The sequence below is a fragment of the Siniperca chuatsi genome, linkage group LG8 (genome assembly GCF_020085105.1).
Source record: "Siniperca chuatsi isolate FFG_IHB_CAS linkage group LG8, ASM2008510v1, whole genome shotgun sequence".
Classification (NCBI taxonomy): Eukaryota; Metazoa; Chordata; class Actinopteri; order Centrarchiformes; family Sinipercidae; genus Siniperca; species Siniperca chuatsi.
Window position 1 is genome coordinate 21,116,719 of NC_058049.1, and position 144,179 is coordinate 21,260,897.

The window sequence follows — 144,179 nt, forward strand, 5'->3', positions numbered from 1 at the left end:
GTACCAATCTAAACCTAGTTTTAAGATTATATTCTTAAATGGAAATTAATGGAAAACAATGGCTACCTTACAGGATAAGTCTGGTGATATTCTACATTTTTCTTATTGTCAACAAATCCCATGGATAGACCAAAACCAACAATGAATTGATCCTACTAACAAGTTTGTTAGTTTGTTAGTAGCAAGAGTGTGGCTCACTGATGAGTTTTTAATATCTCTACGGCACAAGTATAGGAATAAGCTATCAGGCTTTGACTACTTAAAGGGACAGTTTCCCCCAAATCAAAAATACATATTTTTCCTCTTACCTGTAGTGCTCTGTATTCATCTAGATTGTTTTGGTTTGAGTTGCCCACTTTTGGAGACAGACCTTGTTGTGAGCAGTTTCATGTAGGAACTATCAGTAGAAAGGAAATAGTCCCTACATGAAACTGCTCATAACATGGTCTGTGTATTATCTTGAGTAAACGGGTCATGATTTCTGGAAAGAGACATTGCTATTTACTTCTAATGTAATGTACTTTTTTTTGCCGCTTTGAGCACCACAAGCCGAGTGCCACATAGTCCCATTATATTAAAAAAAAGCAGACATCTCTACGGCCGATATCTCCAAAACTTGGCAACTCACACCAAAACAATCGAGATGGATAAATAGCACTACAGCTAAGAGGAAAAATATGTATTTTTGATTTTAAACTCATCAGTGAGCCACACTCTTGCACTGGGTGACATGCTCCTTCTTTACAATGAATATGTGCAGTGTAGTTTATTTAGAGTTGATCCCACATACATTGTCCTGCTGCTGTAAAAACTCAATAGCACACCAAATCTGTTGCTGACAACAGACAAATGCAGTATTTTCTCTTATAACTTTAGCTAAAAACAGTGCCTAGTTGTTTTAGGAACTAATAAGCTAAGTATGTATTTGGACCCTATTTTAAAGATTTATGTCTTCAGTAGGAAGCAGTAGGCTTGGGGATGAGAGCCAAATGCCGGCTGGGGAAGTCAGAAAGCACTGAGAAATGGACTAATGCATTGTTGGTTTTGGTCTTTCCATGGAATTTGTTAACAGTAAGAAAACAGAATATCGCCAACTTTATCCTTCAGTAAAAAATAATAAAATAAATGTAGGTCACATGTGAAATATGACATTTAATAAAAGAAATGTTTGAAAACCTAATTTGCCTGTAAGTGAATTTATCAAATGTGAAATGATTAATAACATGGTGTTCATGTAAATTCACGTGATTGTTTTTGTAATAATGTAAAAATACCATATGTACAAAACCACTCATGAAAAAAAAAAATTGTGCCCTTAAAGGACTTTGAATACCTTCTCTTCTTCTATCATAGCATGTGAATTCTCACACACCTAAGAGTTTTTTCAAATGTCCCAATTCTCCTTCTTCTAAAAGGCACGATTCCTCTCTGGGCAGAACTGCTAAATCAATTATGGGGGCAACTAATTAAAGCACATGTCAATAACTCATCCCAATTAAGGTACAGAGCAGAAATCAGGCATTGAGTCCAGGCCAGTCTGCTTCCTATCGATTCTGTGCTAATGCCAGGCATTTGTCCAAGGCCGGTGTACTTCCACAGTGTCTATCAGTCAGTCAACAAGTGCTGTAATCAAGTGTGCGCAGATAAAACAGGTAACAAGCCAAAACCATCGAATCCATTACTGATTTCTGTGTGACATGAAGATTGATCACTGCTGCACAACTGAGAGATCATATTGAGAGAGATGGGCGGACAATTCTCACACAATTGCTTTATGAATTGTGTTTTTCTGTGCTTCTTATCACACCCAATTTGACTGTGTGAAGAATAGGAAACAATAGCACACTCAATTGGTCTAGTCTGCCTTTTTTTGTTACAGTTTAGTGTTCTCAAAGGCAAATGGACTGGAAAATCTCATAGGATTGGTGAGATTTCTAATAAAAATCTGGGAGACTCTCGCTTTATCTTTCTTTCTTTACACAGATTTACTAAGAGATCAGACCAGCCTACCAGAATAAAAAACTCAGTCCTGTTTCATTGTGTTACCAAAAAGAATATGCTACACATTTTACCGTTGAAACATTACAGGCTAATACCAATATGTGTTAGTGTAGTGTTAAGTGTTAAGGTTTCTTCAGACAGTAAACAATTTTAATTAAGCTGATTTTCTTTGTTATTTACAATTCATTAAAGCTTTGATTTTTGGCCACTAGGTGGCAGAACAATAACAAAACAAGCTGACAAACACACAACCACCAACTTGCCCATAGCTTATGAATAGACTGTTAAACCATAACAATTAGCTAGAAATGCTAAAAAGCTTTGTTGAGCTACAGAGTTTGGTGATGAAGCACTGTTTTTAGCATTATAAACGACCTAGAGTGGTGTTTTCATTAAAAATATTAATTATAGGCAAGTATAATTAAGTAGGCAATGTATCCCACCAAATATGACTAAATTGTTGTCATATGAATTTATATCATCCAGCCATATATCCAACACCATCCCTGCCTCTATCTTTGTTCTTAGCCTACTGTCAATAGTTCCTGTGGTCCCTAGAGCTATGGGAAGTTGACATTATTTTGCTATTCCCCATCTATTCCTCAGCCTGTTTGACATATTTTGTTCCTCTGTCACCTATGCAACAACATACTTTTTATAGTTTTGCCTCCAGCAGTATGACGTACACAAGTACTTGACAGCACAAGTGCGGTGGCTCAATTATAGGAATAACATGCTGGGGAGTTTTTTTTTTCCCCCCTCCTCACTCAAACTGGAGTGGAACCAGCAGATTTTGATGGATTAGCCTCATTATACTCTTCACATTGACTTCTATTAAAAAACTCCAGACAGACACTCACATTATGATCTATGATGAACATCTTTAGGAACAAAAAGACAGTGTATTTCCTCCTTTCTGTTACATAGTGTCTGTCTGATGGTGATATTTTTAACCTAGAACAACAAGTTCTGTGATTGTTATTCCTCTACTTAGCACCATAGAATATTTAGCATTACTAGTGCTATTCTAAGATCTATTTGCATTAATCGGGATTTTAAAAAAGATTGCATGGCACTCATTACACACGGGGCACTGCAGGCAAACACACACACGCACACAAACACTGAAATAAATACTATGAAACAGGCTGGGAAAATATGCATTAATCAAATGTGTTCTTGCACACAGACGAAAAAGCCAAAAACTGAAGTATTGTAATAAAAGCCTGCCCAACCATTTATGTTTGAGCTAAACCCTCATCATTTTGAACAAAGGCAAAGAAAATGGACCATTCTTCCTGTATTTATGGGACATCCATCATTCTTAAATTATATAACCTTTTAGTTCCTGCATTTCTATTGCTCAAGTGTGCAAAGCGCTGTGGCCAGAGTCATAGTTTTTATCAGAAATGTTTCTGCTCAATTGGAAACACTGGAAATCTAATTCAGCATAAGCTTCTAATCTTCTAAATTTCATTTTCTGGGAGAAATGAGTTAATGCCTGCCTTCATGCTGTGGAAACAATAAGTGGGGAAAGTGATTTTAACTATAGAAAGTACCCCTGCCTTGGTCTGATAAGTGAGCTCATCCCTAATCCTAATTGTGTCAAAGGCAGGATTTACCACTTAATTTTCTAAACAAGCACTGGGGCATCGCACCACAGTGTGGTTTGCAATCAATCTCATGTGAATATTGCAAAGTGTTGGTTAATTTTGCAGTTTGTACAAAAGCATGGGGCATGTACCTTTTCTTCAAGAAATAATTGCCTGTAGCTGTCTGTAAATACATGGTATAAAATCATAACCCCCCTTATCAGCTGCTCGCCAGTCCTGCACTGTGTGAGAGGGAGGGGGAGCATGCACAGCAAAAGTCCTCTTTCACATTCAGAATTCTAAAATTTTATATTAAACCGAGCCAGTTTAAAGGATAAAACCTGACAATATTAAGCCCATTTTCCAGAGTGTACTTTCTCCATTTTAAAACTTCTAAAACTCTGAAAATTTTACTTGCATTTCAAAGGCCATGTGCTTTCAGCTCCCAGTGATATCAAAAGCACATCCTCCACAAAGTGCAATAATCCCTGGCAGAGATGTTTCCATCTATTTATTGTTTTTTATTTGCTAATCCTGTATTACTGACCAAGCAAAGGCAAGAATGATTCATTTTGTCTTAAGACCTATAATTGTTCTCTTAACCATGTGAAACTGACTTGGAACCAAGGGCAAATTTTAAAAACTGTGAAATTATATTTGGTCTTTGTACTACAGACTGCATCATCTGCTTTGTCAGGGGTTTTTTTCCTAGTAGATAAAAGTTACAATGGTGCTGTCAATCAATGATGAGTACACTAAGATAAGGTTTAAAACTGGTAATATGTGAAAGTACTGTGTAACTGAATTGTCCCAATGCTGTTCGTTATTGAATGTAAATCACAGACAAAAACCATTTGCGTCAAATGTTTTCCAACCCAACAGCATGATGACTTCAGAGATTAGACTTGGTTCTCTGCAATGGGGGACAACACTGAGGTTCAAAGTTCACTCTTGATTTTGGAAACAGCAGTTTAGAAAACAGCCTCACCAGAGCGTCCATTTAATAGCTGTTCTGGAGCTTTTGGTCAGATCACATGATCTTCCTCAGTATGTAAGTAAGAATATATTATATATATATATGTATGAAATGAAATGTGTGAATTTACATCTGAGCTGGATTACAACAACAATGGTAGTTGCACCACCTGTTTAGCTACAATTTTTATCAGACAGATGATGAACTGACTTCAAATAAACATGAATTTAAAAATATCCCAGTGGAAGGCTTTTTTTTTTACTTAAAGCGTCTTTTAAGGTTTTAAATAGGTTTGAATTGTTTGTATTATATTTTCATGATATATATATGCAGATACTAAAGACTCCATATTTACCTATATGTGCTCCCTATATCCTTGAATAATGTTGTGTTAATGTTACAAGAAATTCAAGATGCTTAATATCGAAAACAGTTAACACCTTTTTCTCTTAAATTGTTTTGAAAAATGCAAAAACGATTTACTACAAAATAAAAGCACACTATAAATATGTTGTGGATAATATGAATACTTTTTGCAGTGCAGGAAAGTGAATGGACATCCATTAAATCCCGTGCGTCTCCTGAGGGACCTGTGGGTGCGCTCTGAGGGTGTACACTGCAAAAAATATTCATCCCGCAAGTCATTTAGTCAGTTAAGTAGCCTACGGAATGTGAAAGCGTTCTTTTTCTTTTTTTGGAGGTGAAGATATCTTTCAATAAGGTGAGATAATGCCACTTGTTTTCTGTGCAAAACATCTTTTATATGAATGTTTGTCATTTGTCGATATGCCATTTCCTTTATGAGCATTTCCTTTATCTGCTCTCTTATACCTTGTTGCAGTGGCACTTTGTTTCCAGACATTTCTTTAAATAACCGAAATTTCCCTGCAAACAAGAAACAAGTGAAATCATCTCGCCGCATTGTGTGGAAAAAATCCGCTGTTTTAAGAGGAAAAAAAACCCATTTAATTGACATTGAGACTCAACAGCTTTTCAAGACGGGCATATTTTTTGCAGTGCGGATAATCCTGAAGTCATTCTCCGTCTCATACAACAGCAGCCAAGGACACGAGAGCATCAGCAGAGAGAGGGGAAAGAGGAGAGAGAAAGGTGCCTCCTCTCGCCATTGCGATAACTGGCTCGCTGCTGAATCGATGTCTGTGTGAATGCTGCTCTAACGGGAGGCGATAGGAGTGGCGGGGAAGCGGGGAATTTAACTTCGCACGCGGACAAACCTATGTTTGGATTTCGGCTCTTTTTCCCTTCGCCAATGCAAAAGGAAATATGCAGCGAAGCTTCACCATCCTCTACACCAGTTTACTGGGGATGTGCTTGGGTTCAAGCTCAAGTTTTCCAAGTAACATCAATATAGGTGAGAATGGCGCACACGCGTCAGACCTTTTTGTCTCAGCATTAAAACCTCCTATTTCAAGTTTACCTCGTGTCTCTTTTTAAAAATAATAATAATAATGTTTTCCCCCCTGCTTTGCCTTCGGGCCAGTGTGTGTCTAACATTAACTCCTGATTCTTTGCGGCTCAACAGGAGGATTGTTCCCAATCGAATCGCACGAATATGAGGTTTTTCGTTTCGCCCTCTCTCACCACCAGGACATCCCCAAACTGGTGCCGCAGGTGGATATGGTCAAGATGGGGAATAGCTTCTCCATGACATATGCCTGTAAGTATTAGCCTATCTCAGTGGAAGCAGATTATATTTGCTTGCATTTCCCATAGTCTATGCGTTCAGCCTGTTTTTCCATCCCTTCAACCTGTTTATCGACTTCGAAAAGAGCGAAGAACTCCATGGGTCTAAAACCTGCGCAGGCTATGATCGCATACATTATAGGCCTACTGCAAAGACTCGCGTGAGTCAGTAGGTTTAGTAGTAGTGTCTTAACTGTTGCGTGGGACCGTAATGGACTTATTTTCCCTGCTTTCCCCGCTGCATGATTGCTGCGTGATTTTGCGCCCCGGTGAAGCCACGGGGATTTCAAACCAACCTCTGCAGTAGACTACCCACAGTCATATAACATCAGGTTTTACAGCCATATGAACCGCTGATCCATGTGCGCCTTTCCTTCTTTACACCGAGGTAGAAAACAAAGAGCCAGAGCGCAGATCAGGGCTCTCAGGCGATGCGAACAAAGAGGGGAAACGACTCTAAATGCATTTCTAATTAGCCACGGATCACAATCCGATTATCTTTTTCTGGCAGAACACGCACTATTAAACCCTCCCTCCATAAAAACCTTTACAAAGACGTGCGCACACGCATGCACGCACGCACAATACACATTTCAACTTTTAGGACTTGAGGATTACCTGCCTGATCTTTCTGATCTGATCTTTATTAATGCGTATATGAATCTATAACAGACAGTGATGAGAGTATCTTTAATTAATTAATGTGAGGAATAATTGGGACATTTTAAAATAGGATAATAGCATGTTGGCAATGGGATGCAAGATTTATGGCCAACAAGGAAGTTTACAAATCATTATTCCTTGTCCTTGGCCAGAGCAGTGGGGAAGCCATTCTGCTGTGGGTGATAATGTGTGCCATTATGCCAGAAAAAAACAATAACTCCATGTCTGGGCTTTACAAAAGAAATGCCAGTGTAAATTGTTTCTTCTTTGTTAACCCTGCACTTATCCCTCCTTTGTATTCTGACAAGATTTTGTCGCCCTTGAGGCTTTTTAGCCGTGTTTTTCTCATTCCATCCTCGACTCCTCTGAATTTGCCTGTGGCTCACTCACACTCGCTATAGTGAAGTCGCACACTTCCAGGAGATGCCCTTTGACAACTATGGCTTCCTGCCTCTCTGCCAGCTGTGTGCCATTGGCTCAGTGGATGAAGTCACAGGTATCAATCATAGCTCACAGAATAAACAAAGGGGTGGAAAAAATCATGATGCGGTTTTATAAAGACACAAAATACATGCATGATGACATTCGGACTCTATAACCTTTACCTTTCGTGGTTCGGTATGTTGAGTAGCCGCAGACGTCTGGTCAGGGACGAGGCATTCAGTTGTTTTCTAGGATATTTATTGAATACTGTCACCACACCAGTCAACACATTCCACTCGTCCACTTGTTGATTAGTGTATGGTTCTACACAAAATAACAGATAAACAAAGCTATAAACCAAGCACATTCATCTTAAAGTAAATAAACCCTAGAAATAAGCAAATATCTAGCCATTGTGTAGATACGGAGACCTAAAATGTACACTTTAGAATACACGACAGCTTCTATCACTTACTCTTATTAGCAGCAATGGAAAATATGAAATATTAAAATGGAATAAATGCAGCATTTGTTAAACTATACTCATACGAACTGCAACTAAAAGTCCAACAAGTTGAACACCTGCATGTTAACTGTTTTAGAGAGCTACCTCAATGAACTTAGAGTCCCGGAAATGCTCCAACCTGATTGGTAGTCACTCATAGGCGATTATTAAGACTGAGAGAGGCCAGTGAATGTTCACGTTGGGGCATCTAGGATCCTTGTCCACACAGACGTTTAATGTAATGTGGTTGTAGCAGTTGTTCCGAGATTCAGTTATGAGCTTAGAATTGGACTGGAAATAAAGCACTGTGTGCAACAGCACTCGTGCAGATTTATAGACATCCAGTGCTGGCTGCTGCCGAATGTTGAGCACTGCCACTAAAAGGAAATTTACTCTTGTCTGTCAAGTATAGCGCTGATATCCCTGCACTTTCATATTATTTAGTATAATTCTACCTGTCCATATACCGCAGACTTTATGAAGCTCATCCTTTCCAGAGTTGGCTTTATAGTGTGTCTAATCTTGCTGAGAAAACACAATAAGAGCTGCAGAAAACATTTGGAAACCCACACAGTCCACAAGCCCCAACCACCCCCACCCCCAGCCATTTAGGCCGGGGAGCCAGGCAGAGCTGTGTAATGAAATGTAAACACACCCAAGATGCCCTCATTAATGAGATGGTCCAATGCTCAGAAGGGAATGTGATGTGAATATGATGGTCAGGCTGCTGCTCAACGTTTCCAGGGATGTCGCTAGTGGATCAAACATGGCGGAGTGGGATTCGTGGGGGGGGGGGCTAACATGTAGCATGGCGTACCTTATGTCAACTACTTTTTATTCAGTTAATTGGTAGAATTTCTTCCAAAATCCACTAAAAAATTAGGTTAAAGTGTAAAAGCAGATGTTTTGCAAAAAAACCCAAAATACTTTAAATTATCAAATACCCCGGTCTGGAAGTTTTCAGGAAACTACTTGAAACTGATTATTGGATCAAGGATCATCGCCAATTATTCAAGTTTTACCAGAGCTTAACTAGATCCAGGCACTACAGGATATCCACAGATTTTCCCTCCATCCAGTCACCCCCTCTCATTCTTCTGCGCGATGCCATCAAACATGACATCTTTTTTTCGTCGTGTCACGCATATCGCTGCAGTCCATGGGTATGATGGTGGGCTGTGGTACAAGCGTGTCAGAAAGATTCACAGCCGAGGGAGACGGCAAAAATGAAAGTGGCACCTCTTCCTGCTTTGTGTCACTCGTTCTAAAAGAGTATTTGGATGTGAAGGCTATAGAGACATGTTTGTAAGGGAAAAAGAAGGGCTCCAGGGCCTGTTTATAATGAGTCAGATGAGAAAAGCTGCCTATTCCTGGGTTTCTATTTAGTATGCCAGTGTGGAGGAGTGTGTGTGTGTGTGTGTGTCTGCATCTGGGTGCCCATTCTGGCATCTGTGTAGGATGTCTTGAGTGAGTGACAGTTCGTTCACCTCTGTAAGCATGTGTGAGTGTGGGAACATGCCCGGGGCTCTCGGGGTCCACAGAGTGTGAAAAGCAGCGGGTGAATGGGTCCTTGTGCATGGGGATGAATGGAGCTCCGGATGAGGGTGATACTCATCAGCTGGCTCATATGACTAGCCACTTCCTCCAGAAGCAAGCCCTCCCACCACACACACACACACACACACACACACACACACATACACATGCTTGCGCACACACTCGCTGGCACCTGCCTAAAGAGCAGGAGAACAGGGGCGGGAGGCTGGGGGGTTGGGTGGACTAGGACAAAGGTGAAAGAGAAAACAAAGAGAAGAGAGAAGGAACAACATAATAGATAGAAACATTGAATGTTGTTGGCGAAGTGATTCATTTTATTTCCCGCCTGCGGAGTCATTAGGGTAGAAATGACGATGGCAACACTGTCGACATAATGTGAGAGAGGATACTGGAGCTAATTTGCATTTCTCTGTCTTCTTTCTTACTTTCACAAACCAAGTAATAAAGTGACAGAACATCTATCTTTTTATCATTTATTATTATTGATCGGCTCTTTTTCTGTACGTGCCTTTGTTTTCACATTTTCAGCGAAAGCGCTTGCTGGACTGGCTCATTTTACATGTTTCCAGTGGTTAAAAATAACTGCCAGGGATGCTGTGTGTACATGGAGAACATTAGTCACTGCTCCCTTCAGTTAGATATCACATTACCATAATCTGCTATTGACTTGGTTTATAATAAGGACGTCACTGAATCGCTAGCTTCATGTCAGATCCCCTGCAGGCTCACGCCTATATTATCTACTTTTCTCTTCGAAATCCTACGTGTGTGGTGAGATTTAGACTAAGCTTTGGCTATTTTTGGTTGAAAATCTGTCTGCAGAATATTGCAACAGATTGTGGGATTTTTAATTCGATCTACTTTACGAGTCACTAACTCGCATTTGATTTTGTGTGCAGTTGAGCCATCCTGATAATAAACCTTTCATTAAGACTAATTAGTGTTCATGGAAAAGACCATTTGTGTTGTCACTGCGATGTAGGCAGCAGTATTTCCCCGGGTCTCTGAAGGTGTGTTAAAGAGGAGGATCTACGAGGCAGCCGTGATCAATGAACTGAGCACCTCACAGAGGCCTGCCCAGCCGATCAATATGGCACAGACGAGAGGAGGGGCCAGACCTAGGGAACAGATATGAATTACTGATGTGATGGGATGTAGGTATATATCACAGAGAGAGTGTGCATGTCAAGTCCAGGGGTGGTCGAGCGCTGTTGGAAAAAGACAGAGATATTCACCATCAATAATGAGTAGAAACATTATAGTTATAACTATATTTTTTTATGATATTGGATGTATTTATTAAGTTATTGATACAATTGAATGGTGTAAGACTAAGTTTTGCTTTCAGAAAACAAAATTGCCCCACTCATTCCAAAGAAACAGGATGTGATGTCACCGGTCTGATGTAGATAATCATAATATTAATATTAAGCAGAGCGATGCTGAAGTTTTTAGTCTGATAGTTAAATGCTATTTACAACTATAGACGCTGGCAGGAGCAATCACTCCTCGAAAGAAACATCAGGACAGAAAGCTGGGTGTTTGCAATGGAGATAAGTTTGTGGATGTTTTGACTTCTTTTCACGTACCACGCCAAGATGCAAGTTAAAGTACATTGCTGAAGTTATTACTAGCAGTTACTTTAATGGAAGTGACTGAGAGGCAGAGCGAATATTCACAGACTGGTGAAAGTGGGACTCAACATAAAAGGATAATTCCGTGTTATTACAACTTATTTTTGTCCATCGTTGACATCAGCAGTAATAACTTTGTTCTCGCCAAGTTAAGTGCTCAGATCTGGGAACACTGCGTCATCCCTAAAAAGAAGTCCGACAGGGCAGTCAGACAGGCGGCAGGTTTTAAACACACCCCTAGGTTAACCTAGCCAATTTGAAAGAGAAAATGAAGGAAATGGTAACATTGTTACCCAAACTGACTTTCTGATTCAACTTGTAGTTTCTTGCTCTGACTACTAAAAAGAAATGTGTGTGAGCATTTGAGACTGCTTTGTCAAGTTCTGTGGTCACACACTTGCACGCACACACAATAGCTAACAAGAGACAGAGCTTGAGCAGATGCATTTAATGTATTATTCAATGCAGCACATCCAAAGCTATCACTCCATGGAATTATAAGCATAAATATGTAATAATAACCCCGCAGAAAAAAAATTGGAACTGACTCTGTTAAGCACTGTAATGCTTAAAAATACTCAGCTCTATAGGATCTGCCTGGAGAAACTAAAAAATGAATATAATTTTATATTTCTTATATACACCCATTTTGCTCCACCCTTTCCCCATTCCAGGAGCAAACAACACCCCAGAAGGAAGAGTTTCAGCTGGGATGTAAGTGTTACGAGGAAGAGGGTAGGGGGTGGAGATTTAGCTGCAATTTCAGACCCGGTGGCTGGTGTCAGTGAGGCTCTGCGGTGTTGTATTTTATTGTGTAGCTACTGTGTCAGTCATTGAGGTACAGCTGTGGTGACTGACTTCTACAGTGCATGCATGTTCAGAGGGATTAGTGTTCAATGTGTTATTGAAAAAGGCAGACAAATAGCAGATCACCACTCCCCTCTGACTCTTCAGGACATGACAGTTATTTGTTGAGGAGAAAACAAAAAGAATGGGGGAGAGAGAAAAAAAAAGAAAAGAAACTGATGGTTGTTCTCTTGGGCTGGAGTCTGCCAGGTGCTGGTTTGATGAATGAGAAGGCTTGGATTTTTTTGCTCCAGAGCGCCAGGGATAGAGAATGGCCCATAGCAATCAATGTAGATCAGCCAAAACTGCTCCCCAAGCTGCAGAGTGATAGAGTGTGGAGCAGAAGAGGGCTAGAGATTGTTTCTGTGGGTTGTGTGTGCCTGTGTTGCTTTGCAAAGGAAAAGAAGAGGAGGTGTACACATAGGGCAGGGGTGACGGAAGAGAGAAATGGTTTGGAAGTAGAAAATAAGCAACCTGTCATTTAATCTCCTCACCCTCTGTAAGACCGTTTTCTAAAAACCCCATGCCACATAAAAGTGACCCCCATGGCCATCCAGTGCCTTGAGGAATGAGAATTGTGTTGTGTTGACAAGAAACCAGTCTTTATCACACATACGCCTCTCGTTTACCACATAAACACACGCACATTACTGATGGCTGTGTCCACTCTGTTTCTATTTGTTCAACTCATTGTCTTTCCAAGCCTGCTCCGAATCCTTCTCTGTATTCATACAAGTATTTAAAACAAATCTGTCGTCTCTGGAGGTAATGGCAGTTGGGGCGTGGAGGTCTGAGCTGAGACATGTGGGGCTGGCAATTAGAAAACAATGTGTTCGGGGATGAGGACCAGGATTTGTGCTGCGGGGTGGAGGGACGAGCGTCGGATGATGGCAGCTGTCATGGTTTTACAGCAAAGACAGAAGCGGAGTCCCTCTTTTGTCATACAGCACATCTCAGGAGCTTCTGTGTACTTTAATGAGGAACAAAGCCTACAAGCATATTAAACAGTGTGACATAGTGTCACTGCTCTTACACTGACAGCACAAGACTGCTGTTGTCATCTGCACAGCTGCACAGATGCTCGCAGTACTAAACGACTCTCTTGCCATGACACCAGACCTGCAACAGTTGCTGAAGTATGAAGAAGCAAACAAGACAAACAAAACAAAACCCACACACACAAATAGATTTGACATCAAACGTCATAGATTTACCACGTGACATTTGAAGACATTTTTGAAACAAAGTCTTCAGACAAAGGTGGACAATAGCAGGCTTCTCAATTCTAGCTGGTGACTGTTGATTTTGCCGGCTGAAATGACTAGCTAATTACCATTAGCGCCATAAAAACTCTGTCCGCCTGAGTCGTTTTCAAAGGAGGACCCTGTAAAAGAGTCCTGAAGGTTGTATTTTTCTAACTTAGCTAATGAAATGCTACTTGGCTTTGGAAGTAATTCTATATTAGCATTACAAGATAGTAAGCTAGTCAGCCGTGCATGCTAACTTTTGCAGCTTGCATTATAGCAGATAAACACATTGTTTAATTGATACCTTCATTCCTCATTCATACCCCCCAAATATTTTAGATATCGCTCTCACTACAAGCCCCATGCATACAACATGTGGAGAAATCCAAAGATTGACAGTGTTGCCGTGCCCTGTTTACATTTGCTGTTTGGTGGAGGGGTTTAGCAAACATCAATTTGATGAAATGCCTTTATTTGTCAAATAATTAATTCCCTGTACATTCTTGTCTGGTGATTGTATCTATAAACTGCTTCTCAAGTAATTTTCCAAAGACTTTACCATATCACAATATATATTGATATCAATTATATGCATTGTGATAGAGGATTTTTTCCATATCACGCACCCATTTCAGTTGCATAGTACTGTGTTGCTGCTGTCAGTTGTAGTGCTGAAACAAGTCGACTGATCGATTAGTTGACTGACAGAAAATTAACTGACAACAATAACTGATTATTCAGTAATGAAGCAAAAATGCCAAATTTTAGCTTCTCAAATGAAAGAATTTGCTGCTTTTATTGAAAGACGTCACATTGGGGAATCATCTGGGGAATTATTATGGTCATTTCAATGTTTTATTACATTGGACAGATTTTTCGGATTAACTGGTTAATCACAAAAATAATCAACAGATTATCAGCAATAACAATAATTGTTACTTGGAGCTCTAGTTAGTTAGTTAGTATTTTCTCTACTAAGAAAATTAATGCAATGTTTCTGGCTGCACTCAGAGATTCCGCTCAGGTCTATAAGGAACACTTCATTTCCCAGTGGCTCGGCTGGAATTTGTTGAAGACGGTTTTTAATTTATACAGCAGTTCCTAATGAATTAGCATGCAGGTTGTGTGTTTGCCTCTTCTTGCTCCACATACCCACCTCCATCACTTCTTCTGTCAGAGAAATGAAAGTGTGTGAGCAAGACTGTCCCTCTGCACCTGTCGACACTGATACGCAGATGGGGAGATAATTGCGAAGGGATGATTGTTAAGGAGATAATTGGAGTTTCCATACCCCCTGACAGGAGTTGGTCTGGGCTAGGTTTCTGACCCGCTGCCCAGGTAAGCATTTGTTCAGCAGGCGGCAGGGCTCCGCAGCAAACCAGATTGGAAACGTGGCGAGAAACAGCGAGGAGGAGAGACAATGGCCTAGTGTGAGAGGGTTAGAGAGTGAGACATGTTCAGAGCTGAGGGGAGTGCTCTCACACCTTCGATTACCCACTTAATGAGGCGATGCGGTGCCATTGTTTTATTACTTAGAGGAAATAGGAGAAATCTAGAATTCGCCGTGTGGTCCCTATGTTTCCCACTGCTAGGCTGGCATCTGTTCTCTTTGTTCGCAGCAGTCTCCCTATCATCTCCTCTCACAGACACTAATGCTTCTGTTTCTTCGCCTCTCCAGCAACCAGCTTTGCCTTCTGTCTCACCTACATTTTCAAGACACACTTGCTTTTTGGCTCATCCCTATTAACCTTCCATTACCCCCGTTTCAACTAATGTAATCTCTCATGAGGATCCAACGCTCCCGACATTAATCTAAGATCTGTTTGGCTGGTCAGCTGCTCTGATCACTGCTATTCCCAGCAGTATAAGCTCAAGAGTTTAGTGTCTTCCTGTCTGCCTTCTTTCTCTATTCTCTTCATTTTTTCTTCTTTCTATCTTCACCTCCACTCCTCATTTGTCTTTTCTCTATTATTGTCTCCCTTTTTTGCCACACACACCAATAACAGCAGTGACATGAACACAATTTTATTGCTCTTGCACGGGTAGTAAATCTCCCTTAAGCTTGAAGTGCTAAAGCTGTTTATACAGGGGAATGGCGAGCGCACCTCTCTGAAGTGCAACACTCCATGGGGCATATGGGTACTCTAGAGAGGTAGAAAGGCAGTGAGGCAAAGCCCACCCCCTCCTAAAAATCTCTAAAACCTGTTTTGCGTTTCTTGACTTGGTATTACAGAATATAGAAAATGAAGGAATATAGATGAAATAATCTCTTTGCAGTACATTGACACATTATGACTGAATGAATCATCTTCTCCAGAATAGATGTCAAGTTGTTCGCAGGAGATCCCAGAGAGTTCTCACAGTAAAAACCCTCGTATACAGTCATGTCTGGAGACATTCATGCAGATCCACGTTGGTGCCACGTTTCCGTCCCCTGAGTCCCTGTCCTCTGAATTGTAGGAGATTGATTGCACTGTGTGAGTTATGCTGTGTTGGAGGGCTCACACAGTAGGCCACCCCCACTCATCACCTGAGGGATTCTTCACAAGCACAAGCTGTGCGTGTGAGGTGCTCTCTTGTCAAAACCAGCGAGACATTTTTTTTTATTGAGAGGGGTGTTGAGTGGGGTGCAGGGAGCTTGTGCACCCTTAGCATGCCCTGAATGCCTGTATATGTGTGAATAAGATATCGACTTTTGCTCGGCCTCTCGTTAACATAGCTGATTAGCTCTCCGGAAGATGGATGGGACCAGAGGCACCACAACATATTCTCTGTTTTTATTACACACATCATCTGACAGTTATTAGCCATGGGTGGCTGAGTGGAGGCTCATTGTGTGCGTCTTGCAGTGTCTAGTGTCAGATGTGTTTATTTCCCCTCAAAGTGCTCCGTGGTTGATTGAGTGACCCTTCACCCTTATGGAGGTGGTGTATATTACTGCCTGATGTGACAGCAACCTCCTTGCTCCTGTCATCCCTCTCATCTTTCAAAAGGATACCATAAACTAAATATGGAAAGGATTACTATAGCATACTTTATTAGAAAGCCGACAGTGGGGGGAGAGAGAAATGGGGAATGACGTGCAACAACGGTCCCCAACCAGACACGATCCAGGGACATTCCGGTTCACTGTCTGCGCCTTAACCCCTAGGCCCACACCTGCAGTAGTTAATTGAAGCACCTATAGCATTTGCTTGGCAGCAGAGGGATGGGTGTAAGAACAATTTAAGAAAAGCAGAAACAGATCTTAAACCTATGATTAAAGTTAAAGTTGATTAATCGATTAGTTGATCGATGGAAAATGCATCAGCCACAATTTTGATAATTGACTAATTGTTATTATCAGGCAACGAGACTAACAATTTACAACTATGCTAACAGCTCTGTGAGGCTGTACGTAGGCACAGCAATGCTTTGAGCTAACTGCTAACATCAGCATGCTAACATACTCACAAGGACAATGCTAACATGTTGATATTAAGCAGGTATAATGTTTACCATGTTCACCATCTTAGTTGAGGATGTTAGCATGCTAACATCTGCAAATAAGCACTTAATTAACACAAAGTACCTCTTGATGCTAGCATAGCTAAACAGCAAAATGCTGCACATTCTCTGGTTCCAGCTTCTCATAAATGAGGATATATTGTTTTCCTCTCTTTTATATCATGATGATTATATGTCTGGGTTTTGGACTGGTGGCTGAAAAAAGAAGATTGTGACAGGCATTTTTCAATAAATTCTGACATTTTATTGACTAAATAATTCACTGAATAATAACAAATAAGATTATCTGATAATGAAAATAATAGTTATTTGCAGCCCTATAATACAGTGCCCTCAGTTTTCCTTGTTGTGTCCCATTTTTCTATCAGTTTTGACTGAAAGATTTGACCTCCTCAGGCATCAGTCTGAAATCTTTGGTCTTGTGGTGTAAAGGTGACATTGGATAGACAACATAAACCTGGGTGTAGTTGTAGGATTAAGACTCACTGTATGAAGGTGGTGATTCTGGGAATCAATCTGGCAGGGTTATGCTGAGGTGGAGGAAATCTGGGCTGGATTTAGCTGGTCACTCTTCCATTCCATGATCTTTGTTCATTGATGTCCAAAGAAAAAAACAAAACATGATTTCATACCTTTGGAAAGCAGATATCTTTAGAGTGTCATAGAATATAGAATGGTATATAGTTGTTGAGTGGATAAAATTAGCAACTTAATCGGATGTCCTCAGTAGTGGGGCTCTATTTAAAAAGGACCTTTATGGATGGCTGAACAAGAACCCTCCAATCAGTACGCTCCCTCCAGCTGAACCCAGCTTCCTGCTGCTGTGAAGAAATAATCACGCACATCCACACGAAGGAGCTGCTCTGTAATACCACAGTCCTACACACAGGTTGGTGAGCAGCTCCAGTGGAGCAGCTGGGAGGCAGGTACCATGCACAAGGGCACCTTGACGCCTTTGACTGATGCAGTTTGCCAGTATATCTGGCAAAAAAATGACCTGTATTTACATATTGCCCAGGATATTCTTTCCTGTCCACAACTAAAAAAATAAATAAAACAGTTTATATTCATGGATTCTGTTTCTTTTAATTCTGAATATCAAATAAGGTTCAGGCTGAAAACTAAAACTAACCCTCCCTAAGTCTTTAAAATCCATCATTAGTTCAAATATAGATTATATTATATATATATTATATTATTATATATTATTTTTTACAGTTTGATTATTAATGTAGTCATCAGGTCAAACTCAGATGTTGTTAAGAGTGAACCAGTAATGTTCCAGTAGCATTTTGTACTGGGCTATAAACATTCATGGGCAGAATGAAGGATGCAGCCTTGCTTAACACCCCCTAGCAGCCCTCCCATCATCCACAACTTCAGATGCAGGAAGAACTGTCACAAACACGCCCTCTTTATGCAGCCGGTAGAGACACGTCTGTCATTTGATATTTGGCTCATGCTAAGCAGAGGAACAGCTGCAGGGGCACAGGAAACAGAGAACGGGGAAGACAGTAGCTGCGTGAGTTGTCTCTGACAGCTCCTCCTGTAGTGCGAGTATCAGTCCCTTTAGTATTTGAGTTTCTCTCCCTTTTCCTGCGGCCCAAAACTCTTTTTGGCCACACCAAATGCAAATCAACTTGTTCTTCATTCATAGGAAAAGTTTAAAAAGGGGGAAAATTTGAAGTCAGGAGACAGTTTCAGTGAGTTTTCTTGCAATATGTGTATGCTTTTGCTGAAGAATTCTGAATTTTTGGAAATGATTATGGTTTGTTTTGAGTGTAAATAAAAAAACTGTGATGCAGTGGAAATGTGCTGCAGATCTTCCATTATTTCAGAAACTACTAAGGATTTTGCAAATTTGCTAATTCCTTGAGGGGAAACCTAATGATGACAAAATGTCCAAACACTCACAATTCCCACTTCATCTTCCAAAAGTCCTTTAGCAGCTCAGAGCTACTGTAATCCCTGCCAGAGAAACAGACCGTTGCCCGGGCAACCTCAGTCCCGCCGCCATGGCAGCTGTAACTGTGGTGAGGAGACACGGAGTGCCAGGGTGGACAGGTGTTGCTGGGGTCTTCAAGATCACTTTAGGTCTCTCAGCCCTGCCTCCAATGTCGTTACACATGTGGAGTAGCGCTAACAAGCCGCTCACACACAAACACACTCAATACGCCGCTCCTCTGTACTGCTATCCGAACAAGACCTGAGACCGCTGAGTTACACTAATGTTCTGTGTCATGCTCATGTCGAATTAGACGAGCACACGGTTCTCTTGCCAGCTCGGAGCAGGAGGTCCACGCCACATGGCTGCATGTTTTTTTTTTTTTTTTTTGTCAGGCAGACATACTGTAGGTATGAGAAATTCTGACTCATATTCGGTGACACATGGTAACCTGCTGTAGGGCAGAGTAATGGCACACTGCACAAAAAGTCAAACAAGCTCTCATTACCTTTTATCCAGGCAGAACATGGAGGCCGCTGAAATTGGTCCCAGAAAATTGTAAGGGGAAATATAATGTGTGCTGGTGGAAAGCAATAGCCGAGAGAGTCTCGATTTAATAGCAAGACCGTGTGCAGACCATGAAGGAAAGATAGTTCTGTTACTGAGTCAGTGTGGCGAGGCTCAAAATGTCTATTTCAGGGCTTGCTTTAAGTAGGGTGAGTCACCAGGCTTTTGGAGCACTAGAAATTGCATATGTGTGTGTGTGTTCATGTGTGTATGTATTTTTATGTGATACCTCTGAATTTCTCTCACTCTCCCTCTATCTCCGTCACACACACGTGCCTGCCCGGAGGGTGCAGGTCTGTGACAGGTTAGGCATTTTGGGTGTGGGCCATCCTCTCTCTGTCTTTCCCTCAGCTCCTAGCAGTGAGCTGGCCCTCGTGCGGGGACAGGCAGCGACTTCAATCTGTTTGGTAAATACTGAGATAAGTAAGGCCCACCCATCACCATGGCAGAAAATAAATAGCCCAGGCCAGACCAGTGAGTGCAAAGATAGCACACTATGCTGAAAGCATGGAGAGAATATACCTTCCAAAGAGGAGACTGTGAACATAAATTAGCTATTTTAAGATATTAGAGGGCGTGAAGGAAGTCAGAGTGACAGACAGACAATGGGAGAAAGAGAAATGGACTTAGACCAAGGGAGAAAAGCAAATGAGAGATAGAAACCGCCTCCTGCTGCCAGTAAAATGTCAATGGAACCCTAGGGATGCATTGATTAACCTCTCTACTCCTAATCTGCCTTTACCTACTCCACTTCTCACTGAAGGCAAACACAGCCTGGTGGTATACAGATGGACAAACTGGCCAGCTTTGCATAAACATGCCACAGAGTAGTTGAATGGACAAGGCCATTAGAGCTCTTTTCAACTGAAAATTCAAAGGCACGGTGTGATGACTCAGGTTTTAATTGATAGGGTTATCAAATTGTTACCAATGACATACTTCTCTTTTTCTCTGTCAGATTTTCAGGTTTTTAACATCGGAGATATCTTTGTTTTATACATTTGGGTATTTAAGTGACTATAAAAATGAAAACATGATGAAAACATCCACATTATCTAGAATTCAGTTTAGTTCAATTTGGTTTAGCTTGATTCAGTTCAGTTTAATTGAATTAAATATAGGGCTGAAACTAACAACTATTACCAGTGATAAATCTGATGATTATTTTCTTGATTCACTGATTAGTTGTTTGGTCTATAAAGCATCAAAAAATAGTGAAATTGAACATCATCATTTCCCAAAGCCCAGGGGGTTCACATTGGAGAAGCTTGAATTGAAAGTATAGAAGGTAAAAATAAAATTACAATCTTTACAAGCCTACATAGAATGTGCGTAGGTGTCATGTCACAATAAGTACTGTCAATTAATTAATTGCATTGTGCAAAGTGTGAATTGATTTATGCAGTTATATGTAACTGTATGAAGCTTAAATTTTCCAGTGTTGAAAATCCTACTATTCTTATAACATTTTATAGTTTCTTGTGCAAAAAGATGGGAAGAGGTTGTATTAATTTCATTGTGGCTCACTATAATTGCCCAGGTGTTCACTTTCACTTGTACATGAGTCTTTCCTCAGTTTAATACAAATATTCCATAATCCTCTAATTAGCCCAGACACTAGCTTTCTCAATGTCTCTCAATGTCCCTCTCCCTGTTTTCTCTTCCCTCTCTGGCAGTTTGTTCCCAGTTCTCCAAAGGTGTGTATGCCATCATTGGCCTGTATGACAGGAAGACAGTCAACATGCTCATGTCCTTCTGCGGAGCGCTGCATGTCTGCTTCGTCACGCCGTCCTTCCCCATCGAGACAGCCAACCAGTTTGTCATCCAGCTGAGGCCTGAGCTCCAGGACGCTCTGGTGGGAGTGATTGACCACTACGGATGGACCAAGTTTGTCTACATGTACAGTTCTGACTCAGGTAGGAAATTTAGAACTTATTCACCCTTTATTTAATTTCACATCATACTATATGTTTGGCACAATCCTGTTTAGTGGACACCTTTATGTTTGATAAACACATGTCCTTTAAGCTTTGCTACATCATTATAAAAAGATGTCTGTGAAGTAGGCTAAGCTAATATTACATGTGAAGGTTTCCAATTGTTATAAAAAGATACTTATTTTAAATGCGTTATCATCCTCATTCATCTTTGAATACCAGCATTTAAAGTTTTCTTTCAAAGAGCAGTTCCAGTACATGCACATGAAGACAGTAGACACAAGACGGAGGCACAATGAGTTGTTAAACCAACCACCATTAGCCATCTTCATATTGCCATGGCGACAGCAATGGGGTCAATTGCAGCCATTGTTCAACAATGAGCAGCCATCAGAACATTTATTTTAGACCACCGTCTTTGTGCAGACAGAGAACACAGAAAAGAAACATTGACCTGCACTGACTAACAGATAAATCACACAATGGAACAAAAGATTAAGCTTTTCATAGAGCAGTCCTCAGCAGTAACCCGTCTTGCAACAGTCCCTTTGTAAATAGCATGCCACAAGAAAAAAGAAAAAAAACAACAACACAAGAAATGCTGTGGTGTTCAATTTAAACATCTTAATAACGCTTCTGCAGAGGCAGACAGAAATAAAGCTGCACACCTGTCAGCCTCCTGCTTCCTCTCCTCTCCAGCCAATCAGCTACCACCTTCCCATAATGCCATGCCATCTGTCCCAGGTGTTGTTGGTTTTGGAGTATGACTATGAAGGGTGTGTTTTGCGTGTGTGTGCCCAAAAGCATGCACACTTTAAATATGTGTGCGCATTTTGCACATGCAAATTTGCATGCATGCAGTTTGAGGGCTTACTGCAGCTTTTATCTGCTCATGTTTTTGACTTGTGTGAGAGATGTATGCAGGCTTAAGTCAGCTTTAAAACACATATGCCATCATGTCACTCTGCAAAGCATCGAGCGGTGACAGGGGAGAATTCACAGTGGTCTCTAGCCCTATTGATGCGTGATGTCCGTAGCACCACACATGTCCCACAGATTTTTTTATCTTCTGTGATCCCTTCATTATCCACCCGCAAACTGTTGGCTAGTGTATTTGTGTACGTGTGTGTGTGTGCAGGGTCACCCTTGAGTGATTGAGTGGTGGGATGGAGCCAGTGGAATCCGTATCAGTAGTCCTCTGTTGCCTGGATACTACACTGTAGTCACCTTTCCTATGGAGTTATTTTAAGCCTTTCAGAAAGATCATATTTAGTTGTGAGGAATTTGTCTGATATGTTTGTGTGTGTGCATGCAATGTGTGTGTGTGTGCTTCTTCCAAATAGTCTATCAATGTATTTTATTCTCTTTTTTAAAACACTTCTAGATAATATTGCCTATGAAAAGGCTAAAAGTTCTCTCATTTGTAGTCTAATATATTCATGTTAGATATGTATTTATATTTCATAATTTTCCAGTGTTTTAAGCCATTATCTGAAGGGGACAAGGACATATACATATACCATATGCATTGTCACTATCCTAAAATCTCAGGAGCTTTAATATTTTTTCCCCTTGTTTTCTATTAACATCTGCCTTGCTGTCTTCCTGTCCACCGCGCAGCATCCGCTAATAAAAGTGCCTCTCGTTTTTATTTTCAAAAGCCAAGAACGGGAAAACAAATTTGATAGCCCATTAAACCTATCATAAACAATATTCAGGAAATTGTTTCCCCAAAGTGTTATTTTGTCTCCTCTCAATTGCCTGGTGCCCAGGTCTCCATGTATTGCCTCTGGCCAGAAGGATGCTTATGGCAGCCAGATTCCATTATGATATTATTCTCTTCCAGGATGCTTTTGGAGGACCATTTTTACCTTGGCCAGTCCCATGAGCCTCCCTGTCAGGGTGGCTCTGATTTATAGGGACGCATCAGCCACATAGTTACATTTAAAAAGGCGAGAGGATATTCAATGCAAGCATGGTGAGACAAAAAAGAGGAAGAAAGCAGGGAAGGAATGGATAAAAGATGGAAGATATGAAAAGATGAGAAATTTAATAGTCCAGCCACACCGATAACATTGAAGGAAAGTTGACTCCAGGTCTATCTGTAACACACTGCAGTACAGAACATTCTCAGCACTAAGCGCTGATGAGATTCAAGCACTAATTTTAGCCCATCTTGACTGCTGCCCTGCTGTGTGCTCAAGTGCTGGAACATAATGCACATAATGCAGAACCAGATTAACAAATAAACACATGAATAAGTTAGAGAATTAAAAAAGAAGTAACAAAAGAATGAAAAGATTTTTAAAAAGTGAACTGCTTTAGTGGGACAGAGCCTCCTTTTCAAACTGCTGGGTCACATTACAGTATATTGCATGTTGCTGTCCGTGGTGCTGAAACCTTTACTGACACCAGGACTCGACTCCACTCAAAGAGAGTTGTCCGGTCTCATCAGGACCCACTGGCCTTATTCATGACTATGATTAACTGCCTCCTGTGTTCCCATGCCTATCATCAGTTTCACAGCCACCATTACATCTTTCAGCACCAAGGACTACAATTATTCACTCATGAGCAACAGTGAATGGAAAGAGACACCATGAAACGTGCCATATGTCCCCATGTTCCTTTCCAGTTATGCTTTATCAACCTAACCATTTCTTTTGGGTGTCAGATTTATTTACATGTACTGTGTTGTGGTCGTATGTGGAGGTGAAACACCATCCATCTTTTCATTTTTTAATGACCTGGTGTCAAATAGGCAGCATGAATTGCCTGGAGAGCAGCTGGTGTGCATTCTAATAAGGCCAGGCAATCATCTTTCAGAGGCTATGACTGCAGTTCTCATTCTTCTCTTGACAGGGTATGTGTTGTTGTTGTTGTTGTGGATAAGCCATTTGTACATTTGCCCAATATGCATAAAATGCCTGTATGAACATGAGCAAACAAGCATGGAGGATATGCAAAACACATCATGGCCCACAGTGGCTTTAACAGTGTTTGCAAGCTTAGTGGAAGAAAAACAAATACAGCTACATCATGTATTAGTTTACATTTCTAAATTTTGTAATTGCTATAATTCATTTGGGTAATGGCTGCCAGTCTGCTGTGGGTGAAATTACTTTATTTACTCTGTGGAACAACTGTGGCTGCCAGCTCGAGAGGAATCTGATTGGTCTACTGCCAGCAGCAAAGGAGGAACAGTGAGTCAGATTGTAAATCAGAGCTGAAGATCAATGTGTTCTCTAATCACCTTTTATTTCCTGTCTTAGCATGAGCCCATAGCTCATCGGTTGCTCTACCTCTTTCTCTATGATGCAGCATATCGCTGACAGTGTAATTGAGTAACACCACCTGTAATTGGTGCTTGGAGGACGTAAAGCTGGCTGTGAGGGTGTCGTCTGCGATGATGCACGGGCTGATTATTTGTTAGTGTGAAAGTGATGATTATTTAGCCTGGCGCTGTACAAGCTGGAAAAGCACACCTGTACGTGTCAGTGCTTAATGGACTGTCCCACTTGTTGTACTTTATCACCGAAGCTACAGGGAAGATTCTGATGGATAAGCTTATCAAGAGTAGTTTGGTTTTCTGCACGGCTTCAGTTTTGTTCCCAAGTTGTTTTAATTTATCTTTCAGCTCATAATATAACTACACACCACAGTTTACGATTAACTTGCACATAATTTATGTCTCATGCTGCCTAATAAAATATAGACACTTATGGATCGCTCTCAGTAGAACACCACCTAGTCATTCATCACTTCATTAATCTTAGACTTCTTTGCAGAACTTTTGCTGTAAATGCCCACACAGTTAGCTCCCAGAGTTGTATCTTTCTGTCTAGGCCTGTCGGTGCTGCAGAAGGTTCTGGACACAGCAGCGGAGAGGAACTGGCTGGTGACCTCGGTGAATGTGGAGACCATGACGGAGGCCTCCTTCTTGAAAGTGTTCCAGGATTTAGACAAGAGGAAGGAGGGCCAGATTATCATCGATTGTGAGACTGAGAGGCTCACTGGCATCCTTAAAAAGGTAAAGAGCTTTTCTCTCTCTTTTTGCAATGATAGGGGATTATGTAATTATGTTGCAATATATAATGCAATTTCATTTTACAGACTGCAACCTCATAACATAATAAAACCATACCGTATGTTATGCATCAGCTCCAAATAATACAAGTAGTAGTAGTGAATATCCTTTTGGACACATGAAGAAAGGAGAGAGGCAGAAAGAGAAAGGAGGGAATGTAAATGGAAAGTGGGGGTTGGTTGGTGGGCTGCTGTGGTGTTTAGTCTCCTGGAGCATCAAGGACAGGAGAGATAAATAACACAGCATTGGCATTTGGAGTTGGCAGTTCTTCTGTGATAAGATCATCACTTACTCACCTCTGTACTGTTGAAAGGAAAAAGATCTTGGCATCACAAGTGACTGTTCGCTAAACCCCTCACCCAAACAGAGATTGCCCAATCATAGCTTTGCAACCGTAACTGGGCATGGCAGGTCTGTCAAGCTTTGGATTTCACTGCTTGTTGAAGCGGTGTACATGGGGCTGAGTTATACTCAGCATTTAAATAGTTTGGATGGTGGAGTCATTTTTGTAGCCTTTCCTAAACCAAAAACACATGTGCGAAAGTTTAAAAAATGGATTTTGTCTGGTGTTTGTCTGCTCTGGTGTAAGCTGCAAATGTTAGCATGTCTGTCTAACTAGCTTACTATCTATAGTAACATTAGTAACTGAGCGTTAGCAAGTCCAAGGAGTATTTCTTTAGCTAATTACATTAGTTTGTGGGATTACAGGTTAAATTTTTTTTTTTTTTAAAAAGCCCAGTTCATGACTAGCACATCCACTGTGCCGAAGCCGGTCCTGGATGCTATTAGAGTAACATTAGCAACTCTGTCCTGCTAGCAGTGCCAGCCCGACTTATTACCCGAGATACAGTAGCTAGCGTACAATGCTCAACTGTATGTTAGTCCTAAACCTAAAAGCCTTTTCTCTCATAAAATTGAAACATACTGTTTACTATTAAGCCAAAAAGGGTTATGTTAGAATAAAAAAAAAATCCTTATCATATTTATAATTCTAGGGCTAACTAGCTCTACACTGTAATACAAGAACAATGCTGTTTCTTTAGTTGTTTCCATGTCCTCTACATGAATCATCAATCAGTGAGGATGCTGACTTTTTGCCTAGGACATGCAGCTTCAGCCTCAGTCATTAAGCACGATATCATGCATGTAGCCATCAAGTGCCCTTATGAGACCCCTTTTAGGGTTCTTGTTTAAAACTAGTCAGCTGGAGACAGCTTCTTCAACCAACTCATGTAGCTAATGTTATCTTAATTAGCTAGCTAGCTACAGCTGATAAAATCTGCAAGGGACAGTTGTCATGACAGCTGGCAAAGTTGGCAGCTAGAAATGAGAAGCCTGCATTTATCTACCTGTCTGAAATCAAGTACCAATTGTTTCAAAAATTACAAAAAATTTTGGGCTGCAATTTCTACTAGTGTTATTTATAGACCTTTTTCACAGTAGACATTTTGGCGGGGGGGGGGCAGTTTGTCCATACAGGCAATTGTGTCTCCAGAAATATCCACACATTTGTTATATTTGTGTTGTTGTGCTTGTTGATGTCACTTGTATGATGTATGAGTTTTCTGTCAGATTTAGTTTTTTCTGTTCCAGTACATTGTTGTTGCTAGAAAAAAACCACACACACACATGCACTTTAATGATGTTCATAACACACACACACACACGCACGCACACACACACACACAGACACACACACACACAGTCCCCATCTGTATGTGTAGGCTATGGCTGCGCTGTGTGAATGTTATTGATGGCCTGGTGTCTTCAGTTAAGGTTATTGCATCAGTTCTCACCAGTTTACAGGAGGTGAGCCTGAGAAGTTCTCCATTCAGACGGCCACCATCAATCACCCACATCTGCTCCCTGCCTCCACACTGCCCTGCCTGTGCACCCAGACAAATACACACACACACACACACACACACACACACACACACACACACCTCTGTCTTGTTTGCCCTTTAAACTTACTCCTGTGTTCATCTCATTCATCTCATACAGTACACATATTCTCTTACGATAATGTCACTCACAGCATCCTGAGGGTGACTTCTCATATAAGCTGAATGTTGATGTAGTCTCCGTGGAGAACATTCATTGTGACAGAAGAGCTACCTCAAAAACGTTTCAGAGTGTGTTTTCCAACAGAGAGACAAAAAGTGACCCGTTCTCTTGGGGCTGAACTCTGAATGACTCTTCAAATCTGCATGTATAATTAAAAAGCTACTCACATCCGAAACATTTCCATTTGACGCTCCTCTGTGGCAGTAATGTGTGTTTTCCCCCGATGTCGGGTGTATTGGTGTCAGCGCTGGTGTGTCTCTCCTCCTTCCCCCTAGTTTTTCCTTGCCCGGGGCTCGGCCGCAGGGCCCGCCTTGTGATGGGGTCACGATTAATAACAAATGCCACCTTCTGTCATGACCTACAGCATCATTAGACACACACACACATAACACACAAACAAATGAGTACACTCCCCGGAGTATACACAAGGGGAAAATGCTCACAGAGAGGAAGAGGAGTGAAAAATGTGTGAGGTCATGCATAGTGCCTGAACAGACATAGTGGAATGTGCCTCTTTTCCGCTGTGCGAAGGCTATTAATTGGATGGTGCATGGCTCTGAATAAGCGCTGCCCACTGGGCCTTATTTTATGTGACTGCCCAGTATGCTGTGATGACAAATATAGACACACATTTGTTGTACAGTGCACCAGGCTCTTTATTTAGGCATAGGCGAACAAAACAGTTGCCTTGAGTGCCACCAGGGGATTTTGTTTTTCTCATCTTATACCACATCTACATTCAAATGTCAAAGTGGTGTCCAATCTGCCCATTTTGTTTATAAATAAACCACTTCTGGCACTACACTCCATCTCTCACTGTGATGTTCAAACTGCCCCGACCCCTCTGTGTGATACAGTATTATGTTTAAAAATTGATGTCTGATAGCAACTTTTACAACATGTAAAAGCCTTGAGGATATGAAGTGCAGGTTAATTCCAATTAAAGACTAAATATTAATTTATATGTTCATTCATTTTCTACTACTTTTTATTTAGTAATTTCCCTATTTTCATGTAATTGTTCATAATAATAATAACTATCACTTCTTGCTTTATTAATGGTCAGCTCGGGTTGTTTTAGGGCCTGATTTTGGTTACACATCATAATTATAATATTTAAGTGAATTCATTAATTTATTTGATTATATTGAATATATGAATAGTATCAGTGGTGGGTTTGTGTGTGGTAGATAGTATGTTGTTGTTTTGGTGGGAGTGGGTGTTTGGCCAAAGGCAAAAAAGTTGCAAGAAACAACCCTGCAGTACATGTTGTCAGTCTGTCCCCTGTCACAGTAATACCATTCATCACTGGGGATGGAGGAGAGGAGAGGAGAGGAGAGGAGAGGAGAGGAGAGGAGAGGAGAGGAGAGAAGAGGAGAGGAGAGGGCATTTTTGATTCATAGTTGTTTCTAACTGACTCCAGAACTGTCATTTTCTTTAAGCTACTTTGATGACTTTTATTATATGGAGATGGTAATCTATTGATATGTTGAAAAGGTTGTTTCAACATATCAATAGATTACCAAGTCCAAGTCTTTTTATCACAGGCATTTTATTCTCTATCTCTCCTCTGTCCTTGCCTTCCAGATTGTTGAACAAGGCAAGAATGCAAAGAGCTACCACTACATCCTGGCTAACCTGGTAAGGAATCGTCATTATATAGTTGCATTTTCATCTATTCAGATTTCTTTTAAAATGTTCCACATACTTTGTCTACATACTTTCATACCTTGATTGAATTTGCATTGCTATTAAATGTGGCTTTCAACAGGTTTCTTGACTTTCACTACTTAATTGCCAATTTAATAGACTTAATTTGCCAAATCATTTAGCCTCAAACTATCTGGTTTTATGTCTTTTTATGTTCTCTCATCCCATTTTCCTCTTCAGCTACATCATATATTCTTTCACTGCACTGTCAAACCTGCAGATGTAACAGTAGCACAGTACTAGACTAATACTAAAGCACAAGTGGGAAACCTGTGACAGTCAGAGACAGAAATCTATGCAGACTCACAGTGACGGAAAAAGGTCAGTCAGCCAATGTGTGCAAGCCTATATCCATTAGCTTGTCTTTGTCTGCTGCCATTTTCTCAGTGCAAATGGTATGTAGCCCCTACAGCACTGTTCAGACTCACTAAATGCAACCAAATGAAGAGAAAATTGACATCACCAGAAGCTGCTGTAATAACAGCATTAATATGCAGCTGCTGGCTTGAACAATTTCTCACTGCTGGTGTTTTAGATTGGCTCAATCTCTCTTGTCTGGCCAGTTTGCCAGATTTCATTTTAAATGATAAGGCTCGGACGGTAATAACAGCTGATATGTAAAGTGGCCACAGTCATTTATAATAGGCCTATTTAAACGTTTGAGCAAAAAATGACTTTTTCTGTCTCCTTGCACCTTTTTCAGAATTTTCCTAATTTTCTTACTTGTGTGTACGTCTGCAGCAGTGTGTGTGCTTGTGAATCTGAAAAACAGAGTATAGTGTGAGAGTGCAATCGAGAAAAGAAATAAGTTGAGTAAATACTTAAATGTGGTTGAAATATCTGTCGGAAATACCGCTCTCCGTGTCGAATGTTAGCAAAGGCTAGTTTCTATAGTAACCTCTTCAGCCCACTGCACTGCATTAGCTCAGACATGAAGCAGAAAAAAGACACAACTCTGTCTGTTCAGCTGAGAAATATGGACACATGGCAACACACACAGCTACAATAGGGAGACAGTGGTTCTTTGCTTGCATTTGTCTCCTGAATTTTGAGCTGGCCTTCATTTTGTATCTGCCACTATGTCGGCCCTCCGCAAAACCAGAAGGGCATGAAACAATTTGAACTTTATGCTAGTTAACAGTTAGCCACTTCTATTTGACTTCATTTGTCTTTACTATATGGACATGAAGAACAGTGTGAGAGTTTGGGATAGACACATGGCCAAGAGAGAGCAGAAGCTTCAAATGACATATAATAAAAACAAATAGCATCAGAGCAGAGAAGAAAGAAAAAGGATAGAAATGTGTGTCTTGTGAGACAGATGCCTGGCGAGCAGGAGACAGTCCAGAGAGGAACCTTTTCTTCTCATCAGTCAAAAGTTTGCTCTTAAGTCTCAAACAAATTACAGACAAATCTTTTGTCCCTCTCTCCTGCTCTGTCTCTACTCCCACCCATTCCCACTTGTCTGCCTCTTCTTCTCCCCACGCTGACAGGCAGCATGCTGAGAGACTGAATCTGCCTCTCCTACTCTCTGCCTTTCTCCCTCTGTGAAAAACAGCCTTCTCCACATAATAGTCAGGGGAAAAAATACAAGTAGGAGATACCATTACAGTAAATCGCTTATTTCTCCATTCTACTCTGCCTGAGGCTTCCCTTGCATTGTTCACAGTAGCCTATAAGGTTTTGATCCTGCAATTGTTAACAGTAGCATATGAGGACTCAATCTGTCAGAGATTAGCTCCGGACTGCTCCTGCCATGACAAGAGTTATTTTTAATTTTCTTTTTCACTACTCTTGCCCCTCAGGAAAGACAGGGATGGAGTCTGCTCAATGGGATAACCTTTCTAAATGAAAAAGAAGGATTTGTCATTTTCATGATGCTATTAACCCTTGCACTTTTGATCGTAGAGTTAAAAACAGTAACTACAATACACTGCATTCTGCAGCATTACCCTCTAATGGCAGGTGCCCAGTAGACCACTGGTTCCCAACTTTTTTGCCTTGTGATCCCCTGAAATGAAGCACTACTTGCGACCTTGCGTCACTGGTTGCATATGTCGACCGGTTAGTACCAATTCAACCAAAACGTTTTTTTCTCCCTTGTTTAACAGCTGATATGCAAAGTGGCTACACTTTATTTGGTGCAGCATAAATATTTTTTTTCTGATTTTCTATACTGTGATTCCTTTCCTCCAGTGGTTCACAACCTGGGGGTTTGGGACCCCCCAAGGGTTCCGAAGATAACTCTGAGGGGGATAAATAATTGCACTATGGACGCTTGAACTGCTCACACCTGAAGTCCACTCTGAGGCATAACCTGTGACGAGGAATTGCAAGTAGGCATTGGTTTGTTTTAAGGGGTCACAAGCCAAAAGGTTTGGAACCACTGATGTAGTGACCCCTCCGATTTGTCTGGTGACCCCTTGTGGGCTCCCCCCCCCAGGTTGGGAACCGCTGCAATAGACAACTGAACTGCCTGTCACAGATGAGTTTTCAGAATCCGCATGTCAACAAGGTCCTTGTGTAGCTTTGTTGGGATCATCTCCTATGCTCCTGACCTCATCTGAGACTTGTGAATCATTGATATTTTCTACGGTGGTTTTGTAGTGTGAGCAGTCGAACAAGCGGGATTGTCACTCCAGCTAATATCAAGATAGAAATCATGGTCATGTAATACGGAATATCTTCTGCTTAAAAGGAATGTCTCTGTGCCTCTCTTCAATGTCCACTGCCAGGAATTTGCATGCAATCAGTGTAATCATGCACTGTGTATGTGAATGAAATCCTAATTTCATTTACATATACCTATATATCTCTTTTCCTACCTGTATGTCTCAGTTCATTTCTCTGCCTGTCCTCTGTCTGTCCACTTCCTGTCTCAGGGTTTCCTGGACATTGATCTGACAGACCTGAGGAAAGGTGGGGCGAACATCACCGGCTTCCAGCTCGTCAACAACTCTGAGCCCAGTGTCAGCCGTGTCGTTCAGCAGTGGATGGAGTTTGACAACAAAGACTCCAAAGTGTCCAAGAGTGGACTCAAAGTACTACTCCTTTGCTCTCTGATCTGTCCTCCTTTTCTTCTTTTATTTCTTTTTCTTCTATCTGTGAATACAAGAAGTCGTAAAGCAGCACAGGATATGCTAAGAGTTCCTCTGTCATGTTTAAAGTAACATAAACTGAATCATGATTTTTCTCAGGAGTTGTGCTAACTGATTTTCTGTGTGAGATTATGGTTACCTCGTCCAAGAAGGTTGTTATTTCCCCTGTCAGTTAGTTTGTTTGTGACTGTCAGCAGCATATTGCAAAGTTATGAAAGGATTTCTAATAAATTTGACGGACAGATAACCATTGATCCTATCTGAGTTTGGAGATTCAGATCTGGGATTTCTGCTATTAAATGATTATTGATTTTTAGCCATAACAACTGTCCAATCAGCTGAGATAGAGGATTGATTACAAATTCATGTCCAAATCCATGTCCTTGGGTGTAAAAGCAAAGCTAAGATTCTTTGAAGTCATTGCTGCCTTGCCTCTCCTCAGCCAAGACCTTTATCAATTTTTATTACTGTGTTTGCTCCTGTTTGAATTGTCTGCTCTCTCTTTACAGTACACAGGTGCTCTAACATATGACGGGGTGAAAGTCATGTCCACGGCCTTCCAGAATTTAAGGAGACAGAGGATAGACATCTCTCGCAGGGGCAACGCTGGAGAGTGTCTTGCCAACCCACCAGCTCCCTGGGGACAGGGCATAGACATCCAGAGAGCCTTGCAGCAGGTCTGTGGCATACATAGGAACACGCTAATGCGTGCACACACGTACATAATAGACCCGCACACACACACTTGCGCAAATTCTTGAGTGGCACATTGGCTAACAGTTCCTGAGTTGGGTCTGGCTGAACAAATTAGGTCTCATTCTGTCGTGTAAAGTTCACATTAAGTCGCAGGAGAGCTCTCCAGTATCAAATGTGACATCATGGCTAGTAAACAAAACCTGCAGGCAATAACACTCAGCCGTGATCATCATGGGATATGACATCAGCAATTGAGTTTAGAAATGCAATATTTGGCAATGGAAATAGAAATGCTGGACTGGCTGTGAGGCTTCTTGATCTCATGGAGACACAGACAGTATCGGGGAACAAGGACAACTATTTTATTACATTTAAAATTATATTTTAAAACAGTCTTTGCAGAAATGCAGTTGCCAATTAAAAACACAATTAAAAGTCTAACAAGTCATTTATTTCCTCTGGAACACCATTTACATAACGTATGGAGGTATAATAAATGCATTATGTTTGTGAGGGCCTACGTGTAATTGCATGTGAGTGCGAGTGTGTGCGTGCAGCCCCAGGCTCTGTCTGCAGAGTGGCTGTGCAGAGGCCTGCTCAGTCAATCTAGCCATCTGCCTGCGGATAGACTGGAGATTGAAGCCGTGTTCGCTCAATTAACTCCATCACACAGCCAAGACAAACATACTGCACTGTACACATACACACACACCGTCTGTCATTCACTTCTGTATAGGGACCTAGGCTCTGTGGACATTCACAAATAAATTCTAAACAAACATGCATCTAAACTTAACATGCATTGCCTGCAAGCGTGACATGCAAATGCTGGCAGCCAGCATAGACATGACATGGACTGTATCATGCTTCACGGCAGCCATTATTTATGGGTCAGAGTCTGTGAGCTAAAATGTGTGTCTCTATTACAGGTCCGCATAGATGGATTGACTGGTCACATTCAGTTCAATGAGAAAGGCCGCAGAACCAACTACACTGTTAGCGTCATGGAACTGGCCCCCTCTGGACCCAAGAAGGTAAGCCTGTAGCCTGAGGCACCAATTTAAGATATTTATTCTTGCTCAAGGACCCTGTTTAAAAACTGTGCTTCCAATTATTGGAATAACCCTATGGCTCATTTTAGGTCCTTACACAGTATTAAATGAGTCTAAGAAAGGTCTGTGTTCTTAAGATTGCTCTAAAGAGACAAGTAAAAAAAATATTCACTGGCACATTTATCAAGCGACTTACTCCTGAAGAGAAAGAGTAACATTTTAAAACAGCTCTTAAGTGATCACATGAATAATCAAAATTTTTATTTCTAAGAAAGTTCATTCTTTTCATGTGAATATCTCCAGAAGCAATTAACAAGTGAAATTAACAACAATGTAATATAATATATAGTAATACTGTGTCAATCTATATATATATATGAAGTGTGAATGAAACGGAAAAACTTATGCTGCTGGTGGACAATCTTTGGACAATCTTTTGATAAGAAGAATTTTGTACCACACTGACAAGTGCAGACAGTGGAGATGCATGGAAAGTGACAATGTTAGCTTTGTTTGAGTTTTTGCACCCTGTATTAATGCAAAAAGTAGTGCAACAACCTATCAAATGTGAAAATCAGGTGCAAACAGTGGCTAAAACTATCCTATTCTGAATTATACCGTACAATACGGTATTGCTTCATATAACATATGATTCATCATGGCCAAGGATATTTTCTGTAGTTGCTCCAAAACATGTCTCAGAAGGTGTGTGCTCACCTCTGTATTAAGAGCATGTAAGAGTATTTTTAAGTCATAACAAATTTGATTAAAATAGTTTTTAAGTATGCGAGTAGGAGTAAATTATTCAAAATTGTCCAAAGCTTCACTTTTAGCAGTCTGATAAATACAGGCCCTGGTTTGTGACATATTCTCTTTGTCTTAGGTTGGCTACTGGAATGAAGATGAAAAGTATGTGACTACCGCCAGCTTCATGAGGGGCAGCAACGAGACTTACGGCCTGCAGAACAGAACATACATAGTCACCACTATCTTGGTAAGTCAGTGTAAAATAGAGGATGAGGGATTTGGGGCTAGGAGGGACTGGTGAGATCGGAGAGACTGTGACAGAGAAAGGCAGGGTAACATTTTTCATTTTCTTTTATGATAGAGTTCCTAAAAGTTCAGGCCCCTGAAAGAATTCAGCAGACATCTGTGATTGTATCTCCCTCCTGTCCTTCCCTTCCCAACTCTATTCTGCTATTCTGTCTGTCTGACTGGTGTCTGCCCAGAATCAAAATCACTTTATTTGCCATGTTCAAGTACATAAGTTTGTCTTGGGGATACTGGCTTATTTACGATATGTTTAAAAGACAAACTAAAGAAAAACTCTGGAAGAAGTCTGGAAGTGTCCAGTAGTGCAGTCATCATTATGGTAGTAGTTATACAGTACTAAATAGCACTGGAGAACACTAATTTCTGTGGCTGTGAAGTGTCAAAGTGTCCTTTATTTCTCTGTCCACCCATGTTCTTTATTTGGCCAGGTTTTGTTAAGTGTCCTGGCCTACATGACAAAGATGGAGCTGCCGGAGCTTCACCCTGGGAAGGAGGTTGGGTTTGAGAATGGGGCAGCAAAGATTCAATCTGGCCAGCTCTCAAGGCAGCTAGGTTATCATGACATTTTCTCACAAGAAAGGAACGTAACTGGCAATACATGTTTGATATACAGTAGAGGATAATAAAGATGGTAGTATATCTTTGCAGGTACAGGATGTTCTCTGTGTCTGCATCTTGTTGAAATTTTAATATCAGAGAAAAACTCTGTCTGTAGATGCCTGGAGCCCAGCACTGGTTCTTTTTGTACTCCTGGATATATTTTTCAAGTGGGAATCTCTTTTATCTCTTGGAATCATTGCCGCCACGTAATTTTGATGAACTTGGAGCAGATATATGTTGCTATCCCCCCCAAAAAAGAAAACATTAGCTCAGATTTTAGAAATTATGCAGCAGACTTCAGGTCTAGCAGGGCAATATGTGTGCAGAGCATTCTGCCAGCATGCATAAGTCTAGGACTGCCGACATCCCATAAAATATGGAATCGTCCCATAATTGGAAACTGATGTGTTCCGCATTGAACTGATGAACGGGACGTGCTTTGTTCCGTATTTTTGAAAATAAATTCAGTGCAAGTCTATGGGAGAGAAATATTACAGGTTAGACTATTAAGACAGGGCAATTTGTATGAGATTGAAGGAAACCCTCCTGCTCTGTTATCCCTTAGCCTATCTGTCATGTTATGTTCCACTACCCAAACAGAGATTGCGCTTCTCATTGGTCATGACTCACGAGTGTGAGTGACAGCATTGCTACGATACACCTGACAGTGGCTTTCAACGGGTCTGACAGCGGACCAGGATGAAGTGACTGAGGGGGCAGCCAAAAATTGCAAAAGGGCCATTTTCTTTCATAAAATTGGTTTATCCATGCAACAGCCCCAGAAAGGCTAAATAATAACATAAGGCCACTGTTTCAAAATCAAAGAATGCATTTATTAATCAGAGCACTCACATAAGAATGTAGCACTAGCACAGTGCTAAATGTTTTTTGAAATTATGAACGATTCTCTGTCAAAATCAGCAGGGGGAGGCGCGTAGAAACAGCTGTTTGTGGCTTTCAGCTCTTTCTCTCTCGTTGACTGTCCCTTCACTTCCCTGTCATTGGAAAGACGGACGTAGAGTAGAACTAATTAGAAATAGAAATTACAATTTGATCATGTGAGTTGAATCAGCTGCAACAACTGAACACTACATGTTGCGATTGTTTAAAAACTAATTAGCAACATTAAAATTAAAGGCTAAATCATTGAAATAGATAGCTAAAACTAATAAATGAATAGTTCAAATAATAAGGTAAATGTAGTGGATAAATAGGTGAAATAGCTAAAAATAATGGATAAATGGTCAAACTAGTAAGTTAAAAGTAATGGATAAATGGTCACAACTAGTTATCTAAAAGCAAACATTTCTAAAACAACAGGTGGTATTGATGAAGTAAGAGTACTTTACAGAACTGTGAAAGTACATTAGACAAGGTTGGGAACTGATGGTAGAGCATTCGGTACTATGCAGAACTTAAAAACATGTGAAAATCCTAATTTAAACCCGAAGGTTGCAGTCTCCCAAGAGTACAGACCTAAAATAACTCTGACATAATCTCCTATCAGTGTCCCCTAGGAAGATAAATTGGTTCTCTGTCTTGGAACCTAAGAGAAGAGATAAGGTGTGAACAGTTATCGGACTGTGGGGTAGAAGTAGAGTTTTTACACCTTATAACTTTTGTGCTCACTGATTCGTTGCTTGAGAGAGTGTGTTGTTTTGCCAACGTGAAGATATCACTTCATGCTTTTCTACAATCCCTGCTGTCCCAGCGTGTGCACACAGACCAGGCCTGGGTTAACAGGAAATCTGGAGGAGTGAAGCAGAACACGTTTAATGGAGCGCTCCAGCTCTGTGTCTTCGTGATTGTGGCTTTACACTAAAACCAGGCCATGACTGGAGTTTTAAGATTTAGTTTTAGCATGCTACTGCGACTATTAAAATAAGTAAAGTTATTTTAATAGGCTTTCAGCAAGAAATTGTAGCATGCAAGAGCAAGTTATGTAATTTTCAAAATTCCCTTGAGGTCTGTTTAAATTGGTCTCAGAGGAATAAAATAGGTTGATTTTTGCAACTGGTTAAACTAATCAAACATACTAATTTCCATGCACTTTGTTTTATTTTCTATACTTTAATGTGTGTTTGCATTTGTACACAAAATGTGTGTTTGCAATGGGTTCTCGTGTCCTGTGTGTGTGTGTGTGTATTATGTTTAACATGGTTGGGTGACAGCGGACCTCAGTGGAGCTGTTTGAGGTCAATAAGACCGAGTCCTGGAGGACCTTCTGTATGCCATGCCATGTCTCTACTGTATGTGCATGTGTGTGTCTCCATTCAAGTGCGAGTGTGTAAATGTATGTGAGGGCACACGTGCATACTCACATGTGTGTGTATCTGTCTTCTTCTTCTGTGACTGCAAGTGCATGCCTGGTCGAAGCACTGCACACCAGATCTTCCTCTCCACTGTCTCCCTGGGGTGCCGTTTCTCTACCAGCGGGCCTTGGGTTTCCATGTGTAACAATGATTACCTTCACCTCAACCATAAAGAGCAGGAGAGCCCAGATAACTGTAACACACAGAGGAAACACCCCCATCTCTAGACCCTGGTGAAATACAGTATGATGGTAGGATTTGCTCAGCTCAGCACAGCCTTAGCTAAAAGCAGGCACACATAACAACTTGTGGGAATTAAGGCCCTCCAAGTGCTGGTGGACAATTCAGACTGAGCTGACTGGAATTCTATATGAAATACATTTTTAGTAAAGCGGGGCCTCAGGTGTCATGTCAGCTGTAATTTCTCAGGACAGCCAATCAGTGTGAGATGTACAAATGTCAGTATCATATAACAAGAAGAACAGCCTGGCCCTGGACCAGAGGTCAGCAACGTCTGCTTCGCCATCTACATGGCTCAAAAATAGACAAACATGCACAGACACACACATACACTCACTCATACACACACGGATACTTCTTTCTCTCAGATTCAATGTCTTCTCAGCTTTAATAATGTTATCAGCAATCCGTTCAATGTGGCAATGCTGCCGTAATGATCATACTTGGGCACCTTTTGTGTTTGGAATTATACACAATACGATGAAGGAACAAAGCCAAAATAATACCTTGTAATTTCATATAATTATCTTTTCTTTCGAACCTTTCACAGCAACAATTGAAAAAAACTTGGATCCAGTAAGATTTTTTTTTCCAAAGCCTCAGCTATGAGCAAGGAGCAATGCATCCATAACATCCCTTCCCAAATTTTTAAATAGCAATATAAAACTTAAATACATGCTAAAGCTTTATTATCAGCCATAATGCTGTCTCTGACTTAAATAGCTTAACAAACTGTCCTGCTGTAAAAGTTATGCGACTTACAGTCACTACAGCTTGTGTCAGTGTACACTTTGTTTTCACCTCCGTGAAATTCGTAATTATTTCAATGATTTCCTGTATGTTATTTCTGACACCTGATGTATTGGAAATAAAATTGATGATTGCAGAAAAAAAATCTGTTTTCACTCATGGTTACCCTACATCCGACAGGAGTCTCCATATGTGATGCAAAAGAAAAACCATGAGCAGCTTGTGGGAAATGACAAGTACGAGGGCTACATTGTTGAGCTGGCTGCAGAGATAGCCAAACATGTGGGCTACCAGTACAAACTGAAGATTGTTTCCGATGGCAAATATGGAGCCAGAGATCCTGAAACCAAGATGTGGAATGGCATGGTGGGAGAACTGGTATATGGGGTGAGTAGACAGATTTTTGTTTTAGATTTGATTGATTGATTGACTTTATTGTCCACCTCTGGAAATTTGTCTTTGGCCTCTCCCAAGGTACAACAAAATTACATACACTACACATAGCACAACACACCATAAAAACATACAGAATATACAACATACCGTAGTGCAAATGGACAGATAGCAGCAAATAAGTTATTTAAATAAATAATACCAAAGAGATTATTACCCATTTAAAGCTGGAAAATAGACATAAACTACTAAAAGTCTAATGTGAATGGTATTTAGTGTCAGTCTCAACATGCTGTTGTGCACATATGCCAAAACCAATCAATTAAAGATAATTGCCTTGATCTTTTTGCAGTATTTAAAGACACTATGTACAGAGTCACCCCCAGTGGTAGTGTGATTCAAGTCGGGGACACTGTGATTGTCTCTTTTTTTCTGCAACCCAAATCTTATTATATGCCTTGAGAATAATTTAAAATATGTTACAATCACATAACAACACTAAGAGTCTGCAGCCATGCTAGCAGCTCTGTGACGTTGTACTTTGGCACAGCAGTGCTTTGAGCTAAATGCTAATGTCATCTTGCTAACATGCTCACAATGACATTCTAATGTTTATATTTACCATGGTCACCATCTTAGTTTGGCATGTTAGCATGCTAACATTTGCTAATTAGCACTAAACATAAAGTATAGCTTACTGACTGACCAACATTGCCAACAATGCCATTCCTAGAGCCATGTGGCTAGTGAGGCTACAATTAGGCTTGGCTTTACTTAAATTCTTTCCTATAGGTTTTTCAATAAAGAACTCACACAATCCTGTGCTTTTTCCATTAACAGAGACATATTGTAGACCATAAAAGACTCATAGATTAATGGTGTTGTGTCTGCGTCTGTGTTCTGCCTCCCTCAGAAAGCAGATGTGGCTGTGGCACCTCTGACCATCACCCTGGTCCGTGAAGAAGTGATCGACTTTTCCAAGCCCTTCATGTCCCTGGGTATCTCCATTATGATCAAGAAACCCACCAAATCCAAACCTGGCGTGTTTTCATTCCTGGACCCGCTGGCTTACGAGATCTGGATGTGCATTGTGTTTGCCTACATTGGCGTCAGTGTCGTCCTGTTCCTTGTCAGTCGATTCAGCCCATATGAGTGGCACGCGGAGGACTACGAGGAGGGAGGTGAACCTCAGACTCCCACCCAAGCATCAGCCTCCAACGGGGTGCAGCAGGGCCAGACACCAACGCAGCAGAACACCAACCAGCAGAGTCTTGATCAGACCAATGAGTTCGGCATCTTCAACTCCCTTTGGTTCTCACTGGGGGCCTTCATGCAGCAGGGCTGTGATATCTCACCACGGTAAGAAACCATGGCCACAAATTTTGATGCACTGCATCCACTGTGCTTTGAGTCTCTTTTGCAGTTGTTTGTTGGTACACAAAGAGACAAAAAGCGCCACCTACGTACAATATATTTCTGTCTGCCACACCAACGCTTAAACATGCTGTGTTGCTTTCTTGTTCAACTCAGTTGGGCTTTGTTTATTGAGATTTTGTTCTTTGCCAGTCACTTGTCATGCAGAGCAACACTAAAAGTTTGATGAAGAGCAGCAAAGGGAGTTTATGATGTGGTCATGTTGCAGAGTGTTGTGTTTTCATTCTCCTGTCTCCAGATACTTCCTGCGGTGGTATAAACATGCCACGAACTTTTAGGACTATAAAAACTTGTTGTTGGTAGCTCCCTCCAATGTTTAGCATGTTAGCATGTTTAACATGTTGACATGTTAAACATCTGTCTATCAGTCGGTTTGTCTATATGTCTATCGATCGATCAATCTGTGGGTAAAGCTAAATGTCAGACCCTTGTAAGACTGTTATGAAGGATCTTGTGAGTATTGAGTGGTATGTGTTGGCTCCCCTCGAGTGCTCTCATGAGCTGTGGTATGAAACCATTCTCAAAAGGTCACCAATTAAAAATCTCATTAAGTGTCTGAAATTAGAGACACTGAGGTCGACTTTCTGCGCTTTCCAGAGGGACTAGCAAGAGGAGATGAGAAGATAATGTCAGTATTATCACTGTAGCTCTGAACCAGCAGAGACAGGTTAGGTCATAGATAGACACAGATCTTCCTGTCTCTTTAAACATTAAGCTACATATACATTATGTATACATGCATTGTTGTGGTGCACATATGCATAATGTATCTATACTGTAGTAACTATTCTGTGAGGATGGAGAGGCTGATGCTGAGAAACTGAAAAGTTGCTAATGTCACCATCCCCTTATAAATAACCTACTGATGTGTACTCAACCATACTTTTTAAACAACTTGAAAGAAATAGTTTTAGATTTGGGGAAATGCGCATATTCTCTTTCTTGCTGAGAGTTAGATGAGATGATCAGTACCACTCTCATTTCTGTACGGTAAATATGAAGCTGGAGCCAGGAGATGGTTAGCTTAGGTTAGCATAAAGACTGGAAACAGCTAGCCTGGCTCCATCCCAATCCACTAGCACCTCTAAAGCTCACTATAGAACACGCTATATCTTATTTGTGTAGTGTGTACAAAAATCGAAGCGGAAAAAGTTGTGGTTTTAACATTTTTGTGCAGATTAAATGAACCAGCTAAACGTTAGCTAGGCTAACCATTTCCTGGCATGTCCTGGCTGGTGGAGTGGTTTCGATCCTTTCATGTAACTCTTGACAATGTCAACTATCCCTTTAAAAGTTGGTTCATTCAAAATACACAAAAAAACAAAACATTTTTTCTCATTTATCTCTAGATATCTGTAGCCATGCAGATACTGTTTTGGTTTCTATTCACCCAGGTTTTGAGATATTCAGAAGATTTCCCCCCAACACAGTGGAGGTGAATTCGATTTTGTTTGTGGTGCTCACAGGATTGAATATTATAGTTAATAAGAATTCAGTAGCCACATCTGTTTCCAGAAACAATGTCTGGTTACTCTAGTAAATCTAGTAACATATTCTGAGTCTCCAGACATTTTTTCAATGCTGTGAGCACCACAAATGAAGTTTCATTCACCGCCATTGTATTGGGGAATATCTCAGAGATGAATATCTTGAAGCCTGGGTAAATCAAACCAAAACTATCTGCATGGCTAGATACCACTAAAACATGTTTTCTTTAATTTGGGTGAACAAACCCCTGCATCAGCTGATCAGTGACCAACAATAGGAGGCATGTTGTGTTGCAAGGCTCCCAGATCTGAATGTAAATATTTGTTTAGAGGGGTATTACTGAGAAATAGCAGAAAGCGCAACCTTCCCTGATTGAGTGGCTGAAGGTTAAAGAAATTATCGAAATGTGCAACACTCCATTTTTATCTTGGCTTCCATCTTGTGACATTTACAGAATGTATTTTCACTTTGCTCTTACCTTACACAAATATCAGAAGGGAGAAAATCTCTACACCTACAGGCCTGCATGCTGCAGGTGCTCAGCAGTACATGATGTAGGTACTGGATCCCTACTCCCACAGGCCTTCCCCTGACATTTACCATTTTCTGCCTGGAGACTCTGCTGTGCTTCATGCAGGATGAAGCTTATTGTCCAAGTGTTCTTCTCTTACAGACAGAAAATGCATCTGCAATAACTATTGATTTCCTTGTATGCCCTACAGAGAGAGAGAATGCCACCATGCATCCATAAATTGTCCGTTCCTTGTTTTTTCTCTTTGTATGCACACACACACTATGTGTGTGCATTTATGTGTATGCCTCTGTATGTGTGCTTGACCACACATGGGTTCATGCATATTTGCACAGTATTTGCATTTGTTTTGCTTGAGGGAAGACCTTTCACTGACAGTTTAAGAGGACAAGGATTTTTCCTGTACTTGCGGCAATTCTGTTGATGCCACCTTTGAAATTAACCAGTTGTAAGGCATACTATATTCCATCATCAATTGTAAAAACTGTAACAAGAATGTTGGTATCATAAACATAGTAGTAAAAGTGTAGCATTAATAGGAACAATTTGGTACTTTTGTATGTTCTCATTTAAATAGGTTTCAGGTAGAACAGAAGATTTCCTTAGTGTCATCAGTGAGGGTGGCAGCGTTAAGGGCTCATATCCTCCAAGGACTTGAGTCAAATATCTTTTTTCTTTCAATGTCCTTCCAAGGTGATTCTCATTGTCCCTTTTGTGTCTTTGGTGAAAGACTGTTTGGGAGTTAGTATGGCAGCATAAAACAACCCACCACAAGTCGGTTAGCGTGTGCAGCAGTCCACGTTGTAGTGATCGGCATGGTGGAGTCTGCTTGGTGTCTTGGAAACAAACACAATGAATGTTTCACCCCACTGAATACTGCCCTGAAGGAAACATCTTCCCCTTGAAAATTTGGGTGACCTAGTTGCTCTAGTTAGCACAGCACGTATTCACACATGGAGGTGCATGTTGATGTATATCCTGAAGCGTTATGAGTTCCTCTGCTAGACTTAAAAGGACATGTAATGATATTGCTTGTGTTTTGTCAGATTAAAGCAATAGTACTCGTAACCTCACACATTCTGTTGTCGGGGTTTCACATGAACACAGTGTACCATTGCTATTGGGATTTGAGAGAATGAGGATTTTTATCCAAAAAGACTTTTGGGAGAACATTTTTGTTCTTGTATGCATGTGAGCGTGTTCTCATTTCTTTCGATTTTTTTTGGCCTGAGCTCATTTACAACCTGCATTTATGCACTTTCTTGTATGTAATTAAACTTTTTTTCATACTATCATATCATTATAATATCAGGACAATTGTCATAAAATCAATATTAAGTACCATAAGTTAGACATTATCAAATTAAGATAAGGTGTGTTTTTGATATTTTTACAGTTCTTCACTTTTATGCTAATAATCCAAGCTCACAAGCCAGCCTAGCTAGTTAGCCGGCTAGGAAGGTAGCATCGGCAATCTTTGTTAAGCTAAACAAATAGGTGAGGTAACTTGTTGTGTCTGTGTACTGTGTTTATTTGCAGTAGCAACTAGTTAGTTGGTAGAATTTGTTTGACATTGTTGTTGTTCCAGCTAACAAAAGCTAACTAAATCTAACTAATGATCTAACTAAGCTAGCTAAATTTGGTAGCAATTGTTGAGCTTCCTAATAGAGGCGGGGTGGACATGATTGGCTGAAAGATGAGGAGCCGGTGTCTTATGACAACACAAGTGTCATGAAAAGTGTAATTCTGAAATAAAAAGTAAACACATGAAGAGTAGAATTTTGAAGTAAAATGTGACATGAAGTAAAAGCGTCAATGGGGAAAATGCCATCATAAAAAATATTTGAAAAAGGGCATTATGAAATAAAAATTTCTATAATGGAATACAATTGAGCTCCAAAAAACATATTATTATTCTGAACATAAGAATGATGAAATAACATTTTAAAATAATGAACTGAGTTTGAATGATTTCTGAAATTATTTCACAAATTATTGGTTAATTTATAGATTTTACAGACATGTACACACATGACACATTAGTCTTTTGATTATTTATTTCATATTTACTTTTATTTAATATTGAACACTTTGTGTCTCCATACTTTCAACCACTGATAGTTTATTATTGTCATATTTTTATAGAATATTTGAGAACAAAAACATGTGAGAAACATTCTGTTTCTCAATTTGGTGACATTTCTGAGCAGGTGCTTGTAAAGTGCTCGTCACTGAGCCGTTGTCACTAATAGGTGAGAACAGAATGTTCTAGAGGTGCATTCAGCTCTGAGGTAGGTAGCTCAAAGGACTTCATACTTTATGCGTCTCTCTTTAATCAGAGACAAAAGGCCAAGGAACAGCAGTGACGATCCACTCTGTCCTGGATTAATCAGTAGGCGTGTTTAATTTCCCTCGTCTGCCTGTATTAGCGTGTGTGTGTGTGTGTGTGTGTGTGTGTGTGTGCGCGTATAGGTCGGCTCTATTAAAAGCAAGCACTTATTGCAATTTTCTTTGTCTGCTGCCTAACAGTATCTGATTGGACCGGTCTAAAGGTATCTCTGCGTCAAGGTTTACAGGCAGCTGTGTGTGTGGGCGTGCATGTGCTCATATAGTGTGTGTAAACATGCTTGTAGGCAATGCTTCATACATTGATATGATACATTAATGTGTACAGTACTTAAGTGTGTTTGTGTGTGTGTGTGTGAGAGAGAGAGAGAGAGCGAGAGCCACCCTTCTCCCCCTGCTATTTATTCTCTGTGAGACCTTGTTTACTGTGCTCTTTCTAAATGTCAGCACTGTCAGTCAGGCCCTCCCATAAGCCCCAGTCCGTGCTGTTGGTCCCTCCCTCTGTTTATCTCTGCAGACAGGTGGACTCTGAGAGTGACGCACCCCACAACACTCCATCCATCCATCCACCCGTTTACTTCCTCTCCAATCACCTCTTTTCAGTCTTCCTCTTCTCTCATCTGCTCTGCTCCCCATCCTTTATAGATCTCTCTGCCTCCTCCAGTGGTTGTGTTTGATTAAGAATGTATCATGTGTGCCATATCCCCTCTCATCGCATGGCTTGACTGATGCTACCTGTTTCACCTGGCACACCTAGCTGTGCCAAACAGCTGAACACACAAAAACATACACTGTGGGAGTGTGATTTTTTATCTTTTTCATAGTAATAACAATATGTGCTTTTGTTTGGCTTTGGTAAGTTGTACAGTAGTTGCCTCATGCAACCTCTGGGATCAGAAGCAGAAATGCTAATCACATCCATACAGATTTTAAAGCATGTTCAGATGCCTTCAAATGATTGGACCTTGGGCTCGGATTTCATGAGCTTGTGCAATGTTTAAAGAAGAAGGTGTTTTTTCTTCCAAATAAATCCCATGGATTTGTATTTTCTTCTATATATTCCAAAATCTAATGGGGCCATTGCTGGTGGAAGCACCAATGTGAAGCAGTTGCAGGATAGAAGGTGGTGTAAATCTACGTTTGAATGTTTAAAACATTGCAAGTGAGGAATTTACAGCACCAACAAATCATGGCAAAGAAGAGCAAATCAGAAAACTCAGCTCCTGTCTGTTAGCTGAAGGTAGATAGTATGAAGGTTTTGGAAAAGCAGCAGCATATACATTCAGCAGGACCTGTATTGTACTTGGCCTTTTTGATTTTAACTTGGCTCTCAATTTCCGTATGATGCTTGCCGGGTGGGAGCTCTAGGCAGGAAGAGAACTTGAGTAAAAGGGGCATGGGTTCGGGATGTTCCTCCATTGGATGTGTTTTGAGGTGTTTATGTCTGTGTGTGTGTTCATAGATGTGTGTGTGTGTTTGTGTGTGTGTCTGATGGCCCCATGGAGTTGTCCCCTCTCCTCAGCGCCTGTGTTGCTCCCGTTACATGATTGTAGACTAAAATAAATCAGCTCTGTCACTCATACCCTGCCTGCCACAACAGCAATTTCTCAGCCTGGCAGTCAGAATCATTCAATAATGGATCAAGTATGTGGTGTATTGTGATAACCTGGGAAGGGTCAGTATTTCTCAAACTGAGTTTTTTGTCATACAGTGATGCTTGTTTTTCTCTTCGCAGCTCTAAACAGGAGAGGGCAAAACACTGTAGCCTTCATGTACACACATTTAGTTTATAGTTTTTTTTTTAGTAACTCATTCCAAGACTTAAATCATATCATAGCAACTGTAACCAGGCACAGCAGGCTGGTTAGGTTTTGGATTTTTCCACATGTTGATGCATGGGACATTAGCATGTCCGGCTAACAGGCTTACTACCTACAGTAGTAATAGAGTGCTGTTTCTGAGGCCAAGCACTAACTTAATAGGTTTTAGTCTGGGGTTACAGGTTAGGTTAAAAAAAGCCCCATTCATATAACTAGCACATCCACTGTGTAGTATTTCTCCAATGGCAATGTGTGCTATTAGAGTTTAGGCTAATGTGAGTGGCTCTGTCCTCCTTTTTATTGGATTCGGGGAAGTTTACACTCCAGAAACCCCAGCCAACGTTAACATACTGTAGCATAAAATTTACCAGAGACATGAAACGGTAGGAAGGAATGATTTATTCATAAAGAGGTTAGTGCTCATCCTAAAAGCCTTTTCTCTTGTAGTGTTTAAAAGTGAAAACATACTGTTTGAAAATAGTGGTAAAAAAGTGGTAAATCTGCCACTGTTGCCATCATTGTAAACTGCATCATTTGCTCTGTGAGAACGGAAAGCTTGAAAGGCGTAGCAACAGAACTAGGGAAGGTGGGGCTTAGTTAATGGTCAACAGACAAAGATACAGTATGAAATTAATATAACTTAAAGGACCATACTAGTGGGGGTGCACGGTGGCAGAGCGGTTAAAGCTCCTGCCTCCCAATAAGGAGATCGTGGGTTCGTGGGATCGATTCCCGGACCAGACCAACATCACGCAATCTCTCTGGGTGGAGTCTGCATGTCCTCCCCGTGGGTTCTCTCCGGGTTCTCCGGCTTCCTCCCACCGTCCAAAGACATGCATGTGTAGGTTAATTGATAACTCTAAATTGCCCGTATTGAATGAATGTGAGAGTGAATGGTTGTCTGTCCTTGTCTGTGTCTGTGTTAGCCCTGCGACGAGTTGGCCACTGTCCAGGGTGTACTTTCCAAAACAAACTGACATTTCATCACATCACATCACATCATTTATTATTTTGTCAAAATGACAATATTGGCTTGTAGTAATGCTATTCTGAGAGGCTGTTTTAAAAACAGAGTCTGTTTTAAAAACAGAGTCAGAGTGTCCTTGAACACACCACCATGGAGAGCTTTCAAAATGGTCCCTGCTTGCAACTGCATTAGCGCTGGGTGATAATGGAACTTTGACAAATAAAGAAAGACAACAACAAAATGTTCACTGTGGGAGATTATCTATCACTAAGTTTTTCTCTTCACCTTGATATTTATGGTGTACTCAAAGGGAATGAAAACCACTGGCTGTCTGAATAGTGTCAGATCTAAAAAATGTTGACTTGTTACAGTCGAGTATACACAATATGTAGTTAATGGGCTAATCGTGAGGCTTAACTTTGCACTGCCATTGCTGGTACCATTTTAATCCATTTTATTTTTTACAGATTTCTCTTGTTGATTTTTTTGTTGTATGCTGTATATGTGTGTTTGGGTTTATTTTAACCTTGTTGCACAGCAGATGTTTCTTTTCTTTTTACTCAAACTTTACATAGCACACTGTACTTTACATATCTCTGGAAAATGCTCACATTGTAATGCAGCCAAACCCTGCATTACAAAGTTATTAAAATCCTAACTGTAATGTTGTCTGGTATGTTGTATGATCACATGTAAGTGGCTGTTCAGTAGCTTATCAAGCCCCCAGGGAGGAGCCAAGTGAATTTTTGTCATCATGGGAAATTATTGATCTTGCAAAGGGGTCAATTCTGTATCACTTTGCGTTGTTGTTGTCATTATTATCATTAACAACAAGAAATTAGATCATGTTACACACCACTAAGTTACATAATTGTGGTGTTAGTGAGTTGCTGTCAAAGCAGTTGGGGAAGACTTGGTAGGAAGGAATGATTTATTCATAAAGAGACGGTTCAGTTTAGTTCACGGCATCGCTTATGTTTTATTTATCTGGAAATTGTATGAAGGCAACTTTTGATCATACATACATGCACACTCACTAGCAGAAACCAGTGAGACACACACACACACACACACACACACACACACACATACACCCCTAAAGGATCTCATCACATTTTGTACACAGACAAAGACACCATCCCCTCAGAAGCGTAGACTCATATCTGCACATACAATCACACAGAGGCACACATATGTTTCCAGCAGCAGAGAGGGGTTTTGCTGTAATCAAGCTGTGACAGTATATGAGTGTCTTTTCTGCAACCATGAATTATACACAAGGCTCAAGGCCCCATGGGAAATCTACCTAGACCAAAGTAAATAGTTTGACTGGAAAGATGTGCGCTGTGATGCTGTGAGGCTTATCAGTCAGCCCAATGTCTGCTAGCCTATAAGCTGAAAGAGCCCTAATGAGAGCTTTCACTGGGTAATGGCAATTCTGTCCTACTATAGGGGTGGTTGCCCTTATAGAGAGATAGACAGAGAGAGGGAGAGGAGGAGTGAGATGACTAAAGTCTCTCTCAGCTCAGCTGTACTGTTTGAAGTGCAGAGTGTGCTACCATGGCAACCGTAAAGAGACACAGATTTTTCTGTCAGAGCAATGCAGCTTCACATCAAGTGTCTCTGGTCGGTGAAACTGCATGTGAGTGCACGTGCATGTCATCTCTTTGTGTTATTATACAGCCAGATTGAATGCACCATAAGTCAGTTTATATGTGTGTTGATGGTTATTGATTTTCAGTTGTGATGTATCTGTGTTCGGATTCCTGTTTTCTCGCTGGAGTGACTAAGAGGCTGTGCGTATGTGTGGGGGCGCGTAGTGAGCGCTCTCACAGCTCGCCAGCACTGACTTATCTCAGGTTACATGAGGCTAAGACAGCATCCATGATATCATTCAGTGAACCCGTGTACAGCCACAGAAACAACGATTACAGTCATATTTCAATCATATCGATCTCTCTGCACCAACACTCAGAATGGCTGGGAGCTAAATTGTTGTGTTTTGATGAACTAACACTCGAACGAGCCATATGTTGCAAAGCAGCCACTTAACTCGGCTGCTTCTTAATGAAACAAACATGCATTAAACAGTTACATTGCATTTTGATTTAGAATGCTTTTGTCAAATTTTCCATAGCGTACTTACCAGCTTTTGGTGCGGTTGCTGCAGGCTGGTAACAACATTATCATAATGTTCTCTTTTCAACTCAATGGCATGGTAATACTGACCTTTAGAGGGAGAAAGAGGGGGAGAAAGATGTTTTAATAAATCATTATTTTTTGCTCCCTTCTTAAAGCTTGCATGTTATTTTGGCCTTGAAGATGAAAGCGCTCTGAAAATATGCAATCTAACAATTGTGAGCCTATCAAAACAAAAGCACAAGCAGCCAAGCAAACAAAATCAGAACGTAAACCCACCACTATGCCACAATATTGGCCATAACACATTCTCATCCCCCAGAGCCTCATTTAGCAATATCGAGACAGAATGAAGTGGTGGAAAGTTACAAACACACTGTAAGCTGTCAGATAAGTGCATTTTCAAAAAGTGTCTGTTTTCTATGGCCAGGTGTGCACTAAAAGCATTGTGTGTTGCACATCAAACCAATTTGGCATGTCTGCTCCGAGCTTAGTTCAATTTTGAAGCCACAGCGGAGGACCAAATTGCCCTTTTGCGTGTGGTTTCAGGAACCACAGTGACCTATATGGTGGCAGAATTACATAAAAAGGTAATCACGTTTGTAAATACTTTATAATGGTTAATTATCCTGACATGCCCACATTATTATGCATGTTTTTAACAGGTTTTTCGCTGAGGAGGCTATAGGGAATCAAGAGCTTAATAAAACTTTTATCAACTCATAACATTTACAAGCAGCCAAGGCATAATTGAGCAAACGCTAATTAACAAAAGCCCTGTGATATAAGTCAGCATATTGTAGAGTACAACTGAGACGTATGGGCAAAATATGAGTACAATACTTAAGGTTTTATTAATACACATAAGTGCAGAATAAATTATGAAACATTTTTGCTGTGATTTCATCCAAACATGACGAAGCAGCAGCCCAACACTCTCTGCCTGCACTGCGCCACAAACACATCAAATTAGATGATTCAAATGTTTTGCCTCAATTATCACAGCATGTTTTTAGACCTTTAGATACTCTTAGACAGAATACAGACACTGTGTACACACAACTGAGAAAGACGACTATAGAGCTGAGTATGGTATATCCTTCCAGACATAACTCATGGAGTAGCCCTTGACGTGGTTGTCATTATATTTTAGAAAAAGACTTATTTTGGAGAAATAACTGATGTGCCCAGTAATACAGGATAAAGATATTTACTTAGACTTGTATTTATTTGGCTGAACCTCCAGAGAAGGTCTTAGTGTGAGGGCACATAAAGATACACACACACACACACACACACACGCACACACACACACACACACTTTATCTTCTGTGGTCTAATGTGTTGATTAGTGGATGCTCTCTGATGTGGTCTTGATATAAATAATGCTCTGGTGTTATGTTGTTTTTTTTCTTTGTAGCTCTGTCATCATTTCCACATCTAGTGAGCTGTGGTTGCTAAGGACATTTTCTGCAGTGGCCAATTAGTCAGCACATACCCACTAACACTTAAGACTGTGTTGTTACACTGAGTCCATACGAGTATGTGTTTATATACCTCTCTGCCTGCAGTATCTGTAGGTTTTTCTGCTTCTCTGCGTGCCTTCTGCTTGCAGGCTCCACTTTGCCAGATTCTGTCACTCTCATTTTGGCTTTTCTATTGACTTGCACAAAACAAGTCTTGTCCGTCCAGACATATCGGGAGAGGATGTGCCCAGTCATTAAGGAGATACAGCTGTCTTGCTCATTTTTAAGAAGCAAAAAAAGCAGCGTAGCATAAAACTCCTTTTCCATCCCTGATTTGTCTTAGAATCACACCATAATTAGAGACCATTTTCTTTCTCATTTAAACCTCTGTAATTCCTAATCCATTGTAATGTGGCCATTACTGGCTCATTTTTTACACTTGCTAAAGTCATTAGTCATTGCTAATTACCATATCGAATAGAGGAGGCCAGCCAGGGGAATTCTAATGAGAGTTTAGTGCTACAGCAGATTCTCAGGGTGCTGTGGGTGGAGATCATATAGCAAAGGATGAAGATCTGGATCTAATATACTGTAGAGAGATGGTCCAATTCGTTTTGCTGTCCATCATAACTAACCACCAAACACACACACCTGAAGGAGTGTTTGTCTCTGTTATGTGTGAGCACACAAGCATGCTCATACTCTCTTTGCCAGATCTTGAAGTTTGGAAAAATACATGGATTCATTAAAGCTGCTGTAATAACTATTTTTATATTAACAACAGATTAAATGACTACGTCTATGCGACAGCACTTACACGTGACAAACCCACAAACAATAATCACCTGACTCTGCAGTTCCCCTCAGCTCTGCAGAGCATTTCGACGTCTTTCAGCTCATTGTTTTAGTTTTTCGGCCCGCAACTTTACTGTTTGGGTTCTGTCTCGCCGCTCTCATCAACCCCGTTTTTTTCTTTCATAGCACTGGTTTTGATGTCTCACTATTAGATATGACCCTCATAGTGAAATCTGATAAACCCACTGTAGACTACCTGCCCAGCACCAAACAGTCGACAGACGAAGTTAGTGACTAGCTGGTAAACATGGCGGAGCATTTAGCAGCCAAAGAGCCAGATATTTCCCTCAGCAGTAGGTGGAGATCAAAAACAGAGCCAGAAGGGGAGTGAAGCTTACATTCAGGTTGGCTCCATTGCGTCGTATTTGCTGGATGTGTAAATAAGCAGTTGTTTGCTAACACTTGCACCTCATCAAGTTTATGACGTGATGCTATGTCAATGTTGCTCGTTGCAGCTTCAAGGTCTGAGGTCTTGATCTCTCTTTCCTACAACAATGTTCAAACCATTTTTTAGATTGTCACATATTTAAGAGTTCCACGTCTTAAATATGTAATTATTTCTAACTTGTGTTGCCTAAAATTAACTAGCTAAACATGATGGACAACAAATGGATTCAGTAAGGGATTTGAAAGCATAATTTGATACGTGGATTTGGTACTGGATTCAAATTTGAGCAAATGCCATCAAGCCAAACTCTACTATAAACTTATTTTTCATAATCCATTAAACAACAGATTATTTTTTGATTATTCACTCTAGTATTTATTCTATGAAATGCCCTATTACATGTTGCCAGAGCCCAGAGTGATGAAATTCAATCATGATAGAAAAAGAGAAAAATGGGCAGATCTTTGAGTTTTAGATGCTTTCGCTGGTTATTCTGACAAATGATAATTAATTATCAAAATTTTTGCTCTCATGATTAACATACACAGTTATATGGTATTCCTGTATACATCACATCCCATTACCATTCCTTTTCTTCGTAATGTAATAAAAGAGGCAGAGTGAATAATTGATTAATCATTGCCTTAACACAACTATGAAATTACAGTGCTACTTGGAAGATTTCCCTTACTGTAATAAGACAGCTTAGTTAATGTTTTACCGAGGCGCAGAGGTCGGCTGCTGTGCAATAACGTATGAGGAGCAGAAAGGAGGCTCAAAGGAAGCGAGTTCAAAAGGAAACAAACAGAGACAAACAGATCTGTGTTTGCCAGTCGCTCTGCTCAACTAGGGAGAAGGACTGCTGCAGGAGAACCAACACACACCCACACAAACATCTCTCTCACACACACACACAAAGCCCCTGTCTTTCTTCTCATCCCAGTCACACAGCAAATGGTGACCCGGTTGTTCTTGCAGACAAACTCACATACACACTCACATATTGTCTTCCGGAAAGAAGAAGTATGCATGTTTGTGTGTGTGTGTGTGTGTGTGTGTGTTTGTGTGTGTGAGTGAGAGAGCGTGAGTGCATGCATACTTGAATGCGTCAGTGTCAGTGCCAAGGTGTAGGCCATTGTTGTCTTGGCCCAAAACAAGCCCCTGTCAGCCCCCCCAGCACACAAAGAGACAGGCGGGGAGCACAGTGGAGACGTTGGCTGGATGGAATGGAAAGGAAAAAGAAAGGAGAGGAAGAGAAAGGAGACCGAAGGAAAGAAAAAAAGGACGATTGAAGGAGAAGGACTAGACAGCTGTTTACTGCCATCTCTGGAGGCCAGCAGCAGTCAAAGCTAAGGAGTTTGTCAGCCTCTGGTGGTACTATCCAGTTTACTTTTCATCTCTGCCATTTCTCTCTTTCTTGTTCCCCCTCTCCCTCTCCCTGACTTGCATTGCTGTTTCAACCTAACTCTACACAAGAGGACTGAGAAGTAACTAAGCAATTTAAATAGTAATGTATAGTACTGAGAATTGTCATAGTTATTGCAGAGCTAAAATGACTGCCAAGTTCTTACACTCAGAAAGTCTTATAGACAGGTGATCATAAACTCTGTGAAAGAATCAGAAAGATCCTGCACACTGTCGATCACTTGAACTCACTTTACTTACAATGTTTTGGTCCTCAAACCTTCTCCAGGTAAAATTCATACTTGATCTGCTCCTGAAAAGACGAGAAGCAATCAGGAATCATAAGTTACGCTTAAGCCAAAGGTCTCAATTAGCACCTCTCAGTGTGATGCTGTGATACATGCCAGGCGAGATGAATAATTGTTTTTTTTTTTTATGTTGTTGTAGGTAAGGCCCCCCTCGTCTGGTAAATAAGTTGGATCTTCTTCTCGACAGAAAGTTAATAGGCAACTATTTTGATAATCGAAGCAAAAACGCCCCCAAATCACTGATTATAGCAGCTCAAATGTGAGAATTTGCTGCTGTTCTTTGTCACGTGTGATAATAAACCTGCAAGTCTTGGACTCTTGGTCAGGCAAAACAAGCAATCTGAAAATGTCACCATGGACTCTGGGAAATTATAATCTACCATTTTCATCTCTTTCTGACATTTTATAGATGATTAATCGATTAATTGAGAATATAATCAGCAGATTAACTGATAATGAAAATAATTGTTAGCTGCAGCTCTAATTGGGATTATTATGTCCTTTGAATATTCTTGTTTTTACAATTAGATTTTCAGACAATAACCTACACTGTCTTTTTAACCTATACTAATAGTAACTAGTTTCATAATATTAAATTAAGCCACTTTTGACCTTTTTAGTTGGCTAGATAAAATGTTCTTGACATTTTCTATTGTATGGTATTGATATACTAGATCCACCCTTTGACATTTAAATTCTCCATGAGTGATATGTACCTAGTTGGTTCAACCTTTGTCTCTCTATTTTCTATGGTATTAGTATCTATTTGATTAATCCTTGTATTTGGAATTCAAATGATATGTATATATGTAGTTTATCTTTTGACATTTTAAACTCATTTACAACTTGTTTATAATTAATTTATTTGGATGCTGGGCGGTGCTGCTGGCGCTTTGTGATTGGTGGGTTTTTCTTGGGCTATGTTTACATAAATATATATAATACCAGTGCTCTACGCCTATATGAATTTTACCTGATGAAGGTCTGGGGCCCGAGATGTCGTACAGAGTAGAAATGATCATCGGTGTGCAGAATGTTTTAGTTCTTTAACTGTACAGAGCTAAAATGGAGACAGTGCAGGCGAATCAACCACTTGCTTGTGAATTGTTTGCTGCAATACTAAATGTGCACTGAGGTATTTTGAAAAGCATGTTGCTTTTCTCACTACACAGAAAAAGCTTAACCTTACCCACACCCGTTAGAACAGTGATCAATGAACAAGTCAAAATACACACACACACACACACACCCTGCAGACAGCTCTGCATTCTCCCAACTGATTTTCAAAGGCTCAGCATCCATTCTGTTTGCTCTCCACTCGCTCCCCGGCGTCTCTTTCATCATCCACCCGTCATCTAAAAAGCATCTTAAATGATTATGTTTCTCCCCTTTTTTTCGCACTTAATCTCGCCTTCATGTTTCACGCTCCATTTGGCTTGACGGCACAAAGGTGAATCATGAAAGCCTTTTTTGTTTCAGATTTGTGTCATTTTCTTTGCGTAAGCTCCCGTCGCTCTGTGCCTCCGCGCTTGTCGGGGACCCGATATGTAACGCAACATGATTTCTGCTGTTGCTGTTCAAGCTGGCTTCTCTTGAGGTGAAGAGACGCACTGAGAGAGAGAGCGGAAAGACAGGGATTTGCCCACAAATCATCCAGTTGTTGTTTTTTTTTTTTGAAAGTGCAATTAGAGCAGTGGCTAAGTGTTCTCCTCTGCCTATTAATCCCCAGCAATTAATGTGCGTGGTTCCATGAAACATATTGGCAACTTTCTTAAAGTGAGATTAATTTGGCAGGCAGGAAGCTGAGTGGGCCTTTGTGGAACTGGTTATCTTTCCTTAGCACATTGTGCTAAGCTCCCCGAGCCTGGTGGAACGAAGAGTGTGTGAGTGCAGAAGGAGTGTGATGCAATGTAGGTCATTTGGATGGTGTGAACATCACAAGGTTTGTAGATTGCTTGTCTTGATTGTGCGCAGAACTGGCCATGAAGAAAAAGAATTATGCTATTTATTTAAGTCACTACATTAACATATACTGTAACTGATTCTGTTTGTAAAAATGAAACATGGAATCAACAATCATGAACTGAAGATATACATGAACTATACTGTGTCTTTTATATACCTATTTTTGACCAACCAAAGATCCTGTCCTTCTGCTTTTTAGCTCTCTGTCTGGCCGCATTGTTGGAGGCGTCTGGTGGTTCTTCACCCTCATCATCATCTCATCCTATACTGCCAACTTGGCTGCCTTCCTGACAGTGGAGAGGATGGTGTCTCCTATAGAGAGTGCTGAGGATTTGGCTAAGCAGACAGAAATCGCCTATGGAACGCTGGATGCCGGCTCCACCAAAGAATTCTTCAGGGTGAGAAACCAAGATTCAAGCAACAAATACTTTGCGTTTCCTGCAACTGCTTCACCATTAAAGGTGCTACTGATAACATAGATAACATCTAGCCATTAGATGACGCAAGATCCCTCCTCCCTTCCATTCCATTCCAGCGGTTGCCAGTTCGTTGTACAACCTGCATATTTCATGGTGGAGTGGAGTGAGACTCAGACATATCAAGTGATGAATCTTTCATGATAGAGTAATGAATTCATTTTGGAACATATAGATATACATTAGCTATAGATTTAGGTTACTTTGTGTGGCGGTGTTTCATGTAATGTTATCTATGGTAATCTTAGGATATGGCTAGCTAGCTTAAGGTGACCCTTTTTTCCCTATCATTTAATAATTATAGGGGCCCTATATTGTAACACTTACCGTAAAATGACATTTCAATCATCCTTACACTATAAGACATTAGATAAATATTTACATTTTAATCCAATAAATAAGTACAGTACAGTACAGTACATTGTTGGATTGCTATTAAAATCCACAGCGCTTGACATTAGACAGACAGCTACAGTAAAAGTTGACATTAGCTAGCGTTAGTATTAGCGTAGTGTTGACCTGACATTAGCTGAAGTATTTTCTTGCTGACAACAAATCTCATAGCAGATTTTAAAAAAGCTGCTGAGGGCCACACAGCAACAATGGCTACAAGAAGAAAGGACAACTGTATGATCATGTCAGTATTTTCAGATTTTTATATTAACATAAGTACCGTAGCTGCTGAGCTAAACGCAGCGGACTATATGGCTAGCTAGCCACAAGCCACAAGTACCTCTCATATCTCATAACGTTAGACACCCTCAATAACAGTCATGTTTTGTGTCTAAACAGTATAATGAGCAGATTTACAGTAGTTCTGAACTTTAATTTACCTTCAACATGACACATTGGTAATATATTGGGATCCCAGGTCCACTACGTTCTTAAAGAAGAGCGACTGTCTTTTCATAAGCTGACCAGTCCACCACCGACCTGGATGGACCAGTGACTGGTCAATCAAGTTTCCCTGCATAGACTTGTATTGGCCCCGGGCCATTGGTTATGTTGAACCACTTCTAAATCCCTTCTGATACGCATCTTCGTCATAACGTTACATTGTTGAGGTAACTGGACTCAACCGTCACTACTGCTAACATAGCTCCTCAGGGACTGAAGCTGTTATTTTTCTAATTTTGACTATCTAACCGGTGACAACACATTAGTTAAGGTTTTAAGGACTATGACTGCCAGTAGTTGTTGTTTCTTTTGTTTAGATATGCAGAACTGTAATTTTATTGGTTATTGTTGTTCGGATGATTAAGCTATGTGCTAACGTCAGTGTTTTCTCCGCAGTGGCAACTATACCACCTGATACCAACATCATTATACTATTCACAAACCTTGTTAGAAGCAGGAACCAAACGTCAACATCTCACACAGAGATAGACAAAACATTCATTTTGGACCCGTCAACATTTTTAAAATGATTAATTCACAATCATATTTTTTTTTTTTAGGAAAAGTGATACTTTTATTCCGTACCTTTCTAAAAGCTCTGTGGATGTTTTGTTTTTTTTAAATATTTGTCTACATAAAAATGTTATCAGTATAACCTTATTGTGTTTCCAGTTGAAGCTTTTTTTTGAGGCTTTTAATTTGAAGCAGCAGGAAATGTTGGGTTTGTGTTATCAGTAACTTAATTCAGCTCTGCTACAGTGTTAGGATAATAATAAACAGTGAGGCTGATATCAATGAGATACATTTTCAAACAGTAACGCTGGATTATATGCATGCATCATTTCCTGTGAATCCCACTTGCATTGAATCCAGCGTGGCGATGGCGGACTCCGTCACTAAAAATGAAAACTAGTATATAGACTAACTACAGAATGTAAATACATTAAGTGGCTTTGAGTTAAAAATAATGAGCGTAAATATTATCTGAAACAGGGTGTAATTTCATGAAAATGTTAATGATTATAACATTAATGCAGCATCGTACAGCATTAAGATAAGATGATAACGTATTCACACTGACACTGTCTCTTTCTCTGTCTTCTCTCTCGTTAACAATTCTGGCTGTCAGAGGTCTAAGATCGCTGTGTTTGAGAAGATGTGGTCCTACATGAAGGCGGCTGACCCGTCCGTGTTTGTCAAGACCACAGACGAGGGCGTAATGAGAGTCAGGAAGTCCAAGGGCAAGTATGCCTACCTGTTGGAGTCCACAATGAACGAGTATATAGAGCAAAGGAAACCGTGTGACACTATGAAGGTGGGAGGAAACCTGGACTCTAAAGGTTATGGCATCGCCACACCCAAGGGCTCCCCTCTCAGGTAAACCCCTGCCACCGCAGTGTGGCTGGATAAAAGCTTCCAAGTGCTTTTATTGGAGCTCATGCATGAGCATCATCTGTCACCTGTTGATTTGTCCATCGAGCTCTTGCAGCATTTGCTCATATACATGAACTTGAATTGATTAGTTTCTCCTTTTTGAGAAATTTCATGCATTTCAATGTATGTTCATGTATGCATCTTTTTTTATCATAATAGCACAACATGTCCGTATTAGTATTCTGTTCTACATACTTTGAATGCATTTTAATCAGACATACAAGGCATGGCATTACTTTTACAGTACTTCATTAATCTTTTTCCTTCTTTTGTTCATGCTTTGCACATTGTCACACAGACATTTACAACTTGATCATGCCGATTTTCACCACTCAAGGTCATCTTTGTTTGTGTCTGCATATGTATGTATGCAGCTAGCCATAGCTGACTTGTGAGCACTAGCAAAAGTGTAAAGTAGGACCATGAGATTTCCTATCCTCTTTAAGCAACACTTGTCTTCCTGCTGCCCTCTAATTACATTCTAAACCCTCTTCGTGAGCATTTGTAGTTGCTGGTCTATTGCGGTCTGCTTTGAAATGTGCCTCTCACAAACCAACGGGGCCCTTGAAGCAGGATTACAGCTTAAAGGACCACATCCCATATGGCTACTTTTCCACTTCCGCCAGGGCTCACACACTTGAATGTGAAGTCAGCAGAGTTTCATTTATATTTGCCACATTCAATGTGATAATTGATGTAATGAATGATAATTCACACTGGATGTACTTTTCTGCCATCGCTGTCCAAGAACAGCTGCTGCCTTTTCACATTACATTAACACCTTAACCAACTTCCAATTCATTTTTTTTGCAACTACAGAGAGAGTGCAGGAGCTGGTGGCATCTGAAGCTTTTAATCTATCTCTAATAGGCCTCATTCATTTTAATGAAAGGAGCCATATGGGGAGATTTCTTTCAAACTCGCTGAAAATTCATTCGGGGTTCCACCTTGGTTGACAGCCAAAGGTCAGAACACGCTGACTAGAAATGGTGCCTATGTCTTACTCAGAGGCTCCATTTAAATTTCATATAAATTACACTTCATAACAGTAAGTGCTGTATTAGTGACAAGAAGAGTGGTGAAATTAATCTGCTCCCAAAGTCATATAGTCAGATTGGTCCAAACCTACAACGTAGCAATGGGGTGCAGTGTTGAACTGCTGAGAATGGCGCCATTATCTCTCTCTCTTTGTGTTTATTATTAACAGAATGATGTATGTTTTTCTCGGGTTGCCACTCTGGCCATTCACAGATGTCTGATACTGAGATTCATTAACAGATAACAAACATTCATGACTGGAAGTATTGCATTAAAGGATTTAAATTTTGAATGATTCAAATATTTGTTGGGTTGCAGTAGAAACTGACTAATTGTGCTGCTCACTTGGAATCAGACATGAGTGAATGTCCAATGAATTCAAAGAGTTGAGTTCAATCATGCCTGCAATGCATTGTTAATGCATTGATTTGCACTGTACTGAATAATAGGGATGCAGTGACTCTCTCTATTCCAACTTCGATACCTAAACTCAGGGTATCTGCTGATGCCAAGTACAGATCTGATACCAATGCTCTCAGTTTTCGAAATTTAAAATGTTTCCTTGCTGCATTGAACTCATTGGAATCATTCTTTCAGCATGTAAGTTAACATGAGGCTGTAACTGTAAAACATAACTTCATAACTATAAGTGGAGACGTTCATACACCATCATTTTTTTTAGAACTGTGCATATTTTTACTATGTTGTTGTAGACAGTTTTATGAGATTGTGTCGTTATAATGCATCAACCTCAGTTAAATTTTGTGCCCTGCTTAACGTGGCTCTAGGGATGACAATGTTGGTCGGTCGGTCCATCACTTTGATCCAGACTGAAATAGCTCAACAACTATTTGATGGATTGCCATGAAATTTTGTACAGACATTCATGGTCATTAGGGTGAATCCTACTGACTTTGGTTATTCCCTGATCTTTCCTCTAGCGCCACCAGCAGGTCAAAGTTCTCACTTATCCTGTGAAATATCTCTACGTACTAAATGGATTGGCACAAAATTTTGTACAGACATGAATTGTCAGGATCAGGATGAATTGAATGAACCCCTGATTTTTCATCTAGCACCATCATCAGGTCAAAATTCCACTTTGTCCAATACTTTGATTTTTGACCTGCAAAATGAATGACATTCCATCAGCCTCAGCTGTACTTTGTGTTTATTGCGATTTAGCCAATGTTTGCATGCTGACACACTAAACTATGATCGTGTACATGATAAACAATATACCTGCTAAACATCAGCATGTTAGCATTGACATTGTAGCACATTAACATGCTGACGTTAGCATTTAGCTCGAAGCACCACTGTGCCTAAAGCCTCACATAGCCGCTAATAACATGGCTGCAGACTCTTAGTCTTAGTCTACCATTCTGAACTGAAGACAGACACACCATCATATTCATCTTTTCTAATACATGTAACATGCACAGTTCTTGATTATGATTACTGGTGTGTACAGATACAGACCATACAAACAGCACAAATGTTACTTTGTCCAAGCAATATTTCGAAACAACTTCCCAACAAAAGTACTTTAAGAAAACCATATCACATAAATTTTGGGTTACATTAGATAACTTGGAATGACAAAGTCAGCACTTCCAGTTTCCCAGTAAAAGCTGACCACGGCCTTTACGTTAAAATGCATTTATTGTGCTTCACAACTAGAGAGTTACAGCAGTAGCTTAACGCATCAAAAGAAGCACCCTGCAGCAAATTAATGGAACAGAATGTAAAATATATAAAAGTATTTAATGTGATACCAGATCTGCTTATTAAGGTCAGTATCAGGGCTCATACCAATCCGATATGAAAATATATTTAAAAAATATTCATATTGCAGTGCAGGCCTCATTGAAAGTAGCACTTTGAAAAAAAAAGATACTAAAATGCCATAACTCTTAATTTTACAGGATGTACTGACTGCCTGTCTTCAAACTACACTTTGTGATCAGTTTGTGAAATTTCCTGTATATGTTCTTTGTTCCCTGCTTCATTTCTTACATGTATGATGTCCAGCTACCCCCATGCCTGCCTGACTATTTACCCCATCCCACCTAACATACAGTACAGTAGCCTCCCTGACATCTGCTCGCCTCGAACCAACTGACCAAACTAACCACTGACCTGCAGGTCTGCGGGCCATCCATGTCCACACACTTTGACTTCTTTCTTTCTGTCTGAGTCCACTGGGCTGAGAAAGAATTCAGAGGTTTTACCAGCTCCGAGGATACCTGTGTTCCCTACAGCTGTGTTGTGCACTCAAGGTTGAGGATAAAGACTCTTGTGCATCTGCTGGTGAGAAAGTCAGAATATCACCAAACTAAATTGTTGCTGCATAGAAGAACTAACACTGATTGAGGGGAAAAGACAATCTGGCAAAGGCTGTAATCTTGACTTCTTTTATGCAAATTCTTGCAGATTCTGCCTTTCTGTGATTTGTCGATGGAAAGAGTCTTTATCCACGACCAGTCAGCTGTAGGAAATACACACACACACTCACCAGAGAGATAGAGCAAGCCTTGGGGAGATGCTTTGGATGATGTGGTTCATATAGACTGTCTATAGTTATATAACACGGTTTCCTTTCAGTCTGTTTAAGAAATAAACTTGTTGTGGAAGTGAACCTGACAGTTAAAACATTCAAAGCCTCTGTCTGCATTTGTCTCTGCTGATAGTGATAAATGAATCAACACAGGCTTCTATTCACCAGGATGCCGTTATGGGTTGAATATTGATAGCTTAGTTACCATAGCAATCTGTATGCTGGTGCCACTGAAAGGAAATTACCATCTGTAGACAGACTTCCGCATCCAAGGCATCTCCATTTATAGTGTCTGCTCTGCCTCCTTCTGAGGCCCCTGCTTGGTAAAACCTGACTCCTGTATGGGCCCTCAGCATCTAAGCCCATTGCAGATATACAACTAACATGTGCATCTAAAGCCAGAACTCCTGCTCCATATCAGTAGTTAACATGCAGGAGTTTCTAATCGTAAGTCAATGTTGTCATGATCACTACCACCATGCGATCTCTTTATATCTGTCCCATAGAGTGTCTCCTAATGGCTGCCGTTTTATATTATTTTCAAGAAACCCAGTAAACCTGGCAGTGTTAAAACTGAACGAGCAGGGCCTCTTGGACAAATTGAAAAACAAGTGGTGGTACGACAAGGGAGAGTGCGGCAGCGGGGGCGGGGACTCCAAGGTCAGAGCCAGTTTGATAAACCCTGCGGGTAACCCACCACCACTGGGGGGGGGGTAACCAGCAGGCCCACACTGCACTACCACTCTAGCAACACTTAATCTCTCTGTGGTGTGGCAAAGAGCAAAGGAAAAGTGCCAAGGGGGGTGATTATTTGGCCTGCAGTGGCTGGATTTGAAAACCACAGAGGGGGAAATTTTGCTTAAACGAAAGGAACAATGTTGATTTAAAATTGATCAATGTGTAGTAATTAAACCAGCAGGGCCCCTCGTGCTTAATGATATTTTAAGATCACACTCATCCACACAGTGGCTGTGGAAATTGTTCAGTTTTAGTTGTTAACTTTGGCCATTTACTTTTGACAAAAGGTACAATTAAGACATCCGTGTTGCATAGGTGAGGGTAAGCAGTGTGCCGGTTACCCAAAGTGATATAGTAATACACATCTACTGCCTTAGGGAGCAAGCCAACCAAGCTAGATGGAGTATTAATGCATATCACTTTTAACTCTGATGTTCCTAATGATGTTTATGCTATATATGTGTATGTGTGTTGGGGTGTGTGTGATAAGGTTTTTATTTCATTTTATTTTTTAACCTATAAGCAAGCTCAAGCATTAACGTGTGTATGTATTTGCTGCTCTATGTCTCTGAATAACATAAAATAACATGGTATATGTTATTTATGTTATTTCCTTATGGTTGGAAGAATCCCAGTAAACCTAGCGGTGTTGAAACTCAATGAGCAAGCCGTCTTAGACAAACTGAAAAACAAATGGTGGTACGATAAAGGGGAGTGTGGCAGCAAGGACTCCGGAAGAAAGGTTAGTCTCCAACCCAAACCTGTCACCTCACAGCACCTCCCAGCACAACCCTGCCCTGATCCTAGTCCAGCCCCAAATCCAGCCCTCAGCCTCTATTACACTGAGCAATACTCCCTATGTGGCTCTAGCAGTACTACTGTATTGGCCCGAACATAAGACGACCGCCCATTTTGCAACACGTGTTTTTGGATGAAGACTTTTAAAGATGAGAAACACTAAATGTAACAATGTCGGCAGATACTGTACACTGTTATTTTAACATATTTTAAACGTATTGTTACATTTAGATAACGATGCAGTATATTATTTCAAAACAAAATAATCAACAAAACAGCAATTTAAAGTTGTTTATGCGGAATACAGTAAAATACAGTTTGGAGTGAATTGATTGATTCATTGAAAATCACGGAAAATCAATGCATCAACCTACTAAAACAAATTTTATTAAATCACTTTGGCTTCAGCTTTAATCAATGAGAAATATTTTGAATTACAATTAAAACTACTCCCTCCTGATGATACTCCATCCCTACTAATACTACCTCTATTACCGCTGCTATCCCTGACACTGTCAGTACTATCACTACTACAATTTTTACTGCTGCTGCTGTTACAACTTCAGCAACTCAGTTGAGAATGAATGGTGAACACTTTTCATCCTATCATAAGTAAGCACATTTTTTTCAAAAATGTAGGAAATTCTTAAATTAGTTTTTTTTTATTTTTACTGTCTGTCTAGGCTAGCCATGTTCAAAAATGACGCCACCTGAAAAATTACTGTCCAATCAATTTCTACCTTAACATTAACGTGAGTCAGCAGAAGTCTTCTATAGGTTAAAGTGAGACTATGCTACTTTTGCTGAACAGCAGCTGCTGTGGACACAAGTGTCAATTAAAAGACCAAGTAAATGCTAGAGTGTATTGTAACAGTAGTACAAATAGAGATGGGTCATAAAGTCTATCTGGGGTTTACTAACATTAGCTAACTTTAGCCACCAAAAGCTACTGGTCATACCAGACCAAGTAAGACTGTAGCAGGAAAACCCCTGAGTGTTTAGATTTTCACAAGCTAGCTTAATTACTTCTGCAGTTGTGAACACAAAAAAAATCTAGTCTTCTAATATGACACAACCTCACTTTTTGAACTTTTGTAATTTCCAAAGGAAACATTGTCTTATATTCGGGCCAGTACTCTAGTGGTACTCTGGTGTCTATTTGTTCCCACTGATGAGCTTGTGTTGTCAGAGATTTAATGTTCATTTCCACCGTGTAAATAAATATTGTGTTACAATTCTTTGTTATACATACAGAGACTACAGCCACCATGTAGGTGTGATAAATCCTCTTAAAGTAGATTATTGTCCAAACACACACAGACATATGAACACAGATCAAGTGAGATGATAACCTTGAGTGTGTACCGTAGATTAAATATGAATCACTCTGAAAGCTATTTGTTAGAATCCAACTCCCTCCCAAGGAGAAAGAGTAGGAAAAAGAAACCCAGAAGGATGTGAGGGAGACAGATGATGACATTGAGCCGCTTGAACTTGGCTGAACCCTTCGAACATGTTGAGCCGTAAACTTTGCATTCTGGCCCTTATAATAATCCTGCCCCAACTCTCTCACTGTAGAGTGTGCATGCGTGGATGCAAACCCTGTCAAGCTGCTAGATCAACCCCGAGTCACACCAAGTCTGCCACTGTGCTTGCATGCATTTGCACCTAATGTTATCTGCTGTTTCAAGAAGTAGTTCTCCCTGACAGAAAAGCTTTAGCTCTTTAGCTCAGGTACCCATGTTCTAAAGGTGTTAGAAATGCCAGCTGGCATTCTGATCCTGTCAATACAAGTATCAAGATTTTTTAATTCTTTCTTTCCCTTGCTCATATTTTGATATTTTAGTGCAGGAGTGTCAAACCATGTGCCATAATGGGCTTAGTGTCCAGGGAACATATTACAAACAAACTAAGAATATTTTCTGAGAGAGTCATGGCAAGGAGTTCTATTTAAGAAGAGATTTAGTGGAATACATTCATTGGTCAGTTAAGAACATCTTTGCAGTACAGTCACATAAGTCTATATTTAAGTGTGGTTTACTGTGACATTTTAAATCCTATATCCCCTATAGTTAATATTTATAGGAACTTTAGGGGTTTGGGAACATAACTTGAAATTAAAGGAATAATTTGACAGTTTGGGAAATTTGCTTATTCACTTTCTTGACAACCATTAGGTGAGAAGATCAATACTACTCTAATATATGTATGCTAACTATGTAGCTAGTGCTAGCAACCAGTCAGCTTAAAACGGAGAAACTGCTAGCATGGCTCTGTCCCAAGGTAACAAAATACACCGACCAGCACCTCTAAAGCTCACTAATTAACCCATTTTATCTCATGTATTTAATCCAAAAACCAAAGTGTGCTTTTTTGTACGTATCAAACAAAGGAGGTATTAACTGTTTTCATCTGTTCCCAGTCTTTATGCTAACCTAAGCTAAATGGCTGCTGGCTTTAGCTTCATATTTAACATACAAAAATAATCTTCTCACCTAAATCTCGGCAAGAAGCGAATAAGCTATTGTTTTAATATTTGAGCAGTACTCACAACCTGAATATGTGATGCTTTTTATTTGCAGCAGTTTTCTTATCTGCTTTAAAAACTCCTAAACTCGCTAAAACAGTTATTAGCTAAGTTATTAGCTGTGTAAAGGGCTACACTTTATTAGTAGCTTTGTTTCTTTGGTTAGTTTTAATTATATTTTTAAGTCTAAAGTTTTAACACACTAACTTTACTAAGGATTTGGCCACTAGGACCAACTCTAAGAAGCTTTGTGAGTACGGCTCCATAAATTCATCCAGAGAGAAAGAAATGGTCTTTAAAATCACCTGGTGCTGTCCATGTTTGGAGCAAAAACCTGCAAACTCTCGGTCCTCCATAGCACATAGTTTGACACAAGTGCCCTGTTATAAAAACCTTATTTACATTACATAATGCTACTAAATGCCAGGGTATATATAGATAATATTTGGCCAAAATACAACTAAATGTATTCAAATGCAAATTTGCCCTTCAGGTTAAAAACTATTTATTTAAGTGAACAGAACAAATAAAAGCCTAAATGTCACTGGTGCTGATATACTGAGTTAACTGTAAGCTCAAATGCAAATAGAGGCATAATAAAGTGTAAACCATCCTAACAGAACTATAGCTTTCATGTGGCATTAATCGCTTCAAGTGACACAAACAAACAGATTTACATGAAATAAGAATACTCGTTAGACTCCATTGTTCCATGAGAGCCCTTTAGGTGGACTAATTTAAGTCTAATCTTAATGATTCCATTTCATTACAGACTATAAATAGGCATAAATGTAAGTAGGTGCCTCAGAAATAGAGAATAATGACCCATAATATAGAGCAATGTCAAACTAAAGACTTGTTTGTGCTGTTGCTGCATGAATGCATGTGTTGTGGGGTGTTTATACACTTTACCTGCACTTCTCCCATCATGAAATGTAATTTTGAGAATATTTGTATGTATGAATATTTTGACTCAAAAGGTTATTGTAGGCATTGTATAAAATGTTTAGAATTGCATAAATAAGTCATAACAATTCTAGATCAGTGTCTATTTGTAATATCTTGGGCCTGTCTCACAAAGCGAGTTCAATATAGTCCGGCTCTCTTTGAATTAGTATGTGGTTTTACTAATGTAATTTAGCATTGGTGATTCTGGATAACTCGTCCCAGAAAGCTTCACACAGGATGAATAAATATAAGAGAAAACAAATGCTTCATTAATGTTGCTTCCATTGGTGCAGAGAGGAGCATCGCAGGAGTATGATTTGTTAAATTAAAAAAGACTTGATAAGGGCCTGTGACCAAAATGTAGCTTGAATAAATCAGTGGGAGCTAATTTTCAGTATGCAGACATTCTTCCTTTTTTAAATTAAAAAGTCTGATCACTGCTCGTCATTAGGTCGCAGTCAGAATACGTCTTATTTATATGACAGTGTCATCATGAAGTCGCCTAATATTCTCTGTTCCTGCACTGATGGAATATGAGTCCAACAGTCTACATTTAACCAGTCACTGAAAGAATTTCAATGCCATTAATATGCAGCACCAGATTTCATTAATAGCTTTTCTAACTACCCACCGTACCTGCTGTTTTGTGAGAAGCCCCGGTTTATAGCCAGAGAGGAACAGCAACTAGCTGATCTACAAATCTCTAATATATTTCTGATATAATAAATTATCTGAGTGAAGCAAAGTCATTGAACCAGTTTGTATACATATAAATGCAGTATTTTGTCCTTACTTGGATCCTTTAGGGAATTGTTGACACAATTTTTCATCGTAGTTGATATGTTTTCAACCGTAAGCCTGGAGAAAAACTTCTTCCAGGTTTGGTCTGCATCATTAGTTACTAGCTATTTTTGTGAAACTGAAAAGTGAGTTTGATCCAAAGTTATCCAGCTAACATATTAAATCCGTACTTTGTGAGACAGGCCTCTAAAATGTGCTTTTATTGTTAATGTTTAATTTTTGTGTGGAGTTCTGTGTGTGTCTTGTCCTCTTGTCTTGTACTATACGTGTACTTTACATTAGCCTTACTTTGTGTGCGTAATTAGTCAGGCTCAACTGAGTACTGTATGTGTGTGTCCGAGTGTGTGTGTGATACGTGTACTCTTAAGTCTATATGGGTTTGGAGTGTGTGTACATTTCTGTGTCATTTTGCTATAATACATTTGAGTCTTTGCACTTGTGATTCTTGTTTGTGAAACTAATGTTTGTCTTTAAGAACGTGTGTGTGAGTCAGTGTGTCTGTCGTCAGGTCATATGTACGTAAAGCTCTAGAGTCTGTCTCGCTCCTCACCACTCGGCTCTGCCCCCTCCTCCCTCCCTCCAGGACAAGACGAGCGCTCTGAGCCTCAGCAATGTGGCGGGAGTCTTCTACATCCTGATCGGCGGCCTGGGCCTGGCCATGCTGGTGGCACTGGTGGAGTTCTGCTACAAGTCCAGGACCGAGTCGCACCGAATGAAGGTGTCCACCGCGCGAGCTGCTGCCGCCTCAGCCGCTCAGGCCTTTCACTGCTCAGCCTTAGACAGTGGTGCTAGCGCCCCCTACACAGAGCTGCAGAGCTACGGCCTGTACGCCAACAACACTGTTAAGATATAAGGGCAGAGCGCAGCCACGGGGTAGGAAACGCTGTGATCAAGCCATGATGATGATGATGATGATGATGATGATGATGATGATGACATCCGCCTCCTCACCCCCCCGCCCATCTAACCGTGATCACAGTAGGGCCTCTCACGGCTTCCACCGCAGTTCAAACGCTCTCCTGTATCTCTCTCTACCTCTGCCGCTCACGTCTTTACGTCACTGATCTCCTGCAGTGTTGATGAATCACTTGATTTTAAAATTGCCCTTATGCCTGTTTCTTCATGTTCTAAAGTGTACATATTTAGCACAGTAGCTGATATCATAACAAACCAAACGGTAGTGTTCCCCTGTGTTAGTATCTCAGGGTCATTAGCATATCCATTAGTAAGTCTTTAAAGTTACGACGGTGTAGTCCCTCATTCGTCCAGGAGTGTTCTATCGTAGAAAAGGTTTCAGTCGTAGTCATCTGGACACTGTTTTCAGAATCAAGGCGTTTGGCTCCCATCCGGAAATCAATTGAGAATGACTTCCGGATGGGAGCGAAACGTCTTGATTCTGAAAACAGTGTCCAGATGACTACGACTGAAACCTTTTCTACAATCTTTAAAGTTACCTTTGGATGTCACTAAAAGAATGCCCTACCTTTTACACTTTTACATATCAGCATATATTGACTATATGTCGATATAAATATATAATTTATGTCAGTCACTTTTAACAGTGAATAATGTAGAATCTAAAATGTGTCTAACTCGGTAATTAAGTACACATTACACTTTTTTATTTCAGCTTACAAAAATGCTCCTTTCAGTCTCCTACTTCCCATTACTGCACTCATTACAATAATCTTGTAGCACACATTCACAAATGAAGAAATTTCCCTTTTGCAGCACAGGTGTTAAGGCAATTTGAATCACAGTGGTACATCTATCTACCTCTGTCGCTCTGAGCAAATCTCTCCCCTGCTCCTCCTTCTCTGTTTGCTGACTGTCTCGCAAATGCAGGGCCCATTGTGGTGAACATCCTTTATATGTATACCATAAGGCAGTCCTGGTGCGGCTCACATGTGTTCCATCACTGCTTTAACCTAGAACAGTCTAACTCCAAATGTTGTATGTTCAGAAATCTGGAAGTAAGGACCTGTTGCTTTATTGGGAGATGTGAGGTTTCTCCTCCGACAGCAGCGTTGTCGTAGCCATTAGTCATCTGCTTCGTGGATCAATTTACAACAAACAACCTTTGAATTCATTCTTTCAACATCAAAGCCCCTCGCTGATATGCTCTTCATGTAAACAGCAAAGAAAGCAAGGCATGGCCAAGACAAGGAGTGATCTTCTACATGAATCTCTTATGTTTTAATCAGCCCACGAAGAGGCACCTGATCAGTATGTTGATGAGATTGGCGAGGCGCCTATTAGTCCAGCGGTGCCTTTATGCTGTTTGGCTTGAAAGAAACAACAACGCTGTTCCAATTAGAGGCTGGTGTAATTCTCCAATCCCCATGCAGCACTCACAGGTTGCTCCAGATCGTACAGTCTCTTTGCCCATTTTAATCAGCTATAGAATAGGGGATGCAGGCAGATACCAAAGAGGCACACACACACACACACACACGTGCATCACACATCATTAGGTCGGCTTTCGAGCCCAGTGGCTTTTATTGCGCTAGACTGGAGAATGGAGCTATTAAACCAATGAGTGAAACCTCAGCTCCCCTCTTACTGCCCACACTTCGCTCTGCTCCTCCTGTTACAAATTAGGACATTGATGCACATCGGCCAGCGCCACGGTTTACCACCCGCGAATATCACTCAGGCCCAGATAAAGAGAGTGAAAACCAGCACCCTATGACTCCTAACAGCTCTTTCTGCTCCTGAATTTCTTGGCGTGCCAGCACCACATTGAGATAGTGACATAAACAGCTGCTTATGCGCATATATTCATGTAATAAAGACCGGAGAAAATGCATAACATTCTGCAGACTTTTTTCTATAGCTGAAAGACCTTTTAAAGTACATAATTCTGTGTGCTGCTAGCTCTAACTGTTGCATAAGCTTTCTCTGTTCTGATTAGGATGTAATGCATACATGTGTGTAAGACTGAAATCTGGAATGTAGACTAACTGTAATCTCTTTGTTTCTGACAGCAATCCATAAACGACGCCATGCGCTGCTCCACCCTGACCAGGATGAGTGGCAATGGGAGCGGCGGAGAGAACGGACGAATCCTCACCCACGACTTCCCCAAGACTGTTCAGACGCTGCCCTGTATGAGCCACACCGCCAGCATGGGACTGGGTGCCTCCGGCATGTGATCATCACGTCACTGTGCTGGCGGCGAGGAATAGGCAGGGTGGGGCAGAAGAAGAGCACAAGACTCTAATGACCTCAAAAATCATGGCTGTCCGGTTTGACCCATCTATTCTCCTGGCTGTCAACATGCCCGACTTGAACAAGACTTAACTTACTGCCAAAATGCACTCTCGAACCGCTCCGTACAAACCACAAACAGAGACTCGCAACATTTTTTTTTTTAAATAAATGGATGTTTGAAAAAGAGATATTTGAAAAAAAGAAGGGAAATGTGCTGCAATAAAGAAGCTGTCAACAGGGCGTTTTTGAATTTTTTACAGTGTTCATTTATGTGGGGGGGAAAAAACGTTATTCTTCAATGTGACGCCTGCGCTGTGCCATTTCAATGGAGCTGTTGACGTTAGTCTGCGTGTGCAATATCTTCACCTCCACTGCTGACCTTGTAATACCTAGATGCTTTCTGATATCTTTGCACAGATGTGGCAGGAGGAGGATAAACACTTGTGACTGCTACGATGATCTGATATTGTTTTGGGACATTCCCGCTCTCTTTCACTTTTGCATTTACATGCCATTTTGGAAGGACAAAGTGCTCTGTGTAGCATAGCCATTTTTAATGACATAGTATATGGTTTACACTGTTGTAATAGCGCAAAGAGCTTTGTCAAAAAGTAGTTTGATTTGATTTATCCTCGACTGAAAGTTGATGCTGTTTAAATCAGTGGTTGACCAGACAACAACAAACATGCATTGCTGCTACGCCTCATTTAACACATCATGCCTTGTCTTTGTGCCATATGACCATTCTCACAGATGCACACACATACAGTACACTATACACTTGTTGCTACTAGGTCATTTGTTTGGCCAACAGATAAATAGAGAGTTTTAGTATTTAATGATCACAAAACAGTCAGAGGACACATTCAGAAATGCTCACTTTGACCTGTGTGAGAGATCATAGAATAGGGAAAACACACTGACACATTATGTACAGTACTGAGTGACCTTACACTGTATTCTGCTGTTGTGACATTCATAGCATATCCATTGATATACTAGAGAGTCTACTTGCAGCACATGTTAAAAAACAAAGATTGATGAATTCAGATGTAATCTGAAGAAGATATTCCTCAAACTATTGTTGGAGCTGTTGCTGCATAATTCATTCACTCCTGTGATGTATTTTCAGCTGTATTCAGTGTTAATGAAATGGGCAGCGCAGCTATTCGCTCTCAATTTATTGAGAGTGGCACATCCCCTGCAGATCGTGCGTGGCCTATAAAAGGAAAGTTGGCCTCCTCTCGCTGTTGCTAGCTAGCTCAGGAAGGAGGCTGGATGGAAACACTTGTGTGTGACATATAGATTCGCAGTCAGTATTATCTGTTTTTATCAAAAGTCATGGTTACGGTTATCACCCCACTGCTCTGCTGTAGAGTTCTCCCTTTCAGGTTATGACAAACAGAAATCAGAGTGGCAGGCCCTGGATGGTAGAGGGCAGAGATGACAAAGGGCAGACAGCCTGGGTTTGGCATGTAGGCCTTAAAGGAAAATTCCACCTGAAAACATTTCAATACTGTTAACACAAAATGCTTCGCAATTCTTGGCCCATATTGTCGCTTAGTAGTGTATTTTATATTCCCATGAGTGACTGACCAACATTGACAACAGCAGAAAACAAACTTTAGCTCATGTTGTGATTTAGACTCAAAGGACAGAAAAAGAGGCTGGCATGATTATATATTTTTCTAACAAATCCCATGAAAGGACATGATAACAATGCGTTGGTTCATCTCTCAAAGGCCCTGAAAACCTATTTTCTCAACCAGCTTCTTAGAATGGGCAATGGGGTCCTACGTTTTGTCTGAGCTCTAATCACTTTTCTATTGTGGGTGGGACTCAGTTGAGAAAAGGCGATGTCACGCACATCTGTGAAGCAATGAGGATTTAGCAATATTTGACACAAAAATGTGAAGACAGTTGTGGGGTTGTTTGCCGATGTTGTAGGCCACTGTCAATCAAATCTGATCAAACCACACCCACACAGTCCTGATGAAGCTGATTACTTTTTTTCAGTGTTAAACTCTTAATAAATAACACTTATCAATGTTTTTTTTCCAAGATTTCAACTGACTGTTGAGCATTTCGTAATGAATATGTAATGTTTTGAGGGGCTTTAATACTCTCTGTCTGTGACACTCGCTTGATTCCTACTGGAGACTTACAAAACAGCTGATAAATATATAGTTTCATTTTTAAAATATGCTCAGTATTTTACCAAAACAGCAGGACACTGTATTGTTAGTCAAACACGAGTAAATAGTGCATTTGTTGGGGACTATTTTCAGCAGCGAATTGATACACATTTGATGCATTAGTGACTATACATGGCAGCCTGACAGTGCGGAATTTACTCAAAGTAAACAACAGTTCCCATGTCCATGGTAATGAAAGAAATGACACTGCCACGATGTGGCTCACTGAAATGGAAGGAATGTTACAGGATATCCGGCCTTGACTACACAGGAAATACTTGTTTTGTAAGATAAATTCATCGTTGGTTTTGGTCTTTTCATGGGAATTGTTGACAATAAGAAAATACAGACAGCCTTTTAACTCAACAGTCTTACGTGTCAAAGCAGGATAGAAATCAATAACAGTTTTTCACAACGCATCACAGCCAGAAACTATGTGAAGGGTACATTCTGTGCCTTCTTCCAACACAAACATCGTTTCCTCTTACCTATCTATCGCGTTACCTCTCTCCACCTACACAAATATTCCACTGCAGAGTACAATTTATTCAGCTACCTGGATTATCAGAAGTAATCCAAGAAAATATAGGAAATGATCAAGTTAAATCTAAGCAGGTTGCGGGAAAAGTGGGTGCTTCAAAATGGCAAATTACAGTAATTCATCACAGGACATATGTCCTGAAATGCACTAATCATCACAAATGGTTGATAGTCCAACAGTGTCCAAAGGTGTAATTTGGCTTCAAGGTGACTGGAAGGTTGTCGCTTGAAATGGGATTTTCACTGCTGTGGGATGCCAGAGGTCGGCTTTAGATTATGTACCGCACACTCTAGCTGACCTCTCATTTCCCAGCAGAGGCCAAGTGCCTGTACAAAGGCAGCACTCATCCTCTGCTTCCACAGCTTGTCGTGTATTATTTCTCTTCTCCTCTGAGTTTCTGCTTTAAAAAAATACGGTACCAAATCTAATGTATGACCTCTCTCTTTCCCTACATCGTCATACAAGCAAGAAAAATGGGCGGTCAGAGTTTACTGAAATCATACATATCTCCACCTATTATGTATATAAAAGGCTTTTCTCTTCCCTAGTGAAAATGTTTGTTCTCCTCCCATTCATGCCTCAGTGTACCTGAATTAGTTACCTACCGCGTGAGTACTTTTGCTTTCTTCCCTCATCTATCCGTCTTCTTTTGCTGATGTTGTATTAATTAGGACACAGCACAGCACTTTTCAGTGGAGGCTTTATACCTTCAGGAAGATGTTTTATATGCCATAACAGATTTGTAAAAAAGACATTCAATGTTTGTATTATAAAAGAGAGTTGGGGTGCCAAGAAAGTGTTATACACTTTGAAGAGTGTAAAAAATAAAACACACACACACACTGATGTTGAGTAATCTGTAGACGTTAATGTTTAAAGCCAGTTTTGAGTTAATTTCATTTAATTTTGTTGCAATTTCAAAAAGAATTTCCTGTTGATGTCTTTTAAGTGCTTGAAATTTAACACCATTTGAATATTTCTTTGTTGCTTTACTTTTTCACAGTATTTTACTACTGGAATCTAACCATGAGAGTTTGTTCACCAGAAACATCATTATTGTTGGGTTTTTTTTAACTATTGAAAGGGTGTTACTGAGTTTTGAAATTAAAACGATGGTCAATAAATGGGTTCACAGTTAAAAAAAAGAGTAAAAATATAACTATAAGGAATCAGACTTTTGAGAAATAAACTTTTTTTTCTAACCAAAGTGTCCTGGAAGGAAGTCATCATGCTTTTGTAACCGAATAAAGGAATAAACTGTATATTTGTTATTTGTTCAGTTTTATTTCTATGGGAGTCATATATTTCACTCCATGCCTTAGGCAAATGGGATATGACTTTAGATATTACAAGCAGAGAAGGATAAAGCATTGCCGGGGTCACAAAGGAGTGCAGTGATCCAAAAAATATTCTCAGGCAGATTGTCTTGTGTGAAAGAAGGAGAAGAAAATGCCTCTGATACATGAGCTGCAAGGCAATTAAAAATGTAATTAAGTAACACCTTGCACATGCATTCCACTCAAACAAATTTGCATCTGTATGTATATGTATGTACAGGGGCACTGGCAGTCAGTGTGGGGTTTTTAAACTGGTGCATTCATAGAAATTCACATTTTGGAGACAACAGAACTATCCCTTTAGAGTCCCCATTAGTCCAAACTCAAATCTTTCTTTTTAATCTTAATTTTCTTTGACATGTTTGTAGAATGACAATAGAGTCTAGTTTGTACATTCTAGTCAATTTCTGACACTTATTTCAGCCACCATTTTGATTTTTGACTAAAAGACTCCTTACGTTTTTTTCCCTGCAAACTTGATCCAACCTTCGCCATAATGCAGTTCCTCCGATGCCGCAATCAGGCAAGAGATAAGTTTACTTATGGGGATTTAACTTAACCTGCATTAATTGATCTGACCAGTAGAGCAGTGCGATCAATTTTAAACACAACACTGACATATTATCACCTTATGAAGTTTATATGGTGAAAATAGAAACAGTTGCTTAGCAACATTAGCATTAATTTTGAGTCGTTTTTTTTTTACACACCTGATGAATGAAATCCAATATTTTCTCTTCTTTTAACTCTGTTTTGGTCTCCACCAACTCCTGAGGGAGATATCTGGCTCTTTAGTAATTAAATGCTCTTCTACGTTTGTCTGAAAACAGCTGCCTGCTGCGGCTGGAAACAACCCTGATGAGAGCAGTGAGAGTGAACCAAAACAGTCTGAAAAACCAAAACAATGAGCTTAAAGACACTAAAACACTCCATACAGCGGAAGGGAACTGCAGAATCAGGTGATGATTCTGATGTTAAAATAAAAATAATGACTAGAGCAGCTTTAAGTGTTTCACCATAAACAAACTTTATTGGGTCAAATTAAGACAAAAAAAAAAATAGCCTGCTTTAATGTTTTTTGAAAACATTTTTTGATTCTTCCCCTATAATGTTTAACCCATCGTCACCATTCTTTACATGAATATCTGTGTTGTGCCTTCATATTTCTGTTCAACACAATATTAGTACTCCAAACTGTTGGATGCTGTGTTGCATGAATTTATTTAATTCAGTCAGGCAACTCATTTGGAATAGATTAAAAAATATAAACAGCATTGTTCTTGTATTGCAGTGGAAATGTAGAATATGTACAGCATTAATGTTTGGCATCTAGGCACTGTCCTCATCATTCCCCACAAGCAACAGCAAGCTCAGCATAGCCAGGAGTGGGGAGTGATGATAATAACTCTGGGGGGAGGTGGGGCTTATGAAATGCTATATGAACATCTGCGGCTAGCGAGTATTAGCAAACCTGTAGCTTTCAGCTGAGGTGGTGTTGCAGCAGCCATACAACAACGATCCAAAGGATTAGGGTTTGCTCAGTAACTTTCAAAAGTGTACCTTTGTGCACATTTCGAACTTAGATGACAGCAGGTCAATGGAATATAGCCATGTCAATTTCGTCAAAATCACACCTCTGCAAAGTTTATCCAATCTTTAACTTGTTCGTTAGGAAACATCTGTGACATGGCTTTTTTTAATATTGATTCACCAGAATGTTATTTACTCCAAACACAAACTGACTGTGACATGTCAATGAAGCTGCTGACGGTGGTGGACAAATCCTCAGTTTTTCTACTGCATGTGCACAGCTTGATGATTAATTCATTTGTTTGTTATTTATTTCTTTATTTTCTTGCCTGTATTGCACACATTCAGCTTTGCAAATCACATCTGTGTGCATAAGGGGTGAAACAAAGAATAACTTTCATTACCTGGAAAGAAACATTTCATGCAACAGTTGTTTCTCATATTATTGTTTAGCTTGGAAGAAGGAATTATTATTATGATGAAGATGCAAATATAGAATGTGTCATTGTGTGCTGTAGTGCTTATTGTGTACATTTGTATTTGTGTGTGTGTGTGTGTGTGTGTGCCTGTGTGTTACATAGAGATAGCAGGGTGTCATGCTGTGTCACACCCCATGATTAGTGACATCAACTACCAGAGAGGCCCCACTCTTTCTCACTCTGACGACCAAAGGCCTACCGTATAATTAACATCTCTCTTTCTCTCTTTTTCTGTCGCTCTCTTTCTTTCTTTCTTTCTTTCTTTCTTTCTTTCTTTCTTTCTTTCTTTCTTTCTTTCTTTCTTTCTTTCTTTCTTTCATTTCCAAGCTAGGTGTCTGAACAGGATTTTTGCATTTTTGTTAACCACTTCTCACCCAATTCTCAAGATTGTCATTTACTTTACAAGAGACTTGTCATGGACATGAATGTGATTTCCAGCAACATCTAATTATGACATCAGACATACAGTACTGTATTAACTTGCTGTCCTCGCTGTAGGTCTGGTAAGTGATTGTAAATACTCAGCACTGCCCACTGGATGTCGAGAGTCACCACACCGGCGCTCTGAGCTCGCACCTCAGATAAAATTTATCATGGGAGAATGAAATCATGTCCCCCAGTTTTAGTAATCAGTCTTTATCTAAAATTAAATCTGGATGCGTCACCTGTCCTGGATCTTTGAGGACCAGTAAATCACATCCTAAACTGATGATACCCTTTGAAACCGTGACGTCTTCAGGAGTACAATAAAAAAAAGACGCCTTCAACAGCAAAATAATGAAGATTCTCAGAAACAACTGCAGGTGTCCTGACGATGGTGAAGGCAGCAGAAATAATATGTAGGAGTGAAGAAGAAAATCTTATGAGAAAACAGAAGGCATGCAAACAAAGAGAAAGTACAACAAGAGATCTTGTTCCAGCCTGGAGTCATTGAAAGTGAATGCTGGTTGATTGTGTCCAGGTGCAGATTCCTCACACACTTTGTCTCTCATTAGAGAACTGTTGATGAGCAGCAGCATCATACCTACACAAGTGGACACACGCACACACATGCATACTCACATAAGCATATTCACAGATTCTCTAATAGGGACAGCTGATTAGCAACAGGGCCAGTTTCCAAGAGACCTAGACAAACACAGGTGCAGACTCACACTTGCTTGCAAAATATTTTAGCCGTGTGGGTGTATCTGTTATAGACAGTTCATTTCACTTAAAATAAAGAAATACTTCCCAAAAATGGTACTTTTTGTATCAATTGCCCATTTTCGAAGCCCCTTCGTTTCTGTTGCTACACCTGCACATATGCAGTTTACAATGACAAAGGTGGCAGAATTACCTCTCGAAATTCTTTGTAATTTTCAAAACAATGGGTTCTTGATTTCAGACAGACGTAGACAAAAGGCTTCTCATTTTTATCCAGCATCCATCGATTTTCCCACTAGCAGATCAGCTGTAGCTAGCTGGCTAATTAAGCGTTCGCTCCATGAGTTGGTTGAAAATGCTTTCTCCGGGCTTAACATTTCCAGCTGACTTGTTTTAAAACGAGAACCCTTTAATAAGTTCAGAAATATGAAAAGTCAACATCTCCACAAGTTGATGATTCATGTAGAAGACGTGGAAATAAACAGCATTGTTCTTGTATTGCAATGCGTAGAGATAGCTAGTCCTATATTATAAGTATGATAGCCCTTTGGCTGCGCAGCTTACATACGTTGACAGAGCCAGAGTTAAGACTTTATTGTTTGTCTTTTCAAACAATATGTTTCATTTTTTGGCCTGTATTTGATAGGAACAGCTGAAGAAAGACAGGAAATGTGGAAGAGAGAGGGAAGCAATGGGCCACAGGCTGGATTTGAACCTGTGTAAGGACTAAACCTTATACATGGGGCGCATGCTCTAGCAGGTAAGTTACCAGAGCGCTCTAATATGTTTCACTTTTAACGTTACAAGAGACAAGGCTTTGGGGGTGAAGTCTATCAATGTGTTTGGTGAACATAAACTTGGATAAAAAGTTTGGCTGGCGTTGCTGGAGTGTAAACTTGTCCAAATAATCTACTACACAGTGGATGTGTTATCAGGAATGGGATGTTTTTTTACACAACTTGTAACCCCACAAGTAGTATCAAATGCTCAAATGCTTGGCCTTGGTTGTAACGCTGGGCTAGCTTAGTTACCTGGACATGCTAACGTTTTTAGCTTATGTTAGAGTGGATAAACACACTGTTTAATCAATTTCTTACACTTTGGCTTGTGTTTTTGGTTTTGGAAAGACAAAAAAAAAAAAGACACCACGCTCCAAACTCTTTCTGTATGGACTATCGCTCTTTATCACAGATCTGCACACACTCTGGCATGTGGAGATGAAGAAATCCAAAGCTTGGCAGATCTGCTGTGCCTAATTACGCTTGCTAGGCTGTGACTGGAGCATCGTTGGGAGCGGGTTAGCGAAGGATCAATTACACCAGTAGCCTGAAATCCTGGAGATTGCAAAAGTGGTATCTCTTCATGATAAAACAACAACAGCAAAGTATAATAGCATAATTTTGGTTGGTTTGAGGTTAGTTGAAAATATTGTTTGTGTGTGTCATGGTTGTGCATACTATTGATTTTTGCTGTGGGTGTTTTGGTTTCTAAATTAGGTCTGTTCCTCTCTTCTTCCTTTGCACTTCAATAATGCTGTTATGAAGAGAGGTGTTCTAACTTTGTTGCAGTGTCTCCTCCTGGTATGTGAGCCATGTTTTTCCAAATAGAGGAGGAAAGGAAATCAATAGCAGTGAAGATGCTGCTGCCAGCTCGTGTTGGAGGGACAGAGTAAAGTCTTGCAGCCATCAGGGAGGAAATGCTTGCTCCTCTTTGGAACGGCTTGAGTAAACTGACTCAGTCTGTGGCAGAAGGGCAGAGTCACACATATCCTCACAGGTGTTGACTCTTCCTCATTATTTTTTTTTCTTAGAAGTCACTTCATAATTCACCTGTGTCTCTTTCTGTCCTCTCTTGCCCCTGCCCCTTGTCCCTCCATGTGCGTGTTGCATACACCCACAAGCAGCTACAGGCAGTGGCTGCACACATTTCTGTGTGGGAGTTTTCTTCCGCTCACATATGAGCAAAGACATACACACAGACATGGACATGGGTGCACATAAGCCCAAGCGCACACTCCCCGCCCACAGAGATGCCGCAAGACTGAAGCCGTGTTCAATAGCATCAATAGCACCTCTCGTCTCTCATCCATCCAGCCCTTAGGCCGTTTCTCTCAGTCTGAGTGACTGGCACTCACAGCAGGATGAGATCTGAAGGCTGCATCTAACGACACATTGACACTACACAGAAATCGCCTCAGGACAGTCTTAGTGCTTGCTTGATTTCCAAACACATGGTATATACACATGCATGTCTTTTTAACCACACACACACACACACACACACACACACACACTCAACCATAATTGACGTTGTTAGCTTGTGGATCTTAGTAGCTAGCAGAGCAATATCATGAGCCAGAAGAGTGTGTTTGGATATCAGTGGGCACAAACATTTCGGTGTGCATTGCTGTCTGCCACAGTTTCTTCTTTTTTTTATATATTTCCACTTTGGGGCCCCAAGTGGGAATTTTTTAAATCCTACACATTGTGGCTTTAAGTTTAAGTTAAGTTCTTTAATTATTTTCTGAGCCCTAAAATTGGGGGAATGTGTATAAAAAGGGCTACAGTTCTCACATTATTAATCTGATGTGCATGTAAACAGTTTCAAATTAAAGGTAAAAGTCAGAACTTTAACCCCATTGTTGCAGTACAGAGCCAACAAAACAAAAAAAAGTGCTGGAGCATTATTGGTCCTCCCACATCTTAGTGGTGTTGAGGGTCACTCAGGGACTGACTGAAAGGGACAGTCAATCAGGAGACAGAGCCCATTAGTCTGATGCGCTCAAGATTAACTGTCCCTGTTTGAGATATGTGCTTCCTCATTGTTGGGGGAACAGAAAAGTTGCTCTGCTGCCAGACCTCCTGAAGTTAAGCGAAAGCTGGCACCATGAACCCTACTTCTCTTCCTCTGTTTCCCATCTGTCCATCTCGGTGGACGGAGGCAGACAACGGCCTTGAGGGTAAGACAGATGGAGGTAGTAAACGGGTGCTGGAGACAGTAAGAACAGGAGAGCAGGAGGGAGAGATGTATGGCAGCCCACATCGCCTCAGACAGAATGACAGATGAGGGGATTATGGAGCAGGGCTGCTTTCCACAGTGATCAAAGTTAGGGAGCCTCCCTGCACAACTCAGGTAGACTCCCAGCCAATCACTCTGGTGTAGAGGGTCACAATCCAAGGAGCAGGAAATACCCCCCATTTCAATGTAATATTTCCCTCAATAGGCCAGAATTCCCTGCCTAAATCTCTTCATTGCAAAGCAATGCTTCAATTGTCATTTCCATTTGTTGAAAATGAACAGTTTTTTGACAATGGGAGACATTTTTCATTCTACCAGTCAATGCATGGTGGTGTATTTGCTGGGAGCTATGAGCGGGCAGTCTGTTCAGTTTTAGCGGACAGTTTGTCTGTTCTCATTCGCAATGTCAGAGTTCACTTGAAAGACACTCACATCACATTCTTAACTCTAAATTTCAGCCTTCTCCTTCCCGCAGGCCCAATGCATATTTAGCAGGCACACAAATCAAATTGACCGAGATTGCCAGTCGCATGCCTAAAATGCATTACTGCAGTAATGGCGCATTTAGACTAATGCATTTATCTGAATGTGTGCGTAACTCTTTGTGTGTGAGCCTCTGAAGGGAGCATGCATACATGCATGTGCAGGTGTATATGCATCAGTGTGCAGCTGCGATTTTGGTAAACACGCGGTGTGAAGTAAACCCTGAATAATGGATTCAGCCTCAGTAAGAGTAATCAGTGAACCCTGAGCTCAGCCTATTGAAGTTTAATAACATTCTGAATGTCAGAACACATGACAGCAGAGAAACATAATCCCCTCTCCCTGTAGAGAGAGGCCACAAACTAACTCTCCCTCTCTTTCTATCCCTCTCCCTCTTTCCTCTCTCTATCTATCACAGACTGTATACACACACATCAACACTGGCAAAGCCTTTCAGATTAGCTAGTGTGATTAAAACCGCAATTAAAGAGCAGTAAATAAGGGGGGGTTCCAGTTGAACAGAGTTCACATATCCCCATCACCTGCAGGGTTGTGTCACTTTCTCTCTGTTTGATAATTGGAATGAAAGTCACACGACGCCCTCCATGGCATCTTTGTATTTTGGGCTGTGTGCTGTTTGTGTGGCTTGTATCAATGTTAAACAACTTTCTTCTGTGAAATCAACAACTTGTTGATAACCGAAACATTGAAATCTCTCTGAGGTTTCTGCTCAGATCTTAATGACTGAATGACAACTATCGTAATGACAAATCATAATTCCCTGCGCGGATACAAAGTGGAATTGGACAAAAGGACACATGCCATGTACGGTGATGGAGATATTACTATATTTAACAGTAGCGGCTCTCAGACACCTCTTGAACTTTCACTCCCTCACACACACACACACACACACACACACACACAAACAAGGTAACCACATAATAATATTCATACACTTCATCCCACACAAGCTCTTCATATAAAGTGTGTGAGGTGGGTTTTTTGAGGATCTCCAGCACAGGTTCAGCTTCTCTTTGGGATTATTTATCAATAATTAAGCAAAGTTGGGAGGGTCCAACTGCAGCTTTTTTCCCCATTGGGGCTTCCATAGAAGTACAACTTCACTGTACTTTCAATCTCTAGCCCAGTTTGACTTTTTTTCCATCAAGCCAAAGACATCATTTTCATTTTCCTCTCTTTGTCTCCACCTTTATTTCAACAAAAAATTTTAAGTTTTGTTTTGTTTGAGAAATAGATCATCATTTATAATTTATGGGCCCCTGCAGTATATACTTCACATATGAGAGCCATGAGAAGTTGCAATGCCCACATTCAGTCTGCTTCCATTGTGTACTACTCGCGCCAAGCTCATTCTCAACACTGCAGAGAGATGATTAAAGGACAGAAGGCAAGATATGAAATTCTCAACACACAAACATTTTTGCCACATTAAAATGTGCAACAATACAGCCAATAAATTCATTTTCTTTTTATCTCATTCTCAGATATCAATCTAATTTTAAATGTTAGAATTAAGCTCAAGATATAATTGCATTAAAGCTGCTATAATCAATCATTTATTAAAAATGGATCAAATGACTACATGTATGTGAAAGAAGTTGCTTGAAGTAATGAACCCATGGAGAATAAGCACTGGACTCTGCAGTTCCCCTCAGCTCTATGGAGCATTCCAGCATTTTTCAGCTCATGGTTTTGATTTTACTGCCTGGAACTTTACGGTTTTAGTTTACTCTCATCGCTCTCATCCACCTTGCTTCAAGTGGCAGGCACTGATAAACCCACTCTACACTACCTGCCCGACACCAAATGGCAGAAAGACAAAGTAATAGCAACTGGCATTTAGCAGCTAAACAGATATTTTCCTCGGGAGTTGGTGGAGAGCAAAGCAGAGCTAAAAGGTGAGTGAATATTGGACTTACATTTACCTGGTGGCCAGAAACACAACTCTAAATGAATGCTAGCGTTGCTCCATATACAGTATGCTGGATGTGTAAATAAGCAACATTTTGCTAAAAAGTTCGCCATATCAACTTTATATGGTAATAATATATCAGTGTTGCCTTTACAGCTTGTTTCTGCTGCCCCCAAGTGGCCAAAAAAATCACTTGATGCAAGTTTGTCGCCATGAGTGTCGCTATGTTTAGTTATGTTTACCGTGTACAATATCAGAAGCTGATCTATCCCATAGTGGATATACTTTTTAATACTAGGTACACATAAAGTACACAGCCAAATATATAAACAACGTTGTTGCATCACAGTCTGTTGTCTATGCGTATTCGTAGCTAAAAAGCAAGTGTATCACACAACTCTTAATGTCGCATCAACATGTGACATTTGTAGGTAACCTAAATAAAAAGTACTATGGTATTTATCCCACTCACACTGCTGATTTCCATAAACTCAAAGCCAATAGTTGATTGTTGACATCAAATAGGGGACACAGGAAGACAGGAATACTGAAATCATGATGGCTAATGATGCTGCTTGTATCTGAATGCCTCATTATCATGAGTTTGCATTAATTCAGTACTTGAATGCCTCTCTATCACTCGCCATCTCCCCCTCTCTCTGTGTGTGCCCCCTCACACTTTCACATCTCTCTCATCTTCGCTCCACACTACCCCCCATCTTCACGTTTTCTCACTGTCCCTGTGTAATCTGTAAAACCGCACATTTGGCTCAGTACAAAGAGCGATGAGAGGAAATGTCACATTCCACTGCAAGCAGCGGACCATCACACTGGAATGTCAATTGGCCGACTGGTGTCGAGGTGGAGGGATGGAGAGATGGAGGGATGAATGGGCGGAGGAGTGGAGGATGACAGGAGCTGCCCTGTTCCATTGTGTGTTTTTTAAAGACATGGCGTTTTTTGATTATTATTCTAATCCCACCAAGGACCTCTCAGCCCGAACTTGGTGCCTTATCTTCCCTCCGCAGTCTTTCTCTCATTAAAACACAATCACAGGCCACCAACTCTAATAAACCTTCAACTTCCTCTTTGAAAGAGGGTGGAGGGGTTGAAAATGCTGATTACAGTAGGTCTGTCTGCCAGTCCCTCTGTACGTGACATGGGGAACAGGAATGCTGTTTCTAATCACTTCTAGTGCAAAAAGGCCATTTAAAAAATCATTGGATTTGGTGATTTTTTTAAATCCACGTTGAAAAAGGTCACTCTTTAATAAAGGCTATGGGGATTATAGAGTGCCTCGTGGGATTTAGGCTGTATATACCTTGATTGTTTTTGGTTGCCTTGGAGAAGTAACTTGGAACACACTTCAGAAGTCACTGCTCTTGAGGCAAGTTGTCCAAAGTCAACGTCGAGCCAAACACTGGCAGGCATTGATACTGCAGCCTGCAATCCTTTTTGACTTCCATATTCCACCTTCTCTCTGTGACACACACACACACACACACACACACACACACACCCTTGTACTTCTATCTTTTTGAGGACCGTCATGGACAAAATGCATTCCCTAGCCCCTTTCCCTAACCTTAACCATCAGAAATAAATGCCTAACCCTAACCCTTACCCTCACCCTAACCATAACCTAATTCTAACCTAACCTTTAAAACAAGGTCTAAACCTTCAAACAGCCCTTTGAAGCTGTGAGGACCTCTAGGTAAAAAACGTGTTTCAGTCCTCACTATGTAGCAAGTATTCACACACACACACACACACACACTAGACAGGGTTTTAAACCCTCTTTAATCATGAGCTCAAGTGAATATATCAACCCCTGCAGCTTGGCTTAAATTCAAACATGGTGCAGGGAAGTTGGCCAGTTTGTCGCCTGTCTAACAACTTTAACATTTGGGTATATATTATGTGCGTATGTACTAGGACTGGACAATAAAGCCAATTTACTGACATTGTGAATCTCTAACGGATCCAATTTACTCTCAGTGCAGTTTCCAATAACTAATTAGTCTGTTGCCCATGTTATTAACCAGAGAATAGCTCAGCCAATGACATCTCCCTGTACATTCAACCAACCAGTCAGCCCAAAGTCCAGTCAAAAAGTCTGGAATCTTAATTGGTCATTGTAATGAATCCAGGAAAAGAAATCATTTAGTCATTCACTGATGTAGTATGATACTTATCGTGGGATATATTGTCACTGAGATAAATGCAGTGGTGGAAGAAGTATTTAGATCCTTTACTTAAGTAAAAGTATCAATACCACTCTATAATTTTGCTCTATTACAAGTAAAAATCCTGCATTCAAAAGTAAAAGTGCAAAAGTATAATCAGCAAATTGCACTTACAGTATCAAAACTAAAAGCAATCATTCTACAAAATGACCACATTCAGAGTGTTGTACTGTTGTATGTATATATTACATTATTGGATTGTTACAGATGCATTAACATGTAAGCAGCATTTTGTTGAATCTATAAATAGTCTTGATCTGCAAAGTAACAGGTAACAAAAGCTGTCATGTCATAAATGTAGTGGCGTAAAAAGCACAATATTTCCCTCAGAAATGTGGTGGAGTAGAAGTATAAAGTTGCATTAAATGGAAACATTTCATGTGGGACATTTTAAAGTTGAAAAACTATGTAAAGAGGACTTGTTTCTACATTACCTCAAAACTCGTTTGGCATTTCTGTGCTGCAGTTTCTTGCTACTTATTGGCCGACAAATACACAGAATACGCCTATATTGGCTGACATATATTGGTCTAGCTCTAGTATATGCACGCAATGTAATTAAAAACTGCCTGGATGTGATCCCAAGAAAAATGAGGCACATCAAAATACTTCGACATTTTTGCTCAGTCGCATCTCCTTGTAAAGTACTTCTGCTGGCCAAAACAAAATGACATGATAAACAAAGCTATTGTTCCAGAGTTGTGATGATTATGCAAATGCAAATAATGATTCAGCATAACTGCAGTAATAAGCTTTTTTTTTTTTGGCTCCCCTGATGACAGTGATGGGGGAGCACCAAGATGGTAAATTAGTAAAACATCTGGAGTTTGGACAATGTCTGCTGTTATAAAAGTTTGAACACACCACTGTTGCGTAGCTTGTTTTTGACTGATACTGGATCTCTGCAATGCAGCAACCCCTTTTTAAGCATTTTCCACCAGCTTTCATTTCCATTTTATTCCTTCGCTCCTCCAGCCCTTTTCTCCCCCTCCTTCTGAAATCAACAAGTCCACTAATCACCCTCCCCCAATTATATCTGACAGAAAATTGCAAATCAATAAAGACTGTCTGCTACCCTTTACAGAATGCTGATGATCTAAGTGTGAATCCCTTGGCTATCATTTTTTAATGTCCCATTTGTCATCTACAGAGACTTTGCAATGATATTTAATTCCAGTCCAGCTCCTCTACACATCCTCTCGATAAATTTAGCCAAGGAGGTAAGCCACTCTGGGTTTAATTACTTCAGGTAAACTATGAGTGAAATCTTGCAGTGCTATTCCTTCGGTTGTTTTCTAAAAGTCATCTTGCCTCGTCCCCCAGGCCATAGCCCCTGCTTGTATGTCCGAGATTCAGCACACCGCTCCTTGCGTCCGGACACAGTTTAGAGATGTTAGGAGAGGAATTTATGGAAATAATATGCATTAAAAAAGATGAGAGAAGAGCCAAAGTCAGAGCAGGCAGCTGTCATTGGTAGTGATTCAGAGGTCTATGAGGCCTCTCACTTTGTTCCTAAATTATTCATGCAATCTGTCAATGCTGCTGTCTAGGCAGACTCCTCTCCCCATGTGTTCAATGATGACAGAAATCCTGCACTATGTTCACTGGTATCTTCTGCAAATCCCTAACAGGAGACACACACTGCACTCACCAAGCTCCAGCACATGCTTTTGTGAGTGAGTGTGTGCATGCTCCCACTCATATACAGTAATGATATATATGTGCTTGAATGTCTCCATGAATGTTTTTTCACTCGCTTTAGTTTCATTTTTGCATCTTTGCTGTGCACTTTAAAGTCTTTGTGAGTGTTCTCATGTGTCTGTAAGTCTTCCCTCATGCAAAACAGATACAAAACACACAGTGGCATTTGAATAGTCAGACACAAATGTGCGCACGCGCACACATACAAACACACACACGCACACACACCATGCTTACAACCACACATACATGCACACAAAGAAAGACAGAGTGCTTCCTCGTTCTCTCTCATCCCAGTGAGAAGTAGCTTTGCTGCAGTTCCTCTTCCCTTTGTGGGGGACTATAAAAGACAGATATTCCTCAGATGTTGGAAAGCATGTATTATTGAAGCTCTCCCTCAAATAGCCTCCTAAAGTTTCTTTCACCACATGATAAAACTCTTAATATGAAAAAAAGAGGCAAACTAAAAGATAAACTTCCTCCAATGAATATTCACACTGAGTGCACTGCAGTCACCTGTCGGGAGTGAGTGCTCAAACTGAGACAAATGTGACTGTGCGTCATGGTGATCCAGGCCACTGTCACTCAGCATTAGGACGGATTGTGTCTCATCTGTCAAGGATGACCAAAATGTTTTGTTTTTTTACGTCGACTCTTGAGTCTTAAAAACCTTTACATAAACTCATGAATTTAGTAAAGTAGGTTTTGGAGCATTTTCAGCATTCTAAACAAGTCGAAATATTGATAAATGAGTCTCATTGCGAGCACCAAGTGCCTTTTCATGAAATGGGAGGACTGTTTGTTTCTATAGATGCTGACGTCAAGTGTTTGTACAGCAACCTCAGGGAGGCTCAGGGAAGATATAGGCTGAATACACATACTCACTTGCACAGGCAGATGTAGAGACGGACATGAATATATGTTCATGCACACACACCTTTAAATATTGTCCCTGAGTACACAGGATGTCTAGCGTCCAGTGAACTAATTAAGAAATGGCCAGTGAGCAGATTATCAATATAACGGTAACCAAGGCCGACCGCTTCGCCTCCATGACAACCAAACATCAAAATCTTGTCCCTGTGTTCAGTGATGCTGAGATGTGAATCAAAGCAGTTACTCACTGTGCTGATGGTGCCTGTATGACATGTTTCAGAAACCTCCCCACTTAATTTCTTTCTGTCTTTTGTCCACGTCACATTTCACCTCTCCCTGTTGCTGTTTATTGTTCCTTTGTTACAGGACATACTGTAATGATAAGACTCGGATGCTGAACGGTAAATATGATCTCATGCACAGCTTTGGCTTCTGCTGTTGCTATTCAGACTTCGCCTTATCTTCCAGAAACACCTTTGCTTTGCAAAAATCTTAGATCCCAAACTCACCCGAGGTGAGGCACGCTCTCTTGTGAGAACACTGTGATGACTTGCCACTGGGAAAATTGTGCCCGCTAAGTGATGAGCGGAAATAGACTGATATTGCTGTATTTACCGAAATGTGCATATTTGTCAAATTGAACTGGCCTCTGAATCATTCTGTCCTTATCTTGTTTTCCTCCTGAACCCCACACACACACACACACACACACACACTTCTTCTGCAGCATCTCAGTTTTCTTCAACAACTTATTTCCTTCTTTCATCAACTTTATCGCAATCATTATCCTCTCCATTGTCTTGGAACTTGTAGATATGATCTTCCGTTTTTCATTATTCAGATGGTCGTTATTCAAAAGTTATCTCTCCCATATGTCTCCTAGCTTCCTGTCATCCTTTTATTTAAGCAAAAATATCCATCTTTTGCCTTCTCTACAATATGCTGAACTGTGAGAGGGAATGGTCTGACTTCTGTCTCATGCCACAGGAGTCACAATCTGTTGTCACTGGTTCCACCAAAGAACCAGAAAAGTAAAAATACTGTGACTTGTTGTCTGTTGGTTTAAAGTGACATACACGTTTTCCCTTGACGCTGTAATCCTTATTTTATGTTATTTATTTTTGGCCACTTGAGGGCAGCAGAACCCAACACTCACCTTAAAAAGTTGATATGGCTAGCATGTTAGCAAACAGTGGCGGTTGCAGCAGGCACAGACCAACATTAGCATTAATTTGGAGTGGTGTTTCTGGCCACCTGATCATTTTAAGTCATATTAAATCTCCATTTGGTTCTGTTTGGGTCTCCACCAACTCCTGAGGGAAATACCTGGCTCTTTAGCTGCTGCTCCAATAAGCTAGTTGCTAACTTTGTCTGTCTGCTGTTTGGTGCTGGGGAGGTAGCGTACAATAGGTTAGAGGTTTTACAGTAAAAACAGTTGCCTGCTACGTCAGGAAACAGGGTTGATGTTCATTCGGCGCGACTGAACCAAAGAGTAAAGCTGTGAGCCGTAAAACCAAAACAATTGGCTGAAAGATGCTAAAGCGCCCTAGCTAGCTGAGGGGAACTGTAGAGTTGGGTGATAATTCTCTAGCTTCAATGTTGGAAAAATAATCTCATTTTATGACAGTATCACATTCTGTATCAGCTTGTTCCAGGTCTTCATTGAAGCTATATGATGTTAACACTGAGTAAAATATTCAAACCTAAGACATATGTTTATAGCTATATCCCTCCAGCAAGTCGACACATTCTAGATGTCTTATGCATCATTTCCATTTCTCCAGAATTTAACAAATAATTAAATAATAATAAACCTCTGGATTTGAACAATGTTTGGCTGCAGGGCATGAGTTTGTAATGACTCACCCACCAGTGGGTCAGTGAGGTTTAAGTAGATAATGACGTGCCTGGCAGATTGACTAACAATGGAAAGAGATAATTCATAAATCAATAAAAATAGCAAAGATGAATAAATCCGATGACACTATTAACAAGTTGTTGGTGAAACTCTATTCAACAGCGATGAACCAGGCTGTGTTAAATTTCGTCTGGCTTGCACACTCTGCTGTGGGGGGAAGCCACCTGTGGCACTATTTTTTGGTCACAACAACTTAGCCATTTTGTCTTTGCAAACACATTGAATCACATCTAGCTTGGAGCATGCAGCTGGCCTCTGACACACATGAAAACACACACTTTCAAACACATACTGGCTGCACAATACAGCATACAGTACAGATGGAGAATCAAGACACACATCACAAACACAATACTGGCTCTGGGAATAACCTTCCATTATTACATTTGGCTCTCTGTCCTTCAGATACATAGATGTACACAAGCAGAACACAGACCACTTTATACAACTGTGAGGACCATACGAAAGCAGCCCCACAGCCAGGTGTGTGTCCCAGCAGGCGGTAACTCTACGAATCAGTGAGCCAGTTGCATGACATCATGTCTCCTGCAGCGGCCCCCCACTTCTTGTTTCTCCTGTCCTTCATCTCCCAGCAGGTAATCTGCCGATCTGCTTCATTTGTTTTTTTACATTTTTTTCTACAAGGAATCACAAAAGGACACCCATCCCCCTAGTCTAACCTGGTAAATTAGCTCCAGTGTTGCCTCAGAGTTCTTTGTAGTGGGGCAAAGGGATATCTCATCCATCTTTTATGACATGTTAAACTGTCAATCATGCAACATGGAAGGTCAAATTCTTTTGTTCGCCTCACAAATCATAAGTTTATGGCTTGAATCATCAAGTGTCTTCTTCGGAAGGAAAGGGAAGAGCTTGTCCCATGGTGCTAACAGATGCAGGTGGCCAATGTGTTTACCTTGGCTCTCAGAGGCACTGTCACACAAGGGCGTACTCATGGGTTTATGATCGTGTTGACACTCGAGGGGATTATACAAAGACAGAAACAAGTAAGGTTTATCAGCTTCAGACCCATGGGAGAACACACACACACCCTGAAAAAACTCCAATACTCCAAAGAAGAGGGGCATTGAGCACTGCAGAAAACATGCACACACACACACACACAGAGCTTGAGTTTGAGCTCTTTCCCACTATCTCCCTTCTACCCTTCACTCTGCTTCAATTCACCACACTCATATCTGCAGGAATTAGCTCAGTGCATGGTGTCTTTCATGCTGTGTAAGGTAAACAAAATGCTTTTCACTTCAAAGACAAAGTTTCTCAATTTCCTAATTGATAATCCTACTCTTGACATTAATCTTTGTCAGGCTAGGTTTTGTTCCTATGACAACAGAGCTGCACTCATCCTTTGGTGCTCTCTGTGGCTCTCTTGCTGTTGTTCTATATTGCACAGAGAGCAGGATAGTCTATTTTGGTGGATGCCCCAGTGAGTTGTTCCATAATTATGGAGGATAATTATTAAAGATTCACACACATGCACACGCTCATTTGTATTAATATGCTTTTCAGGACTGAAGCACTTAATTCTAATGCTCTCTGTCGCACTTTTCACCTTGACCCTTACCTAACATGAATTCCAACTTTATTCCTAAACCTATAATTCTAAACTAGTCAAAATATCCTCTCTGTGAAAGATTTTGTTCCACTTTCTATCCCTGTGAGGAAATTCGGTCCTCTTAACAGCAGAAATACAAACACACACACACACACACACACACATAGCTACAGCCAGTTCCCCCTTTGCGATAACTCCTACAAAACGCCTGCCATCCTTACTCCGTCATACACAAGCAGGGAGTCAGCGCAAGCCGATGGATCAATTTAGTACAGAAAAGCTGTGGCATTCTTCAAATGTAATGGGCTTTGATGTAGACGCTGAGCTGCATTACAGAACCCCGCTGAAGCCAGTGAAACCTCTTTTCATCTGCCTGCTTCCTATGCAGAGGACGCTGGCAGGAAACATGTCTCACTTCTGCTACGCAGTTTTTTCAGCATGCACACCTACACTCACACATCCTCTTTTACTTTCACTAATTTATGTTCTTTTTTGCTGCATGTGAAATAACTACTTCCTTCCAGCATGTTTCATATGATTGGTTCTCCCTGACAGCCAAAATCTCACTTTTGACCCTATTTGTGACACCTAGATGATAAGTGTTTTGCCTTTATGGAATAGAAAAGCCAGACTCTTATGCGATTTCTCCTTGTTTATTAAGTATGATTCCATCTGTGTAACACTACTATCCTTCCACAGCTGCAGACTGCCCCCTGGTGGAAAGTTTGTTCATAGCATGTGTTTGTATGTTTTGATTTCCTATATTGAAAGATTTGATTGTGCTGTAGTGAAGATAACACTTTGCAGTGGCTTCCTCTCAGATAGACACATTGGTCTGGATTGGATAAAAAGTAACTGCTTAAATCTCAACAACTATATATCAGAAATATAATAGGTAACTTTGATATCATAACCCATGGCATTTCTCTGTGGCTGTACAGTCTAAGTTTAGGCCGCTAATTTGAAAATACCCCAGATTGGACATTCACTGGGAATACCCACTCTATCTATTCTGATTTTAATTTATAACCACAAGAGCAAACCCGAGGCTTGTTTCACTCTGCTGCTGCAGCTGCAGCACTTCACAGATCTTCCAGTAATTATAACTGTTTCCAGGCCAAAATGTCTCGCTATCAGTATGCGAGGCACGTTTCACTCCCATCACCCCTCCTCTCTACCAATTTCTGTCATGCTGTGAATTGCAATAGATCCCGCCACTTTCATTTGGCTTGTAATGTCACCTTAATGACCAAAAAATTGGTTGCATAACATTCAAATCACTCAGACACAAAACAGGCACATTACATGAAGATGATGCAGAATTTGTTTTGAAAAGCTTTATTTATAATACCATTTAAAAAGTCATCCAGGGGGCAAGCAAATAAACAATAATCAGATCAAGATAATTTACTGCTCTTGGCTTGGAGGTGGAGGAATGAATACAAATTAGTCAGACAGAAATTGCTTTAGTTTCAGTGGGTTTAAGTGTACTTCAACTTGCTAACATCAAGGTCTTTGAGCACAGAGTGTAGAGAATAACAGTGCCTGTCTCTAGTTCATACAGCCCACAGACCACTAACCATCAGACCACATCAGCCAACATTTTCCTGCAAGCTGCACAAAGCAAGAACACGCCATCATGGTGCGTTTCACAGCCTTTCCCAAGTACACAAGTGTAAGACTCGTTCTCACGGAGAATCGCTGCCAAGAACGGGTCACTTATTATGCTTTGTGTTCTGTGTTGGAGAGAATGTGGACTGAGAGCAAACTGTTTTAACTGTGTTGGAGGACATTTTCTGATAGCCCAATTATACTGCAACTATGGCTAATGGACATCTGCCAGGGTATGAAGCTGCAGTCTAAATGAGATGAAAAATCATGACTGTGCTGCAATGCATTAGCAGCACCAAAGTTGAACCTATTAAGAGATGACAGGCAACTTAAACTTTAAGTTGACAAATAGTTGGATCAAAAATATGGGGGTACAATCATTTTTCCCCAAAATATATGTTGCATTTAATCATGAAGTAAATCACACACAGGTGCAGAAATTAAGTTATTTTTTAAACAGAGTAACCAATATGAGACAGATTGCTGTGATCAACAGACATCACCATTTTATTTGATGAAAGGTGGCATCTTTAAGTAATAAAAGTGACACACAGAAATATGCATGATTTGAAAAAGAGAAAAAAAAACGTGTGAGGAACTGTAGCTGGGCATCAGAAAACAAAACACACAAAACAATTTCACTGTGCAAAAATATTGGTCTTCTCTGATAAGAAGTAGGACAGGGGAGTGAAATTCAGCTGCGTGGCAGGTCATTCAAAAATTCTATAAGAATCTCAGTCCCTTTTTGTTTTGAGTGAGCTTTAATCATGTCTGGTAGCAAGAAACCTTTATGAAATTTTTCAGTGAAATTAACGCTACTAGCTTTGGAGACATTTTGTGATAACTGGCACATTAAAGTCTTTGACTCCAATGTCAATCCCAGACATCTTAAGAAATGGTAAAAACAGTGTTTCTTGCCCTCAAGTAAAGTGTTAGTTCCCAGGTCAGAGTTCAGTGGTTAGCATGTTTATCAGGTAACCAATGCTAACCCAGTATCCATCGGTCTATTCATTGGTTCGTCCTTTAGTGGGACGTTTTTGTGCGTATCGAGTCTCATGATCAACCTTTATATTCTAAGCTAGCTTCAATATCACGCTGTATCATACAAACTGTATCTTTAAGTGTTTGCTGGACTAATTCTGACTGTCTAAAGCGATATGTTGGCCATGAAAAGATGGTAGTTCACTGTCCACCATACAAAAGGCATGTTTGTCCATGATGTAGACAAACATAAACACAGTGACTAGTTAGCTAACAATTCCTTTAAAACACATAACACAGAAATATCTATGGCACATTTATCAAAGTTAAAAAACAAAACAAAAACCAAAGCTCTTTTGTTTCACCCAGTTAAGCCCGTATTTGTTAGTACAGTAACTATACATAACATTGCAGCTTCAACATACCACGGAACGTAGCACTATATCAATAAAAATCAATGGCAAAAATCACACAGTCCATCCTCTACGTGGTGTAGGAACTCTAAGACGTGCAGGTCTCCTGATGATTGGCCCAGGCACTCAAAGGCACCATGACTGGTGGTAGAGGGGCCAGACAGACAGGGAGACACAGCAGGGGCCAGACGTAGGTGATGTGGCCTACACAGAGGCACCGTAGGGGAACTCAGCCCTAGTCAGACCCTAGCTAAATTATTTTACAGCTATCCCTGCAAGAGATGTTAAATACTGTGTCATGGGCTGATGCTTCATTTATAACCACACATGACAGTAGCTGTCATCAGTGCTGACACCACACAATATGTAATTTAAAAAATAAAATAAAACAACAACCAATCAGCTAATGAAGATCGCGACTGACAAAAATGACTCCTTATTAACAGCTGACACACATACATACAGTGCTGCATCCATACAACCATCAACATATATAATCACGCAGGTTCATACTGTAAAACAAAGTTGGTACGTCTCCCATTCACTGACCCCATCTCCTCATTGTCAGAATTTCACAGACTTTTTCCACCAGATGATAACAAACTGCATCCAGAGACAGCAGCCACGTCAGCAGCTTTCATTTAAAAAAGATCCTCCAGCTGCTGCCATTCCATGACACTATAAATTATTATTGCAATATTTACTAATACTAAATAGGGATCTTTTAAGCTTATTCATTAGTAGAAAATGAGCCATAGTCAATGGCTGCCAAGGCCAACAGATGCAACTATGTAAGCATTACAAATAGTGCCCTTCGGCAATATCCAAATAACTCTGTATATTCAAAATGATTACCTGCAACACATGAACTTTAATCCTCTGATGTGCATAGTCTCTACAGATTGTGTGTGCTATCAATGTTTACTCTCACTCCAAACTTAGCTATGTTAATGCAAAGAGTCTGATTTAAATAGGCAACACATGACAGTGCAGTATACTGCACTAGCTCGGCTAATGCTGTTGCATGTTCTTCATGTTTATAATAATTGGAGAAAAAACAGTGACATCTAGTGCCTATTTTCAGCTATATTAATTGGAAAACTAACTGATTTAGTTTATCCACAAATAATAATTTACCACTTTTGATGGACCTAAATGAGAAACATTTTTGGTCAACCCTGTAGGTCTTACTGATACATCAAATACAATGTGTATTCAGAAACTATTATGAAACGTTGAATTCCCAGTGAACAAAATGGTGTAAGAAAGATAACATGTGAACTCAAACAGCAAAAACCCAACTCTGTACAAATGCACTATCTTCAGTAATAATATCACCATCTTTCTGCTATTGACCAGATGATTTGGCCTTGAGCTGTGACTTCATGGTCCCTTCATGGTTCAGAGTCCAAAACCCAACCCCAACCTCTGTGGTGTGAGTGCATTCTTTGATTTCGCTCCATTCGTGCACGTGCATTATTTGACTCACAGCTAGTTGTGGCTACAATACCACTGTGCTGTGGAATCTAGCTCTGAGAGAAGTACTCAAGGACGAGGCGGAGGTGTCCCAAGCGGTCTTTGAGTGAGGTCAGGGACAGGACAGTGGTTTGATAGGCAGGGTCCAGCTGGAGGACAGACAGCAGCCACCAGCACCAGGCTGGACCGTTGGACGAGGCCTAGAGGATAGTTACAAAGGCTTAGAATAGAAACATATAACCTTGTTTATCCTGAAAATACATAAAGTACCACACCAGCCTTTTTAGTACAAATGACTTGACATTACTGGGTTTTTTTTTCAAGCATACTATAATGTTTTGTATTTCTACATTGTGTCTGTCTCACCGTCTAACTGGCCAATGTTTTCCATTCATTGAAACTCTGTCCCTATGAACATAATGTCTGTTTTTATTGCTGTCAAAGTTAATGTTTCCACTGTGCAGTAATGGAGCTCTGAGTGCACTTTGATTGGAAAAGTTGCATTACCATAAACCAATAGGTGAACTTTGAGGAAAAAAAAGCAATAGATGAATGGAGCATGGATAAAACAGAATTCTTTTTTTTTGTAGGCTTTGGTTTGCAGGAATGTTTAGTATGTATGTACTATGTATGCAGTAAGTGGACTAAAACATGCCACCACATGTGTTTGATGACTGTGGAAACACTGGGTTGCATGCACCTTTAAGTTAGAAAACACATAAATAAACAAAAAAATAATAAACCAAATAAATGGTCCACATTTTTGTAACGTCACAAGGGTCAGTAAGGAAACGTTATCATTTCAGTGATGGACAACATGACTGACTACTATCGGATATAAAATAAAATAAAAACAGGTAAATAAATGCTCAGCAGTACCTGGACACAGTTGGAGAAATGTGTTGTTATAAAGAATTAGAGCTACAGTAAGAATGACACTTATCACTTATTAAGGCCCCAACCTGAATGTTTTCCTCCTTCTCTGGCATGCTGCCGTACTGTTTGTTGATCTGCTCGCGAATGCGGCTGCCAAGGCGCTGGTACCAGTCCTGAGCCTGCTGGTACACGCTGTCATGCAGATGATGCAAAAGCTCCAACTCGCTACCATCAACCTGGGAGAGAGAGGACGCATAGACAAAAAAAAAGGTCAAGAGAGAGAAGAGGTCCAGTGATCAAGTTGTCCAATTGGAATATTTTCAGTGTGTATCTTCTGTAAGTGTTGCGGTAGTTTGTGATCTCTGCGACCCTGACCTTGAGATCCTCCAGGTACTCTATGTCGGCAGTGTGGTAGCCATCTCTCTGACCTCTCTTAAGCACCCTGAATCTGCTGCCACCCACTGTGTCCACATAGGACCGTCCATCAGGCAGCAGCTCCAGAGTGTGGATCTCCAACATGCAGCCATAGTCTGCAAACCTGAGGCACATGAGGCAAAACCATGAGAGTCTTAAATGTATACTTCTTAATTCATCTGCAATGTTGACTTAGACGAAAGGTTTATAAACTTGCATAATCAATACAACGAGCTGCAGAAACACCGTTTAAATTTTTTTAGATTATTTTAAATATATATCAATAATCATGCTGGGAAATTCAATACCATGCTAACATACAGTGGAACAAAAAACAAATATCTGGTGGGGGATGAAAACGCACAGCAGATCTCACGCCAGATTGGAGACCATGCTGCTATTTCCCACCCACTCAGGGTCACATATGACTGATTTAAACTTTGTCCACTGTGCTGCTTGCTTGTGCTGCATCGCCAACAATCCGCTCACAGCGGTCTCAATCTGTGAGCGGATTGTAGCTTCACATTTAGGGAAATGTCAAACACGGTCTCTCCATGCCCAGTCTGGACAAAATAACTATAAACACCTGTGTAAATGTACAGGGTCTTAAACTCACCTGGTTCATAACTGGCTATATTTTTTGCCACATTATTATCTACCCAAATCCACAATTTTCAAATAAATATGTTGCTTTGGATAACTAAAAAAAGTAAATTGCATACCCCTTCCCATGCTCATAGCTGCACATGCCAAACTTCTTGGTGCCAGTCTCCATGCAGCGACGCATCATCAGCCGATATCGAGGCTCAAAGATGTGCAGAGGGCAGGGCACGCCAGGGTAGGCCACCGTGCAAACAAATATAGGGATGTCCTTAGTAAGACTGCAAAGGACGAGAAGGATGAGGGGCAAGAGAAGAAAAGATAAAGAGAAGTAATGGAGAGAATTGTGGGAATAAGGCGCGATTAAAGTTGTTACAATGAATCACAAGTGTAAAATGTGTGAAGCAGGTGCCTACTTGGACAGTTCAGCCATCTCAGCATCATGGACCTGTTTCCTCTCAGCCAACTGTGAGGGAAAAAGTCGGGTCATGATGTCCTGAAGCAGAACTGTGGGGTTGTACTTCCTGTTTTTAAAGTACTAGAAAGAGAAAAGTAAGAGTAATCAGGTATAATAGAAACATTATGATGCATATAAGCAATTATACATAACCCCATTAATATTCCAAAAAATGCTACAGTAAAACAATTCACTGTATTGCAACAAAGAAAAAGCGCCACCATTAAAATGTTGTATACTGCACTTTGGTGCAACAAAGTGCAATTTCGGACAGTCCTGCAATTCATTTGTAGATATAAAATATAGATTTACTAATTTAGTATTTTATTTGAATGTGGTCTCAGCTGCGTATGCATGTAGATAAATGCATAAACAGCTGACACAACAGTAGAATTTATCATAGACGTGATCATTTATCACAAGCACAATAGAGGAATGAGGAACCAGGAAGCTCTCTTGTCCCGTAACTTTATGTGAATTTACTAGTAGGTGAGAGGTGTATGAGAAATCAATTATGATTAGCAGAAAATCCAACTGTCACAAAGCTAAAGCAGAGAAGTGATGCATCTCGCCCTGCCTGAGCTCAATTTGGTGTTATTGCCACAATGCGGTGGCAATAACAAAGCATTAAAAATGAAGCAGCTTTTAAAGTAGAGATGTTCATGTGCTAAATACAGGGTCTAGCAACCTTTTTTTTCCTCCATTAGGTTTAAAATGGATGTATGAGGAGTCTGTAGGTGGTTACCTCTTGTAGTGGCTGTTTGCAGAGTGGACAGCGGAGGTTGTGGTCCAGACTCCTCTCTATGCAGTTTTTACAGAAGGTGTGACCACAGGGAGTAGTGACTGGCTCAAAAAACAACCTTCAGAAGACAGAGGAAGACATACAGTAAGCTTTAGTTAAAAGATGAGGAAGAATATTTATGCTATTTGTACAGTTAGCTGTAAGTCTGGTGAGTGTTTGTGTATATACTGCATGTGTGCTAAACATTAACCAGAGAGCGTGGAGAGCGAAAATAGAATCAGCCTGTTATATGACTCAGGTACAGACAAGGTACAGACAGCAATGCATTATTGATTAGAGCGAGTATTCCAGCACACTGACCTAATGCAGAGAGGGCACTCAAAGTCTGACACAGTGAGAACCCCCAGAGTTTTCTCTCTGCGGTGACTACTTTCACCTAAGAGAGAGAGAGAGAAATGAGACAAAACACAGTCACTTTCAAGCTTTATGATGAGTTTGCCCTACTGTAGAAGAAGTAGCAGTTATGCATTTTCAAACCATCTGGTGGGTGTTATGGTAAAGCTGTTTGTAGTGACAATGAAGATGATTCATGATGAGGACAATGATGAGGATGCGTGTGTGCGTACCCCTGCCATGCCCATCTTCCTTCCTCGTCATCATCTCCTCGTCCTCTTCAGCAGCAGGGAGGAAGGAAACAGCTTGGCAGAGACTGAGGCAGCACTCAGTACCAGAGTCATGCTTCACCTTGGACACACACAGTTTAATCCTTTAGGATTTACAGTATATTTGCACTCAAACACCTCCCACAACCAAGCATTAAAGTGCCCATGAGAACAGTAAACATTTCCCTCACCTGGTGTGCATCTCTCCTCCCTTTTCCCTCTCTGTCATCCCCATGTGGATGTTTGAGGTCCTCAGGGTGAGTTGGCCCCTGGGAGCCACTGAGGCTGGTAATGGGGCAGGGCTCTTTCAGGTACTCGGACACCACTTGCAGGATGCAGGACACCTCATCCGGCACCGCCATGCCGCCTGCCTCCAGGATCTGTCATTTGAACCCATGTCATGGTACAAATAAGGGTATTAAGATAAATGTGTTTGTTTTCACAGGTGCTGTAAACTAAAATCAAATGAAAAGAGTGAAAATTGGTGTTGAAATTGGAAATAAAATTTAAAGTTAAATGTGAATGCATTGGATACCTATTGCATGTTAAATGCATGTAAACTAATTTTTACGATATGTTGTTTGAATGACAGAACTGTGATAGTTGAACGTTTTTAGGAAGTTAAAAAGTACTAATTCTTCTATTAAAACCACCACTACTAGTGCTGCTACTAATGATAATAATAACAACAACAATAATAATTAAATAATAAAATATAAGTAGGAAGAATACATTCACACTACCAAAACCCCACACAAACTAAAACTAAACTGAAAAAAATAAATAAATAAAAACTTATTTTAAGCAAAGCAAAATTAACAACTAATGGAAAATCTAAAATTGTACCCACACACACTGAAAACAATCTGTAATCAGAGCAGACGATCATGCAAGTTAAGTTTGGCTTCAGAATATGTGAACCACGATGTGACCTATAATGAAAAATCACACATTCATGATACTGTTCAGATCTTTTAATAAACTCAAACTCATCATTTATGGAAATAAGTTCATTAATCACATCAAAGATCCGTACATGATGTGTGCAGGTCTGTTTACAATACTATGGGGTAATCTGTTATACTGTTTTTTTTCTTATTTAGAAAGACGAAATAAAACAACATGTGCAATCATTTTATATATCAGATCCCACATCTGCAATTTCGTCTTTCGGTGTAACTTTACATTAAATAGCCTCTGATGAGCGGTCAGTGTGATAAACAAACCTTCTTGATCTGGCTCTTCGCAGGAACAAAGTCAGCTTGAAGATTTAGGCAATGGTGGAACTGGATGAGGGCTTCTGTCTGCTGACCCATTTCCAGCAGTACATTCCCTTTACGAAAGAAGCCCTGCACAAACAGAACAGTGAAATCAGCACATCACTGCCTGTATGGCTGACACGTCTAAAGCGCCTCACTGCAGAGAACATAAAAATTCTACGCAATCAACGTCATCAATAAGTTAATCTGAACTGTGTTGTAGTATGATAATACTTGTTTTATTTTTTCTACTTGTGCACTGATTGTCATTTGCATGATGTATTGCTGTCAGCTAAATGCTTAAACAGTGAAATGTAGTATGAAATTTGTAAGTGATATACCACATCTCTTCAAATAAAATGAAACAATAGAAAGGATTATATACAGTGGGCATTTCTGCATTTGCAGTGAGCCACCCACTGGCGCAAAGTTATTAAATGACATTATGACATAAGTAGCTGTTTGCATAACTCTTGTGAATGACATAACATCAATAAAAGCAGAGAAAATCGCTCTAAAGGGGTCAGCTTTGCATGTTAAAGTAAAATATAAAAAGATGAATAAAAAAAACACAGCAGCTTTTCTTCGTGATTACATGTGTGCCATTACATGCATGTTACAAAACCAACCAATGGAGCAAATGCTGGGTTAAATTCAGCAGACTTGCACAGAGGCTCCAACAGATTTACTCGTGCTGTGCAGAAAAGGACACCGTAAAAGCGAGACATAATGTGTCTGGCCAACACTATCCTGTCTCTCACCTCAGTCCAGTTAGGACGAAGGCAGCAGAGGTAGTCGAGGTCTGTCAGAGCATCAGAGAAACGCATCAGGCCCCAGTTCGCTTCAGCTCTGTACACCTTCAAATTCTGATCGTCTGGGACTAAGGATGCAAAAATATATAAACAAATAAAAAAACAGAAGCGAGAGTAAGACAAAGAGAAACAGTTCTCGTAGCACTGTAGAACCTTTAGAGAGCTGTGGCTTTAATGCTTAGACTATATTTACGCACCAATCTACAAACAAACATGTTATGACAGGCATGGAAAAGCCTGAAAAACTATTATTTCTGCTTGCTTTGGAACATGAGGGAAATACAAAAACTTGTGAAGGGTGACCCAATATTTTGGATTGGTATTGGCGCCGATACCTTATTAAATAGATCATGCATCGACAAGACGTGACTGAGCCACATGAAATGCCTTTTTCTTAGTCAGTCATTATAAAATTGTAACAATGTAATTTTTATAAGCTTTGTAGAACAATGTAATTAAAATTTGCACAAACTTGTATTGATCGGCTTGGTACAACATGTCGGTTTACAGTGAGTTTAGGTATCAGAATCAGTATCAGTACAGAAAACGTGCAATTGGTGTATCCCTACCCAAAACAGAATTTAGTTGTTGTTTTTTTTTTTTATTTGATGAAGCATCAGGTCAGATTTCTATACAGAAAAGTTCAAACTTCCAAGGTCAACACTGTGAACTGTATGTGCACATATGGTACACTGATTCACTGTATCACAAACACACCTAGGGACGAAGTTGTCCCTTTTGGAGAAAAAAAAAGCTCAATTGCACATACAAAGGGTTAGGTGCAGATGACCAGTAGCTGTACAGATAAGGTAGTAGAAAAGGGTTTGCAAGAGTGTTTCTAGGAATCCAAGGCATTTAGCTGGGAAAATATTACACTTCATCTTCTTAACCATTCACTGCTTTTCCATCCATGAATTGACAGCAGAAATATACAGAAAGCTTGCTCTAAAAACAGAAATGGCCTCAGCCTGTCCAATATTTAGTTCTTCCAGACAACAGCTGTTATAGCTGCTACTACTGCTTCTTGTACTGTGAAGAAGAAACGTTAAACCAGACTAATGCAAGTTAACTTTTTCCAGTGCATCTATCTTATGCTGCACATAACATTAGGGTTAAGTGTTTGATGTTTTGCCTAAATGGTTCAATATGCACACAGAGATAAACAAGACTCTTGCTATAAAAAGGAAGGCGCATCTGGAGACTGTTTACTGACCCAGTTATACATTCAGGTCATCAATAGCCTCAGACAGTGGATATAATGAATGCCATGGCATCCAGCTCTGTGCTTGAGACACCAAGTTCCCTCTCCTCTTTGTCATTACACCTCATGTATATCTGCTGTGCACATTATGACTGTGTTCTGGAGAGCAGAATGGGATGCACCATCAGTCACCATGCAACAACCAAAACTGGGACATCAAACTAATTGTCCCCTTACTGAAGTGTGATATTAGGTAAATGTGTCATGCCCCCCCCCCCGACTGATGTAATGATGTCTTGCATGTGTCTCTTACCTAAGTCTAGCCCCTCGTTTGCGATGCGTAAAGCTTCTGTGAAGTCGTTGGCTTTGAGCTTCTCCTGTACATGGCACTTCATCTTTGTCTCGTCGGGGCAGCACTTTTCAACGACACTGATGAGCAAAACGTTGTTCTTCATGCTTTTCACCTCCCTTTGTTTTAACCTCTCTTTGCACAACGGGCATTTGGACGGGAGGTAACCCCCCACGCATCTCCGGCAGAACGTGTGACCGCACGACATGGTCACCGGCTCGCACATCAGGAAGAGACAGAGCGGACACTCCAGCATATCCATGGTGGACGGCTTATTTCACCAGTCCGGAACAACGTCCCTCGGGCAGAATTGTTGGCTTTTTCGTCAAAGCAATGTGGACGGCGAGGCTTTTCTGTGTAATAGTACTGCATGGACCATTTAAATAACACACTGACAGCTAGCGATACAGTGAATGTGTCCCCTCTTTGATCACATCTGCTCGAACCCGACCGGGTTTCTATCTAGCTAGGCTGCTGCTAATTTGAGCTCTCAAACGCTCACCTCACAAATGTCCCTTTCGTATCAAATTTACCCATTGACATGATCCATTTTATGCCCTAACTTAGTCTTTGGTTTGGGACACATAACGTCTTCCCTTTTCAAGTAGGTTGAATTAAAAAAAAACCCTCAGCTGCCAGTTCACTGCGCCGCTTTCCTCGCCGCTCCAAACTCCATAAACGCAACACGAACCACACAACAATATTTGCACATTAATATTCTTTCCTTTCGGTAGCCCGTGTCCGTGCTTAACCCCTGTAGCGAGGTATCCAGAGCCACAAAGCTGGGTTACTATGTAACACCATTACGTTACGTAAATAAAGATCACGTGACGCATCAGCGCGCAATCCAATTGGATGAAAGGATGGCTTTCCGCCCTGTTGTGAAACCAAAGGATGCCGAGTTTCATAACATAATTTCTGCGACAAAACTTCATTTTTTATTCGGTTGAATTAAAACACCTTAGGGGAAATTAGTTGATAGTGTCGTGCGTCTAGTCAGTGGAGTAATACTAATTCAACAAGAGTGCAGGAAAGTGAAATTACCCTGTCACAGTATAGGGAATCCCAGCACAGGATAATAATAACAGCCAGGGGGCGGGGTGGCAGGGGCATGACATAAGCCCAGTTCTGCACATTGTCCGTTTTTACGTGCATACCCAAAAAATTAAACCACGTGTAAATTTACGTTTTGTAATGCTTAAAAAAAGGGTTGAAAGTCTCTGTGGAGGTGCAAACAGAGACTTTTAAGTTGCGGTTATTGTTCATAAACACAAAAATAATTTTCTGCGGTTTCAGGCGAGGTAGGACAATGCTGCGGAGCAGATCAGTGTTATAAAAACCCTTTGTAAATCTGTTACACAAGTCGGTGCGTGTCAGGTGGAACCAGGAAGCCATTCTGGGTCAAGGCAATGAGACTAGATCCTCCGGCTAGCTAAACACAGACACTTTTTAGATTCACATTATATCCCGCTGCCTCAGAGAGCCACAAAGACACCCAGACCCTTGTGTGAAAAACATGCTTTACATAAAGCAACAAATTCGATTTACGTAGTCTTCCCAAGCGGCTATTACTCAACAGATGGTGGGACAGTGTTGAAAAACCTTTGTTAAATTCATTCCTTAACATTATGTTCTATTATCTATAAAACTGTGGGTAAACTAAATGCTACACAAAGGCTAGACCTCTCTAACACTGTCATTTTGTTACTGGATTAATGTACACACACCTAGGTGAAACTGCCTAGTGTCACAGACGTAGATGTGGTATACTTCAATATTCAAATTTACCCCCCCTAAGGATTTGGCTCTGTATTGCAATAAGGAAGTTAGGATCCTTAAAGGAAATTAATGTTTGGTAGAATTTACATTCTTAAATGAGTGCTGCTGCTGGAAGAAACAAAACACTGGCTATATTGTTAAATGCTTTCATGAAAAACTAAGGTGAAAGGGTTTGAAGGAGGGAGGAGTGACTATGTAACTAACTACAGTCTATACATACTGACCTTTCCATGACCACTCTCACTAAATTAGACAGTGTGCAAGTCACAGTGACAGGACTTGAATGCTTTGTGAACATAAAGGAATGTTAACACATTTGATTTGATGCAGTTTCCCTTACAATGATCGGTTTAATGAACACTACTGTGGTATTTTGACAGAATTGCACTCCTACTGCAATCGGAAATGTCTTTATTGGGTTTATAACAAAAACTGAAAGTTGGCATCCCAGTTGATCTGTGTAATATTTACATTCTTCAAATATCTTCACAGAAACTGTTAATAATATCTACACGATAGCCTTTAAATAAAACACCATTCAACTCCAGACAGGATTTCAGGCCCAGTGAAAACACAGCAAACTTCTTCATACTTACTCTAAATACAGCATACAAAAAACAAACACAGTTTATGTGTACAAAAAAGAATCACAACTACTCAACAGGAAAATTAAGCTATTTCATCAATAATACTGCACATGGCAGCATCCTTGTCCCATATTTTGTCCCTCTTTGAGGTAGGGGCGCTCTTGTCCTGGCAACCTGCTGCCATACAGCTGGCACCTGCTTCCTCTACATCCATTGGTTCAGTTTTCAGCCTGGGGGCCTGCCCAGAGGAACAACCAACACTAGCTGCTGCAGACACACTCCTTGTCCCATCACAAGCACCATCCGGACCTTCTATCTGTGGCAAGTCATCAGGTAAGGAGGCAAGGCACCCCTGGATCATCTCCACCACCCTCTCCAGATGTTTCTGGAACCTCTCAGCTGTCTCTAGCCTCTGTCTCTTCTGAACCTCCATCATCACCCTCAATGTCTCCCTGGCTTGGTGTGGCCTGTATTCATTTATCAGATGGTGCAAATGAACAAACAGAAGCTTTATGTCCTCCAGCTTCTCTTCACGCTTTATGCTGCCAGGGCTCTTGATAAGGATGTCCAGCAGGTCCAGAAAGTTCACGAGAATGGACATGTTGAGCTTCTTCAGCTCTCGTTTGTGGTCAAACTGCATAGGATGGAGCCTCTCAATGCCTTGGCTCTCCAGAGGCCGGATGATGAGGTCATCACATTGGAACTGGTTGCCAAACATCATGTAGCTGTCTCTGATGGGCGGAGGTGGCTTAGGAGCCAGACCTTTGCGGATGTTTTCATCTGTGTACTCTTTGATGTACTGCATAGGCGGAGGAGGCAGGGCACTAACCTGCTGAGGTTCACCCATGATGCTGACCTGAAACAGTAACAAAAAATGTTAATCAGTCTGTTTTTCTTACAAAGCAATGCAAAACATGTTCTTGTTTTTTTAAATAGCAAATATGTTACATTTTGTACACCAGTCATGAGTTGAAATTGCACGTAAGGTTTCCTCTGTACAATTTTAACAGTAATATACATAGTAAAAAGTTAGCAATTAATTGAAAACAGAAGAAGTTTTATTCTAAAAGTGTTAAAATCCTTTACATTAAAAAAAGGTAGCAATACTGTCAAAAATGTTGTATTACAAGTGTTCAAACGTTACATGTCTAAAAGCAAACAAATGTTACACAAGAACACAAGTTGGGTAACACTCCTTGAGTGTTTGCATTTTTAGTCAAGTGAATACAGCAAAATGCAAGTATCAAGAGTACAACCACTCATTACAAAGAATGACCACTTTGAGAGTATTAATAAACTGTATTAATGCAGTAATGTGTAAGTAGTCTTAGCTTTTATTGTTGAGCCCAGTTTATTGGTTTTGTTTAACTTTATGTAATCCTGAGAGTTTAAGTTGCGCAATGAGTTCTGTTTCATGTTTCATCTGTTTCATTTTCCATACATTTTGTATGTAAAAAATATTAATCTGCAAACTAACCTGTTACTGCAGCTGTCACAAAAACATAATAGATTTTAAAGCACAATATTTTTCAATTAAATGTTGTGGAATAAAATCATCAGTTATCACAGTTGAAATACATTAATCAGCTAATGTAGGCTACTAGTAACGTTACCTTAAAACTGTAGCCTATTTAAATGTAGTAATAATGTTCAAGTATTTAATTATTTTCCACCTCTGGAAATAACTCTTATACGTGTGCTTTTGTCGACAGACCCTGCAACATTTGGCTGCTTCAATTCGCAGCAGCGGCAAGATCTTCGTCGTGTAAAGTTCGTGAGGACAAAGTTAGCCTGCTAGTTGTCAGTCCGGGTGAGGGCTAACGTAACAAGCGAGCGATGCTAGTTACGTTAGCGGCTACCTATATTATCATTTACAACCTGATCACCTTTATTCACGTTGTTGAACATGTAGCTCTTCAGTCTAACGTTACAACCAGACGTAGACGTTAGCAGGACCACTACCTTTACCTTTTACAGACAAATGTAGTTTGCTAACTAGCTCTGTGGCTAGTGTTGGGCTGGCAGTATTGTTGCTAGCCTCTGCTAAGTAGTTACGCCGGTACCAAAAACCAACTAAACAAAATACGTGAATGAAAAGACAACAATGACAGTTCTACACACCTCTTAAATGACTCCTCAGTTGCTGAATGTAGACTTTCAATATGAAATGTAACAGAATCCGCCAACTAGCTCATGACTAGCTTAGCTCCTTACACTGACATGAACGTTCGTTTCTGTCTCAATTCCATTGGCTGAAATATGCACGTGACATTTTTTTTGGTCATGCGGATTGGACCGTACCTGACGAACAACTAAACGCTTATTGGTCGTAATATTTAGAAGTATGATAAATTGTTTGATCATGATATCAAGGTTGTTTTTTCGGTATTTGATAATAGTTTAAAAAATAGCTTGAATCTGGTGGTGGTAAATGAAATGTGGTGGTAGAGAAACAACGTAAGAAGGTAAGCTTCGGTTTACGGGGTAATAATGTGTAGCTTGGTGATTTCTGACCTCTATAATAAAGAAAAAGTGCATTTAACTGCAAACTAACTACAAACTAACACATAGTTTAAGCCACCTTTGTTGTCATTGTTATACCATTAGGCTACACCAAATATTTTTCTAGCTAAAACTGCCTTCGTAAAAACCTATAGTTATAATAATAGTAATAATAGTTTATTTATAGAGTATTTTGCGAGTAGGAAGAACAGAGTAATTTCCAGATTTAGGAAAATTAAAAACAATGGCAGGACATAACCATCAACCATCAACAGTTGCCTGAGGTAAACAATTACACAACATTGTTTAAAAAAAGTCAATTCACAATAAAATAATTGAAAAATACAGAAATTAGTTATGTAAGTGCACATTTTATAATACAAAATTGAATATATATTAGTTGTTAAGATAATCCATTCTGTAAAAATGGGTATTAAGAGACAAAATCTTTTTTTTTGTTTTTTTTGTTTTTTGCATATAGTCCTGGTCCCAAACAGTGTGTAGGTATATTACGGCCATTTTCACATCATCTTAATAATCTGACTACCCCTTTTTTAAAGTCAGTCACATGTGGTACAGCTTTTAAAAAAATCACTAAATTGTAGGTCCAGCACAGGAGAATTTTTCAGACACTACAGTCTAGTTACTTAATAAATTACTTTACATTATTTTATAAAGGCCATCATTCTGATTCTGTCAAATCTTTTTATAGTTTGTTGAGGAAATAATTCTGTTTGATTTCAAAACTGAAATCTTTTGTGGATACAGTTTCATAAGTTCTCATCCTTTACATTTGTCACAACAAACATCATTATAATGACACATTTACTTGTTTTTGGTCTTTTCCACCTGGTATTCATCTTTCTGCATTATGTTGTTGTTGCTCTCTTGGAACGTTAGGACCACACACACAAACACACACTCACACGCCATATACACCTACCAGACCACAATCTCTTTTCTTTTTTAAATGCTCAAATTGGACAAAATTTATTTACATTTCCCAAGCCACAGCAGACAGGCTCCCTCATAAAAGGTCTGGAAGTTTATTTTGAAATTTTGTTAAAAAATTTGAATTAAATTGGGTACTAATTCCATAATAGAACTCAATGAGTATGTGAGATACAACTTTTGCACAGTTCAACAACATTTCAAAGCAAATTATAGAAATACTAAATATAAATAGTTTTACCCCTAATAAATGTAAACATGTTTTTAGCCTCAACCTTGATTTTGTGACATTGTCTTTTTTCTACCTATTCCTGTTGACAAAAAAGTGCCTTACCTTCAGTGAAAATTGATCGAGACCAGGTGGTAATCTTAATCCAAAATTTGAATGCAGGCTAAATTTTAGGAACCATTTTCCCGATGGTGGTACTATAGCATCCATCTAAATCTTTCCTGTTTTGTCTCTGTTTGTCTGTGATCATCGTAAGAGAGAGATTAAAAAAGACGAGAAAACTGAAACCATCTCACATCACTGTATTAAAGCAGAGACAGATATGCTGACAGTGAGGCATAATCAAAGAAACAACAAGGCAAATCATAAAAACATACAGTCAAGACAAAGTTACATAACACAAAACACTTCTCCAAAATCTTCATTGTGGCAGCAACAAATGCAGTAATTTCCTTGCATTGCCTGAAACCTCAGTTTTAATACGCAGTTAGTTAAAAAAATAGTTTTCAAGTAAGTGTTCAATAGGTGTTGTTTTGCTAGTGAAATTAGCTTTATGCTCTCTTTTTTTTTGTTAAATTAACACCCCTGTCCAATCTTTTTATTTTTACCAAAACTTTGTTTCATTACCAGAATACATTACTACCTTCAAGGTGCATATGTTGGTGGGAAATGTTCAAAAGTGCAGAGATTAGAGAATCACCCTCCTACTAAACTGCACACTCCACACACTGACTTATTGCAACATAGTCAGTGAAAGTAAATGTGACTGCATGTACAGTGTGTGTGTGAGTGTGTGAGTTGTGTGTTTGCTAGCACGCCCCATTTCTTGCCGTAAGGATGTGGTTTACCGAGTGCAACAACTTTATGCCGGAAGCTCCACGGTTTCTATCAAGTTATCATCCACTACATTTTTTCTCTCTCACTGCGAGGTATTCAGTCTCGCTCTCCGTAAGCCAGAGCCCAGCAGTGTTTGTCATAGTGTTTTTCGTAGCTGTTACCATGTTCCCCAGGGTGATTATGAAGGCAACTATGATTAAAAAATCTCAACAAAAGAAAAGAACATCACCATGCAACTACAAGGAGAGGTTTTTTGTATTGGACACGCAAGACCTGAAGTATTCTGAACGCCGTCCCGGGGTATGTATGCACTTAATCAATGAATAAACTGGCTTTGTATTTGAAATGATGAAATCTGGAGGCTGGGTCTGTAAATTTGGCTTCTTGAGAACCAACCAAAAGATCGTGTTCTTTTAGAAAAAGCCCATGTTGAAAGGTTGCATCGCGCTGTCCAGAATCAAGTGTGTGGAGATCGTGTGCAGTGATGTCCCCATACCGTGCAACTATAAGTACCCTTTTCAGGTGAGGCTCACAATTTCTCGAAGAATACACACTTCTAAATAAACAATAATTAACTGTAGAGTTATATGCAGTAAGTATAATGTATGATTAAGCATGTAGTATAAGTATGCCATAACACGAAAACAAAAGTAGTATTTTCTCAAATGCAAATGTTTCTACAGGTTTTTCACGACCATTACCTCTACATTTTTGCCCCAGACAATGATTGTCGTCAGAGATGGGTCCGAGCTCTCAAAGAGGGTAAAGCATTTTTAAAACACCATGCTTCAAACAAAGATGGCAGTGCAACTAATCATTGTGAACGCTTGATTGTACATAATACAAATTCACAAGCTTGCTATTTCCAACGATATTCTTTTTATTCTGTCTGATATAGAGACAAAGCATAACAATTTGGTTGCAAAATACCACCCAAACTTCTGGATGGATGGAAAATGGAGATGTTGCCAACAAACAGAGAAGCTGGCGGCAGGTTGTCATGTATATGACCCAATAGGCTACGGTTTGTATTATTTCTTCTCTTCTCCTTGTTTCATATATATTTTCATCAAGGGCTTTAACCCTAATGTGTGTATTTTATTTCCACATGAACATGAACAGTTGAAAGAATCTCACATAAATAATGTAAAGTAGTGTGATTATTCAGTGTGATTATAAGATTTCTCTAACATGCACACATGTTAGAGAAATCTAACCATGGTTAGGGCGAATCTTGATCATAATTTAGTAGTGTAAAATGTAAAATTGTATTTTGTACATTTGGATGAGCAAAAAACATTCTCCAATAAAATGTTTCTAATTTCTCCACAGCGTCTAAAAAGCCACTTCCTCAACTCCCGGATCTAGAGGTACCACTTTCTAAAGTATGAACAACATGTGCTGTTGATATATTATTGATGTGGTAGTCAATACTGTTCAAATTACAGGGGGTAGAGAAAATAACTTTTTGGATATTTATTCTGTTGCTTCTTTGGCTAGAAGTTGTCATTCTTTTCAAGACTGCTCTCCTTGACATCTTTAATAATTGTGCATTTTCTTTTAACCAATGCACTTGGGGTTTTGGGCACAGATGAGTTTGAATCTTTGCAGCTTGGTTAGTTACCTTGTGTTGCTTAAATCCCGTGTGTGCTAGGCCTTCTCTATAGCTGACAATTTGATACGTGTTGTAAAACATAATATGTTTATTGTTCAATCTAATATAACCCACGTGGCATTGTGATGAAGTTTGTTAATGAAGTTGAAGTTAAAGATATTTTCTGTGGGGTTTACATCTGTTTTGTGTTTTGTCTGTCGCGTGTCTTTTTGGAAGAAAATGTAAAGTGATAAAAAAATGTCGCCGCTTGCTTATTTATGTTACTTATCTACCTAGTGTGATAAGATACACTGCTATAAAGCATTCTGTGTTTATTACACGGTAATTGCTCTCCTCACAAAATATATTGCTAAAACAGAAGAGTTTATCTGCCAGATTGGGCTGCATGATGCAGGACAGAGGATGGTCATCGCTCTGCAAGACTACACGCCGCATGGAGACGACGACTTGCCTCTTCAGAAAGACCAGGCGTATAAATTGATTAACAGCTCCCACTCTGACTGGTGGTCCGTAGAGGATGACAAGGGGTAGGGCACATAAAGATGCCCATCCCAGTCTTAGTGACAACTTTTGCTGAAAATAATATCACTTTTTTTATTGTAAGGGTGATTATGATTCTATGATTAATGAACATCTATTCCCAACCCCTCATCAGGAACAAAGGCTTTGTACCCAGTACTTACGTAGCTGAAAAATCTGGCAACAACTATGAGAGATTTGAGTGAGTTTGATTTAATTTCTCTTCTTTGTGCTCCTAATTGTTAACATGTGGATATCTGTAAATCCATTCTCTCCTCTATAGAATAAATTTATTTGTCTTCTCACAGATGGTACAACAAAAACATAACCAGAGGGGAAGCAGAGGACTTGTTAATGAAACAGGTAAAAACAATGTGTTTAAGGATCCATTGATTATTTCATTTATTTATGCTTCCAGCTGTGTTTTGACGTGAAAAAATGCTCCAAATACCAATTCTGATGATAATTAGCAGGTAGCATGTTGCTCCTGTATGACGCAGTGCACTTTTTGCTGTGACTGTGACAGCTACAGAAATCTTGCATTTGCAGAATTAACGCACATGCACCTGTGCAGCAAGAATCCGACGTGTCATGGGACATGAAAAATATCTCACAACCACAATGTTTCCTCCAATGTTGAATTTCCTGCTGTGAAGCGCTTTGCTAAGTTTTGCAAGCAGGAGGTGGAACAGCTATCCATCATCCATATTGCTCAAAATGACTACTAGGCCAGTGCTGGCATTAGCTGCAGATGAAACAAACAATCAATAGCCGTGTGTTATGTGTATTACAGATGTGTTATTGAATCTTGATGAATTTATGTTGTTTCAACGCTCTGCTATAGGGAAAAGAAGGTGCATTCATGGTGCGTGACTCAAGACAAGCGGGTGTCTACACAGTGTCAGTCTTCACCAAAGCACCAGGGTAATTTTTCTTCCTTCTTACGTACTTAGTTGTTACAAATGATATATGATTAGTACTTAATGTGGTGATAAATATACATGATGACATTTGACTGAATCTTTGTTTAAATAATTAGATGCTGGCAGAACAACTAATAATAGCTTGACACGCCTAGTGTGTAATTACATTGAACTTTGGAAACTTGTGTGATTTGCTGCATAAAAGCATCTCTTTATTCACCTTCAGGTCTAATGGCGAGAAGAATCCAAGAGTGAAACATTACCAAATCAGACAGACAGAAACTGGGGAGGCCACATTTTACTTGGCAGAGAAGTACCTGTTCAGCACCATTCCTGAGCTCATCCATTACCATCAACACAATGCTGCTGGTAAGTGTGCCTTCAGCGGATAAAACAACAATGCTTCACAAACATTGGAACAAAGGGCAAAAGAATGTGCTGCTCTGAGATGCTTTATAAATAAATATGCATTAATATGTCTGTGTGCTATCTGTGTGGCAGGCCTGATAACACGCTTGAGACACCCTGTCTCTCAAGATGGAGGCTGCTCCCAGGACACTGCTGATCCCTCAATAGGTTAGAGCACGTACTGTTGTGTAAATGGGTCGGCTGGTTGAACTGGAGCTCAAAACAATCAGAACTTAATGCTGAAAATATTGTTTTTGCTGACCTCTAGCGGTTCTCACAGACCTATACTCAAGAAGTATACTTATCTGACTGTTTGGTGTCCTGCAACAAACCTGAAACTTTCACAATTCTTTGATTATAATCAATAAAACTCATTTTGAGATCTCATTGCTGAAGCCCACTTTCTTAGTAATTATATGAAGTTATCATCATTCTCTAATTTGGCCTACAGCTGTGGTTGTTTCATTTTAACTTAACAAGATTATCGGTGTTGTTGTTCACCACCCGTTTGCTGCTCGACAGATCACTGGGAAGTGGACCCTGAGGAGCTGACCTTGGGTCAGGAGTTAGGCAGCGGCCAGTTTGGGCTGGTGCTGGAAGGGAGATGGAGGCAGAGGAAAGTGGCGGTGAAGATGGTAAGAGAAGAGTGCATGTCAGATGAGGAATTTAAAGAAGAGGCGAGAATTATGATGTAAGTGAAATTCAGTTGCCTCATATTGTTCAGGCAAAATGAACCAAAAACCACTCAGCGTATGGGTGTGTCTGTGTGTGTTCCAACAGGAGATTGTCCCATTGTAAGCTTGTTCAGCTCTACGGTGTGTGCACCCAGCGTTCTCCCATGTGTCTGGTGTCTGAGTTCATGGAGAACGGCTGTCTGTCGGACTACCTGCGAGCCAGGAAAGGACGTTTGTCTCAGGACATGATGTTGGGGATGTGTCTGGATGTCAGTGAGGGGATGGCTTACCTGGAGAGCTCCAACTTCATCCACAGAGATCTGGTAAACAAACAGATGAGAGCTTTTTATGATACACTGGTGTATCTCCACTCCATTAGAAAAGTTCATCCTTCCTCTGTTCCTCTTCCTCTTTCTCCTGCAGGCTGCCAGGAACTGTCTTGTTTCAGAGAACAATGAGGTGAAGGTATCTGACTTTGGTATGACCAGGTATGTTTTTCACAGTCGGCACGTTCTTTTTACTGAATGTTTGTACTGTCCACCATATTTTAACTTTTTCATCACAATATTTATTATGTCTTTAATATAGTTAAACTGCTGTATAATGGTGTGTGTTCGCTCTCTGCACTGTAGATTTGTGTTTGATGATCAGTACACAAGCTCCCAGTGCTCCAAGTTCCCTGTCAAGTGGTCGGCCCCAGAGGTCATCAAATACTGCAAGTTCAGCAGCAAGTCCGACATCTGGTCATTCGGTGTGTTCATCTGCCTATCCCTGTGCCTTTTGTTTGTGTGTCTGACTTGCCGTCTTTTTAGTCATACAACATCCTTCCTTTGTCTTTTTGTTAACCATTGATATCATTTTGAGATTCCATATGTAGCTTTCACAGGAAAACAGCAGGTCTTTTACCAGCTGGTTGACTAAACACAAAAAAATCATCCTGGTTTCCCCAATAACACACTGAGTCTGGTGTTGTATGCTATAGTGAACTGAACTGGAAAGCTAAACAAGACCACAATGATTTGCTACGATTTCCCACAGACACTGAGGGTCTTGTTACACATTTTATGTCAAATACACGAATCAAAAGATTGTGTTGAAAATCATGTTGTGGAAACCAGAGTTACAGAAGCAATTTCAAGATATGCATTTTTGGAACTTCTGAAGAAAAAAGAATGGGCATGTAAAAAGAATTGGGCCTTTTTAATTTGATATATTTAATTGATTTATTTATACACACACATGTGTATATGTGCCAAAGGCTGAAACTATTGGTAGCTATTTTCATGGTGCAATGCCATCTAGTGGATTTACAGTAATAGTAATAGTAAGAAGTTAATACTGTTAGGACCATCGCCAAAACAGGAGTTTAAACATACTGACTTTGCATGGACAGTTGATTGGGATAAGATTCTGAGTACAGAAGTTGTGACTTGCTTGTATCCAATTGATGCAGTACAGTGTGGTACAGTAAATATGTTTAATGCCAATTTCTAAAGTGTGAATATTTAATATATATATAGTTAGTGGGCAATACAAGCAAAACAAATAATACTAATAAATGGATAAATACATGGCTCTACAAGCAGTTTATAATTAAATTGTCAGTCAGTCCTCTTTCTTTGGATAATACTTGTCATAATCATTCAAAATAGTGTATATGCAAAAGAGCTAACATGGAACAACCACAAACATGAAAGTGATGAACCAGAGACACAAGAATTGATTTTGGTTTGTGCTCATCACTTTAAAGGTTAACTGACCAACAGTCAGTGTGTTTTCTCTATAACAACAGGAGTCTCCCTGTTCACCCCTGCTCAGGTGTGCTCATGTGGGAGGTGTATAGCGAGGGCCGTCTTCCTTACGAGAACCGCTCAAATGCTGAGGTGGTGGCGTCCCTGAACTCAGGCCTGCGGCTCCTGAAGCCACGCTTGGCCCCAGATGCTGTCCACCTACTCATGGAGTGGTGCTGGAAGGAGGTGGGCACAAATAATTTAACATATTCCTAGTGGAAGGACTGCTGACATACAAAACTCTTTGTAATAATGCTTTTTTTTTTTCATGTTCTCATTCTCAGAAACCAGAAGATCGTCCATCCTTTGCTCTCCTCCTGCATGAGCTGGCCTCCCTCTCAGACCCGTGAAGCAACATAAGATTTGAGGTTGATAACTATAAAAATAGCTATATTTATTTTATTTATTGATTGATTACTAATTGCTTGTCAACTGTTTTTCAAATGATGATTACGAAACACAAGACAGTTTCAAATTCTGGGATTTTGCACTTTATCTGTTTCATACCTCTGTATCCAGTCTTTTCTTGAGATGGCTCACACAGTCCATTCACACTGCTCACTGCAGGTTGATGTTAAGGTTTCAAATGTTCTATGAGGTCTCTGTACATTGAGGTGAGATGGTTATGTTGTTTAACCCACTGTTAATTAAATTAATCCGTTGTCATTAAATGTTTTTTTTCTTCTTTTCTATATTTTCAGCACTACAATAATGGCATCTTGTTAGATATTAAAAAAGTAGGTTCAGGGGGGAAAAAAAGGTTCCTGGTGTTGCCACAAAGTGTAGGATGTAATCATTCAGACTTAAAATACAGCTTGACCCAAAATTGACAATTAGTCACCCCCTGTAGGTTTGAAAGCTTGTTGTTTGCTTCTTTACGGAGAACAGTACCTAGAGAAGGCTTGAATTCAGGTCAGCTGCAATGATAAGTTTTCACAACGTAAACATTATCAAAATGGTCATAGAAACTGTTCAAACCACTGCTGCAACATAATCCACTTCCTTGCTGTTCAACTGTGTGCTCAGTATGTATCTTCCAAAAGGTCACAGTTTTTCCAATATGGCTGAATACAGCACGATTTTACTACAAAAATGCAGTTTAGATATGGTCACACATAACTGGACATGTAAAAAACTATCATTACCGGGATCAATGTAGTGAGTGTGTGAGATCACAGCATTAACAGGTTTCTGCAGTCAATCAGTCAAGCCAGGCGTTCTGCTCTGCAGGTGTAGTGGCCAAAGATGGAACTACAGGTCACGCAATGCTCTCTGGCCCAGAAAGACTTTGCTATACACACTGACACAAAATATCTACAAACTAAGTCAAAGGTATTAGTATCCATTGCAGGAGAGAGAAAAAAAATGTTAGGAAACGTTCCTGAGAATCACACACATCTAAATGACTATTTCATTCTAGTCTATTTTCACGTAGGTTAGGAAAAACACAGAAAAAGAATAAAGCACATGAATTATGAGCATGGATGTAGTAGACTTACTTATGCATTGGATGAGCACCTGTCATTTCAGTCATTTAGCCTTAAGTGTTAAGTAGACTACATCCATGCAGCCAACCATTTACCCAGTAAAGCAGTCATCTAGCCACTTAACTAACAATGATAACAGCTTAATAATATGTGGGTAGCTTACAGGCCTGAAACACATGTATAATATCATTATGAATTATATATATATATATAACACAATTTAAACTGGAGGATTAATTAAGAATAAAATGACAAGTGGAGCAATATGGCCCCAATGACATATTGCCACCAGGAGTCTGAGATGACTATTATTTAATTTTGTCCTGTCTCATCATTACATTTTTTGTGTAAATTAAAATGATACTGTCTCTAACATGTATCTTTAGAAATCATATATAACAAACAAACAAACAAAACACTACCACCATGAGCATTCATAAAGAGTCTATTTTGATTTTTTTGTCTTTCTCTTTCTCTTTCTCTGTCTATTTCATGCCAAGAGGCAAAGTTCACCTGCTACTCACACACACAAACTACACAACAATACTACTTTTAATGTGAATACATTTGAAGTCTGAAAAGCAGGATTTATTCGCCACAGGTACAACGAAGTTTTCCTTAAAAACAAATTGTACTAATATATGCTCAAATTAAATGAACCAACATGTCGGAGGGGCCCTCATCGTCGCCCATCACTCCGCTGTGACTGTCCCTTTAAGAGAATGCACTTGCAGCCATTTTCTGCTCTTTGTGTGGGGTGGATTAGCACTGGGTAGGTACTGGGCGAAACTAGAGCATCAATCGGCACAGAAGACGAGGAAAAAAAGATCAGCAAACATTGGACCGCCTTCTCCGACCGCGACACCGTCCGCCCGTCTTTGTATATCGCCGGACGGACATGCAATTTACAGGTATGTGGCAAACGTAGCGGTGGATGGAGCCGCAGCGCTAAAGATGAACGGGGCTGGTGATGTGCGCTGGGTAGTGATGATGGCTGGAGACTGGAGAGCTGTTTTTTTTCTCTCTCTCTCTCTCGTCCTCCTCTATACGTACATCATTCCCGTTACTTATCCGCCAAGCAAGATAATGAATAGGTTGATCGCTGAGAGAATCGCCCTCCCGTGAACCGGATCGAGCGTCCCGGTTTTCGCGGATTATTCTGACACATGAATGGGATTCCCGTTAGCTTGCATCGGCATCGTAGCTCACCCTGAGATGGGTGGGGTGAGGAGCGGGTTCCAGTGTGGCAAGTGCACACTGATGAAAGATGGATCACGGAAAGCTGAGCGATTTTCTGACCTGATAACAGCGCTTTCGCCGTACAGCGGCAAGAGGCGTCCGCTGTGATAAGGAGAGGAGCGAATTTGATGCTTCAGCTGGCTCGATTTCACATCGCCGCTTTCATTCTCTTTCATCATTTTCTTTTATGTGTGTGCCTTTTTTTTTTCTCTCTTCTGTGCCGCCGCCTTGACCCATCCTGCCAACAGGGCACAGCATGGAAATGAGATCGGGCGAGTTTCACAGCATTATAGCGGTTTTCACAGCTATCATAGCGGCAGGCCCGTTACTGGTGCACAAATGACAGGTTCACCTACTTCCGTTTCACACAAATGTCTAAACACTGCTGTTTGCTTTTATGCTGAACTCTCCATCTGATCCAATTTTCGCCTCTGGGATTCTTATACATCCACCCAGTGACTGAATACGCTGCTGTTGCAGACTCTCTGAGTTGTAAATCTGTCTGCCAGCCCCTCACCAACAAGCAGTGATGTAATGATGAGGCTGTGGGTGCTGTGCTGCTGCTAATACTGAGCCATACTAAATTACATTATTTATCACCCTAATATACCACTCATATTTCTATTCAAGTCCATTTTAGCTATATAGCCCAAAGTCACACATTTGTCCCAAAGTGCTTTACAGTCTTTCCTTACACCTTCTGTTTGGATATGGGCCCCCTTTAATGGGGGGAAAAAGGAAGAAACCTCAGAAAGAGCCATTTGTCTTCAAGAACAGGACGAACATGCAATAGATGTGGTGTGTAAGAGATTGCAGATGTCTAGATTATTGGTTGCTTATGACACTCAGTCTTGGGGTTATTTCCCTCCGTGATATCACTGTAGTAGTATCCTCTGCTTAAAGATAAATTGAGTAGTTGATCTGTATCAAATGAATGGCTTTTAACTGTTTTAATAATCAGTTCAAGCAAACATGCCAAATATTTACTAGTTCCAGGTTCCCTTAATGTGAGGATTAGCTCCTTTCTCTGTTTTATATCATCGTAAATGGAATGTCTTCGGGGTTTTGGACTTCTTTAGCTGGGCGAAACAAGACATATGAAGAATTGTGATGGACATTTTGTGACAGTTCGTGGAATAAATGAGTAATCAGTTATTCTAAAACAAATAATAGACAGTTTAATCAATAATGAAAATAGCCATTATCAGCCCTTGTAATATCCTCATAATATGACTATTGGAATTCGTTTTGTATTTGAATTTGTTTTGTAGATACATATCATACCATGTTACAAGCATTGATATAGCTATTACCAGAGACATGTCATGTCACATGCAGCTGATAGTACTGTTGCTGTTTTTCTTCTTTCAGTTCAGTAAATTGAGAGACAAAGACAGAAAGACCCTTTGTCTGTCTATCTTTAGACATGTAGACATCAATAACCAACCAACCAAAGAGCCAAAGAAAAGGGAAGCAGAGGTCAACAATGCTGACAAACTATGTTAAGCAAAAACCATTTGTGTTGGCAAAGGCTGGTGAGGTGAGTTTAGGGTTTGTGTTTACCATCCTCTACCTGTCAAGCTTAGTCATATGAGCTTCCCCCCCATTGAATATTCATGTGATGGTCATTGTTGTTGGTCTAAAAGACATGACATCATGGGGATCACGAGACGGCAGCAGTTTTGCGGCGCTGGTCTCTGAAATGACAATCAGCCTGTCAAATACCTCAGCCTGTCAGTGTCCTGCACATGATGACACACTGTAGACTGCACAGATGCTGCTGGAACACACACTTGACTAGTGTCGATGTATGTGTGTTTGACAGTGAATGTGTTGTAAATGATCATGTGTATGCGCGTGTCTAAATGTCTCAAGATTCCCTTTCTTGATCCGATCAGGATCTCATCTTATTGTGAGGATGAATATATATTACAAAGCTAGCCTGGGGGGGTGGGGGGGAATGAGTGGTGTGACCCTGGAGTTGACACACTTTCTCTCACTCTCTGTCTTTCTCTCAGGCAAAATATATTACAGAAAAGCCTAGCTGCACATACTGGTCATGATTTTACTCTACAAATCATCTGTGTTAATGCAGCTTTTTGCTATTTTGGTACTTTTCCTACTCTGTCTTATTCCCATTCTTCTTTTTAGTTGTAATATTTTAAGCACTTCCTCAAAACCTCTGTATCATCATGGTTTAGTGCTGTCATGTGGAGATATGACCCGAGCTCTTGATGTGTAGTAGCTTTAGTTATAATGTCAGATTGGCCGGGGGTGCTATGCATATCATTGATTACATCTCACTTAGTCGTTCCGGTGTACAACAGGCCTACAGCTAGGTTACCAAGTGCCCGGAAGGGAATGAAGGGGCCCTTTGCTTTGTAAAGATGCACACACACAGACAGACACGCCAACTGTTGAACAGAGTCGGGTATAGGGTGGGAAAGTTTATTCAGCCAACCCAGGCTTCAGTCTGCGTCTGTATTCCCAAGCACAGATGGGAGTTTAGTGGCACTGAGCACGTTTGTCTGCCTGACAGAAGCCCTTGTAGCAAGCTGCATGTTTCATTTTCTATAAGCTGAATGGTTAAAAATATCCAACTGAGTCTTCAAAGAATCTGACAATGTGTGAATCCAGGTTGTGAGCAGTGGAAAGAATACAGGAAACAACAGTCTTGTTTTAACTTAAACATTACAAGGTTACAGCAGCAACTAATGGTCTCAATATCTAATATCTCAATATTCAAATCTGCAGGTCTTTTACTTGTTTCATTTTCATACTTGCAGTATATCAAAATTAGTCACATCTTCATTGTTACTTAGACTACTGAGCAGAAATAAAAGGTTTCTGCAAAGGACTACAACTCCCACCCAGTATGTCAGTGGTACCATGTGCTGCTACAATGAAAAATAACGTCTCCCATCATCAGCCATTGTATTATAAAAAATAAAAAAAATCAACATTATCAGTTATACTCAAAAAGGCAGACAAGCACATAGAACAACATAGATTTGACATAAGAATCCAGTAAACCTCACTCTAGATAAATTTACTTTATGAATGGCTTTTTCTCTGCCAATACACTAAAGTGTCACCCGCTTAAGTGTAATTAGAAGTTTCATGACTCGTCCATTTGACTGATTTTGGCCTCCAGGCTGGTGGTTTACCTCGTGCAAATATAACCTTTTGTGTATGTTAATGTTGACAGTTTGATGTGACAGGAAACTCCACCCACCACCTTTTCACGCCATTTGTTATCATATTAGTGTGCCTGCACATTGGGGGCATGTTCAGTGCACAGTGTGTCTCAGTGAATGTATGATGTAGGCATGTGGAAAGGCCATTTAGTGAAAGGATAAAATCTTACATTGGCTTTAAATTTAGACATTTGTCAACATGCTGCTGCTTTGACATTTTAGATGTGTTGACTGCCACTTGTGTGTAGAAGTATTACTGTGTTTGGAAGTAGGTAGGCTCATCTATCTGTTCATTCATTAGTCTGTGGCTGACTTCCAGGACAAATAAAAAGCTGTTTGACTATTTAAGATACCATAACCTGACTTTATCCGTATTAAATATGAAATGACTGTTTACCGTCTGTTACTATAAGCTCTTTGTCTACCTAAGGCAAGGAGAAGAGAGACAGCCATGTTTAGTTTTATCTGCCTCTTTTCTCTTTGCTGTTTTGCCTCTGGCCCTCTCAGCTCTAGTTGTGCTCTCTCTGGCTGTGAATATTAATCTGATTATCGGCCCTGTCAGCCCTGTCTGCCAGGTCAGACATAAAACACATATTTCTGAGAGGCACATGATATATGGGTGGGCGCATACACACTTCTTTGGCTGGGCTGGTGTTTTATAATGAGGAAGAGGGCACTGCAGTGGCTGCACTGATGCTAGGGGTTCTAGGGCTTTATTCCAAGGACGGATCAGATGGAGTACAGTCATTGGGATAACTGTGGATTTTTAAGGCTTATGCCTGAGGTGCATGTACATTCTGTGTTCATATATATCACCCAGTATTCATTTTGATTAATAAAAACACAAAATATCAGCTCACCCTCTTTTTCTGTAGAAAAACGCATTTGCCAGTGGGTCAGCTGGGTTTGCAAAATAGCACATTTTGTGTTTGTCAAATGTCATTCACTGCCAAACCGTTCTTCGCCTCTCTCAGATCAGCAAGATTTCCAGGTCTAGGCATTTCAAGAATTATGTGCTTAAAATACGCCTCTAGTCAAATAAAAATGTTGAAAGGAAACCGTGAGGGGCCTCTGCCCTTTAACTCCTTTAAACTTCAGTCTGCTGTTGACATATTGTGAAATGGGAGAGGATACAGGTGCAGAGTGAACGCACAGAGATACTGCACCGCATTGCCCAAACAGGATTTCATAAGAGGAAGTGGAGGTCTAGACATGTCAAGAGAATATTGGGTGTATTTGTGTGTGAAAAGAAAAATCATCTGACCGTAGCATTTCAATTGTGAGTCACCTTCCTCATTCATTTGATCTGTTGATTCCAATTATCCATTAGCCTATTTTACTATCTATTTCAACCATTTGTCCATTACTTTTAGCTAACTCTTTCATCCGTTTATCCTCCACCGTTAGCTAACTTTTCTGCTCGCGTGCTAATTATTTTTTATGCATTCTTAGTTGCAAACATAGTGTGCAGCTTATCTGACTCAATATGTGGATATATTTATCTACCCAAATAGTATTTTCTATTTTGTCAAACCTACTACATAATCTCTCAACGTACCCCCCTGGCAACAGCAGAATAACCTTAGGGGTACGAGTACAGTCCCATTTCGCATCTTTCTGTAATTGAGCTTGTTCTGCGTCCTTATCTTGTATCCTCGCTCTCTCTTTCTCTATTTCTGTCAGACTGGGGTGTTGTGTGAGTGACCCCTTGTTACCATGACGACCCACGTGACCCTGGAGGATGCTCTGTCCAATGTGGACTTGCTGGAGGAGCTGCCTCTCCCGGACCAGCAGCCATGCATCGAACCCCCTCCCTCCTCTATCATGTACCAGGTACGCACTCACACACACACTGTCGCCGCCACCCACCATCATCCCCGGTTGTTCAGACATTTTCAATGTACCCCTTTCACTCTTTTCTCCCTCCTTCTGCAGGCTAATTTTGACACCAACTTTGAAGACAGGAATGCATTTGTGACCGGCATCGCCCGTTATATAGAGCAAGCTACAGTCCACTCCAGCATGGTGAGAAATGTCCTCCAGTCAAAAAAAAAAAAACCACACATGCCAAGGCTTGCCGTCATATTGGTTTTTACGTCTGATTGGTTGAATCAATTTTTTGTTGTCTATATTTACATAGTTGCTGTTCTCCTTTCAGTGAACACAAACCCAGCTGTGGGAAGCAGCCTCACGCCCTTAAAGAGAGCCTTGTTTTTTGTGAATTGAATCATTCGGCTCTTTTGTTAGGATTTGGCTAGGCCTGTGGCAGGACACACACATACACACTTAGCTCACACACTGGTGAATCAGGCAAGCAATGGACCAGTAAACCTCTTTCCCCTGATGGTGAGTGAATGGAGAGTGTGATTTGACTGGCAAAGAGGGGAAGTAGTGCTTAATTTAACCTTTTATTTAATCAGGAAGTCCAATTGAGGTTGAAGCAGATCTATTTGAGGACACTCTCCTCAGCCAGACTGATGGAGAAATCTGTCTCACCTACTTCTGAATGGAAGAAATGTTTCCCTGGTAAAATATTTATCAAGACCCATTCATCCTGGAATGTGTGACTCGTCTGAGATATATTATATCTCATAATAAGCTCATAATATTTTGTGTTAAGTGGCTTTGCAAAATTTCCATTTGTAACATACACATATTAAACAAGTAAGAGATACAAGCAATTAAGGGATCCACTCAAGGCTTTTGTCAGTTGAATATTTGCTGTAAATTATTTCTTTGCTGTATTTTGTCCATTTGTGCAGAATGAGATGCTGGAGGAAGGACATGAGTATGCTGTAATGCTTTACACTTGGAGAAGCTGCTCCAGAGCCATTCCCCAGGTACACACACACACACACACACACACACACACACACGCTCTTAACAAACCTGATGTCGTTCGGCTGCCGAATAAGAAGCTCAGCTATTAGCATTTTGCCAATACTCTGCATTTACTTGTTTTTGAGTAGCAACATTTAAGATGAATGAGAGATCACACTGTTTTGGAAATTTATTGAGTTCTAATCTAGTCACTGATTTGGAAAACATGTACATAATATACTGTATACTGTACATACGCAATATGTATATAATTTCCCCAAACTGGACAATTACGGCTTACATACATGAAAATAGGAAGCCTTGGTGGTGGGAAAAATATAATGTTTGTAAAGCATAAAGTTTATCTGCAAACAAACTATAATGTTGCATGAACCAGCTGAAGTAAACATACTGTCCTGCTGCTGCAAAATCAAGCTGTGTGAAGGCACCCTCTTGTGTTTGCTAGGTGAAATGCAATGAGCAGCCCAACAGAGTGGAGATTTATGAGAAAACGGTGGAGGTATTAGAACCTGAAGTGACCAAGCTCATGAAGTTCATGTACTTCCAGGTAAGACTACCTTACAGTGTCTGTTATATTTTATGATTAACTGAACCTGAAAAGGTCGAGAGACATGCTAGGCAAAACCCTACAATTGGGTTCATATAATGGCATACATTTTCATTTCATAGTTTGCATAGTTAGATGTCTTTTGGGACACAGAAAGTTGTGTTTTTTTAAAATGTTTTCTTGTCACTAATCAATTCCATATATCCTGATTTCTTTGTCTTTACAGCGGAAAGCCATAGAGCGTTTCTGTAGTGAGGTGAAGCGCCTGTGTCACGCTGAGAGAAGGAAGGACTTTGTGTCTGAGGCCTACCTGCTCACTCTGGGCAAATTTATTAACATGTTTGCAGTGCTCGACGAACTTAAGAACATGAAGTGTAGCGTTAAGAATGATCACTCTGCCTACAAAAGGTAGTGAACCATAAATAAAGGAGTCCTAATCGTCATCATTTTGGGATAGCTTTGTTAGAGCCGAGTTAACATGTCTCTCCTCCTCTGCCTCCAGGGCAGCTCAATTCTTGAGGAAGATGGCCGATCCTCAGTCCATCCAGGAGTCCCAGAACCTCTCTATGTTTTTAGCCAATCACAACAGGATCACTCAGGTTGGTGTGCAGACTCTAGACTTTATAGCGAGTGGTTTAAAAATGTGTAACTATGTGAGGGCACAGAGGATGGAAGATTGGCTTTTTGCCGCAGTTGTAAGATGATTCAAGGCAGTTTTTTCAGTGCATCTTTGTAAGACAAATGAGTCAAAAAGACCTTTTGAGCAAAAGGTGGCTACAAGTGTTTAGCCTGTAATAACAGAATTACAGCAACCCTCTAACCTAATACTCCAGGAAATGACTTGAAAAATGACTCGCTAGATAAACTGAGCGGATGAATGACTCACATTTGTACTTGTGCTATTCCAAAAGTGACGTGACAGATTGTGCAGTCAGAATGAAAGTGTCTTATGGAGCAAATTAGCTATTAACCTAAACATTAACATCTGACCTGCTGAATTCAAGCTGTATTTAACTTACAAAGATTGTACGGGCCCTTATAGAATCAGCTTTTTAATTGACCCATTGAAATTTGAAACATAATAAAAAACATTGTAATTTCTCTTTTACATTTTTTTTTCTGATCTTCTTGACTTTCAAGGTGTTCATGCAGTATTGTAAATGTTGATACTTATATATATACATACATACATACATACATACATACACACATACATACATACATACATACATGCATACATGCAGGGTAGAATGAGCCCTTTCTGGGATTTGCCTGTAAATGAATTTATCCGAAGGTGACCTGTTGTTCCATCTCTGTTTCTGCACGTAGTGCCTGCACCAACAGTTGGAGGTGATTCCTGGCTACGAGGAGCTTTTGGCAGACATTGTCAACATCTGTGTAGACTATTATGAGAACAAGATGTATTTGACACCCAGTGAGAAACACATGCTGCTTAAGGTACACACACTTTAATTTTTTTTGTTTTTATTTTGACATCTTTACCTGCCGGCAGCCTATAACAGCCAACAGTCTGATCTTTTGCTGGCTAAATGTCCTTTGCTGATGTAAAACAAATCACCTCTCTCTGTGTGTCAGGTGATGGGCTTTGGTCTGTACCTGATGGATGGGAATGTGAGTAATATCTACAAACTAGATGCCAAAAAGAGGATCAACCTGAGCAAGATTGACAAGTTCTTCAAAGTAAGGCTTTTGCTTTTTCAGCATCTCTTTTTATCCAGAGTTGTATTTGTGTGCACTATGTAAGTGTGAGCCATTCTTCTCTGTGTTGTTCAGCTCCAAGTGGTGCCGCTATTTGGAGACATGCAGATTGAGTTGTCGCGCTACATTGAGACAAGTGCTCACTACGAAGAAAACAAGTCCAAGTAAGAGGACCTGTCTGGCCATCTACATGCCTAGATTACAGAAATGCTCTCAACCACAAACAATTCTTGACCTCCGTGCCATCTGCTCCCACCCACCCACCAACCCTCCATCTTCTCCATTTTGTGCCCAGGTGGACGTGCACCCAGAGCAGCATCTCGCCGCAGTACAACCTGTGTGAGCAGATGGTGCAGATCAGGGAGGACCACATCCGTTTCATCTCGGAGCTGGCGCGCTACAGCAACAGCGAAGTGGTGACGGGCTCGGGCCTGGACAGCCAGAAGTCCGACGAGGAGTACCGAGAGCTGTTCGACCTCGCTCTGAGGGGTCTGCAGCTGCTGTCCAAGTGGAGCACGCACGTCATGGAAGTTGTGAGTAAAAGCGAGGGTTTGCTCGTGTTTGTGTGTATGTGGGTGGGGAAAATAATTGTGCAGCAGTCAATATGTGTGGGTTTTGGTATGAAAAGGTTTGTGGTTTTTGCCATTGATCGTTAAAGCTTTGATCTATTTATTGCTCTATTTGTCTCTTTCAGTACTCGTGGAAGCTGGTCCATCCCACAGATAAATTCTGTAACAAGGACTGCCCAGGCACAGCGGAGGAGTATGAACGGGCCACACGTTACAATTACACCAGTGAGGAGAAATTTGCTTTGGTGGAGGTCATTGCCATGATCAAGGGGCTGCAGGTAAAACACTGGTGTACATATATGAGTGGATGCAGATAAGCAGCTTATTTAGTCAGAAAATTGCATCAAACTTGAGAAAGTACCCACCAAACAGCTTTCATGTCGACCATTGTTAAACACATTTATTTGCTTTCTTGCTGAGAGTTAGATGAGAAGATCAATACCACTCTCATATCAGTGGTATCTGTCAAAGCTACGTTTCACAGAAGCCAGATAGCTTAGCTTAGCATAAAGACTGGAAACAGGGGGAAATGGTTAGCCTGGCTCTATCTATCCTCAGATTTTGGAAGAAGTAATTTCACTTTTTGTGGAAAAATCATATCAAACACAAATTATATTCAGAGTATTTAAGTATTTAAGTCTTAAAACATGTCTGGAGGACATTTTTTAGGGACAGATATGAGAGTGGTATTGTGCTTCTCATCTAACTCTCTGCAAGAAAGCGAATAAGTGTATTTCCCAAAATGTTAGATGATTCCTTTAATAGCAAGTTGATGGTCAGTAGTTCGTACGACCAAGATGTCGATGATGATCACGGTGCTGTGTAATGAACTGTGTAGGTTCTGATGGGCCGAATGGAGTCAGTGTTTAACCAGGCCATCAGGAATACCATCTACGCAGCGCTGCAGGACTTTGCCCAGATGACCCTTAGAGAGCCTCTGCGCCAGGCTGTACGCAAAAAGAAGAACGTCCTCATTAGGTACATGTGCACAGTGATGATCGGATCAAAAGTACATTGAACTTAATCTTATGGCTCTCGTGCTTTTGACTCTTAAAGACTTAAAGTATATACACTATAATCCAGTTATCTTTGTCTGTAGTGTTCTTCAGGCCATTCGAAAGACCGTCTGTGACTGGGAGGGGGCGAGGGAACCTCCAAATGACCCCTGTCTGAGGGGAGAGAAGGACCCAAAAGGTGGTTTTGATATTAAAGTGCCACGCAGGGCTGTAGGACCTTCCAGCACACAGGTAAGACATGGGACAGAACAGGGTTGTAGTACATTCTGGAAGTTTAACAGCTAAGCTATCCAACTGACGCTGTGGTAAATGAATGGCTTGAGTTTTTTCTTTACGGGGCAAACACGAACCTGACGCAAATGACTGTTCGTGGTGGGTCGCTGTGGGCTTTAAGTGCAGAGGATGTGATGAAATTTGACTTGTAGTACAGGCTTGCTGTTTATAAATTATCTTTATCTTGCAGTACTGTTCCCATACAATACCCATATTTACTCCAACAAGGCTGCTTGGGGAAAGAAGCTGAAATACTGTTGGTTCTGTCTGTTCTGTCCAAAACAAAGTAAATGAGTCCAAACTTTCTCATATGTAGAGCAATCTTCTGAACTAGTTAGAATTTTACTTCTTGCAGGTCTAATGTTCGACACATCTTCTGACCTTACTCATTCAGTTTTTGTCAAATGAGGCTCATCTTTTGACATGCGGTGTGAGAGCAGAGTGAGTTATAGTGGATGGTGTAATGCTCCCCTAGTTACATCCTGTAGACACCAGGACAGAATAGAGAAGGAGTGGATTAGGAGACAAGAGAATGAAAGAAGCTACACAGTTTTGTGGCTGGTGAAGTGTTTCTCTCTGCACTATAGCTAAATGATTTTGTTGGACCTCTTTTAACAAGGGTTTTATTCTGAAGGTTAAAAATAATTTTCCCATTCCTTTTCCTCCCAAAGTAGTGCTTTTTTTTCTCTATTGAATCAACCCCATGCAACATGCAAAGTATGGTCAGAAAATGATTTTTGATAATGTGGTGGCACTGGTATATGATGTTCATTTAATTCGCTTCCTAAAAATTTGCTGTGAGTAATAGGAGGCTTTTTACTTTTTATATTTTTTACCTTTGTCTCCCCTCTGCAGCTGTACATGGTGCGCACCATGCTGGAATCACTGATAGCAGATAAGAGTGGCTCTAAGAAGACTCTCCGCAGCAGTCTGGATGGACCCATAGTGGTGGCCATAGAAGACTTCCACAAACACTCGTTCTTCTTCACACACCTGCTCAACTTCAGCGGTGAGTAGAAACTCTCAGCATAGATTGCAAACAAACAAACAAAAATGATCAGATCATATTGAAGCCACATGATCTGATTTTCAAATTAATTGCATTGCCTGTAGATCTGTAGACATTTATTTTTCTGCTCCCCGCTTGTGTCCTTCCACTGTCCAGAGGCCCTGCAGCAGTGCTGTGACCTGTCCCAGCTGTGGTTCAGAGAGTTCTTCCTGGAGCTGACCATGGGTCGCAGAATCCAGTTCCCCATTGAGATGTCCATGCCCTGGATCCTTACCGACCACATCCTGGAGACCAAGGAGCCCTCCATGATGGAGTAAGACAAAACTTCCAGTGAAAAAACCCAAGATTGTGTTTGTAGACTTTATTATAACTACCATTCTCCCTCCTCCAGATATGTGCTGTACCCTCTAGACTTGTATAATGACAGCGGCTACTACGCTCTCACTAAGTTCAAGAAACAGTTCCTTTATGATGAAATCGAGGCTGAGGTAAAGTCTTATGGCCCTCACTTGAATTAGTCTCATTTAAAATTCAAATGCACTGATCTTTATCCCAGTGTTTCTCTTTAAAAACAACATCTTCATAGTTTCATAGTTTCTTCTTCTTCTTAGGTAAACCTCTGCTTTGACCAGTTTGTCTACAAGTTAGCAGATCAGATATTTGCCTACTACAAAGCAATGGCTGGAAGGTAGGAGAAGTGACTTCCCCTTTATCCATTTGAAGTTATTGGCAGATATTGCAGCAGTCTCTGCAAACTTCATCTACTAAATCACATGCTGTGTGGTTCACAGTGTCCTCTTAGACAAGCGCTTCAGAGCCGAGTGTAAAAACTATGGCGTGATCATCCCGTACCCTCCATCAAACCGCTACGAGACGCTGCTCAAACAGAGACACGTACAGGTACTGGAAACATGAAAGCAGTCCTCTATGGCTCATCTATGGTTCCTTATTTCTGTTCTACTTCTCATTTTGGCCTTCATGGAATACCTTTTGGCATTTTATTTGTGTGCAGTACTGTATTTCTCAACCATTCCTCCTGTGTCTTGCAGCTGCTAGGTCGCTCTATTGACCTGAACCGTCTGATCACCCAGAGGATCTCGGCGGCGATGTACAAGTCCCTGGACCATGCCATCAGCCGCTTTGAGAGCGAGGACCTCACTTCTATAGTGGTAAGATCACACAACAGGGATACACATTCCAAAACTAACAGGACACACTAATAAAACTAAGCTTTCCCCTACATATCCTCCATCAACTTCCTCATACAAATTCTGTATGCCTCCGTGACAGGAGCTGGAGTGGCTGCTGGAGATCAACAGACTAACCCACCGCCTCCTGTCCAAGCACATGACCCTGGACAGCTTTGACGCCATGTTCCGCGAGGCCAACCACAACGTCTCGGCTCCCTACGGACGAATCACGCTCCACGTCTTCTGGGAGCTCAACTTCGATTTCCTCCCCAACTACTGCTACAACGGATCCACAAACCGGTCAGTTTGTTGGTGTATGTTTGTAGAGATACATTGTTTTTCTTTTCTTTTTTCTGGTTTTAAACATTGTTTTCTCTTCAGCTTTGTACGCACAGCCATTCCCTTCACCCAGGAGCCTCAAAGAGACAAGCCAGCCAACGTGCAGCCTTACTACCTGTATGGGTCCAAGGTAAGCCACTGATGGCTTGTATTTGATATTACAGTGAAGATTTTCCTAAAATCTTGTAGCAGCATGTGTAAAGGAAACCTGTCTTCCTACCGTTCCAGATTAACACTGTTTCTGTGTCTTCCTCTCTTCACAGCCCCTGAACATTGCCTACTCCCACATATATAGCTCCTACAGAAACTTTGTTGGCCCGCCCCACTTCAAGACCATCTGCCGTCTCCTTGGTTACCAAGGCATTGCTGTAGTGATGGAGGAGCTGCTTAAGATTGTCAAGAGCCTGGTATTTATCTTAATTTTCCATTGCATCCCTAAAAATCTGTCCCCTTCCCCTCAGTGTGCTGGATTCTTACAGTGAATTCTTTTGTGCCCTCTCTTCCCCTCGCCTGCTGTGTTCTATCCATCTTCCTTGTCACTTTGCAGTTACAGGGCACCATACTGCAGTACGTAAAAACACTGATAGAAGTCATGCCCAAGATCTGCCGCCTACCGCGCCACGAGTATGGCTCCCCAGGTGAGCTTATAGTCCCCACTGTTACTTTGAATAGAGTGCATGCAGGGTTATATCAGCATATTTGCAACACCAATTTTCATGCCATTTAAGCTGTGAAAAGTTATACTTACATTTAGATGCATAGAAGAGTGGCAGACATATTGAAAATGGTGAATTTTGTGTCATGTCATCACTTCAGTAAATAATATGATCACATTAACCTGGTCAGCTGAAGATGTTTTTACTGTTATATTTTAGAGTAGTGGGCTACACCTGGACGCATGACACAAAACTACCTTTCTCTCCAAAAGTGATGTTGGGTTTTCACCTCTGAATGATTCTGCCTCATTTTAAACACCTTGTTTCAACAAGACATATGTTAAAGTAAGAGACCAGGATGTGTTCAAAATGCCTTGTCAGCTGCTGATTTTTAGCCATGCTAGCTACATAGCAAATGTTAGCATGCTAACATAGCATGCTCAACGCGCGGCTGTGCCGAAGTACAGCCCCACATAGCCGCTAGTATGGCTGTAAACTCTTAATCTTGTTTTTTTTTTTTTTTTTAGTTTTTAACCTTTTTCCCTCACTCCACACCCCTCACTTACACAAGCGCATAAACAAATATACACAGAAATGCATTCACAGATTTACCTGAAAACTGAACCCTACTTGAGTCAAATAAATGGGCAATGGGTCTATTTTTATTTTTTTTGCTACATTCAATACACTTCCATGCAGTTCCATTTCCATTTTAATACCAGCACTAACCTCCTCCTTGCTAACCAATCTAGTGTTCTGTGCACATGCTGCCTCTGAGTGAAGTCAGGGCTTGGAAACACTGAACATTACTGGAATCAAATAGCCAGTGTTGTAAAACATTTCGGAGGGGTGTACTGTAAATGAGCCAATTGGGGATGGAGTGGGGAAAATAGCAACTCTGCTGACTGCTGCAATGGAAATCAAGTTTGGGATAGGTGGCATAATGTAAATAAAACAAATACAGAAAGAGTTATACATTTTCTATTTGTCAACATGCAATACAGAAATAAAATAAAAATTATCTCTGAAAAGGACCAGAAATGCTTTAAAATCTAGATCGGACATACAAAAGTGTCCCTTTTTAAAGTGCAAAAGATGCTTTACTTTTCTACCTGCTTTTCATCTTTGTGCATTTCCTGACCTGCCTCCGTGCATTTTGGCCACAGCTGTGTGTGCAGATTAGAGGCCAGTCAGATGGGATAGCCCTATGAGGAGGGCTTAGTAATCTGTAGATTACTGATGTTCTGTACCCTGAGTTCTGTACCTGGCTTACTGCCTGTGATCTTACTGTCAGCAGTTAATGATCCTCCCGTCCTCTGCTGTGCGGGCCTAATGCTCGGACCAAATGTGGGTCAGGGCAGCTGGGCAGATCCGCTGACATCATCCTGATTCATTTGGGTAGCAATAGATGTAATGAGGCATTAAAGAGTGCTCACTGCTTGGCTGTACGTTTGCCTGTGGGAACAAAAAGGTGGTTCACTTATAGATTTTGTGTGTGGATTTAGCGAGGTACCATGGCTGTATTTTTCCATTTCTGCCATTCCAGGTATCCTGGAGTTCTTCCACCATCAGCTCAAGGATATCATTGAGTATGCTGAGCTGAAGACAGATGTCTTCCAGAGCTTAAGGGAGGTGGGAAATGCCATCCTCTTCTGCCTGCTCATCGAGCAAGCTCTGGTAGGATATTTCCTTTACAAGTTTCCATTTCCCTTCAAACTGTTATATTATTATACCCCTGTCCCTGTCTCACTCTTCTTTCTTTGTTGTTTTGACATGTGTTTATTTCTGTACTTTCTTACCACATTAGTTGTCTCCCTTTATTCCACTTTTTTCCCAACCTTTTCACTGTTAATTCCTGGTTCCTGAGCATGCTCAGTGAGCGGAACGGCTAATGTGTAGCTGTCTTGACTGCCATGGTTTTGTGTGGGTGACCAATAAACCTGGGAGCTTGAAAGTTTCGGCCTAACTTATGATGTTGATTCACATCCTAATGTCATGGACAGAAACAGTCAGGCCCCCAGTCTGTGTGCCCCCAAGTATGTTTAGTCTGTGATGTTTTTTTTCTGAAATACAACTCTATTTTTCATTACACGCTGGCAACTACCACAGGTGGTAAGGATTTAGGTTTTGTCATTAGTATCAAAATAACACAAGAGACTGAATGTCTTTTTCTCTTGTATCTCTTGTTGGTTTGGGCTGCTGTGTTTCTGTTTCTTCTTTTTCACCATGTTAGTTTGGCACACATGGTTTCACCTCCAATCAGCCATGGAAGCAAAAGGACCGAGACAACTTTAGTTTTTTATACAAAAGCCTAAAGAAATTATTTGTATTTGAAGACAGATATTAAATCAGGACAATTCATTAAGTCAAAAAAAAGAACAAGACACACATTTGGCTGCTGTATTATAGACTTATGTCCTTGTCTTCCATGGCAGAGGTGATAGTACATTTCTGGTTGATTGTTGGTACAGTCTTGTGCTTAACTCTGCACTTCTTCCGGTCTTCTGGTTCTGGGTGCTTGTGATGCATGTCTACTTTGTACCATTTCTGTCTGACTGCACTGAACCGTGTGTATAGGGTGTTTGTGTGTATGTTGGTTTGGACTGCCTGTAGCTGTGCGTGTGTGTGTGTGTGTGTGTGTGTTCGGGTGTGTGTCTTGCTTTTTTATCATTGCATGGCTCTCTTTTCTCATTCGTCACCTGTTAGTTTCAAGATGCTGCTTCGATGCATTTAGTTTGATTTATAGCATGTTGTCTTGACTAACAATTACCGTAACAACCACCTAGCTAAATAAGATGGACAAGTGACTCTGTCAGCATGACTTCACATAGCTAAAATACCACTAACACTGACATTTTACCCAGAAGGTTGGGAGTTTATTAAGACGGTTGTAAACTTGACCTCTTGCTTCTAAATCAGATTAGATGGGATTTTGTATTTAGAGTTTGGCAAATTATAATCCCGCTAATATTGGCCTGTCATCATGGCTTGATAAACATAGCCTCATGATACACACAGACACACTCAGTTATCTTATCTCCTTCTCTGCATAAGCTGTAGATAGTGTTGAATAATCCATCAGCATACTGCCACAGTATGGAGCTCATGGCAGTTTTCTTATACCTTTCAGTGTTTTAAAATATGCTTTAAAAGCTATTGTTTTTAGTTATAGCACAACTCTATTTCAACCTAATTGATTGTGAGACTAAGTTAAGGAATTCAGCTGGAAGTATTAGGTGGGTTCTTTTAAAATTTACATTTTTTTCTTTAAAAAAAAAAAAAAACATCATCTCATGGCTACCTGCATGCTCTGTAAGGATGTCCATAAAGCAAAGTGGGTGATGTTCTCTGAATTAAAATGACCCTGTCTTGTGTTATGCTTGAATCTTAGTCACAGGAGGAAGTGTGTGACCTGCTTCATGCCGCCCCCTTCCAGAACATTCTGCCCAGAGTCTACATCAAAGGTATACAAAAGGGTTACAGGCAGTAAAATAAAAGCAGATGGGTAAAAGAAATCGAATTACTCGTGTCCAGTCCAGTGCCCATTGATTTATGTGTCATTTTTGTACAATATGTACATGTCCCTCCTTGTGTTTGTGTGTTGCACAGAGGGAGAGCGTCTGGAGGTGAGGATGAAAAGGCTGGAAGCAAAGTACGCCCCTCTCCACCTTGTGCCTCTAATTGAGAGGTTGGGAACCCCACAGGTTAGTTCAACACCACTCTGTCTTTAAGAAGGCTGACAGGCATAAAATATTAAAGTATTGTGGCTGTTCTTTTTACCAGCAAATTGCCATTGCCCGTGAGGGGGACCTGCTGACCAAAGAGCGTCTCTGCTGCGGCCTTTCCATGTTTGAAGTCATCCTGACACGCATCCGCAGTTTCCTACAGGACGGGGTGTGGCGTGGGCCTCCGCCCACCAATGGTGTGATGCATGTTGACGAGTGTATGGAGTTCCACCGCCTGTGGAGTGCCATGCAGTTTGTCTACTGCATCCCTGTGGGAACGCACGAGTTCACAGCAGAGTAAGTAGCACCCGGCTGGTGTGTGTACTGTAGGAGTGTGTTTGCAGATGTGTTTGTCTTTTTCAGTTATCAACCGCATATGCAGCCAAACATGGTTTTAGAAATTTAAATAGTTTGTTGGTTTGCCAATATGGAATGCAAATGCTCTCTAAAAAATAGGTAATATTTTACCCTTACTTTTTTCGTGGAGGAATTTGTGTAGTTGTCTTTTTTTTTTTGTTTGAAAGCTTGATCTGAAACACCAGTGTATAAACAAACACTCATGGCTGATGGTGAAGGTAAGTTGGCATGTGTGAAAAGATGTGATAAAGCTTGAGGGAAACAGACTTTTTCAGTACATCTTGATGTTGCAGCATCTACTTCTGCTCCTTCTGCGGTAGACGAAGCATTCATATAATGCTGCCACTCATGCCATGGCTCTACTGCAGTAGGACTGCTGAAAACAAATAAAACGAAATGAAGAGCGTGGAGTTGTGGCGTGCCTACATGACCACACCTTGGTTGAACTCCAGACAGGGACCATTTTTGCATGTCGCTCCTTTAAAAACACTAGAGGGTACACTTGGATCAGAAGAGACAAGCTACTATTGCTCAATTATTCTGCTGAAATTTCTTTTGAAATTCATTTAAGACTTGTGCCTCACTTTAATGGAAACATAACTCGTGTGTTATACGTGCCTTGCCTTCTAGGCAGTGCTTTGGGGATGGGCTGAACTGGGCCGGCTGTGCCATCATTGTGCTGTTGGGACAGCAGCGTCGCTTTGACCTCTTTGACTTCTGCTACCACCTGCTCAAAGTCCAAAGACAGGACGGCAAGGATGAGATCATCAAAAATGTGGTGGGTATACTTGGTCCACTACATTTACTCACATTCATTAACACACCTCTTGATATTATCTGATTTATTTCCTTTTCTGTTTTCATCCACAGCCCCTGAAGAAGATGGCAGACCGCATTAGGAAGTACCAGATCCTCAACAATGAGATCTTTGCCATCCTCAACAAGTACATGAAGGCAGTGGAGACAGACAGTTCCACTGTGGAGCACGTTCGCTGTTTCCAGCCTCCTATACACCAATCCCTGGCTACCACCTGTTGAAAAAGACCATTCACACATAGTGTACACACACACACACACACACACACACACACACACTCAAATACACATAGTTGTGATACTAATTTCTGCCTCTTCCTGGTCTTGTAGATTACCACGATGGCTCCACACTGGCTTTAAGAATCCAAAGACAAATCCTCTCAAACTGTTCCTCTCTTTAAAATGTGGCTGTCTTTGAATTCTCGAAGCATTAACCCCTAGAAGTGGACCAGGCCGGAGGTGGAAGTGTATATTCACGCCGTTTCTTTTTTTTATTTTACTATCTGTGTGGCTCTCACCCAGACTCATGCATGCCTTCTCTTATTCCTTCTGCTGCACACCTGTGGATTGGACCACTGACACAAATGCCAAAAGAGTATCTCTATCCTATAGTCTGAAGCCACTTGTTTGAAGTCACAGCCATTGGGACTCAAAAATGCCTTTTAGAATTTGCAGTCAAGAGCTGAGACAAAAGTAAATCTAACAAGGTTTAAATAAAATACTAAATAATGCAACAAAATAACACATTTTCTAAGTTATATAATGATCTTTTAAGTGAAACATGGTGCTCTTAAGTGCTACTGCAGCTACTAGCAGTACTAGCACAGGCACCAGGACACCTGTGCTACCATTATGCGTGTCCTCTATTATGACCCAAACCTGTTTATTGTGATACATTTCAAACACTTCACTCATTTGTATGATAATCTGGTCTGCCCATGTTCATGATACAGTGTCTATCATTGCTTTTTCTTCACTTGCTTGCTTTCAAAGGAATGAAGGTACATCACATTCTTTATTTGCTTTTATTTATCTAACCGCATCTGGTTTTCTTGCTTTCCTCCTGACACATTTTTATTTGGTACCAGTTCCACTGTAAATTTCACTGTTGAACTAAGTGAAGTGTTGAGTGTTGTAATTGTTCTTGTTTTTAATTATTAATATTTTAATTTACACATCCTTGGTATACTTGCCTCTCTACTGCTGGCTGGAAACCTCATCAACTGTTTTTGTTTTGTGTATTTTGTCTGTTGGAAAGATTTTTATATTCTGTACATGAATACAGTGATATTATTTACAATTTAGGAAAAGACACATCTTCATCTGGGTAAATGTGTTTGCTTTTTCAAAATAAAAAAAACAACAACAAAAGAAACAAGATTAGAAAATACCTCTAGGTTGTATAAAGAGTGCTGTACTAGGTTAACCTGTTTTGAGTGTGAATGGATGATGTTGGTCTAGCAGACCAATGAAATACTCTGCACATGTAGGAAAAGAAACCTTAACTAAAATGTCAGTTATAATTCAAGGGCAGTGTCCTAAATATAGTCAGTATTTACTATTGTTGGACTTTTGCTTTAGATTTAGCAGTGTTATCAAAATATGCAAAAATTGTCCCTATTTTCTTTTCATATGAAGGAAAACAAATGAATTATTAAGAAGTAACCCTCCCCAAACAGCCCTGTGGTTTTTTTCTGCTCTGTTTTGAATGAACAAAGTTTCTTTTGTAACTCCAGTGTCTTTTTATCATATTTATTCAACTCAGACGTATTGTTCATTTAAAGGTTAATCTAGTAAAAATGAAGGTACCAATGTATCATCTCAAAACCTTAGCATGGCAAGTGTAATTTATTGTCATCAATGGCTCCATTTGTGACACGAGGCTTTGTTTATGATATTGTTGTACAAGTGACCATGTTTTGAAGTACAAAAAAATGGAGAAAAGGAATATAAACTGTACAACAATGGTCCTGCAAAGGATTTGAAATTATGTTGTATTTCCATGAAATAAAAAATGTTTAACTGAAAAACATTTGTGTTGTGTTAACGATGCTGGTTTGCATCCTCTTAGAAGTGCTCCTCTTAGACTCATTCTGAGTATTAAAGTTGTAAACAGATGGCCTTTTCCCCTCATATGTAGATAACTTAATTAGCTGGGCAGGTTTGTTGACTGACTGATGTGCACACAGGGCCATAGTTCAATGATGAGAATTTAAGAAAAGTTTAGTTTTGAAACAAAACAACATTTAGACCTTAATGTAGAAAGATACAATTTTCAGAAAATATAACTGAACAGTTAAATAATTAAATTAAATAAAATGATTGAAAAAGTGATTTTGGTCTGGTTGGCTAAATGTAGACCTCAGTATTTCCAAAAAGTTATTGTTTGTTATGTTAATACTTAAGTTAATTTCCTACACAGAGTCTACATGTCCACAACTAAGAAAACCATGAAAACTATATGACCAAACAGCTCTGTATGAACTATTATAGCATCCTATCCCATTTTCTTCTATGCATTCCAACACAGATGCCTGTATTTTCAGTTCTTAAGATATAATGAAAATTCAGCATAGGAGCATCTTTTTTAGAAAGATTATGCTGTTTAGGTATGAAACTCTGTGATAGACTGGCTATATAAATATATATATTTGATAATTGATGGATGGATAGTATACATAGTACAAATACTTTATAATACTACTATACTTAACATGGATTTAAACACACATTTAAATCAGTTATTTACTCATTTAGAAGGGGGGTTTGAGTGAAAATATGAGAGGATGACAGGATGGGAGGGGTTGCGTCATCCAGGACTGGATGTCTATTGGCCATACGTACGTAGACGTACGTATGACGTTATTTTGAAATTTCAGCGGTGAAGCGTTTGTTGTTGTGTGTCATCGGGAGCTGCGCTGCAGCTTTATCGATACGGTTGGAAATTCAAAATTCGTTACGTACAGTTGATTAAAAATGTCTTTTTCAAGAGCCCCTTTGAAAAGGTTCAACGAGAACGTAGGTAAGTGACGTTCAAAAGCTAGTAGCATGTTGGCAAATTATCCACCCAAGTTATTCAACGTTAAGTAGCTTATGGTAACGTTAGCTGACATACGTAGGTAAAGTTAGTATATTTGCTAAGCAAACGTTAACTAGTTAACGTTACACTTTATATCAGTGTGGTATCCTGCTAGGTTTATTGAAGTTAATGGAATAAAGCAAATTAAACTAACGTAGGTTAGATATTTAAACGAACAAAGAAGTAGCATTGGTAACGTGGCTAACATTGTGCTATTGGCCGAAGGTTGTGCCCCTCCACCGGGATCCTATGAGATTAAACCTGGGGACCTGAAGGGAGCTGCTTCCTTCGACAAATCTGATCGATTCAGACTTGTTAAAGCAGGTGTGTAAATGTGAGAAGCACAATGCAACAATGAAAGAAAATCAGGAAATTAAATCTAAAACATAACGTACACAACGTATTTTCTATATGTGTCTCCAGCCGCGCTGCCAATACCATCGCCCTCCAGAAATGCCCTGATGTCACCTGTCCGTAGGACTTTGTCGGTTGATGGTCTTGTAAGTTTTCTTTTGTTTCAACACGTAACGTCACTTAGATGGCTCCTCAAAAACAGATCGGCTAGTCCTACTACTACTCCTGTCAAGAAACTTTGTCTTGTTGAAACCTAGGTTGAAGGGTCGAGTGTAAAGAAAGAGAAGAATGGCATGACCGTCGCACGGAAGCAGCAGAAACTCTTGGAGAAAGAGGTACACTTCATTAAAGTAACATTTGTGCTATAGGTTTAGTTTACCACAGACATCTTTTGGTTAGTTTTCTGTAACTAGTGGCTTGTGTCCTTTAGTCATAACTGAGCAACTGGTAAATCAACAGATGTTCACATTGTCATTTATCCAATTACTATGGGTGTCGAAGTCATAACCTTAGCTTTGTTTCCTTTCAGATAAGGTCCCTGGTTCAGCAGCGAGGGGAGCAGGACCGTCGCTTGCTGGCTGTAGAAGAGGAGCTGAAGAAGGTGGAGGCCAAGCTGCTGGCTGCAGTCAGGGAGAAGACAGGCCTTGCTGCCAATGTTACCACCCTTGAAAGACAGCGAGTTGAGCTGAAGAAAGTCAACGAATTCCTAAAAAACAAGGTGTGCTTGTTTTTTATGTTTATATTTAGGTTTTAGTGTATTTAGAAAAATCTTGATTACTTCTGGATGAGATGTGTCTTAGGTGCTCAAAACTTTTTTATTTCTTAGCAGTGCTGCATGAAAAGTGTGACTGAGTACATGTTTTTTAGGTTTCTGCTGACACTACAAAAAAGAGAATCAATTCTCTCACAATGGAGTTGATGGAGGCCAGGAACACTTTGGATGTTAAAAACAAGGTATGACTTGTGTACACATACTTCCTTTATTATTTAGTAAAATCCTTCATCTTTAGAGTTTTTGATCACATTTTCAGCTGCAGTAGATGCTGATGCTTACGCATAGTGTGTGTGTGTGTGTCCAGGAGTTAAGTGTCCTGCAGATTAACACAGAAGGCCAACTGAAGGTGCTCGAAACTGACCTCCAAGCTGCCAGGGCTACTGCCACTGCTCTAAAGGACAGGAATAAAGACTTGGGTAAGATTTAACATCAACATGTAGTTCTACTAGTGAGACAAACATGCTTACATGTATAGAGGATAATGATGGAGTAACCAGGGCTGTACTGTGATTTTTTTTTAAAATTTTAAAATTTTATTTTTTTTACCTTTTTTACAGAGGACCTTCATCAAGTGACCAAATCCCAGAACGAAGAGCTGGAGATTGAGAATGCCAGATTGCATGGTGAGTTCTGTGTATGGCCTGCTTTTTCCTTGACACACATTTAGTTGTTTACCCATGACTGCTAGAAAATGTAATATCAAGACTAGTTGGCAGGTTTCTCAGCCTGTCTTAGGCACATTAAGATGCATGTGTGCCTGTATTATTGCCCTCACAGGTTACAGATAATGGCGTTCCTGCTTGTGTTTTGCTTCCTTATGCTACCAAACATAATTGTGTGTTAATTTCCAGCTGTGATACGGGAGCTGAGGGAGGAGATTAGAGTTGTGCAGGGATACCTGGACGAAGCCAATGACCAGATCCAGGTATAAACTAGACCTATAAGTGCAAATCTTACAAAAGTGGACATCTTTCTTCTATCTTTTAGTCATACTTTATGAAAGACATGCTTGACCTGTTTGTATTTTTGTAGGATCTCCGCTTGAAACTCCAAGAGAAGATACAGGATAACACTGTTGCTGGTTCTCAGGTGGAGAAAGTGAAGTAAGCAAATACCTAATGGTTCACTATGCAAGTTAGATCTCAACTGTATACCATGATGACACTCATTAGTCACTTTTCCACAGGCAACTACAAGATGTGCTGAGACAAAAAGAGGAGGAGGCGCAGAAATTCCAGCAAGAGCTACAGGCATCAAAGGATGCATTAGTGAGAGTGGAGAAGAGGTTGGAGAACCAAGAGCTGGAGCTGAAGTCATCACAAAAGTCAGTGAGTGACATGGAGGAGCAAATGAATTCAGCTTACCAAGAAGTTAAAGACTCTCAAGCAACAGTTCGACAGCAAGAGGCAGAGCTTGCTAGACTGAGGGAGGTGCTCAGAAGGACGGAGAAGGAGCTAGATGAGAGAGTGGCACATCTTGAACAGAGGTATCTGTTCTCTGAGGAAGAGAGAAGTATGTTCGCCAAGTTCCTGCTACAATGTTATATTAAATTTGCAAAAATAAATTGACGGTTATGTGATGCATTTTTGTGTATATATTTTTGGGGGTTTTTTAGGCAAGACTCAGGAGCAGGGGCTGAGG

General features: G+C 40.4%; 6 protein-coding genes and 1 long non-coding RNA gene across 10 annotated transcripts in view; 4 read left to right on the forward strand and 3 right to left on the reverse strand.

Moving 5' to 3' along the window:
* Positions 1 to 5,150: 5,150 nt before the first annotated feature.
* On the forward strand, positions 5,151 to 75,702 carry gria1a (glutamate receptor, ionotropic, AMPA 1a). The gene is given in 20 exon segments (XM_044206416.1): positions 5,151 to 5,290; positions 5,411 to 5,941; positions 6,113 to 6,247; positions 20,844 to 21,083; positions 24,950 to 25,134; positions 28,846 to 28,899; positions 31,851 to 32,009; positions 32,576 to 32,743; positions 33,692 to 33,796; positions 34,698 to 34,808; positions 38,950 to 39,156; positions 40,076 to 40,521; positions 56,474 to 56,672; positions 58,777 to 59,024; positions 63,225 to 63,339; positions 69,075 to 69,209; positions 71,479 to 71,532; positions 71,534 to 71,570; positions 71,573 to 71,640; positions 71,642 to 75,702. Coding segments are annotated over 19 exon segments (2,907 nt in total). The 5' UTR covers positions 5,151 to 5,290; positions 5,411 to 5,853; the 3' UTR covers positions 71,795 to 75,702.
* Positions 34,838 to 38,930, reverse strand: LOC122880873. The gene is made up of 3 exons (XR_006379049.1): positions 37,789 to 38,930; positions 37,077 to 37,215; positions 34,838 to 36,462 (listed from the first exon to the last, which is right to left on the reverse strand). It is a non-coding gene; the product is annotated as an uncharacterized LOC122880873 (long non-coding RNA).
* An 18,303-nt stretch (positions 75,703 to 94,005) lies between the features above and the next one.
* Positions 94,006 to 105,355, reverse strand: lonrf1 (LON peptidase N-terminal domain and ring finger 1). Its single transcript, XM_044206422.1, has 12 exons — positions 104,501 to 105,355; positions 102,936 to 103,054; positions 102,142 to 102,264; positions 101,107 to 101,295; positions 100,880 to 100,997; positions 100,614 to 100,689; positions 100,257 to 100,371; positions 99,471 to 99,592; positions 99,177 to 99,335; positions 98,416 to 98,578; positions 98,127 to 98,276; positions 94,006 to 97,364 (listed from the first exon to the last, which is right to left on the reverse strand). Exons 1-12 carry the CDS (start codon positions 104,796 to 104,798, stop codon positions 97,215 to 97,217), a joined length of 1,782 nt encoding a protein of 593 aa, XP_044062357.1. The 5' UTR covers positions 104,799 to 105,355; the 3' UTR covers positions 94,006 to 97,214.
* A 1,354-nt stretch (positions 105,356 to 106,709) lies between these two features.
* Positions 106,710 to 109,183, reverse strand: med7 (mediator complex subunit 7). Its single transcript, XM_044206423.1, has 2 exons — positions 109,024 to 109,183; positions 106,710 to 107,758 (listed from the first exon to the last, which is right to left on the reverse strand). Exon 2 carries the CDS (start codon positions 107,747 to 107,749, stop codon positions 106,985 to 106,987), a length of 765 nt encoding a protein of 254 aa, XP_044062358.1. The 5' UTR covers positions 107,750 to 107,758; positions 109,024 to 109,183; the 3' UTR covers positions 106,710 to 106,984.
* A 1,270-nt stretch (positions 109,184 to 110,453) lies between these two features.
* Positions 110,454 to 118,021, forward strand: itk (IL2 inducible T cell kinase). 3 transcript variants are annotated; one of them, XR_006379050.1, is made up of 17 exons: positions 110,454 to 111,721; positions 111,839 to 111,943; positions 112,105 to 112,183; positions 112,320 to 112,445; positions 112,754 to 112,806; positions 113,412 to 113,563; positions 113,692 to 113,757; positions 113,864 to 113,918; positions 114,400 to 114,479; positions 114,705 to 114,847; positions 114,980 to 115,054; positions 115,409 to 115,577; positions 115,667 to 115,883; positions 115,984 to 116,048; positions 116,193 to 116,311; positions 117,353 to 117,536; positions 117,635 to 118,021. XR_006379050.1 is itself a non-coding variant. In XM_044206420.1 (17 exons), the coding sequence occupies exons 1-17, from the start codon at positions 111,422 to 111,424 to the stop codon at positions 117,698 to 117,700; spliced, it is 2,028 nt and encodes a 675-aa protein (XP_044062355.1). In that variant the 5' UTR covers positions 110,454 to 111,421; the 3' UTR covers positions 117,701 to 118,021. The 3 variants fall into 3 exon arrangements, 2 of the variants coding, with proteins under 2 accessions (XP_044062355.1, XP_044062356.1); XM_044206420.1 differs by having other exon boundaries at positions 117,379 to 117,536; XM_044206421.1 differs by having other exon boundaries at positions 112,754 to 112,791; positions 117,379 to 117,536.
* A 1,523-nt stretch (positions 118,022 to 119,544) lies between these two features.
* On the forward strand, positions 119,545 to 140,360 carry cyfip2 (cytoplasmic FMR1 interacting protein 2). Of its 2 annotated transcripts, XM_044206418.1 has the most exons (30): positions 119,552 to 119,748; positions 124,957 to 125,106; positions 125,209 to 125,298; positions 126,036 to 126,113; positions 126,560 to 126,661; positions 126,888 to 127,069; positions 127,164 to 127,260; positions 127,991 to 128,119; positions 128,258 to 128,362; positions 128,456 to 128,544; positions 128,676 to 128,913; positions 129,075 to 129,227; positions 129,788 to 129,927; positions 130,049 to 130,196; positions 131,094 to 131,247; positions 131,404 to 131,560; positions 131,639 to 131,735; positions 131,859 to 131,935; positions 132,039 to 132,147; positions 132,297 to 132,416; positions 132,538 to 132,737; positions 132,819 to 132,906; positions 133,040 to 133,183; positions 133,324 to 133,414; positions 134,979 to 135,109; positions 136,824 to 136,896; positions 137,042 to 137,136; positions 137,216 to 137,454; positions 138,145 to 138,292; positions 138,385 to 140,360. In XM_044206418.1, exons 2-30 carry the CDS (start codon positions 124,990 to 124,992, stop codon positions 138,550 to 138,552), a joined length of 3,759 nt encoding a protein of 1,252 aa, XP_044062353.1. In that variant the 5' UTR covers positions 119,552 to 119,748; positions 124,957 to 124,989; the 3' UTR covers positions 138,553 to 140,360. The 2 variants fall into 2 exon arrangements, with proteins under 2 accessions (XP_044062354.1, XP_044062353.1); XM_044206419.1 differs by lacking the exons at positions 136,824 to 136,896; positions 137,042 to 137,136; positions 137,216 to 137,454; positions 138,145 to 138,292; positions 138,385 to 140,360 and adding an exon at positions 135,542 to 136,660 and having other exon boundaries at positions 119,545 to 119,748.
* An 800-nt stretch (positions 140,361 to 141,160) lies between these two features.
* The window catches only part of hmmr (hyaluronan-mediated motility receptor (RHAMM)), a 7,531-nt gene continuing 4,512 nt past the window's right edge, over positions 141,161 to 144,179 (forward strand). Inside the window, exons 1-12 of the mRNA XM_044206424.1 lie at positions 141,161 to 141,352; positions 141,635 to 141,733; positions 141,833 to 141,909; positions 142,021 to 142,098; positions 142,293 to 142,481; positions 142,631 to 142,717; positions 142,843 to 142,954; positions 143,096 to 143,161; positions 143,390 to 143,463; positions 143,571 to 143,641; positions 143,725 to 144,050; positions 144,154 to 144,179. The exon at positions 144,154 to 144,179 is cut by the window's right edge and continues 123 nt beyond it. Of these exons, the coding sequence (XP_044062359.1) occupies positions 141,307 to 141,352; positions 141,635 to 141,733; positions 141,833 to 141,909; positions 142,021 to 142,098; positions 142,293 to 142,481; positions 142,631 to 142,717; positions 142,843 to 142,954; positions 143,096 to 143,161; positions 143,390 to 143,463; positions 143,571 to 143,641; positions 143,725 to 144,050; positions 144,154 to 144,179 (1,251 nt within the window). The 5' untranslated portion in view covers positions 141,161 to 141,306. The remainder of the gene's footprint in view (positions 141,353 to 141,634; positions 141,734 to 141,832; positions 141,910 to 142,020; positions 142,099 to 142,292; positions 142,482 to 142,630; positions 142,718 to 142,842; positions 142,955 to 143,095; positions 143,162 to 143,389; positions 143,464 to 143,570; positions 143,642 to 143,724; positions 144,051 to 144,153) is intronic.

Coding starts and splice junctions, on each gene's coding strand:
- lonrf1 (XM_044206422.1), bottom strand. CDS start 104,798: ATGGATATGCTGGAGTGTCCGCTCTGTCTCTTCCTGATGTGCGAGCCG. Junction 100,372..100,613: donor GAGTGCCCTCTCTGCATTAG/GTCAGTGTGCTG, acceptor TGTCTTCTGAAG/GTTGTTTTTTGAGCCAGTCA. Junction 99,336..99,470: donor GAGATGGCTGAACTGTCCAA/GTAGGCACCTGC, acceptor CGTCCTTTGCAG/TCTTACTAAGGACATCCCTA.
- med7 (XM_044206423.1), bottom strand. CDS start 107,749: ATGGGTGAACCTCAGCAGGTTAGTGCCCTGCCTCCTCCGCCTATGCAG.
- itk (XM_044206420.1), top strand. CDS start 111,422: ATGTGGTTTACCGAGTGCAACAACTTTATGCCGGAAGCTCCACGGTTT. Junction 112,446..112,753: donor ATATGACCCAATAGGCTACG/GTTTGTATTATT, acceptor ATTTCTCCACAG/CGTCTAAAAAGCCACTTCCT. Junction 117,537..117,634: donor TGGAGTGGTGCTGGAAGGAG/GTGGGCACAAAT, acceptor TCTCATTCTCAG/AAACCAGAAGATCGTCCATC.
- cyfip2 (XM_044206418.1), top strand. CDS start 124,990: ATGACGACCCACGTGACCCTGGAGGATGCTCTGTCCAATGTGGACTTG. Junction 128,120..128,257: donor AGAAACACATGCTGCTTAAG/GTACACACACTT, acceptor TCTGTGTGTCAG/GTGATGGGCTTTGGTCTGTA. Junction 132,738..132,818: donor TACAACGGATCCACAAACCG/GTCAGTTTGTTG, acceptor TTTTCTCTTCAG/CTTTGTACGCACAGCCATTC.